The 112,620-nt window shown below is 40.2% G+C and overlaps 5 protein-coding genes, 1 long non-coding RNA gene and 1 pseudogene across 9 annotated transcripts in view; 4 read left to right on the forward strand and 3 right to left on the reverse strand.

Annotated features, from left to right (window-relative positions):
* Positions 1-312: 312 nt before the first annotated feature.
* slc43a1b (solute carrier family 43 member 1b) lies at positions 313-29,655 on the reverse strand. Of its 2 annotated transcripts, XR_011694399.1 has the most exons (16): positions 29,435-29,655; positions 23,830-23,988; positions 20,988-21,171; positions 20,839-20,894; positions 20,499-20,575; positions 12,968-13,060; positions 12,560-12,693; positions 8,352-8,494; positions 7,541-7,687; positions 7,310-7,345; positions 7,008-7,140; positions 6,637-6,766; positions 6,401-6,474; positions 5,177-5,300; positions 2,596-5,077; positions 313-2,562 (listed from the first exon to the last, which is right to left on the reverse strand). XR_011694399.1 is itself a non-coding variant. In XM_071504581.1 (15 exons), the coding sequence occupies exons 2-15, from the start codon at positions 23,981-23,983 to the stop codon at positions 4,853-4,855; spliced, it is 1,710 nt and encodes a 569-aa protein (XP_071360682.1). In that variant the 5' UTR covers positions 23,984-23,988; positions 29,435-29,655; the 3' UTR covers positions 313-4,852. The 2 variants fall into 2 exon arrangements, 1 of the variants encoding a protein (XP_071360682.1); XM_071504581.1 differs by having other exon boundaries at positions 313-5,077.
* On the forward strand, positions 13,332-19,002 carry LOC139637128 (uncharacterized). Of its 2 annotated transcripts, none has more exons than XR_011694539.1 (4): positions 13,332-14,025; positions 14,643-14,741; positions 14,965-15,093; positions 17,081-19,002. It is a non-coding gene; the product is annotated as an uncharacterized lncRNA (long non-coding RNA). The 2 variants fall into 2 exon arrangements; XR_011694538.1 differs by having other exon boundaries at positions 13,346-14,025; positions 14,965-15,053.
* A 2,547-nt stretch (positions 29,656-32,202) lies between the features above and the next one.
* On the reverse strand, positions 32,203-63,056 carry LOC139636990 (sarcoplasmic/endoplasmic reticulum calcium ATPase 2). The gene is made up of 24 exons (XM_071505443.1): positions 62,162-63,056; positions 60,682-60,801; positions 60,489-60,506; positions 60,315-60,397; positions 59,137-59,241; positions 55,282-55,420; positions 49,223-49,389; positions 47,624-47,779; positions 47,333-47,474; positions 45,901-46,067; positions 43,996-44,084; positions 43,735-43,837; positions 43,457-43,588; positions 42,076-42,201; positions 41,769-41,990; positions 41,469-41,580; positions 40,500-40,738; positions 40,189-40,409; positions 39,891-40,093; positions 39,649-39,734; positions 37,206-37,339; positions 36,447-36,564; positions 36,163-36,297; positions 32,203-36,067 (listed from the first exon to the last, which is right to left on the reverse strand). The coding sequence occupies exons 2-24, from the start codon at positions 60,797-60,799 to the stop codon at positions 35,885-35,887; spliced, it is 3,198 nt and encodes a 1,065-aa protein (XP_071361544.1). The 5' UTR covers positions 60,800-60,801; positions 62,162-63,056; the 3' UTR covers positions 32,203-35,884.
* Positions 63,057-63,634: 578 nt separating this feature from the next.
* Positions 63,635-69,534, reverse strand: pold4 (DNA polymerase delta 4, accessory subunit). The gene is made up of 5 exons (XM_071505493.1): positions 69,374-69,534; positions 68,049-68,161; positions 67,584-67,667; positions 65,140-65,251; positions 63,635-63,923 (listed from the first exon to the last, which is right to left on the reverse strand). The coding sequence occupies exons 1-5, from the start codon at positions 69,517-69,519 to the stop codon at positions 63,899-63,901; spliced, it is 480 nt and encodes a 159-aa protein (XP_071361594.1). The 5' UTR covers positions 69,520-69,534; the 3' UTR covers positions 63,635-63,898.
* A 10,867-nt stretch (positions 69,535-80,401) lies between these two features.
* Positions 80,402-90,650, forward strand: p2rx3b (purinergic receptor P2X, ligand-gated ion channel, 3b). Its single transcript, XM_071505457.1, has 12 exons — positions 80,402-80,935; positions 81,908-82,043; positions 82,161-82,232; positions 84,499-84,568; positions 84,731-84,824; positions 85,361-85,438; positions 85,553-85,694; positions 86,637-86,773; positions 87,692-87,785; positions 88,541-88,606; positions 88,910-88,987; positions 90,083-90,650. Exons 1-12 carry the CDS (start codon positions 80,814-80,816, stop codon positions 90,206-90,208), a joined length of 1,215 nt encoding a protein of 404 aa, XP_071361558.1. The 5' UTR covers positions 80,402-80,813; the 3' UTR covers positions 90,209-90,650.
* Positions 90,651-91,976: 1,326 nt separating this feature from the next.
* On the forward strand, positions 91,977-105,855 carry LOC139636989 (NLR family CARD domain-containing protein 3-like; annotated as a pseudogene).
* Positions 105,856-108,972: 3,117 nt separating this feature from the next.
* The window catches only part of LOC139636999 (zinc finger protein 709-like), a 9,840-nt gene continuing 6,192 nt past the window's right edge, over positions 108,973-112,620 (forward strand). The window contains exons 1-3 of one of the 2 annotated variants that reach the window (XM_071505460.1): positions 109,025-109,082; positions 111,119-111,203; positions 111,849-111,970. The gene's annotated coding sequence lies outside the window, so the exon portion shown is untranslated. Of the gene's footprint in view, positions 109,083-111,118; positions 111,204-111,848; positions 111,971-112,620 lie in introns of both variants that reach the window. The other variant, XM_071505459.1, reaches the window with a different exon arrangement.

Here is a 112,620-nt window from a genome sequence, read left to right on the forward strand (position 1 = left end):
CATTGTGCAAATAAGGACATTGAGTTTCATGTAAGGTTTGACATCATTCTAAAAAGAGAAACACTGGAGGTGATCAAAGGAAGTGTTTTATTTTCTGAATTGTACTCACTGTGCCTCTGGTGGCTTCACTTCCTCTCAGTTCAAACCTTTCCTCAGAAAGGCACTGAGAGCATGAACATTAGAGAGACCCTGAATGTCTTGCTCACATACTTCATTATGATGAACAGCTCCCAGTTAAGAGAATCTGTTTGGGCTCTTGAAGCAATTTTCTGTTTTAAGAAGTGAAATATAGAGAGAGGAAAAGAAACACAGTCCTTTCCAATGATTTTTAATTGTTTACATTTCTCCACAACAAATCAAAGCAACATCGCAAATCAAGTCAGACACCAAATAACATAAAATACATTTTCTTCTTCAAAACAAAACTTATTTACATTGAACAATTATTTCCATATATCAGCCAATTGCCCCTTCAGATGATAAATATCTGTTATCTCTTACATTTGATTTTAAATTTTATTTTGACAGAACTTTAGCTCCCTCTTCGCCATTGGTTCTGCTGTGGCCTCAATTATCTATCACAATAAAATACAATAAAATCAGCAACATCTGTACACTGTGATGCAGTCCAATGCAATACATACATAATAAATACTACCGTTCTGAAGCTTGTAATGTCCAATTTCATAAAGACTTTCTCACAATAATATGTGTGGTCAGTGAATTTGTACTGAACTTGTATTATATTTTGTTGTGTCTGTCATATTTTCTGTCTATAGGTACCATCAGATAAGCAGCTGCTTATTACAAAAACATGATTAAAAGGTGTTTTTGTATTTGTGTGGATGCTGACTTTAAATCAAATCACTTTTGCTTGGACACACTTCACACATAAGTGGACAGCTGCGGACGCGTTCAAACTATCATCAAGGATCCACCACAGTCTGGCATTTTGCTCATATGCATTTCCCGATCCACACTCCATTGCAGTTGGAGGCCGTTATGCACCATGCATTATTTTTCAACTGTTACAAAAATGAAGAAGTCACATCAGTGAAAAACAAATTCATCTCTGTCAAGCCTCTGTGAAATATCTTGCCACAAGTTCAGAGCCATTTGGATTCTCCTCTTCAAAACAAGAATCTGTTTTGTTATCTGGAGCACACACACTTGGCGCAGTTGCTATGTGTCATGAATTTTGAGCTGCACAGGGGTCCACACATTGCGGACTCTTGCGGTCAAGGGCAGATGTTGACAGTTATGTCACATGGACCCAAGTGGACCCTTGCAGGCACACAGATATGTAAATTATGACTTGGCTTTAAAGTGATAATTCATGTTATTTGACATGTGGTTGTGTAAGGTAGTGATCTATAGTCATTGTATTACCTGCAGCAGATTCAGTTTAGAGAAGCAACAGCAGCTGAGTGATGAGCTGTTGTGGACAGGGTCAGCAGGAAAAAAACGTGTTTTAGCCACTTAAAAAAATACCAACTGGGGGCGACCCAATGGCGGAGTGGTTAGGGCGCGTACCACATGAGCTGATGCTCTTAGTAGGCGAGTGCCGGTTTGACTCCCGACTGGCCCGACTCTTTCCTGCATGTCATTCCCCTCTCTCTGCCCCTTTCCTGTCACTCTCTACTGTCCTCTCGAATAAAGGCAGAAATACCCACAGAAAAAGCTAATATCAATTTGTGTTCTCTTTATATATTTTAACCACTAACAGCCATCAAACAGCTATTTCCTTCAAAACTAGATTTTTTCAACCGTTGAACTACCGTATTCCTACACAAAAGCACAGCTACGCTTAGCTCTAACAGCTGATCTGAGGTGTAATACAGTGGTTTGACGGTTCACAAACTGTAGTTCTGAAAGAAAGAGCTGTCTGAGATAAAGTTAGGAAAATATTCTAAATAAAGTGAACACTTCAACTGATATGGCTTTTTTTCTTCAGCAGATAACCCCATCCACAGCAGCTCATCACTCAGCTCCTGCTGCTTCTCTAAGCTGAATCTACTGCAGGTACTACTACACTGACTATAGATAAGTACCTCACATAACCATATGTCAAATAATCACAACTATCACTTAAAACATCACCAGGCCCCAATTTAAAGAGGTCAAACCGAGGCACTTCTTGCAATACATACACGTTACACACACAAGCACACATTTCAGCTATTTTATACATCATTATGCAATCGCTGGACAAATCTTATCATTTCGCTACTGTCACATTTTCTATTAAGATCACACAAGCTCCTTGTTTACAGGTTTCACTCGATGCTATGTTGTGCTCTCAGTGTGCAGACAATCACAACAAAACCAGCACCTGCAGCAAAACCCTTTTAACTGTGTGATTCTCTGTCATTTAATACTGCAGTCACTTCCTGTGGTGTCAGCTCCTCCTCATCATTTTGGTCCTCCTAACGCCACAGTCAAACCACAGTTCAATTCCCATTCATGTCACTGTGAAAAGGGGCAGAGACACTTTGGCTTCTGGTTGAAAGTTGACTGGCCTACAGCATTCAATCTCATTGAACTTTGACTTGTAATACTGCCCTGAGAGAGAGGGAGGGGTGGGAGGGGTGGGACATTCAGGAAATATTTTTGCATGGTGAAAAGTGATTTTGTCTCATTCTGTTTCAAACTGACATGAAAAGGATCAGCTGCACCATGACAGAGCTTTGATTGGCTAAAATATCCATAGATTGTGAGGTTACATTAAACCAGCAAAGAAGAACAACCATCAACAAGATTGACAATCTTAGAAAAGTCAGACAATCTATCTCATTTTGGATTCCTCCATTATTGCACTACCATGTAGTACACTGTGCACACCACGTGCTTACTTGTGTAATATTGTCTCAAATCAAACATGGCTGTTGCTACTTGCTGCTTGAAGCTAGCTAGCATTCATGGTCGGAGTATCAAATCTGCCAATGCTCACATTTTGAGCATGAACCTCACACAGTTGACACAGATCTAATGATTACATGCCATACATGCCTTTTCTCACTCAAGCCTTTCGTCTTAGCTCCCCGCAATCATAGCAATACACACCTTTAAGGTCACCCAGCTCTGGACCTCAGTATATTTTCCGAGGTGAGCATGATAAAATTTGTGAAATAAAAGCCTAAAATAACTTGACTTTGGTGCTGCAAAGATTTTGTACCATATATGACTTTCTCACCTGATCACTGGCATTATTGTTCAATCTTCACTCAGCACGGTGATTCTTCGATTGCGTCAACAAACTGGACAAGCAGCTGAGTCACGATACTGGTAAGTAAAGAATTTTACTACTGGACTGCTTGTAGTTCAATGCCACTCATCCCCAACCGTGACGAATGCCTCTATTGAAGTGACGCCATGTTGAACCGCGGACATCCATGTCCATGATCCTGGCTAGTTACTTTCACTTGAATTAACTAATTAGCTAGCTAACATTAATTCCATCCATTCAATGTCAGACTGATAAACTTTCTCTGAAAGTTGAAATGCTTTCTTTCAATTCAGTCTGTGTAAAGGGTTGAAATGCATGTTAAAGCCAAGTGACCTTTCTCACAGATTACCCCAGCAGAGGCTGAGAACATTTGCATAAAAATATCAACTGACCCTGTGTTTACTTTCTTACTGACACAGACAAAAATGAAAAAACTATAATAGTCAAAATCATCTTTGGGAAGAGCAAATTTAGTTGTTTTTACATTTCTAATATGAACTTGCGTTAATTTATGAGCATCAAATGTGTTGGTAGGTGGACCTTTAAAATTTTGGACAGAGTCAGGCTTGCTGTTCCTCTCTGCATTCAGTTTTTATGTTAAGCTAAGATAAACAGCTGCATAAAAATTAACACACACAAGGTAATAAATAGTATTTATAACCATAATGCCCACTGGGGGATTATCTGTAATGCCCCCTGAAAGTCGTTTACCATGTTGCTTTCATGCTAGCCTGCTGTTAACAGCAAGTACCTCCTTGAAGTGTAGAAACTACTCGGTGAAATGATCAGATACATTGTATTCTGCTATATATTTTTGGTATGGCCGATATGGAAGCGCAGAGTGGGTGGAGTTAATTACTTTCAGGCCTGCTATTTTAACATACAAATTAAAGCAAGACTGTGACTGCTGTTGAACAGTATCAACAATCACATAATCACATGGGGTAACAAGTTATGTTTCTGCAACTGTATTAACCTTGAATTTTAAAAACATGTCTGAGTTGTCTTGCTATGTTGAAATTGCGCTCCTAATGATATGTCATATGGTTATGGTTCCTCTATTTGCTGTTTACAATGATGAATTACTCAACACATAAAATTTCAAGCACATTCATTCATCTAAAAGTCGAGTTATGATTTGAAAAATCAATGAAAATACTTTAAAGCTACTGTTAATTGGATGAAACATGCAGAAAAACACTGGTGTGGTCCTTTTTTATGTTTATTTATCACCTATCATTTATCGCTTATTGTTAGGGTCAAGGGTTTAGGGCCTGGAACTTTTCCTAGTATGCCAGTCCATCACATGTATATTTTCTCTAATTTAGGGTGTTAGTGGAGAAAGCCAGCTCCCATAAATAGGGAAACAACATGTATACTCCACACAGGAAGGAACAGAGCTGAGGTTCAAACCCATGACCTTCAAGTTGTGAGGTCACAATGCTAACCACTGAGCCAACACCGTAACACAATGTACTCAAGTGAAAAGTCTGAGACTATTTTCTAAAGGAGAACCCTGACACCAGGGTTACAAATGTAACTTGTATTCTGTATTCATAAACTACTGAACAGTAATTCCAAAAAATGTTATATAAATTAATAATTTCCCTCCAATGATCAATAATCTTAAACACTGTGCCCGTTTGGTGTGTATCCATTAGCTGCATGCCCATTGGCTGGCCTCTTTGCAGTTCCACTAGCTGATTGGTTTAGAGGAGTACTCTCTTTGTCTTGGCTTGCAGCCAGCCTATCACGTGCTGCGTTTGCCCTCATTAGGTTTCTACGGTGATAGAACAGATAGCCCGGCAACAGGAAGCCAGCCACAGAGAAGATGAGAAGGCCCAAATTGATCTGTTGTAAGGAGAGTAAGGATGTTAGTGCACATGCTATATGTATTTACATACTCTTAACTTCTCTGTGATTGTGTGTGTGTGTGTGTGTGTGTTCTACCCAGTAAGGATCTCCACGGAGGTGTCCAACCATTAGCATGAACAGTGGCTGTTGGAGCAAGGCGAAAGCAGCGCTGATCATTGACTGCATGCCTGTGAGTGTCCCAAAGTGGTTTGCTGGATATCTAGAGCAGGATGGCAAAATAAGATTGATTTTTCCAATCACTGTCAAATATATGAGCAACACATGAGAATTAAAATGCATGTGTGGATGATGGGTACATGTAATACTGGCCAAAACCAAATTCTGACCACCCTGTAATTGACTGCAACAAGGTCTTCACAGACTACAGCACAGTTTGCACAGACATCTTGCTTGTTAAATGTCCTATATAAAGGTAAATTAAAGTAAATGTCCATGTGAAGTATCAGTGTTCCGTCCACAGAGCCTGTATTCAGAAACTGAGCCTTAAAACGAGCCGCCAGGACTACTGTAATTTTGTAAAAAAAGCAGTCACTGTTCTCAGCCATGCCCCAAGCCCTGCCCACCTGTTTACCTGAAATTTGCTATATTTTTATTCAATCACTCAGAAAATCAGAAGAGAGGCTCTAAGCCTCTCTTCTAATTGGCTAAGAGCCTGAGACAGGAGAGCACACACAGCTACTAAAGAGAAACACACTGAGATGGTTTCTTGTTATTAAAACCACAAATATATCTTTTTATGGATATCAACACCTTAAATGAAATACAGGAGAAGAGTAAAACATGGGTCCCTTATTTCTGGATGGCCTGGTCAGTTTTGATGAATTATATGATGGTTTTAAAGCAGCATGTATATGTATATGTATGTATATATATGTATATATATATACATATATTCCTGATGATCTGGTAAATATAAATCCAATATGCATCTTATTTTTAGCTCTGTTTTGGTCTCCACCAGCTCCTGAGAAAAACATCTGGCTGAGTAAATGCTCCACTGTTACAGCTAGACTCTCTAGGTTTGTCTGCTGTTTTGTACTGGGACAGTGCACAGTGGGATTATCGAACATTTGAGAGTGCTGAGAACAAACCAACAGTAAAGCTGTGGGGTTATAATACCAAAAGCAGGGGCTGTAAGACACTAAAGAGTACCACAGAGCTGAGAGAAAGTCCAGAGTCAGGTGATTCTCTGTGGGTCTCTCATCACAAACCACACTATTCCCATTATCCATACTCCTGTCTGATCCATTGTTAACATAAAAACGTTGATTAGAGCAGCTCGTCAGCAGCAATACTCACACAGCAGCATAGAGGCCTCCACAGCAGGAGTGAATAAATCCTCTCACTATAGTGTGTAGAACAAATGACACCACCTAACAAAGAAAGACACAACGGACACACATATACATGATCATCATACGTGTCACTGTGTGTTTTTTTATCTGTGCGTCTGTAAATTCACATGCACTGTTCTTTGTACTGTATTCACACACAGAAACTTTGATCTTCACATTTCTATACAGCATTTTTCTAACCTGTAGGGGCAGGTTGTCAATCAAGGAAACTATTCCAAAGGTGACCAATAGGAGGTTGGTGAAGATGAAAGCTCTCATGGCATTGGTCAGTTTCTGGACCTTTCTGTCTCTCTTTGGGGGATCTGATTGGCTGAAGGGGACAAATGTCAAATATCAAAGAAGTGCAATGCTAAGGAAGAGGTGTGGATATTACAGAGTCCCAGATGTTGGAGTAGGACAGTGTCCTGTTATCGTGAGGACTGGATTGGCAGGAAACCAATCACTCTATCAATGTAGTATTTAGTTTCAAGCCCAACCCATACAGTAAGCATCAGCTGGATGCTGCAACACAATGCCCAAACCTCAAAAGAAGCTAATGAACCTCTTAATACCTTTTCTCCATTTGTGTGTTTGCATTCTCCTCTTCACACTCCTTCATTCTCCAGTCCATGATGTAGCCAATCAATGGACAAGTCAGAAGACACAGTAGCTGCATTGAACCAAAGATGGATGAGTAGAAACCAACTGGGGAAGACATGCAGAGACAGAGTGAAGTCAACAGAAGCGAATGGAGAATAGAAGACAGACAGATGTCAGTTAGATGCATGAATTTTTTTTCATTTTCATGAGTCAAGTCCCAGTGGGTGGTATTCACATGTAAAAAGCTGCACCCACTGAGTGTCTTGACACTTACCTTGTTCCTCCATCTCCTTCTGCAGCTCTTCAGAGGCTGAGGGGGAGAAAAGCTGCAGGTCAGGGATTGTCACACGTAGTTTAACACAAATCCTGATTATATGTACACAACATTAGTGGCAACATCAGTCAGTGTTGACCCAGCTTGTTATCCAGTGCTCTTGTTCGCTGAAAACAAAGTAGAACTTTAAGAATCTTAAAGAAAATAAATCATGCAAGTTTTTATTCTCACGGTTGGGGTTGCCGTGGGTGACCAGAAACTCCAGCATCTTGTTCATAGCACCCATGAAGAAGATCAGCCTCAGCTGGGTCATTGCCATGGTGATGACACTCCACAGGAAGATGGGGGAGCACACAGAATGACAGAGTGGCACTGAGCCTGAGGAAGAAGAGAGAGAGAGAGAGATAAATAAAGATGGACGTAGGCTCTCTGACGTCACCCACAGGTGACTGAAGAGCAATTTTAAAGCTCAAAGTGGGCTGCTCCTCTGTTGCCATCTTGGCAGTGCCCGACTCTGTCTAACTCCCCGCTAATCCAAAAATGGGTAAAGAGGTGGAGCCGAGACTTTGGTGCATGCTGGTTTAATATGTGTTGCTTTAATGTTGGCCAAATTATTTGTATTTTATTTTATACACGTGGTCTGACACCTGCCTTTATCCCTCTGATTGTCGTGGTTGTAGACGATTTAATTCTCCGCACAGGGCAGGAACCACTGTACCAGCAACAATAATTAGATTTCTAATAAATATAAACACTTCATTGGTTGTTGCCTTGCATCTACCAGAGGCTATTCCCTCACAATGTAAATTAGTTACAATCGCTATTTAATATCATGTGTTAAGTGTCAATGTCAAGTTACTTATTTTGCATTCCTTTTTACTTAAAAAAAACAATTAGGCCATAAATAATGTACAGTTCATTATTACTGAGAATATAGGGCTGTTATTTTGCTGTTTTACTTTTGAGATGTTACTTACCAATGCCACCCTTCCCCAAGTCCGTGCCCCAACCAACACAAATGTAACATTAACAAACTCCTTACCCTGGGCTGTACTTTGGGAATCTGTCTGCTCGGGGTTGGACCTCTTGGCTCCCATAGTGTCTTCCATGGTGGTCACATGAGTGATGTATCTGTCTCCAGTGATCTTGTCCTCTGTCACAAGCCCACTCAGCCTCACCTTTTTCCTGGTGAAAAAAGAGAAAAGGATTCAATTAGTAAGACATGCAAAATAACCCAAGAACTTACCTGATGGTGACACAGTTCAGGTCTCTGCCCAGATGTTCTGTGCAGTTTAAGTCTGGACTTTGGCTGTGACATTTAAGGACAGTCAGAGACCTGGATTAGGTTTTCTACTAGGAGCTCTCTGTATTTGGCTGAATTCATCCTTCCCTAAGTTTTGACCAGCCTCCCTGTCCCTGCTGCCGAGAAGCCCACACTTAACTGTAGGACTGTTGTTATCCAGGTGATGAGCAGGACCTGGTGTTCAGCAGAGCTCGTATTTGGAGTGGTTTAGTAGCTGCACCCAGTGATCTCGTGAAGCTTTATGTGTAGACATGTATTCACTCTCTGTTCCCTGTTCAGTCAGTGCCAAAGAGGGACTTTTTTGAATGTCTGTCGCTGACTGACTGACTAAGTGAAAAAATTACACCACAGTTTCTATTTCTGTCATCAGTGTTGCCAATTTAGTGCCTTTGTCGATACGTTTACAGACTTTTCAGACCCTTTAAAGGTTCTGTAAACAACAATTTTCTATGTAAAGATATAATAGAGTAATGGCGTCCTGAGCAGAGAACGAAGTCACATCCCCTCTAGTGCTTTAGTCTGATATTTCTCTCTTCTTTATTTTGGTGTCATTTGGTTACATGAACTAACTCATGTGCATGTTAGTGCATGTGAGTCCCTCCTGTGGAACCGTTGGTCCTCATCAAATTTATAAACACACATGCACCATCCACAGGTGAGACAGCACAGTGCAGTATGCAGCATTCAGGTGAGAGTGACCTTCCAGAATTTCCTCCACTGAAGAAACCACTTTTTCATCTAACAAGGCCTCAGAAGAAGAAAGAGAACGGATCAGAGCACAAGTGGACTGGACATGAGGACTACCGGTTCAAGTCCTGGTGGACCATCAAAAGATCCATAGAGTTTATTAAGTTTTTACTGATTCCATCAATGTCATTAATGCAGCCAGTCCCAGTGGAAAAGTCCAAGGCTGAATTTCTCTCCCAGTCCAATACTGGTCTGTCTTTACTGAGATGGAGAACCCTACTGTAGTGTAGTTATCAAAAAGAAAAGAAGCTAGCAAGCAGGCTTAACTCAAAGGAGTAGTCTTTACTTCAGCAGTTGGTGTCAAGTGCACATTTAAGGTCATACACCCAAGTCTAGTCAACACTGACACTGCCACCTACTGGTATATTATATTATGCAGGCACCAGTCTATGCCACACATCCCTCTCTTTTCAGAAAAGTTTCAGTCCTAACAAACAAACATATTGTAAATGTAACAGCTTAGTCCAATGCTTCAATGGTGACCTACAATGCTTAATTATAAGGTACAACTGAAATTAGCTTCTGAATATCTCATTATTTCCTGTCCTGGCAATTGTGCTTATTAATAAAACACACAAAACAGTAACACATTTGTAGCCTTCATAAATTTCCAGCTTTCACTTTACAATTGTGATGGCTTGTGAAACAATCCAAAAACTTGAAATGTCCATAACCCTGTGGATTGAGAATGTACAACGGTCCATAAAACAAGTTTGATGTGTATAACAGTCCATTAATAACACCAACCTGACCCTTTGAGAAGACAGAGGTCATCTGTCATAATCCCTGAGCCACACAGGTGGTTGAATCTGCCTGCGACACCACTGGATCACAGGAGAAGCTTGAGCAGATGGGGGTGTTAGAGGGGCGTGAGCGGACATGTAAACATCCTCAGGCCGTATACAAGTACTGTGTGCGTTTGGATCATGGGCCAGGGGATTTGCAGGGGACAGGTCTATGGCATTCCATACATTAACATCAGAAAGTTTGTAGTTTGAAGAGCCTTTCTGGGAAACAACTTGGAGTGGCTAAGTACACTTGGAAGTGACTTTTCCTTGTAATTCCAGGCTTCCTGATGTGGACCACACTGAAATGAAGGAAACTGTGCACTGCGAAGCCCATTCATGTATCATTTAACTTTGGCTTGATTCTATGCAACAGTGTCTCTGAAGGCCTCACACTGACAAGATGCACTAGGAGGCGCAAGTGCTTTAATGTTCAGTTTGGTGCGGAAGGGATGTCAATGAAGAAGCTCAGCAGTAGGGCTGCTACTAACGACAATTTTAATAGTCGACTAGTCACTGACTATTGAAACAATTAGTCGACTAATAGGATAATTATTATTTTTTTCTTAAATTTAGCATGAAGTTGCTTTAATTATGTGGCAAATGATAATAAACACAAGAAAGATGGGTATCCAGGCTAAAATGCTCCCAAACTTTAGAAGTTTTGGTACGCGTAGCTGATGTGTTGGGCACCGCCATTTCTGTGTATGTTACCGCGACTCTCGGCAGAGATTGTAATTAAGTGAGATGCCTCACTCTGTTGGAAAAACACGCCTGGCGACAATAGTCGACAATGGAATTCCATTTCTATTATTGATTTTTGTCGACAACGTTGACGAATCGTTGCAGTCCTACTCAGCAGGGGAATTTGAGTCACTGCATGGAAGTGGCACGGTAAATGAGGAGGAAGTCAGTGACAAAGGGCTTCCAGGGCAAGTTATGGCAGTTTTATCATGCTGGGAGCAGGAGGTACATGACTTAATAGCAGCTTCCACATCTGAGTATAAACCAGGCCACCAATAAAGCTCTCTAAATCTCTGCTTATTCCTGACTATACCCTGGTGAGTATCATGGGCAAGCTGTATGAGTTGTGGCTGAAGAGCTGGTGGAATGATCACTCACTGGGTGCCACCAACGAGGTAACCATCCAGTTCAGCCAACTCAGCCTGAACACAGTAAAAATGCAAAGGGACCTGGTCAAAGCTTTTAGCAGTAAGGGGCCAACCATTTCTAAGATATGACATAACCTGCTGCCACACGGGGCAATCCTGGTAGGCAGTAGCTGGTCTGTAGTAACAGCTGCAAAATCTACAGACACCAGTGCTATCATGTCCTCACATAACGCTTGTGGGTTAGAAGAGGGCAGGGGCAGATGTGACAAACAGTCCGCTACAACATTATCACAATCAGGTTTGTACTCCACAGTATAGTTAAACCACATGAAGCAAGCCGACCACCGTTCAGTCCTCATGTCTTCCAAAGCTTTTTGTGGATAGCCGAGCTGTAAGTGGGCTATGATCTGTGTGCAGAGTGAAATGCCTTCCCCACAGGTATGTGTGCCAATGCTCCACTGCCCACACACAGGCAAGGGCCTCTTTTTCTGTGATATAGTACTTCTTCTCGCAATCAGTACAGGACCAGGATGCAAATGCAACGGTCTTTTCTGTGTCTCTGTGTATCTGCATGAGCACTGCACCTATGCTATGATCACATGTGTCTGTAGTATGCGGCAAATTGTCACCAATATGTTATGTAGTTATCGAAAGGAAAAGAAGCTAGTAAGCAGGCTTAACTCAGAGGAGTAGTCTTTACCTCAGCGTTCGGAGTCAAGTGCGCATTTACATTCATACAGCTGAGTCTAGTGAAGGCCGACACCACCACCTACTGGTATATTAAATTATGCAGGCACCAGTCTATACCACACCTATGAGCCACCAAAGGGCTCCAGTTTGACTCAGAGCTGTTTTTTCTTCTCCTCATGTGTAAGTAAATTGATGAAGTGTTTGTTTTGGTCTGAGATGGTGGTGAGAGATGGTCTAGTGTGACATCTAGTGGCAATGACGATTGTTTATTTCACCTTTAATGATTTTCAAAAAGCACCTACCGACAAATCTTTCTGGAAAAATCTCACCTACTTCCTTTTAAAAGAGAGTCGCTAGTACTGCCCCGCAAGTGTGAGGTCAGGGTTTCCCTCCACAGACATCCCTCATTCATCAACAGTGTGGCAGGAAGATGTGTATGAACTATTAACTTAATAAAATATTCAACACAGTGGCTTTTAACAGCACACATTCTAATATCAAGAATGGATGAAATGCTGTTGAAAAAGAGAAATATCAAAATAACTCCCCTCAGCTCTACAAGCATCTTAACACATTCTCAGCACATTGTTTTGTTCATGTCCAGTGCACTGACGTGTATCTGACATCCTCAGGTGCAGGGAAGGACTCAGCAGGCCAGTTCAGGAAGCAGTTGATGAAGACCATGCACGCCATAGCAGACCAAACCCACATGATGATGCGGAACGACACGCCGAGGTCATAAATAACCTGGAGTTGGTAGATAGGGAGGAATAGGAATAGGATGGTTTGGTTGGGAGGAAGACAGATGAGAAAAGAGATGTAGATAAAAGATGAGTGAGGGTATGGATGAACAGAATAGAAAATATTTTTAAAACAAGTACATGTCGATGTTGACCTTATTGGAGCAGTGAACTGCTGCTAAACATCGTCACTGACATTTGAGTATATCACTTGTGTATATACATATGTGTATGCGTGAGAGAGAGAGAGAGAGAGAGAGAGAGAGAGAGTGAGCGAGCACCTTGACACCAGGAAAGGTGACGGCTGAAGAAGCATAGGAGCCGATCATCAGGGAGAGGATGGTTGATCGAACATTTCCAAACATGTTCGGTAGCTAAATGGAAAAGAGATATTAAAGTTAAGAAAACTGAACAAATGAACCATGTTACCGTCTTTATCAGTAAAGAACTCTCATAGTAAATGTGTTAATCAGCTGTTTTTCAGTTTAAAGTTTATATAAAACACCATACAACATGAAACCGACTAAAATAAATAACTGTTATTAGAAAACTAATCTACATTACATTGATTTAACTGCATTCTAAGAACTTAACCAGTAGGTGGTGCTGTGTGTGCATGTATACAAGATTTTCAACTGAGGAGTGACACACAAACATGCACACACACACACACACACACACACACACACACACACACACACACACGCACACACACACACACGCATACACCCTGTATGATTGTCAGCCAACTTTCTGTCAGCACATATTGGCGTGTATGTGGGTGTGCGCATGTGAACATTTTCTGGCCATGCAGATGGTGAAGTTTTTGTGTGTGTTTGTGCGTGTGCATGTGTGTGTGTCCAGGCTCACTCTATCTATAGATGCCACTGGAGCCCTGCCAGTCACACAGCTCACTGCACGTGGCTCTGTTCTCTACAGCTCAGTTTAAACTCACTGCTCAGATCAGAGTTTTTGGACGACTGTTCATTTCTATTCTACAAAGTCACCAACAGTATATCCCAGTATTACACTTGTGCCATGTCACAAACACAAACCTGTGGTGTTTGAAAGGGTTATTGTGTACGCTGCTTGTTTATTTCTGTGTGTGAAATTGAAGGGCATATCTGACATCTGATATATTCTACATTCATACATTCAAAATTACATTTACTCAAAGTGTTTCTGTCAAACATTGCATCAGAAATAAAACTTCTGGTCATGTGACCTTCTTCCTATCGGACCATCTGTTGATCTGACCTGTCTGTTTGTGGGTTTAGTTCATTCAGCCAATATTAGTCTTCAAGAAACAACAAATCTGGCCTGTCTACTAGTGATGGAGGTGAGTTATGATCTGTTCTGTACTGGTTATGGTTCTATGGACTAAACTTAACCTGTACTGACTTTAATGAAACGTTTTGAACTGACTTTAGTACTTGTAACAACAGTAGATTAACCTGGGTAGAAGCTTGCTGCTGGGCTTCCATCAAATACATACAGGAGTTTATATGGCTCCAGGTTCACTGTGCATCAGTTAGTTAGTATCTAATGTCACATGTAGGAATATGAGCAAGTAAAACTTGATTTTGACAATAAACATGGCTGCAACAACACAAAAGACATTAGCTGATGTTGTACTTTAGTGCAAATTTAATCACAATGTAAAACTAGAATTATCCCCTCGTGGCTGTATGCATCTGCCTCTCAGACTAATTCCAGATTTCCTTTAATGGTCACTTCTACGCATTTACATACATAAAAACAAAATAACATTTGGCTTACACCTAGCATTTTCTAACTCAAACAGCTGATCTGTGGTGTAATACAGTGTGCGCTTGTGCGTAGGAATAGTGTACTTCAGCTTTTGAGAAAATGTAGTTCCAAAGTAGAAAGGGCTGTTTGACGGCAAGATAAAATGGTGAAAACTTCAACTGATATTAGTTTTTTGTGTTTTTTTAGAGGCTAAAACAAACTTTTTCTGCTAACCCTGTCGAGAGCAGCTCATCATTTAGCTCCCGCTGCTTCTCTGAGCTGGGAGCTGATCTGAATCTACTGCAGGTAACACACTGACTATAGATATCAACCTCACATAACCCAACATCAAATAATCTGAACTATTACTTTAAGATCAACTGGTGTTATACTACTGTACCCCCCGCTTCTCCTGCTCAAATCTATTGATGGTCGTGGTTGTGTAACGTGATGGTTTGATTTCTGATGGTTTGGATCACTCTTGATAAAAGAAACAGCTGGATGGAGATGGACTAACTTTTCTCCACAGTTTGTCCACTTCACAACAACATAATTTCTTGTCTCTGGGTCACATGTTGCTAAGCTAACCAATCAGAGGCAAGGAGGACTCAGACTGAGGTAAATAAGAAGAAATTTACAGTTTTGGATTGACGCAGAGGTAAATATTTATAGTTGTAAATACGTAAATAATAATTGTGTAAACATAAATATGTAAACAGTCGGACATGCATATGTAAATAATCAACAGTATAAAGACTGTAGATTTATTTTTTGTAAATTACAGTACAAAATACAGTAACAACAGCAGTAGCCGTAGTTACAGAATTTATATTGTACCCTAATGTACTTGAATGCTCCAATGTAAAGATATTGATAATCAAATATTACCAGAGTGTTCAGATTTGACTAACACCAGACCTCTTTGCTCTGACTTTCTCTCTCCTCAGTCATGTTTCCATGTCGTTGCAGCTTCAACCTAGGTTTTTTCCATTCTTATCTGCCTTCTCCTCTGTTCCACTCTCTCTCTCTCTCCATCTCTCTTTCCATTAGCTCTTCCATCTGTTCTCTCCTTGAGCTCTGAAAGTCTGCCTAGTATAATTCTGTCTGTCTACCTCGTGCACTCCTGTGGTTTGAGACATGGAAATCTGGACATGTATTCACAAAGCATTTTATCTTGCCACTTAGAGCTCTCCTATGTCACACTCAAAGTGTCTAACCAAATTTTTTCTCCTAAATCCTCTTCACAAAGCTGCTGAGACCAACTTTTACTTAAAACTCCTACTAAACTCCTGAGCTAAGAGTGAGACTTGCTATGGCTGATGTTGATTCCCATGGACGAGCTTGTTTGCAAGAGTGCACAGTGATACAAATATGCCCTCGTCTTGCGATGGAGCAATAATTTTTACATGCATTCCATCTCTGGCACCAATCACACTGGGTAGACCTGATGAAGCTGTTTTATTTCTCTATAGTTGGTGAACATCTTAAGGGAATTGTATGAACTATCCTATGATGTGGGGCCTACAGAGCACATTTATTGTTTTGTGAATTGATCGGCTTATAGACAGTTGGGAGACAGTAAAGTTGCATTTTCCCTGTTCCCAAGTGGAGCAGCGTTGTGAGGTTATGATTCTTTGTGAATAGCTGCTACTTTTAATGCTAAGTGGCTTTGTGAATTAGTCTAAGTCAAAAAAATTTAAAGTTACATTTAGGAGATTTTCCACCAGGAGCTACTTTATGTCTTAAGATGCTTTGTGAATAAAAATGGACTGCTTATATTGCGCTTTTCTTATTGACCACTCAAAACGCTTTACAATGTGAGCCACATTCGCCCATACATACACACAGTCAGGGACTGGAGAAGTTGGGGATAATCCACTCTACCTCCTTCAATATTCAGCAGGGGGGTGAACTGTGAAAATGTTCCCCTGACCTTTCTAGTTCATCATCAGGTGGAAGTTTCATTTTGTTCAAAAGTAATGATATTGCCATGAACCTCTGTACTCTGTACATGTTTAGAGCTAATTAACAAATGTTATCATGCTAAACTAAGACATGACAGCACTGTCACAGTGAACATGTCCTCAGTACAGCCGTTTTGTCAAAAGTTTTATAAGGACAGTACTAAGACCTGATAAGAGACTTTAACCTTACAGGTAAAAGTAAACACAACACAAAAAGTATTGGCAGCTAGTCATGTTAGCTGGGAATGTACACTGTTTACGTCAGGTAGTTTTATTAACAAGGTAACACACACCACAATACACACACACACACACACACACACACACACACACACACACACACACAGAAAATGACCAAATGAAACACACAAAATGACAATGTCAAGTCCAGGACACGGCCTACGTCAGGAAGTGGGAGGAGGAGAGAGAGGAAGATGGGGGTTGGCAGGGGGACAGGGCTGGGGGAGGGTGTGTTGACCGCCCAGAGTTTTGATTGGCTGAGAGGCCGCAGCAGAATTTAGGACAAGTGGAACAGCATGTGCCACTTTCCAAAATACACACTCACACAGGAACATGTGATTATCATCACAGGTACACAACTCACAAAGCAGACACACAGTGTGTTTGGAACAAAAATACACAACTTTATGGTTATGGTGTTGTTCCACCATGTGTCTCCAGAACAGCTTCACTGCTCCTGGTCTCTGGAGGATGAGCACCGTTCTTCATAAAGACATGCCCTGATTTATTTTGACGATGATGATGGAGAGCGCATTGTCTTTAATGCAGTCAGTGACGTCATGATTATCAAATCTTAAATAAAAAGCTTTTGACTGTTTGTCTGAATTAAAACCAGCTAGAGAAATGTTACTATTTCCTCTGTCATCAGATCCAGTGTTCATACTGTTCCAGGCTACTTTTAAATTGTTATTTGTATCTCTGTACCTGAGTTTATCCCTTACCCTTATCCCTTATCAGTAACTTTACTCTCATTTAAAGCATTTCACCCTTTAGGCTCATGGTTTGTTGTTAGGAAAAATATTGGATATAACATTGTCTCTACAAAATAAGATGTAGTTACACATGTCTGTTAATGCATAAATATTGTCAGAGGATTCTGTAAACAGCAATCCTCAATCCAGACCTTCACCTGCCTTTTAAGCACCTCCTCCCCCCTCAACACAGTCTGGCATACAGGTAGAAGATGCATAGTGTAGTGATGGGAGGAACCAAGGGCAGGGCCTTCCACATATATGCTCCCTTTATAGAGTCGCAACAGTGGTCTAGGGGTTTTTTTATGGCGCCTGGGTAAATAAAGACATTGGGATTTTTTTTTTACATTTTCTTTGAGATACAGTGATTGAAATCTTTGTGTATGAAGTTGTTTTTGGGTGGTGTTTGAGTCCATCAGAATCATGTAATTTGAATATTCCACACTACAAATTTTCATTTAAAAATGGTGTTTTAAAGCAAAAAAACAAAAAAAGACAACTGTTTTGGGTCCATATCAGAAACTCTCTCTCTGTCCATACAATCACACCTGAAAACACACATATACATGACCATTCAGGTACGCTGGGCATGCGTGAGATGGTGTAAACAGGAAGCAGATTGTCTACTCTGCAGTTGATTGGTTGCAGAAAATACTCAGAACAAGGAACAAAGACAGTTGTAGAGTTAAAATACAGAATTGAAATGAACAAGAGCTGCTAGCAAAAGACAACAACGTCAGTAACACTTGTAATTCATTATCCATGTTGCTTTCACCACTGGTAGATGAGGCAGATAAGACCCAATCAGGGAGTGACCCCGGGTGTCTACGTCGTTGTTCCAAAGGTCTCTGTTTCTGTCTGTCCAGACTACAACACAAACCTGGAGTTTTAGACCAAAAAAGGTCCAGCAGCGTTTCTGAAAGTCTCTGTTTTAGGGGCTGAATTCTCTGGAGTAGAGTGGACAGAGGAGGAAACGCAGGAGAGATGAGTTTAAAACTAAAACATATTAGTGTGGATGTAGCCTTTGAGCTGTACTTTGGTCGCCACTAATGCCCTAACAAGAGAGATGTGTGAGAGCTTTTCACTGAAAGTAGCTGGCTGCTGCTGGGAATGATACCAAATATGTAGGCCATAACATCCAAACAATGAGCTTAAAGAGGCTATTTGTAACTTTTCTCTGCCATTGAATGTGATATGTTTCTCACAGCCAGTGATGGTGATAGTCACTTGCCAAGCGCTTTGGCCATCATTGCATTTACAGTACAAGAGGTTAAGATAAGCCCTCTGAGCAGGTACTTCTTCAGGGAAGACTGGATGCTAGAGTTGACTTGGAAAGTGAGGAAATAGTCAGGTTGGACCAGGGTTAGCTGGTTAGCAAGCTAACTTCAGTAGAAGAAAAGAAGTGATAGAAACAGAAGCAAAATTAGACTTAAAATTTGTGTTGCTTTTCACCTCTGGAGACAGCTCTTGAACTCATAATGTTTCTTCTAGATTGGTAAGGAAACAGCTGTTAATGCTAATGCTGGCTTGTTAGCAATTGCAAAACGTACAAATAAATAAATGATAAAACAAATAAATAAATAAAACAAGCTAAAATGCTCTGCAGAGCTAAGAGGAAGTGCAGTACTGGGTGTTAATTCTCTGTGGGTTTCTCATATCTTTGATATAGTTTTGTCCCTGAGTATGTTTTTTGGGGTTTATCTGTGGGTTGGAAAAACGATCTGTTGTGGGTCTCTGAAGCCCATTGAGACAAACAATATACACACAACGAACACTTTACGAGGAATACCTGTAAACCTGCTTACTCATGGATTTATCAGCCAATCATGTGGCAGCAGTGCATAAAATCCTGCAGGGAGAATGGACAGATGGTTGGAGCTGACAGAAAGGCTTCCGTGACTCAGATAACCACTCTTCACAACTGTGGTGAGCAGAAAACCTTCAGAGTGAACAACATGTGAACACGTCCTTGAGGTGGATGGACTACAACAGCAGAGACCATGTCAAATTTCACTTCCTGTCAGCCAAGACCTGCTGCAGCAGACACAGGATCACCAACGCAGGTCTTTATGGCCACAGTTCACCATCTTCTAATGGTTACTTCCTGCAGGATAATGCTCCATCTCACAAAACTAAAGTCCTCTCAAACTGGTTTCATGAACCTGACAGTGAGTTCAATGAACCTCAGTGACCCCCCCCCCAGTTACCAGACCTTAATCCAGCAAAAATGATGTGATGCAATTCATGACATGAAGCTGAGGCTTTTTGAGAGCAAAGGGAGAAACTACCCAGTGTTAGTGTGGTGTTCTTAATGTTGCTCTGTGTGTGTGATATTGGTTCATCAGATAAACTTGACTTGATGTGTAAGGGTTAAGGTGTCCATATAGAAACATCTGAGGTGGAGCTGAAGAATGTCATGATGCAAAGGTTTGTTTGAGTGACACCTATTATCTGGTAACTCAGCATCAAGTATTTTGTCAAAAAAGAAGCTCAGAGTAGAACCACTGCTCCTTAAAGGAGCCAAGTGAGGTGCATCTGATTTGGATGTCTCCTCGAGGTGGAGGTACTCAGGGCATGGGGGAGATCCTAAGGGCAGACCCAGAGCATGATGGAAGGATTATATGGCCTTGGAACACCTCAGGATCATAGACAGTAAATAAAGATGGACGTAGCCTCTGTCATACCACCCACAGGTTTCTGAAGAAGCTTTGAAGCTCAGAGTTAGCTGCTCCACTGTCGCCATCTTGGCAGTGCCTCTACCCCACCCCTAACTCCTAGCTAATGGTCAAAGAGGTGGGGCATGTGTGGAACTGGGACTTTGGTGAATGCTGGGTTTGCGGCAAGCACATGCTCACCCACCTGTCACTTAAGTGGCCACACCCTCAATTACACGTAACTTTAAACCTTAATAAACAGGTGAGTTATATAAAAATTCAGCTTATCACGACTGCCACAGGTATTGTATGTTATAATTACAGTATTTGTATATATCTTAAATGTTTTCTTATGTAATTGTAAGGATATTTTTGACTTCCTCAGTTTGTAAATGTATGCACATATGCGTGTTTGTGTGTGTGTGTGTGTGTGTGTGTGTGTGGGAATCCTACTGTGAGTGAGGTGAAGGTCAGGCAGATTCCTCCAAAGCCATTGAAGGAGACAGCAAAGAAGATGAGGATAGACAACACTGATTGAACAAATGAAGAACACAACAAGCTATAATGAAACTTTAAGGGTAAATTGGTAAATTATTTCATTTTTTTTTCTTTTACAATGTGGCTCTTATGTTTTGTACCTTTGTCCATCATTCCCACCAAAGTGAGCATACCTCAAATGTTACTTCTGATTGTTAAAAATCGAACTAGGAAAGTAGGCTGCAAAATGTTGTTGCTGGTGCATCAATGGGATTGTATCTAAAACGAGGTTTGATGTATTGATGTGATGTCTCACCTTCAGGGTTGTATGCAGCAGCAGCTATCATTGCACAGGAGGCTGCGAAACATGAACTGAAATACACAAAGAGATATGACGTCAGAACAAACAAAGAAAAGTGGCACATACAGCATCAAAGCAACTTATTAAAACACCATCGGTCATACCTGCCAACGAGCCTCAGTGGGCGTGGCCCATATCTGTCCATCAAGATCCCCAGGGGCAAAGTGGCTGCGCTCAAGAGGAACGAGCCAATGGTGAAGCCGAGATTCAATAACTCCTCCTGCTCCACACAGCTTGGCCAATCACCGCTCTCCAAGGAAGTCACGTTGGTTTTGACAGTCTCATTCTCTGGATAGGGTCAAAGAAAAAAACAGTCAGGAGAAGGAGCCTAGGCAGCTAACACACGTCCCTACTGCTCTGAGGAGACAAGATATCACAATGTATGAACCAAAATAAACACAACACACCACTGTTACAAACACAAGACGTTACAGCTAAATTAACTTGAACACAAAAGCTAATCACAAAAGTTCAGTGGAAAAAAAAAACAAAAGAACAGTAAGAAAACTAAGAAATTATTTTATAAACAACCAATATGAATATTTATTGTCCGATGATGAATGTTGGTCATGTCCCTCAAGGAGATCAGTCCTTGAATGACTGCCACCATGAGCTCATGAGCTATGTCCCAGTTCAGGGGCCACATCCTTCGGAGACTGCGTCACAGTAGTTTGATGAGACTGTTACATTTCAAGGGTTCCTTCAGATGCAGCCAAGAAATGTGTCCTTGTTTTTCTGGGCAAAGAAGGCTCCAACAGGTGGACCTCACTGTGTGCTGGTAATAAAAGCACGAGGATTACACTTTTATATGTCAGAATTGTGTTTCTTGTTTTTGTGAAAAGATTACATGTTATTGAGTTTGCTAGATGACAAGAGTCGCACTTTACGATGCAATGGTAAGGGTGGGCACAAATGGTGACGCAACGCGAAAGTACTCCGTAGACCAGACCGTGTCATTGGTCTGGTCTATGACTGAATTGGGACGCAGCTGAGGTCTCTAAAGCAACAGAAGCTATATGGTGTCTTCACAAACATTCAAGCATCCTGTCTGTGACACAAGGAACATAACCCGGGAGGAAGAAAAAAGAAATAAAGGAAAACCAGAAACAAGACACATCCTGACCACTCCTAAACCTGCTCCAGAGTTGGGGGAAGGAAAAAGAGTTCCAGATGTATGACCCCACTGGGCCTGACCATGCCTTTACGAAGCATCAACTTTTCCTTTCAAGATACCTTATACAGGGGCCCCAGTTGAAGTGGGATCTTTTGTCCCTTAAAGAAATCTAATTTCTTCAAGGTGTAGAGTGTTTGTAAGCTCATTAAGCTGTACCTGTAAAGATGGGACCTGCTTTTCAGAAAGTTAAGATGAGCTTGTGTCCCGTTAATAATCCATATGAAAGAAACTGCTGTTGGTCCTTGACAGTGTGACTGACTGATCCCACACACCAAGGAGGCGCATCTGGATCCATGTGCTGTTGGGTGACTTCTGTGATGACTTAGAAAATTTACCACCAATAGAATGCAGGGTAGGGATGCATCAGCGAAACAGCATTTATAGCAAACTAGAGAAACATCTGGAAATATACTGTGTACTGTAAAACTTCATTTGATAGCCTAGGCTTTTATTTGCTTCAGTCACTGAATTTAACTGACCTATATTTGGGACAGGCATGTAATTCCTTTTGCAACAAACATGTGCACGGTGAAGATGGGAAATACTATCAGATTGATTGATTGATTGATTGAAACCAGTATGAATATTACTGGTATAAATATTATCAGGCTATCATATAGCTTATCATGAATTATTCATTTGATCTGGCTTTGAGAGACAGCACATCTAGGCCAACCCCATGCACAGAGAGAGAGAGAGAGAGAGAGAGAGAGAGAGAGACTCCTATCAAAATACTGGTAGCCTACCTTAGAAAGGATGAAAGCCAAAGGTTACCAAAGTTATTTAAACCTTTATTTGCATGAGCAAATTTGACAACTGACAGTTTAAATTTCACATTGTACCTTTTGTCTTTGCCGCCATGATTTTTGAATGTAAGCATTGTTCCCTCTCGTGACAATACATCCAAAGAACTGGGCGTCTAATTGATACCTTTGTTTATTTGACAATATGTGCAGCCACACTAGGCCATTAAAAGTGAGAAAGTTAGAGACAGAATATATTTCTGACTAAACAGTTTCTCACACAGAGCACTTCAACTCATTGAATGCAACAGACTTTTATCAGAGGCAGGTCTTCATGTCTTACTCCCTTTGTTAATATGTAGAATTGGTCACAACTGTATTTTAGTAGGAAGCCTTGTTTACGGCATTACATGTTCATAGGAACTCAGCACTTCCTGTAATCATTCCAAATTAAAAGCCTTCTCATGTTTCAGTGGGCAGAATCCCTTTATTTCCAAAAACAGGGCTTTTATTGCTGTGCTGCAGTAAGCATATTGTTTCATTTCCTGTTGCTGGTATTTCTGTTTACATGTTATTCAGATCTGCTCGATTAGCAATGACTTCTTTCTCTCCCTCCCTCTCTCCTGCTCCCTCTGCTCAGTGTGTCTTATGTTTATTATTCTTCTGTCTCCTTTAATAATAATGATACACGTTATGGAACTAGTTTATTTGCTGTAATGGAGGCGAGGCTTGGTGTACTGAAGCGCTCCTCCTGTTCCCTGCAGTTCCTGAGCAGCCAGGAAACCAGAGCGGCTCTGTAGACTGTCTGTAAAAAGAGGTGTTGCCCTAAGCCCCCGGCTGGCATCCACAGACAGTCCAGACATGGGTCAGGTTTATACTCGGACTGTTTTCAGCCAAAAACTGTATTTTACAGCAACTGCCGCAGCTTTGAACTGAACCCAGAGAAGCAAGTGTCAGAGTGTCAAGTGACAGATTGAACTGTGGGCAATTACTACACTAGAGACAACCAGAAGAGCTGGCTGGTCTTACCAACACAAAGGTGGGAATAGAAGCCTTCATTCTTCAGCATGATGAGTAGTGAGGTCCAGCCCAACAGGACAGCAGAGAAGAGCAGGTTCTCTATGATGGCTGTGATGGCCATCCACCACCTCCTGCTGTATGCCTGAGCCAAGCTGGGAGCCATGGCAGCTGGAGACACACAGGGGCAGGAGAATGTTAGTCCACCAAACAGCAGGGAGCTGGGAACCATTAAGGACAACAAATCATTATTTCGCACCACGAACGACATCTTTCTCAGTTCTCTTGCACAAAGATCAAAGATCAACTCAGTCTTCATGATGGGAAGTCTTTGGAGGTTTTGGCCAGTTGTGTTATTATGTAGTATTATTATGCAGGTTACATGATACACATTCCCGCAGACAGAATGTCATGATATTATCCATAGATGACCAGGGCCATAAAATGAAGTTCTTGTAAAACATAGTTACTGCTTCTGGAAACCTGGAAATTGTGTCTGTTAGGCTTGCATGTCAAACTGGAATTTACCTCAACCACTGAGCATGTCTATAAAAGAAGAAGGGGATTCTGTGAGTTTTACGCTGTTCCAATGGTGGACAGATGGTGGCAGTAAAGCACTAAGAAACACAGCTTTAGGAAAAGGCAGAGGAGAAGAACAATGCTAGCAGTAAACCTCTGTGGTAAAATGGGTGGAGTTATGCTGCATGTGATGTCAACTTGTGAGCTGACATGAAATCTGAAAGGAAGCGAGGGGCTGGGAAGATGAGACCAGAGAGGGAGAAGTTTGACCCCACTTGACCTTAAACTGTAGCTGGAGCTATTGCGTGTCATGCACTGATCTAACCTATGTGCACTTACAACTAACTAACTAACTACAAAGTCAAGGATCCTGGTGTTCTTCCCAGCTGTGAGTGTATAAATATTTGAACTACTGAATTTAAAACTTATGTGGTGTGTGTGTGTTTGTAACCTGTATAAGGCACATGTTTGCACCCTGGGAGTCCTGCTGACACAGGGAATAGCAGGGCTCCCTCCTTCTCTTGCTCACTGTAAAACTACAGTTTTAGTGTACTAACTCTACTTCCTACTCCTTCACAATAAAAGACTAAACAGCCCCGCATAGCATACTCTTTAAAACATGAGTGTCCAACCAGGAGAACCAGGTGTGGATTGGTGTATATTTACATAACACTCAGCATGGCATAAACATGTACAAAAGCAGCTATGAATCTGAACATCATGATGATAATTGTAAGATAATTTCCATCTTCCAGCTTCTCTCTTCATTTTCTGTTTCCAATTAATTTTCTGTCATTCAACTAATCAATTATTCAATTAATAGACTTTAGATGACAATTATCAGACTTATGAAGCAATCTGCACCTGGAATAGAAGGCGGAAATTTTAAAAAAGCCATCACACTCTTTTAATTTTAACAACTGCTGTCTCCCATTTCTCATTCTCTCATTGACTAAAATCCTTCTTCTGGTTCAAAGTTGAAAACAACCAAGATGTAAACTGTGTAACTTAAAAATATGACTTAAAACTGGATAAAAGTTTTAAATCTTTTGAGCTTCTGTCACACAAACACAACACTGCACACAGAGGATATGAATGTCATTGACAGGTAGCCAATGAAATGGAGCATTACCATGATTAAAATCACAGATTTCTCTGGATTGGACAACACAACTCAACAACATATAGAACATAGGTCTAATTGTTTTTAGACATTTTAATGTGGAAAAATTACAGGCTATAACTTTAACTGTGGATCACTTTTCATTAGTTTGACACAAAATGCAAACAACTACCACATCTCTCAAATGTCATCAACTGTTTCCTCACTCACACACATATTTACAGACAATTTTCAAAACTTAAATTTATAATACCAAGTAAGTTACGAAAGATAACACTGAGATATTGTTTCATTCTTTGACTTCCTCTATAACAGACTTGTTACAGGTGAGGAAAGGGACCAGGTGAAGCTGAATCCAGGAAATGACCTGGGAGAATCTACGCGGCAGCTATGGTAAGAGCTGTTCAAATTCTCTACTTGATAAGGAAAGGAGCTCCAATGCTTCCTATCTTATCTCCTTTAGCATAGGAAACACTGGACCTTCCTTTACTAAAGGAAAGGAGAAAATGCCATCCCACAATTCCTTGCTGCAGCCATGGCTGTATTGAACGCACCATAACCCTGGCTGACCCACATAAATATAGAAACAGCAGAGCAGCTGTTTTATGTTTGTGACACAATCCAAAACTTATGTCTGAGCTCCAAATGCCTAAATATAGATTTATTCACTTTAGATCTGTCCAGATTTCTAGCTTAGTATCTCCACTGAACAAATGTATAAAAATGTAAGAAGTGTCCATATCAGGAAACACTTTATACTTATGTCTGAAAATAATTTATTCTGACCTCTTGCTCACTTCCTTACTTTTATTTGATTATTATTTTTAAGATAACATGTGTATTCCTTTCATGTTATCTTATTTCAACATTTCAATAATGTTTGTTTCTGTAGTTTAGACAGGAATATCTATTGTCCATGTGTTATAGATAAAGCTGTTTTTAAAAATAAATCCCAATAAAAACAACTAGTAAAAGTTCAGTCGGATTCTCTCTGTATTGCCGCATTTCTTTCCAAAATCCTTCTCCTTTACATCTTTCATTGACCTCATGATGCTTTCCATCAATTTCAAGGAAATGTGGTTAGGAAAGGAGATTATTCCTTTTTTTTCAACTGCAGCCACAGACTGTTTATAAAAATGGACATAGACTCCAGGTCTGAAAAGTGAAGCCAATGTTGAAGTGACTTAAACCTGTATTCTATCTAATGACCATCAGGGTCGACTCCCCTGGTTGTAAAAAATTAGTCAGATTGCATTGAAGTCTATGGGAAAATGTCTCTACTTTTCACTTGATGTATTATTTCAGTAAACGTTTTCCGAAGGAGCTTATGGTCTCAATCTCTAGTTTCACCCCTCACTCCCCCTCAGCTCCACCTTCTCCTACAAATATGGTTTCGTCTGGTTTCAAAAAACCAAGATGTCACAGACTGGTTCACAGTCCAACTTAGGATGGAGTCACTTCTTCATCCAGCTGACTCCTCCTCCCTCAGAGGCACTCTTTACCTCACTGAGGTGGACAGTTAATGATCAGACGTCCCTGTTGGACTCAGTGATGCTGGATGTCTGGACACATCTGCTGAAGATTGCCAGTGATGGGTCACAGTCTTTCCCAGGTGAGTTCAGGAGGGGACAGGTGTGATGATGTGATGAGAACTTGAGGCCACGTGCAGGAGACAGAGTTGATGAGCACTATTGTACTTCTATCTATCTGTAGCTGTTCTATACATGTACTATATGTGTAGTTTTGAATTGCATTACTGGAATTCTTTAGTTTCATTTTGTGCATTTAGGGTTATTCTATGCAAAAATTGATATAAAAATAAAAACAACAACAAACATACAAACAAACAAAAACATGCAATAAAGCATTTCCTTTTCTTGGTTTATGCCAAACAAACCAATAAAGAGAGAAATAAAAGCCACTTCTACGACCTCAGTGACACACATGATAATGTCACCTGTTGTTGGTGTTTCTCAGGTTGGGGTGTTAAATTTCCTTCATGGGAGACAGTTGTTATACAGTTGTTGGCAGCACAGTTGACTCTGAGGTCTTTTAGTGTTTTGTTGCATTAGTGCATGTTCTGCTGAGCTGCACGTTGAAGAGAACAGAGAGTTGTCAACAGTAAAAAAAAAAAAAATCTGTAGTATTTAAATTTGTATCCAGGTGCTAACTGCAGTAATAATAAACTTGTTACCCATGATTCCCACTAAAAGTTAAACTTTTTAAAGAGGGAAAAATAGTCTTCCTCCTAAAAATTAAAACCTATATTTACTGGACTCAGTGGTTTTGCTTCCACAGCCTTACTTGGTCTGGTGTGACCAGTGATCTTTAGATATTATTGTACATAAAAACAAATTAATGTGTTTTGACTCCTCTATACTTGTGATACTCTCACAAACATTGTGTTTTATATTGTTATACCTGGATGCTGCTCAGCTACAGTTAGTTAAGTTGGTTTTAAAGCACACATCATGAGGCATTATACTGCCCATGAACACATCAAAAGGTCCATGTGATACCTTGTCACCCCAGCTCCACTGGTGACCCACATTGGCACTCACGATTGCTGTGTCTCAGCTCAGGGGCTGCATCCTTCAAAGGCTGCATTTGAAGACTGACTGTCCCATTTCAAAGGCTCCTTCAGATGGGACAAAGAAATACGACCTTCTTTTCCTTGGACAATAAAGGCGTCAATAGGTGGATCCTTAACGGCCCGAACTATCCCAAGATTCATTGCGTGCAGGTGATGAAAGCAAACAATTCAGACAAAGAGCCTGAGGATCACATTTTTAAATGTAAGTAGTGAGTTTCAGCTCAGCTCAATAGCTAACGGTACAACTGGTAAAATCAAGGGCCTCAAGTTTTTGCAAAAAAAAACATACATGTTGTCAAGGTTGCAAAGCAACAGGAACTGCGCTTTGTGACGAGGAGAAAATCCTCCAAAGACCAGTCCATCTCATTTTGTTTAGCCTTCGCAGTCTACGGCAGCTACAAAGGGACACACCTTTGTAAACCACATCCTCTGAGGATGCGCCCCCTGAACTGGGACACACTATATGGAGCTATAGAGGGTTGAGGTGTTCTAAAAGTAGGAAAACCTCATTTAAAACCCCACTTGACATTTTGAAACTATTGTCAAGTAAAGTAACTTGGAACAGAGCCTTTCTCAACAGTATGTTAGTGGCTTCTTCGATATGTTTAGACAAAAACATTAAAAAAAAAAACAAAAAACAAACAAGGTAACATATATATTCAGTATTTATGTTGTGAAACACAATTTCAAAAAAGCATCAACAAGAGAGGGTCCATGAGTATGACAGAGGATTTTAGCAGGATAGAGTTTTTATACATGTAGAAAGTTGAAAAAAAAGACTTTCTCACAATACAGAAAGTAAATCCCAGGAACACACTTCATAGTTTTAGACAGACTGAAGGGACAGAGGCCAGCCGTGCCGTCATGACTCCAGCTCTTGAAAATACAATACAATACAATACAAGACAAAATTTGTTGTTTTTTTTTTTAAATCCCAGCACATTACTTAATCTACAGTGTGTAGGGTCCTCAAGGACATGCTGGCAGTAATGCTGCACACACAGTGCTGACAAAAAAAAAAATCCTCATTCTGTTGAGCCAAGGTGGTTAGCCATGGGTGAACCCGGTGGTCACAGCAGATAAACAGTCTGAATGAGCTTCTTCTTTTGTGTTCAGATAGAAAAAGTTTGAAATGAGCTGAATGGATTGTGTCAGTGTCGATGTTGGGTTCTATTTTGATGAAACTTCCAGCTGTGGAGCATTTGCAGCTGTTCTGCCAACAGTTTGTTGAAATCGCTGTATTTCTTTTCACCATGGGCATCAGAAATTCTCGACATGTCCGTGAACTGAAAACTCATACTGATTCAATCCTACCCACAGCCGTCTCCTCATGTGTCTACGTGAAACAATCATTAGTACACAACATGTTTAAAGAGACTTACTGTACAAGTTGTTTTGCTCCAGTCGATGATCTGTGTTTATGTGGTGTGTTCTGTGTTAGACTTTAATCTTTGTTTCCTTCTCCTGCAGCTTTAAAGGGAGAGATCCTTCCCTCTGTGTGGCAGCTGTATGAACTGGCACATATGCACTCACATTGACTCTTTCCCTCTCTCTGTGTACAGTATGTCTATAAATGGAGCTCAAGTCTGGCCCACCCAACCTACTGTGCTTAACACACACACACACACACACACACACACACAGAAACACAGCACAAACTTGTTGACTTTAACCAGAGGCCTTGCTAAATTTGTCCACACCTCATGTGTCCAAGTGGTTTGATAGAAATGCTGTGGCCCCCCCCTCCTGAAAATCTGATATGTCGGAGAGAGAGGAGGTCTGCTCACTGGCCCCATCATGTGGTCAACTACAGTATAGATGGGTAGACACATACCATTTTCCCTCCAACATTAGCAGGTATGACTAAAATGCTGACCTCCTGGATTTCCAGTCTTTAGGGAAAATGTAACAATACTCCATTACAAGTGAAAGTCTTGCATGAAAAATCCTACTTAAGTAAAAGTATATGAGAAACAAAAATATAAACACAACCCTTTTATTTCTACTGCCATTTTTCACAAGTTGAAATAAAACTCTACACACACACATACACAAACACACACACACACACACATGCACACACACACACACACACACACACACACACTTACTGGGATATGTTCTGGACTGCTACCACCAGTCTGGACGAGTTCACGGAGGCTGTGATGTCCTATATCCAATCACGCACTGGGGTAAGTTATATCAATGACAAACCCTGGTTCACAGCCAAGCTCAGTCAGCTAAGGTGGCAAAAGGAATAAGTGTTCAGGAGTGGGGACAGGGACAGGTTCAAGAGATTCTGATTCCGATTCTGACTTGAAGTAGACCTTGAATCTGAGCCCGGTATGGACCAAAGAGACCCTCGTTCAAATCCCTGAGCTGAAGGTCAGTTGGCTCATGGATGAGAAGGAGATGAAATTCTTCCTGCTGGAAGACGAGATCCTTGATGGTCGAGGCAGAGCAGTTAAGAATTCAACTTACTGATGTAACAGAGGAGAAGATGGGTCTTATTGTCGACCTGTCCACTGCAGGGAAACTGGAATGGGATGCTACCAACAGCGACAGACAAGAGGAAGGACGCTGAGACCTGCCTGGACAGACAGATGGAGGAAACCTGCAGGGTAAAAACTGCACTGTTCTAGGCCAAAAATAACCTACACCAGTCTCAATGCCAGTGAGGTCCCGTCCCATCTCCTGGCTGAGCAACTGCAGGAAACCTCCAGCCTTAAGGCAGCGATGGTCTAGGTTCAGCAAGACCTGGGCCAGGAAAGGCTCCAGTGGCAAAATGAAAAGTCCTACCTCCTAGAGTCTTTGAGGAGCATGAAGCAGGCTCTGGAGGACAAGGAGCAAGAGAGAGGAAGATCTAGAGAGGAACTGATGGGTAAATTAGTCCATCTGGAGAATTAGATGAAGGAGTTTCAGAGGAAACCCAGGAAAAAATCTCTTTGGGAATGATTCGTCCAGCTCTCCAGATTAACTGGGGGACGACCCAACCTTGCTCTGACCCCCCAACAATATCACCCCTAACCCATGACCCTACTCCTCTCTCCTTACCCTCTCTCTCTCTTCTCAGGGCAACACAGTAGTTCAGTCATCAGAGCAGCCTCACAGAAGGAAGACGCCACTCCACATTCTTCTCTCTGTCAGTCTGCATGTTCTCCGCATGTTTGAAGAGTTTGATTTTTAGTGACTGTGCAAAAAATTCTAAAAAAAATGTTTTCACTATGTTATTATGGGTTATTATGTGACCAGATTTTATCCATTTATAATAAAATTTAAAATATCATAGAGAATGTAAACAGTAAAGGGGTCGGAATACTTTCTGAACCCACTGTATACAGTTTATCAAACAAATACTATATCAGTCAGAAAACTATTTATGGAAACAGAAAGACAGTGCTCTGACAGAAAGCAAACATTATGCTTAATATGTCTTATAGAAACCTGTGTCATATTCACATGAAGTGGGTAGAAACCAAACAGGAAACAACAATGTGAACAAATCACGGAGTCTGAAAAGTTTAGATATAAAAGGCTGTTTAACTGTGATGTGTAGATTCATCAGGCGCAACACAGGACATCTCATTTGACATGAAGCAGAGGGAACACAGGAGGGATGAGGATGCTGGATCCACATCAGAGGCTGTTCTGTTCTGTTTAGACCCCTGGCTCTGGAAGCTGAGTCAGTAATTATTTTAATAGACCTCCAATATATTAACAACAAACTGTAACCTTTACAAAATAACAAGCCCTGAGTATTACACAGAAGTCATGTGTGCGATGGAGAGATTGATGGATAAGTAAGCTGTAACATATATATACAATATAACATTATAGTAGCAGCATAATACTAGATTGGTAAAACAGTAAATAATATATGTAATATAAATAGTTGTTTAATTTAGTAAATACTAATGTGGGTTGTAATAAGTCCTTGTGACAATGAATTATTTTCCATCATGGAAGCAAACTATATCAATGTTTTATTTATTTATTGTTGCTTTCATCCCATAACAGTGTTTCTCAAGACAACAAACCCTCCATCAGCAGAATGACAAAGAAAAAAAAAATGTCAATAAGTGTAAATGGCAGTGAGTTTGTGTTGAATTACAAACAAGGTGGAAATAAAGAAAAGAGAAACCTATTTGAAAAAGGTTCTTCAATTCAACCTTTATTTCAACAGGCAAGTCAGTCAAGAACAACTTTTCATGTACAGTGACAGTCTGTCCCCTCATCCTACTCCTAAAGACATGGGTAATAATAATAATAACAATAATAATCATCATAATAATAATGATAATAATCATAATAAAAGACAAAGGTGTAAACAAACTTGGTACAGTTGGGATTTGTCAGAGCTGGGCTGTCATGACATCATACACCGATGCAGAAAAATAAAATATCAATAAATAACACGAAAAAAAAAGTTCATCTGTGTTTTTCTCCTGCATTAATGGTATCAAAAAGAAAATATTTTATTGCAACAAATGCTCTTTGCAGTCTTCATTCTATTACAACCGAAACATTCTGTGCTTAAATGAGAAGAAAACAAACAAAAAAAGAGGCAGAACTGTGGGCAGCAAAACTTTTATGGTTTTTGGTCAATTTAAGGAGAAAAAGTGACTACAGCAAAGTTTTAATTAAAACAAACAAGTGACAAGAAAAATAAATAAAGAGTTGGTCTCCATAACATCAGAAAATTTTATGCATTTGTATTTTAAAGCAGCTGCGTTATGTTTTTCTAAATGTTTCACATCCAGAGTGAAGTCTTAATCGTATTACAAGATAAAGTCACAATTTTATCAATAAATTTGATAGATTTATGATGTAATTTTGAAATAAATTTGTGATATCATATTAGAGTCAAGATTTTACAATAAAAAGAACATCACATGAGTTAAGATCTAATTCTGCAATTAAACATAGTAACATAAGTAAGATCTGAAGGTACTGTGACTTTATTCTAAGCAAAAACAACAAACAGTTTTTTTGACTTAATCTCAAAATATTGTGACTCTAAACTGTGACATCAGGACCACATGTGACATACAACAAATGTTATAATAACTGGACAATAGGAATTAAAATACAAAAAAAAAAAATCCCTTTGATGGCAAACAGAGTGAGATGTCACAATGGCATCACTGGAGAAAATGGCAGACAGGTCAAAGATCCACAAAAAAACAAAAAACAAACACATTAAATGAAACATTCACTCACTGTCAGGACTACTGTACGACTTCTGGTTAGATATCACTGTGCATTAGAGTTTGCACCTTTCCACTAACAGAGGCAGGTAAACATCTGTGGTAAACTGGTGTCAAAGAAAGCAGAGCTGGGGTAATGAACACAGAGTATATTTAAAGTCCTAACACAAAGAAACATCTTAATCTATCATCTTACATACATGTATCAGTCAATTCACAATCTTTAGATGCTGACAGCACCTGAAGTACACGGCCACCTCTACTGTGACTAACCATGAATATAAAGAATATAATAAAACTTTCTGAACTAATCAAACAGACATGGCGCATTCATCCTGGTGTGAAGGCCTAAATCCAGCTTCGGACAGTGTGTGAAGCCTCAGGATGTCTGAACAAGTTACAGTAAAGACTTTAACAGACAGTGAAGGAGATTGAACAACAGCTTGACAGTAAAGCTCTAAATGACTGGCCTGTGAGATATTAGGACACTGCGATGACTGCTGAATCAGTCACAGTACAGAGCGGGCTGATCTTCCACTCTGGATCATGTTAGAAGTGTGTGATGTGTGCTCACATGCTGTCTGACATTGGCTGCCAACAGTCTTCCTTCACAGGTTAAATGCTTGTTTTAGTCTCATGTATGAAGACGTTTCAACAGTAATGTGACTATTTTTGCATTGCAACATGAAGAGTGTGGGAGTGGCTGGCTGGGGGCTCTACTGTACATCTACTTATCTGGCTTCATCACCTGTTACTGACCATTTATATTATTATTACTGATGAACTGCAGTGTGTGTGTAAAGCTGGTGTGTGTGTATATGTGTGAGGCTGTGAAACAGTCAGAGCTTCTCTCTCTCTCTTTTATATAGTGCACTCAAGAAGATGCTGTTTGTAGCATTTTACCATCAATAACTCATCAACATGCTGAACTCAAGATACAAAAATCCTCCAACAAGCTTTTGCCTTTTTTGACGTATTGGTTCAATTCAGCTCTTCAGGATCCTGTTGTATCAGCTCACCTAAAGTTAGCCTGTTGACATGTACGTTTTCTCCAAGTGGAGTCTTACATAACCAGGTGGAATGTCTGCATAGCTAACTGAGATACCTGACAAACATAAAGGTCCCATATGAAGGTAGATATCCATGTGTTTTCCGATTATAAAGCAGGTCTAGGTTCTAAATTAATACTGTGAAAGTATCAATGCCTCAGTCCACAAAGAAATGCACACAGCATGTATTCAGAAACTGAGCTTTAAAACGAGCTGTCAGGACTTTGTGATGTCGCAACAAAGCAGTCACCATCCTAACCCATGCCCCAAGCCCCACCCACCTGGACCCACCATCCAACCTTGCAGGATTTGATTTCTCTGAGTGTTTACCTGAAATCTGCTATATTTTTATTGGATCTCTCAGAAAACAGTCAGCCAATCAGAATAGACACTCAGAGCCTCTGTTCTGATTGGCTCACTGACATGTTGTTACTAGAGCTCCAGAGAGAAGCCTGGGAGGGGAGATGTAAAACTACACTGAGATGGTTTTTGGTTCTTAAAACAACAAATATATCTTCTTATGGATATCAACACTTCAAATAAAACACAGGAGAAGTGTATGGGACCTTTAAGTTTGCTGATAGAAGACCTGTTTAGACTGAAGAGGTAAAACACTGTTTAATTAATATGCAAACTGAGAAGATGTTAAATTACATTCCATTAAAATCGCACTATGTATCTCAACATTATGCCAATAACTCTATATATGAATAAAGTTAAGTCCTACCAACATTTTCAAAAGACTGTCAAACAAACTGTTTGACATTCGTCATTGTAGCATGACAAGACATCCTGCTGACTGCTTTTGCTTTGGACCAACTCCACTGATGTTTCCTATCAACTGATTTATGCCGAAGTCTTTACTAGTTTTGAACAGTGCAACCTGATTTAGTAAATTGCTTGTTTTATAGCTAAGAACTCGTGAAGGATTTAGGATTAGTTGGTCTCTAAAAACAAACATCTTCAAAAGCAACCATTGGAAGCCATTGATGATCCACAGTCAATTTTACACTGTGTCCCCTGGCTCCATTTTGGCGGGAAGTCTAAATGCTGAATTGCTTTAAGGCAGAAAGAGAGACATCAGTGAAAACTAGCATGCTAACTTGCTAATGTCTGTCACACAATCTTTAGTATCTTAGGATGTAAAAATGAGTAGGTTAGCATGCTATGCTAAAATAAAAGTACAACTGAGGTACAACAGAGACATTTCACTCTGGACCAAAATGTTGGTGCAACAAATGTCTGCATGCCTGAGGCAAGGAGCAGGTTACACAGTCTAAGTGAACTTTGAAATTGTGAGAGAGACAATTAGCTACATGTAGCACCTTTATCATTAAAAGTCTAAACTTGCCTTGCACTTTCTTTCTTTTTGTTTTTCTGATTGTCTGCTGGCTAAAAAAAAATCACTCTTCATTTTCATCCCTAACATTCCTGTATCTCAACTATTTATCATCTTGTTTCTCTCCCAGCATGCCTCACCCTTCCACTTTCCATCTCCTGCATTTCTATTCTCTGTACTCCTTCTTTAGCTTCTCTCTGTCCTCATCCAGTCTCTTGCCTTTTACCATGTCCCCCATCACTCCCAGAAGATGTTAGTGATGTCAGAGTCCAGGCTGAAGATCCAGATCACTAGCGGCGCAGAGATCAGGACGAATGACCAGGACACGCCCTTTGTTGACTGGTGTAACCTTGTCATCATGGCACTAACCAATCCGGTGCTACCCCTTGTCCTGTTCAGCTCCTCCTCCTCTTCCAATGTCTTTTTGAGTGATAGATTTAAACAAAGGAAAGCGTCAGACACAAAGCACTTCAGAGATACAAAAAAACCTTGCTGCTCATAACAGAAATCCTGACCTGGACCTGACTTCCTGGCTCGATGTAGTTGCGGGCCAGGAACTTGAGGGCCTCGTCCATCAAGATGACAGGAAGGGACATCTTCAGCACCACCACCCACTGAGGCCACGACAGAGGGCGGATCTGGAATATCACCTGAAGACACAGAGGGAGGGACAGATGTTTTGTGTGGTGTGTGACACCATTGCAGCAGTGTATGACAACTGCGTTATCTTTCACAGTGAAAAATCATAACAGTGGAGAGGAACCTTTAAGACACACAGAGTACGTGCATGCATCCTTACCGGCAGTGGGTCCACATAAAGAATGAGGAAGTGTAAGGCCATGGACAGACAGATGGCTCCCACCAGCCAGGGGTTGGACCAGGGAGGCATTTTCAGCAGGGACTGGTTCTCTGAAAGACTGAAAACAAGATGGTCACGGTTTAAGAGGTTAACTTAATCTCTCTCCTGGATCCACAGCCCTCAAAAACCTGCTTAGAGGCTGTGTCTCGATTCAGGGGCCTCATCCTTCAGAGGCTGCCTCTGAAGACCGACTGCGTCACAGCGGTGTGACTAGTCTGTCCCATTTCAAAGGCTTTCAGATGTGTCCTTTTCCTGGGCAACGAAGTTTCCAACAGCTGGATCCTTCATGGCCCAACCTATCCCAAGATTCATTGTGCGCCGGTAATGAAAGCAAACACCATCAACAGAGAGCCCGAGGATTACACATTTAAAAGTTAGTAATTGGTTTCAGCTCAGTTGAACAGCTAATGATACAACTGTTAAAACCAAGTATCTTAAAACCTCCAGTTTCTGTGATTAAAAAGTAACATGTTGTCAAGGTTGCTAAGCGATAGGAGACACGCTCTGTGACGCAACAGTAAGGGCGGGTACAGGTGGTGACACAAAGTGAAAATCCTCCGTAGACTAGACTGTCTCATTTCAATTTGGCCATCGCAATCTATGATGGCTACCACACACATAGCACTGTTTCATGTCTAATACCAGACACCACTATGGGATATGAAGTTAAGTGTGTGGGTGTGTTTGTTTTGTTCTTACCTGTTCAGGGCGTTGCACATCTCTATGGTAACAAGGACAGACAGAGCCATAGTCATGGGATAAGGAGACTCAAAGACTGAACACTGCACACCAGCAAACTCCACGTGGCCTTCGCTGCATTGCAGGTAGTGAGACTGTGGAGGGAAACAGAGGTCTAAATAACATTCCTCCCACCTTTCTCCTCACCTGTCTCCTTTACCTACCAGTGCAAAATATGTTAATACTGTGGTTCCTTATGTTCAGTTACAATCCTGCAGATGCACATGTCTTAACTAGAGTCTGACCACATCATCATGTCCAGTATTATCAACCTGTAGTGGCTGGTCACAGATTTCATCACTGTCAGCCAGTGCAGATTCAGAAACAGTGTTTCTGTTACAGCTTGTCCACCAGAGAGCAGTGACAAGTTTATTTCTTGGCATAGAGTACCTCAGGAAATCAGCAGCATGATAGCACTTCCTGTTCCCTCGTCATGAAGTCTCTGGTTGTTTGAATGTGTTTTTGGTTGTGTGGTTTTCATGTTTTATTCTCTGACATAAAATCTGTCAGAAAATTTCATTTCATTTCATTTAGTCATTTAGCAGACGCTTTTATCCAAAGCGACTTACAGAAAGGGGAAAATACCTCAGTCCTGATTTCTTGAAACTTTTCCGTCTGTTAAAAAAGGCCAGTTGCTAACAAATGTCTAAATGAGACTGCAGTTGTCGAGGACATTAAACGTCATCAGTCTGAACATGAAAACTGATCTACTCACCAGTCCACCTTTAAAGCCTCGTGTTTATACTTGTGCTCTTACAAACTGTTACTAACTTTGTAAGAGGAAAGGTTTTTTTAGAAGAGGTCAGAGCTACATCAAACTACAAGTTTAAGTTTAGTGGTGGGGACGTTGAAGTCATGTGACCGTGGTGTAGTTGGTTTATAGCCTCACATAAGCTTTTTACTTCTGCTGATTGTAGTTAGGCTTCAAACATCACAAAGTGGTGTTCATTAGTGAAGATTATCCTGCTGGAACAAAACCTGTCTGGATCAGAAACTGATGTTCATTTTCTGTAATAACCCAGAATACAATGGAGAAATCCTATTGGCTGTTTGTGGAGGGAACCAGGAGGGGAGGGAAAAGCCCAAGGAGGGGTTGAGCGAATCAATGCTCTATGTGCGCTCCACAATGAAGTAAGAGAAGATCAATATGTAACTGTTGGTGTTGGTGAGTCGCCACAAACACGTCATTGTGACAAGTTTAAAAATAGCTTTGGGTCATGATGAAATAGGGTTGTGTCACTCTGACTGTCGCTGATGCGTTGTGTTGTTGTGTGTAGATACAGAGGAGATCAACAGACAGAACATGTCATTTTGTTCAGTTTCTTAACTGCTGCTTTTTAAAGTTTTAAAAAGAACTTCTGGCAGTCTGAGTGAGAGAGAGAGAGAGAGACAGAGAGAGAAACAGAGAGAGAAAGAGAGAGCTGAAAGCCATAGACAACTGTTTCTACGAAGCTCTTCCCGCTGACTTTGAGTGATTATTGTCAATTCTCTGATTATTAAAGGTAAAGAATTTATGCTTCATTTTACATTTTTTTTAACATAAAACCTAACATAAAATGTTTTTGTCATCTTACTGTCATTACCCAGGGTAATCGAGAAAGAGTGAGAGTGAGAGACGGAGAGAGAGAGAGAGGAGCCAAACTCAACATCTTTCTAAGAATGAGATTGTGCTAATATGCCTGTAATGAACCTGTGTTGGGACTAATCAGACTGTGTCAGAGGACGTCAGTAGAGCAGGCGGTCCCTCTCTGTGGCCAGGACACACCTGCAAAAAGAAAGTGGCCACATGTGGCCCAGTCCACTTCCGCATGTGTTCTGAGTGATCAGATCTCAGTTTGTTTTGTGTGCTATCACACCTGACCTTAGAGCTGTCCATTTGTGATTGGATCACCTGAGATTATGTTAATACCAGGTCCAAACCAGCAGAGAGGAACTGCAGAATCTTTGATCAGCTCACATTACACATGTGGTCCACATTTTTTTAACATTTTAACTCCATTACAACCTGTGTTTTTATCTTAATTCATTAAATTTTAATATTTTGATTTTATTCATAATCTATTTCATTCATATTCTTCATATTTTCTCTATTATAATTATATTGGAAATTAAACATTTTGAGACAGAGCAACTGATTGAGCAGAGCTCTGTTCATAAAGCCTTTTTTTAATACTATATTATCAATAACAACTATAAACTGTTTGTTTCCTTACTGTCATCTTTAAAATGTGTATATCTATTACCTGCTGTTTTCAGTTAGTTTGCCTGTGTGATATGACTTTTTTTTTAATTCATCTGACACCACATCGCTCTCAGCATGTCCACTCAACCACAGCGTCTAATGAAGGGCCAACAGAGCATGTGCAGCAGGTGCAGGTGGAGTGATGGGGAGATGTGTGTTTACCAGCTGATAGAAGGAAAGTTTAGGTCCATCATGAGCTGCCATAAACCACCAGGCTGCAGCTCCGACCGTGGCCGCTCCCACATAACCTGGAGGAGGAGGAGGACAGGAAGTAGTGATGAGGTTTGTAACGTGCAGATTCTGTCCAGCAGGACACCTTGTGTAACAGGTGAGATGCTGGTGTGTGGCCATACTAATAATCACTATTTGATGATGAAATTCTGTCCAGAGGCTCACAGACTCACATCCGATGATGAGGTAGCGACAGAACAACCAGCTGGAGATGAGAGGCTCTTTGGGGGAGCGAGGAGGGCGGGACATAATGTCCAGGTCAGGAGGGTTGAAGCCCAGAGCTGTTGCTGGGAAACCGTCAGTCACCAGGTTGACCCACAGCAGCTGGACTGGGATCAGCGCTTCGGGCATGCCGAGTGCGGCCGTCAGGAAAATACTGAGGAGGGAGGAAGAGGAGGAAGCAGCGAGAGGTCAGTGCACCACTGGATTGTTTGGATCAACTCTGCCTCAGCTCAGAGTTTCTCTACTCACCAGACCACCTCTCCGATGTTGGATGAGATCAGGTATCTGATGAACTGCTTCATGTTGTTGTAAATGGCTCTGCCTTCCTCTACAGCCGCCACTATAGTGGAGAAATTGTCATCAGCCAGGATCATCTCAGAAGCCGACTTGGCCACCGCTGTGCCGCTGCCCATAGCGATGCCAATCTCTGCCTTCTTCAGTGCTGGTGCGTCGTTCACACCATCACCTGTCTGAACCCATGAGAGAAGGGAAGGGTGGGGTAAACTGAGGATATCACAGGACTGGTTAACAACATGCCAAGTACAAGGCCACACACTCACCATGGCGGTGATGTCGCTCAGGCTTTGCAGATACTCCACTATACGACTCTTGTGTGCCGGCTCCACCCGGGCGAAGCAGCGTGCTGTCCGACAAGCTTGGCGCTGCAGGTGGGGGGGGAGCTCATCAAACTCCCGTCCTGTCAGGCCCCCGTTGACCCCTGCGCCCTCCTGTTCCTCTTCCTGCTCTGTGATGATACCCACCCTCCGACAGATGGACAGAGCTGTCCCTTTGTTGTCACCTGCAGAGGAAAGTTGGGTTGGTTTGTCAACATGTGATCACAGTAGAGGGAAGGACACCTGTCTGAGACATGTTTGCAAGGCAACCAGAGCTCAGGTGAGTTCACTGATGGAAGCCTGATACTGAAGATTTAAGCGTTGTTAGTGGGAGATAATAATCTGTAGTTTTAAGTGTAAATTAATACATGATTACAACTGAATTATTCATTATTTTTATTTCACTTCACTATTTAAAACAGCATTTTCAAACAGTAAGAGCTGCAATTATTCATGATGTTTTTAAACATTTATTATCAATAAGGTCATCGTTTATAATGTTTTAAAGGAGCACTCCAGCAACTTAGTATTACTTCCATAAAATTTTTAGGACTCATGGGAGAAAGATGGTCAAAATTAAAGTAGCAGAGTGTCTGTTGCATAGATAGTTAAAGTTATGTGAATGAAATTGTCAGGAGTGGTGCACACATCCAGCAGCAGGTGGGGCTAAAAGTGAGGGTGTTTTGGGCAGTAACCCCTACATCATACATCACAAACTACAAGTTTAGAATATTCCCTGGTTATCACACTAGTGTCTATGAAACACACACCTCAGAGATAGGGTTAGGGGTTTCCTCAACAAAGACATCCCACTCTGCACCATTTTGATATTCTGAGTTTTGTGTCTGTGTGGGTTGGCATGTGTGTAGTAAAGATTTAAGGCTTTTTTGTGTACACGCTGTACGACAGCTGTACCTGTGATCATGATGACTCGTATGCCAGCCTGCCGACACATCCGGACCGCGCCAAGCACCTCTTTCCTGGGCGGGTCCAACATGCCCACGCAGCCCACAAATGTCAGGTCCGACTTGGGAGAGGAAGACACAGAGGATTAGTTCAGCAACTATTTCTTTAATCAGAGCCTGTGGTGAAGAGGACAGGAGAGGGTCCAAACCCCATTCAACAGACCCCAGCGAGAGCTGGACCACAAGCCCTTTTTAAAAGCATCATCATCATCATAATCATCATCATCACAATCATTATCATCATCATCACCTCATAGTCAGCAAAGGCAGCTGAGTTCTCCAGGTTGAGACAATGGATGTCAGGGGGCGTGTCCCTGGTTGCCATGGCGAGGCAACGCAGCGTGTCTCGGCCTGACCCCCAATCCCGCACAGTGGACAGTAGCTGCTCTCGAACCGCTGGGCTTAAAGGCACACGAGCAGAGCCACTGACCCGGATGTAAGCACAGCGCTCCAGCACGCTCTCCGGAGCTCCCTGAGGAGGACGGGGAGAAGGTCAGACGCATTGAGACATGACACTGAAAAACCAAAGGGATCACAGTGAGCGGTGTAAAACTGACCTTGACAAACATCTTGGCCCCAGAGGCAGACCTGGTGAGTTTATTGGATGAACAGAAGACAGACATGGACTTCCTGTCTCTGGAGAACTCCAGTGTCAGCTCCTTCTTCATCAGCTGCTTTATCACCTGGAAACAACCAATAAAAAGACACTTAATCTTTAAAAAACACAGAAAGTAACGTAAGCGTAACACAAAACCAGGTCTCAGGATGTGTACCCCTTCATGGGTCAACACTCGGTTCAGGCTTTATGATCTCACAGGTAAGGAAACATGAGAAAGACGAGAAAGCATGGAGAAGGGTTGTACATGTCCTGGATAACAAATGCAGAGGTCACTTTATTGAACTTTACAGAAGACTCTCGCTCTTTCTCTCTATCTCTCTCTCTCTCACACACACACACACACACACACACACACACACACACACACACACACACACACACATACAGTTTGCACATATATCCTTATTAGGACATTGCATTGACATAAATTCATTGTGGAAAGCCTAACCCTAACCAGGACCTCAGATATGACATCTTTCCTCAATAGGTCCGGGCTTTGGTTTGGTCCCTATAAGGACTACTGGTCCCGACAAGGTTTGTGTGTATACAGGAAAAGGCCCCAAAGAGCAGAGGAGGACAATGTCCACAGCACCAGAACAGTATAGATCCTCCAGGTCAAATATGACTCCAATACATGTGAAAGTTGTTCAGTCAGTTTGACTAGAGTTAGTACTGGGGTACCTGATTTTAAAAATACTTAAGTAATCAAAAGTACAGTTTTTATGTCAACATGTTGTTCCAACTTTACAGAACCTCATGACTCTGAAACAACCTACTGACTTGATGACCGTAGAACATGGAGAATAAAAAGCTGTAGAATATGATACAAAGATCGTAGACATGAACATAAAACACAAATGCATAAACAGAAGAACTGTCGCTTGTGAATCTCTTTTTTTTAGGCAGTAACTTCAGATCAGGCTATGGTCTATGACGAAGACTCTTCACCCTCATCTTTATTAACATAGCATTGTCAGGAAACCGACAGGTTCAAACCGTGCTGTTCAAACATGAGTGTAGCAGCAGGCTGTGATTGTTTTTTCTCCTGTGAGGAACACAGTATATGGTCTATCACATTTTCTGAAATAAAAGCTCTCCTTCAAAGTAACAAATATGTCATAGAAATGTAATGGAGTCAAAAGTACAATATTTGTCTTTTAAGTGTAGTGCAGTGAAAGTCAAGTTTCCAAAATAAATAATACTCAACTAAAGTGCACATACTGGAAAAATATACTTAAGTACAGTTACTGTCCACCCCTACCAAAGAGGTAAGAAACACATATACAAACAAACAAACACACACTCACACACACACTTACAGAGCAGCACGCTGTAGCTCTCTCAGCTGGGCTCAGTCCTCTCAGGTCAGTGTCGAACACGTTCATTTTCTCCGCCAGACAGCAGAGGGCGGTCTCTGTCGCCTCCCCAACCTTCTCGTACACTCCCTTTGCCTGGAACACACACACACACACACACTGAAGTATGCTGTTTACTCACCAGTAGTTTAGGACTACATTTGTGGTAACACACAGTTGTAAATGCTCCAGGACCATATATGGTCATCAGTGATGGTCTGAGTTGTTGCTGCGTTTTGTACCTCGTTGTAGTCCAGTGATGAGTCATTGCACAGCGCACAGATGGAGGCCATCTCCACCAGGCCTTCATACTGACTGCACCTCACTAGTGAGCCGTCTTTGTAGCTGCAGACAGACAAGAACAGTGGAAGAGACATGGAGATGGAGAATGGATGCATGTTGATACAGAAAGGAAGGAGAGGTTAACTGGAGGGTTATAAGTGTTGTCTTTCATAATCCATAAACGTTCAGAGGTTAAAGGGTTAAAGGTTAAAGACACTCACACTTCCCCTTCAGGGGCGTAAGTAGATCCAGTAACTGTGAACTCGTTCAGGCTGCAGCGCTCTCCTGAGACACTGTCTACAACAAACATCTAAACACACACATGCACATATACACACACACACACACACACACACACACACACAACAAACATTAGTTCAATAATGTTAGAAGATCACATGAGGTTATTTTCACATTACAACTTTTAAACATCAGCTTTTTATTTCAAGTCTGAAGATAATTCAAGTGTAAAAAGCCACTATGGTGCAGCAGTATGGTGAGTTCGACATTTACATGTTGTACTGATGTAGTTAGTGCTGTGGAAACGTACATGATCGTGAATGTACCAACACAACATGGAGAAAGGGCTGAGTTTGCATAAACAGAAAATTAGGAACAGATCAGAAAACAGGAAGGTTTCTTACTGCTTTTTCGAAATAAAGGCCCAAATCTTTCAATTGCTGAAGATAAAGTCCTATTACATTTTCATATGACATCACACTGATTTAGTTTATACATATTATTGTAACTCCTCAAATATCATGTTGTGTTGGGCCTTTATTGAGAAGATGCTTTTATTACATTCACCTGCTTTCAGTTAATGCAAACTCAACACTTCACTTTACCTGTTGTCCTGATAGATGCAGTATTACCGGTATGTATTTCCACAGTACAGGTCATACTTCAACACTCTCATTCCCTCTCTTAAATGTTGTGTCTATCACCAATAAATTCAACTGAATTCCCCTCCAGTAGATTTTCACCTTAAATGTATTCCAGTCTTCCTGTTAATAGCAGGTTTTTAACATTAGGAATCTCTAACTGTAACCGTTTGTGAACAAATAATTAAGATTTGAACAAATAATTTTCACTGCGAATCCCAAGTTTACTACGAATTCAATCTACAAGTACAAATCAAAACTATGGGAACCAGTAGTTCTGACAGTGATGTCACACTTCCTCCTGAACAGCCAATGAGGATACCCTGATTAATTTGACCATCAGGAATATCATTTCATTATCCAATCATGGAACCAGGAGGGGCGAACCTCCTAGCAAGTTTTTCCCATAGACTGTAAATAAAGATGGACGTAGCCTCCGTGATGTCATCCATAGGTTTCTGAAAAGCAGTTTTGAAGTTCAGAGTGAGTTGCTCCACCACTGCCATCTTGGCAGTGCTTGACTCCGCCCCTAACTCCTAACTAATCCAAAAATGGGCAAAGAGGTGGAGCTGAGACTTCAGTGCATGCTCGTTTACAGCAAGCATACACACACTCACTCACCTGTCACTCAAAGTGGCCATGTCCCAACTTATCTAATTACCTGAATCTTAACTCAGCAGTTGAGTAGCTGCCTGCTTGTTTTTAGGTAGTCATGTTCATACACAGTTGTTTAGCTCTCAAGAGAAATGTGATATAGAAATGTCTAGATTCGTTATGTCAACCTTATGTTGCACGTCACATACTGTTAGAAAGAAACACATGGACAGTGTGTGCTACATTAGCAGGTCATTGGCATGTTTAAACATTCATTCATGTCGTTTGATGTAATGTTTACTGCCAACATGAAGGAGCACAGGCAGCTGGTGATACAGATCAGAAAGGCAGTAAAAGCTATAGTGGAGGATTTCTGGGCATTAAGTTAAATACCTGTGTGGTGTTAGTGGTGTGTGGTGCAACTCTAACCCAGCCTGTTTTAGCTACTGGCCTTTATTTGTTTGAGTACTGGCCTTTATTTGTTCGACTTGCAATTTTTCAAGTGCAAGTCACTGACACTATGTTGACTGCTTTTGATCCTTCCCTCACGTATCTATGTAATCAATCAGTGATGTAAGAGCTCAATGAGTCTGGCGGGTGATGTCAGCTCCATGTTTATCGGTCCAATGCTATCCTTCCCCCTTATCTCACCCTGCAGACTGACATCTGGTTGGTGGTCAGTGTTCCTGTTTTGTCAGAGCAGATGACGGAGGTGCAACCCAGCGTCTCCACTGATGGCAGGCTGCGGACAATGGCGTTCTTCCTGGCCATCCTCCTGGTGCCCAGGGCCAGGCAGGTGGTGATGACCGCTGGGAGGCCTGAGAGGAAACACAATAGGCAGAGGATGGTGATGAGACTGCAACAGACTGCTACAGCTAAGGTTATTCAGAGTGGGTGGAGGAAGTCTGTCACTTATTTCCCTACTGTTCTTTGTCAGCTCATTTTAGATAGAAAAGGCGTTTGACCTGGTCTCATTAGATTTTTTATTACCCTAAAGCAGAGAGCACACTTTACAGGATAGGACACCAAGTGCTGGAGACTGTGTTGGAGGCAGGACACCAATCACTGGCATATATTTGTTAAGTAATAAGACTTTTCTGCAGAGAGGTGCACAACACATTGGAAGGAATATTTAATACGAAAATACCCTTACAGTTTAACACCTTTTTTTTAGGGAAAGATGACTTCCAGTGAGCCCACTTAAACATTTTTGTAAATGTAGAATACACAATGTCTGTTTGTCTGTGACAGTTATAACTAGGTTTTATTTAGTGGTTGCTTAATTAAGTCCTCAAAAGTCTGTCTCCAGTGCTTCACTCAACAATGTAACAACAGCCTAACTGCACCTGTGTATTTAATGTGACTCAGTCTAACTAGCGCTTTTGTTGTGGGTAGTGAGTCTCTCCTGGGGTGTGAGAGAAGTAGCCTACCAGTGTGATGTCACAGTGAAGTGTGTCCTAATAGTCACAGCAGTCAAGTTACTTTAGTCAGCCATAAATTGTGTAGCTAACTATAAATATAAGGCTAGCTACTGAAAGGAAAGACAGTTAAGCTATCCCAGCTTTTTAAGAGAGCGAGGAGAGAGATGCGTCATCAGCCTCACTAATGCCTGATGCCTGCTTTGTTTACCTAACTGATCTTGTCTGTTTTTCTTTTGCTTGGAAAATAACTAAGTAAGCTATTTTTTTTATTAGAGCTTAAGCCTATATGAATGTCTGCTAAATATCCCTGTATCACTAATTTCTGTAATACCTGCACGGGGGGCAATGTCGAATCCCCAAGGTGTTTAGGTTCGATATTTTTATTTTTATTTTTTCATTTATTTGCAGTGATGGCAAAGATTTTGGTGTGGCGGGCCACCAAGCAGGAATGTTACCAGCGGAAACACTGGTTATGGGAAATTCTTTTGGTGTATGAGAAAAGGGGAAAACTAGAATCATCACCTCAGAAGGGGTCTTGGCCATGCTGTTCATTTGCTGCAGACTTCTAATTCTTTGTAACTACAGGGCTATTTCTCTGAAATGTTCTCAGTTATCCTCTAAATAGAGAACTGCAATAAATAAATAAATAAATGATGTTTGACCTTCTGGTATGGCGGCCACAGCCAGGGCCACAGCAATCTTGAAATAGTACACGGCTCCTCTCAGCCAGCTCCCTCCATGCACTGGGTCATTAAAGTGTCCCACATTGATGGCCCACACTGCCACACAGATCACACTGATGACCTGAAGGGTTACAACACACACCTGTTAGGTAGAGACTCATGACTCAGACATGTAATTACTCTACAGATGATGGAAATCCTCTTATAAAAATTCATAAAGTTCTTGGCACAGATGATTATTTCAACTCTAAACTTCACACAGGGACTCGCCTTTGACAGCTGCTCTCCAAACTGGTCCAGTTTCTGCTGCAGCGGGGTCCTTTCAGGGTCGGTGGAGGCCATCTCATCTCGGATTTTCCCGATCTCTGTCTGCACCCCTGTTGCCACGACAACCCCGATGGCTCGCCCTGCTGCTATGTTGGTACCCTGGGCAAAGGGCGGGACAGAAATAACTTCTCTGCTGTCCTGTCAGACTCATTTTCATCTGTCTCTGCGGCCCTGTTCAGACCTGGTTGTGTTTGTCATGTGAATGCTCCAAGACATTTTGGTTTACAATTGGGTTCAGACATGTGTCTTCAGTGATCCAAGTGGTCAGCTCTAAGTACAGATGTGAACGCACCCAGGACGCATTGAGGACGCGTCTGAGATCCTATCACTCAGACCACATTCGGAGGTGGTCTGGGCCAAATGTGGCCACATTCTTTTAGCAGTGTGAACGCAAATACATCCTGTCCACATTGAAGGACTGCCTACTCTACTGATATCCTCTGCCACAGTCTAAAATGAAGTGACAGCATTTACTATTTCTAGTGGCTAAACCCTGGTGTGAACAGACAAACTTAGAGATGACCACCTGTGATCGGATCGCCTGAGACAGATGTTAATACCAGGTGTGAACAGGGCCTAAAGCTGTTATTTGTAATGAAATCTAATGTCTTTCTCTCCTGTCTTCACATCAGCCTGTGAAGTCGCACTTAGTCCAGCAGCACTCTGATAACCACACCAGCAAAGACAACCTGCAGCTCTGGCAGCCTGTCAGAAATAAAACATCAAGGGTTGTTGTTCTTTGACCACAGACCACCTGCTGACTCAGCAGCCTTTGAGGTCTACAGATTCAATACAACACATATACTAAATGTCACATGTGAATATATGTGTATGGATGGAACCCTGTAACCCTGAGCAGATAAATGCTCTATTCCCTTTTCTCTGAGAGCTACAGAGCTCACTTCAGATGTTCAGTGGCTGCTGCCTCAGTAAATTAACAATACATATATTCTACTGAGTGAGGCACTCAGAGATTAAAATGATTGATTCCCAAATACTTTTTTTTACTATTACTATTACTATTACTACTTTTTATACTATTTTTTCTCAAACCTTCATTGCTGTTACCACTGTCCTAGTAGATAATCCACCTAAAACCTTTATATTGTGGAAAATACAAACAATAAAATAAAAAAACAAACAAAGTAACTACTGTAGCAGAAAAGAAGCTTTCAAATACAGTTTTTGATGGTTACAGCTTCAAACATTAGTGAAGAGGCCTCTGCAACAACCCACTGTCGCAGTGAGTGTGGCCAGAGAAATACCTTACAGTCAGATTTCTCATTTGGGTTTAGGTTTATATAGTGGATTAATATACATTTGGTTCTGTAGTGAGTATTTACAGCGGCAGGTTTTTGGTGTGTGTGTGTGTGTGTGTGTGTGTGTGTGGGTAGGATTGAGTCAAAATAAACTACAGTGTGTGTGTTCATGCTCAAGCAACATGTCACTCGACATGTTCCACAACAGTGTTGCTCATTATTGTTGACAATGACAAAAATCTCCTTCAAGTGTAACGTGACAGATGTGGTTGTTGAGACTCACAGAGAAGAGCATGTTCTTCTTGTCCTGGTTGACAGCTCTGGGATCTGGTACAGGGTCTGTGTGTTTGAGCACTGACACAGATTCGCCCGTCAGGATGGACTGGTCCACCCTCAGGGTGGTGGAACGGATGGAAGTCAGCCTGATGTCAGCCGGGACCTTATCACCGACTAGGGAAGCAGAAAAAATCTTTATTTCATTTTGTGTTACTGTCTTTAGACAACTGTGGTGTTTGAATTCAATCCTGGTCTGTTCAAAGTTCAGTGACTGTTGGACCCAAATGCAGAACCACATGGAGGCAGGTACGTGCAGTGAAAGTTCTTTAATGATCTCAACTAGAATCACTACCTTGTGGTTGTTTCATCCACCAAACAGCCAAATTACGGGAAATATGGTCACAATCTCCCCTTCCTGATTTACATCATTGAATAATGGTCAAAAATGTTTTTTCAGAACATTATGATGTCACAGTGAAGTTGACATTTGATGTTTTATATAAAAAATGTCATCACTTTATTTTGTCCTTATAGACATTTGACTGTGTCAGTGACCTTGACCTTTGACCACCAAATTCCAATCAGTTCATCCTTGAGTTCAGATGCATTTTTGAGACTAATTTGAAGAAATTCCCTTAAAGGTTACTGAGATATTGAGTTCACAAGAATCGGACGTATGTATGTACAACCAAAAAATGTCCACAGTGCGGAGACATAACAAAAAGCAAAAAGTTATGAGCAGGCTGGAGCACTGGTGACAAACTCGGGGTACAAGAACAGAAACCAGGCTGGAACTCCACATAGCAGGCAAGCAGAAAGGAAAAATACTGGGGAACAAGACAGGAACCAGACAGACAATCCAATGAAGAGTGAGGGGGCAGAGACTGAATACACAAGGAGAGAAGACACAGCTATTAGGTCCATCTGAGGAGCAGATTGTGACACTGACCTGTGCCTCTACACCATCCTAAAACTGTTACACAACTCTCTCTTCCACTCGTACACCATGAAGAAACAAGCAAGGCACTGAAGCCTGAGACACACTGATGAGACACAAACTTCATTTAACATCACAACTTAAAATGACCCAGCAGCTCCAATATGGACACCAGGGAAGTTCCCTCCAGATTCTCCTGTAATTGCACATTTTACCGTGTTTGGGTATTTGCGTGTTTCTGTTAGCATGGTGTTTATTCTTCAATCAAAAAACTCTATCAAGAGCAGAGTTAGACTCCTCTCTGCTCTCTAGAGGAGTCTAACTGTTGTTTATCAAAAAAAATACCATTTCGTCAAATATAATCTAAGGCAGTGGTTCCCAACCTGTGGGCCCAGGCCCACTCATGGGTCACAAAGATACTGCAAGTGAGCCAAAAAACAATGTAAAGCAGTACAATTACGGTGAAAATTATTGATATAATTTTCCACTTTTTATTAGGTGGAACAATGTCTTGATGCTGCTCAGCAAGCCACATCACTGGTACAGAAAAGACCTGCATGGATTCTTCTTAATGAAGCTTCATGTAAACAGTGAATAAGATCCTGACCTAGATTCCAAATAAAACCAGTCTCACATGGACCAGGAGATCCAGAGAGAGTCAGTAATAAAAACGTTTCCCCAGAGACTTCAAGAGGAAGTCATGTGTTGATGATATGATAAAACTTGTTTGCTTCATAAATAACAAGGACACATTGCTGCACATGAAAGGTTAGCATTCCTTCTTTTGGACAAGCAGAGCTGTTCATAAACTGTTTATAAGTGTTTAAAGACGTCTGTGAGTCAGAGAGACCCAGAGAGCAGAGACAGAGACTGAGCAGCTGCAATGACACATCAGATCTGTGCTTTCTCTCAGAGCCCAAGAGACCTGTTACAGCTACTACAAAGAAACCTGAAATATTACACTGAATCAGACCTTCCTTCCTCAAGTCAGTTTTAGGAATGTCACTTAATGTAAAAGCATTGATTTAACAATTTTGTTTGATTAATGTCTCAAATCTTATTTATTTAAACAAGGAATTTATTTGTTAAAATGTAAAAGCCTTTAGGTATCTATCAATGTTTGAGTGGAAATCATTAGATTAGATTTGATGTTTTTTCAGTTAATGACAATAAACCACTATTTGTCAGTTAAGGCGTCTCCCAGTGGAGGTTTTCCAGGCACGTCAGGAGCTTGGGGTGTTATGGGGCGATAACCATGATATTTAAATAATGACGTGATGATATGATGATCGCGGATGTTTGGCCTTGTGGATCTTTTGTCTATCACTTCATCTTGTTCTTTTCACTGTGCATGAAGTGGAATTGTTCTGTTCGAAAAGAAAGAGACAAAACACAATAACACAATTGAAGAGGAATTTGATTGACAGCATTATTATTTTTTCATTCTAATTGTCCATAGATATCATGATACTATTGTTATGGTGAATTATTTTGGGAACGATAATCGTGTAGTGAAAATCTAATATTGTGGTAGAGCCCCAGAAACAGCACAAGTGCACTCAGTTCATGTAAAATGATCTGTACAGTTAATGTTTTCATGTTTAACAGTCATTTGTTGCTCAGACTGTAAAGACCTCTTCAGGATTTTGAGTAAAATAAATCAACCTGACTCGATTCGATTGTACAGCTGTGTCATGAAGATCAGATTAAATTCACATCAAGCTTGTTAAAATTAAAATATCTTAAAAAGCATCACAACCTGGTGTCACAATAATGCCTACCACACACCAGAAGACATTAAAAAAACTGACACCTGCTCATCGCGCTTGCACCTTGGTGGATTGCTATTTTAATGGTGCAGTGTTTCATACAGAAACTGATTCTGTTTCTGGTGAGTAGCTTAACATTGTGAATGACCAGTGAATCCAGTCCTGACACATGCACGTAGCAGCTCTGTGCTCTGCACAGAGCTCTAGAGAGAAGCAACAACACAAATCACAACATAAGACATCTTTTATGCTACATTTTGAGAAGTGTGAATACATTTTTGGTTCATTATAAAAAACCAAGTGAACAAGTTTAGTCTAAGTGATGACTGGGAAACACTGTGGCACACTCTGCCTGTGCGAAAGAGGTGCATTGTGTGCCCACCTCTATAGGCGCATATTACTGTCTTGACAATGCACCTTTAAAGTAACAGTGAAACACTGCACCACTGACTTCAGACCAGGTTTCAATGCTTCAAGATAGGAATGCACCAACAATGTTCCGGACTTCATCTCATTTTAAGGCCATAAGCACTCAGGTGCAAGTGTATTTGCTATTTAAACAACATTGGCGCTGGACGGGAAAAATGACAACTCTGTTGTGCTTTGCACAGGGTGTAGGATAGGGCCCGATATGTCAAAGGTTACAGAGTTTTTAGTCTTACACTTTAAGATTCTGTAAAGACTGGGGTTCTTGCGGAGTCAATATTTGCAGGACTAGATTCCTTTGAAATTATTTCCCATCATTTCCCATCATGCTCCTGGTGGAAATTAACATGAAGAAAAACTTTTTTTCTATCCTGACTTTTTCCATCCATCCATCCATCATATATACTGCTCATCTGTACAGCGTCACTGGGGGGTTGGAGCCAATCCCAGCTGACATTGGGCAAGGGCAGAGTACACCCTGGACAGGATGCCTCCAGGCTTTGAAAATGCTCTTTGAAATTCTACATCATTATTATTATTGTTATTATAATTAAATAAAGTTTGTAACACTCTCGTGTATTTAATGGTAGCTTGCTCCTCCTCTGAGTCGCCTCCATGCTCACCATCAGCTCAGTTTACTACTTCCTGTTTGGTGCTGGAGAAGTTTGACAGTGTTCACCTCACTGAGTGTCACTATCTGCACGAGCCAAGATGAAAAAACTACTAATAATATTACACATTTGATTTTATTGGAACATCATGATGAAAAAAACCATAAGCTCTTAAAAGCACAACACCAAATCTGAAACTCAGGTGTGGGCAGTGATTCAGAGGTCTGGAACCAGGGCACATTAACAGGTCTTTCTCAAGCAGAACACATCATAGCTGGTACAAACACAAATGTTATACTGTCTAAATCTGCTGGTCTGCAGAATAATGTGTGATGACAATGGAAACAAGTTAATAACAAGCCACATGACATGCACAAGTTACTGGCATTGTCAACCCAAAAATCCACAACTGTACCCAAAAAGGCAGACTGAGAACACAACAATAAGAGTGAGCCACTGTAACATAAACTCAGCCTCTAGCTCTGATGGTGTCACAGAGTTCCCACGCTCCTGAGGACCAATACTTTTACTACAGTCAGAGGGGCACTGGATCACACACGCACGCAGGCATGCACGCACCAACGCATGCACGCATGCACACACACACACACACACACCTAACCCTGTTTCCTCTCTCTGAGCAGCTTAAAATATCTGTGGGTATCTGGAGGATTCAAGAGTTTTCTTATTGGGTCAAGATAAATGTGTATGTGTGTGTGTGTGTGTGTGTGTGTGTGTTGATTTTGTCTGTGAATAGATCTCAACATTTTTACTCAAATACAAAACAATGAGTCAGTTCAGCTGTTGAATGTTGAGTAGAATAAGGACCCGTCTGGTCTCACCTTCAGATAAATTTTGGTGACAACACCCAGAAACAGGTTCGGAGGCAGCGAGAGATGTTGGCAGCAACACTGCTGATGAGGTTATAGTTTCCATCTCCCAATGAGACTGGCAAACAAAAAAACCCCACCACCAACCAATTTACATCCATGTGTCAGACTCATATAACATATGTAGTGGAGACTGTGAAGGAATTTAATGGAAAAGTAATGATGTCACAGTGAAGTTGACCTTTGACCTTAGGGATAAAAAAATGTCATCGCTTTATTTTATCCTGTTAGACATTTGTGTTAAATTGTGTCACAATTATGAATTCTTGAATTATGGTAAAAAAATGTGCCTTGTGAGGTCACAGTGACCTTTGACCTTTGGCCACCAAATTCTAATCAGTTCATTCTTGATGTGAAGAAATTCCCCCATGTGTTACTGAGATGTGGCATTCATGATGATTTGGACGGACAGATGGATGAACTACCTGAAAAAATATAATGCCTCCAGTCAAAGTCGTCACCGGCAACCACTGCACTGGCAGTCACAAACACTCTAAAACTCTGAATGCACTCGAACACTGAAACACTTGAGTAAAGATGGCACTGCTCAGAAACACTTGAATTGGACAAAAAAGATTTCTACACCAGACCATGAGCTTCAACATCAGATACATCACTCAGAGCACCCTCCTGTCCCTACTGCAAAGCCTTCTGGGATTGCTGCTTTTAGATGTGATGCAATCACATGTTTTCCATGAAGGCCTTGTCTGCCTCTCGCTGGGTTTCCATGACGACAGCCGGACAAGAGGGCAGAGATGCAGCGGCAGGCATGCAGATTATAGTGTTTGCCAGGAATGACTAAACAAAGAAGCCACGGTGTTATTTCAGCCAATTCCAAACAATCACGCAGCAGAAGGTCTTTCCATTCTCATTGCAGCACAACAGACACACTATTAACAGCCTATCAGGTTCAGAGAAACTTTAGGCATCAGTCTTCCATCATTAATGGCTCCTGTTCATATTTTACTTCTTCTCTTGCTTCAGGAAACATCATTAATAATACTGAAGAAAAACTGAAAAGCATGTCATCACCTCAGACCAGTAATCTGGCAACATATTCACACATGCTCAGAGGAGAGCCTTAAGAGACAGCTCAACAGTGTGAGGTCACTATGACCTTGACCTTTGACCACCAAAATCTCATCAATTCATCGTCAAAATTGACATTTGTGCAAATTTGAAGAGGTTGCGCCAAGGCCTTACTGAGATATCATGTCTTCAAGACAGACGGACAGACAACCTGAAAACAATATGCCTCCGGCCCTGACTGTCGCTGGTGTGGAGGCATAAAAAGGCATGGACATCTACCTACCTTTGAGGTGAAACAGTAAAACTGCACATTTCACAGTGTCTCAGGATCAAATAAACCCTCTGATTTTGTAATCAACCACACAGGATGATGGTACTTGTTGTAGTGCTATTTGTCTGCTTACCTGCAACTTCCACAATGTCTCCAGGAACAATGTCTCGGGCTCGGACTCTCTGGACGCTCTTCTTGTCCTGACGGTACACCTTGCCCATCTCTGGCTCATACTCCTTCAGAGCCTCGATGGCGTTCTCTGCATTACGCTCCTGGAGGACAACACAGAAAGATACAGACATGTAAGATGGCTGCTTGTGATGAAGGAGCATATGATGCGTAAATAATTTCACTCCAAAGTAAGGCCACAGGTACTACATGTAAAGTGTTAACACTATGGTAGGACACAGCTAGCAGTTGAAAGTCTGGCTCAGCTTCTCAAGAGTCAGAAGTACGGTGGCCCTGAGAGCTCAACACACTGCAACTTATTTTAGTAATCGAGTATTCTACCGATTATTTCATCAATTAATCAAGTAATCAGACAATAACTTAACAGATAGATACTTAGTAGATAACTACTTTTGTCTTATTAAAGATAAGACATAAGAAAACAATAGTAGATATAAAAATATGCAGAATATAGAAAATATAAAAAAGACAAAAGATCATGGGTCTCTTGAAATGAACCACTAATTGGTTTCTGTTAAAGAAAAATCAACATTTCTATTGTTAAATTGCTACAATATGATCTTTCAAAACTAAACCCAGCTGACTCTTTCTCTCCTGCATCTCTATGTGTGTCTGTGGCCATGTGATGACATCGCTCTAAACAGAAAGGTAGACTGGTCTGTCAGTGCAAAAGGAGACAATCAGACAATCATGTTTTTTAAGCAGGTTTACTTATGTTTAAAAGACCAGCTTACACACGCTAACCTTGGTGGAAAAAGGTTTTCGAGGCTGAATTCATTGTTAACAGGAGGGGTACAGAGTCAGCCTCAGTAAAGACCACATGAGCTCCTCTCATCACATTTAAAAGCAGCAACAGAGGAAGAGAGGATGAGGTCACTAACAGAGAGACAAAGTCTCCATCAACCACCTGAAATTACACAACACCCCAAAAATGAATATAAATTTGCCTAAATCTGTTATCAAGTGGGTGATGTACAGTGCCTTGCAAAGTATATACAAACCTAACACTTCTCATCAGCTGAGAACACCATTGTGGGGATGTTTTTCATCGGCAGGGCTGCAAAACTGGTTGGAATTGAAGGAAAGATGGTCGGCGCAAAATATAGAGAAATTCTTGAGGGAAACCTGTTTGAGTCTTCCAGAGATTTGAGACTGGGACGGAGGTTCACGTTCCAGCAGGACAATGACCCTAAACACACCGCTAAAGCAACACTCCGTTGCCGTTTAAGGAGAAACAGTTAAATATCCTGGAATGGCCCAGTCAAAGCCAAGACCTCAATCCAACTGAGAATCTCTAGTATGATTTCAAGATAGCTGTACACAAGCAGCGCCCATCCAACTTGAAGGAGCTGGAGCAGTTTTGCCATGAAGAACTGACAAAAATTCCAGTGGCTAGATGTGCCGAGCTCATGGAGACGTACCTGAAGAAGCTTGCTGCTGTAATTGCTGTAAAAGGTGGCTCTACAAAGTATTGACTTTGGGGGGGTGAATAGTTATGCATGCTCAGGTTTTCTGTTTTTTGTCTTATTTCTTGTTTCACAATAAAAAAAATATTTTGCATCTTCAAAGATGTTGTGTAAATTAAAAGATACACACACCCCCAAAACTCCTTTTAAATTCCAGGTTGTAAGGCAATAAAATACAAAGAATACCAAGGGGGTGAATAATTTTGCAAGGCACTATATGCTGGCGCTGCAGCTGCTGGAACATCGACAGGGCTGGTTATAATTTATCAAACATTTAAAATTAGGCAAATTAACTTAAGCTCTGCCGTTCTTCTCCTCTACTTTTTTGAAAATACTCATTTATAGCTTTCAAGTACAATAGACAGAGTATTAGCAAAGTAACAGTTGATTTTTACACAATGGAACAAAAATAAAAATATCCTTAAACAAATATAAATAATATAAAATATAAAATATAAAATAGAGTTTGTAGATTTACTTCATCAGTGTTTAAAAAAGCACTCAAGGTGAGTGAACATTAAATCCCAGAGTCTCATCAAAAGATTTAAATAATTAATGGAGGCTGAGCTGTGACAGCAGACAGTGAAGTGAGCAGCACTTTGGAGAGGTGTGAGTAAGTGACTTCTCCCTCAAGAAGAAAAACATGACAGTATGGAGGGTGTTTCATCCTGACACCATCCAGCAGCTTGTTTTAAAATGTTCTCATTGACATGTCGATTTGCTCACAGCATGTAGGATGCATCATTGTGTGGTGCTTCTGTGCACAACTGCAAAAATGTATGAACATGACTTCAAGTGGCAAAACTGAGATGCTGCTGTAACAAACCTTCTCACATGAGGGGGAAAATACTGTTGACTCATTGCTACAGACTGCTGCGTCACTCCGGATGATTCACTGTTAAACTTCAATTAATGCAACAGCATCTACTGTTGGATCCGGACTGATCTCGTCACCATGTCCAGAGATTTAAATCATGAATGAAGTCATGCTACAGGGCCCTCCATGTGTAGAGTCAGACTCAGCCTTTCTGTCAAATCACAGACTGTGGATGGATCGCAGGTGTTCATACAGGTGTGTAGTCATTGTGAGCAGCATTGTTGTGAGCAGAGCAGGAGGACTGGTGTTTGGATTACACTCCAATGGATGATACTGCTGTTAATCTTTCTCAGTCTCAACTTGTAATTGTATACATCAATCTGCAGGGGACAGAGACCACAACTGACACAAGTGAGAAGTGTGTTTCGATTGTGTATGTGTGTGTGTGTTTCTGTGTGTGTGTGTGTCTGTACCTATGCCAAGTGAACCCCAAAGCCTTGTCTCTCTCCCACATCAACATAGATACACTGGTTTGCTTCCAGGAAATAACCAAACAGGTGCGGACACAAGAATTAGACCTTAGTGCTGGTATAGAGTTAATAGTCCAGTGGCCCTGAGGGCTCAACACACAGCAACTATACACACTCAAATCGACAAAACAAATTCAGAAAACATCTTCATCAATTTGACAGCATAGGTGCTGCATATACTCAAAACACAACGGAAGGGATTCCAGGGGACAATAAAAAGTGATGAACCTTCTGGGACGCAGCTTTTGCTCAATGATTTGACTTTCGAAGGTAAAAGACTTTGAAGAACAAGGGCACCCGGGTGTACGTTAATACATGTATTATAATGCATCCACGCAGGTGTGTCCATGACAGGTTGATCACTTTTTTAAAAATGATTTATTCTGATAACAACAGGAAAATCAGGGAGAAAGGGGGTGACCTGCAGCAAAGAGCCACAGGCCCAAGTTTGGACACAGCTGTCGACTACTTGTGGGCAACGCAGACCGCAGTGCCTGTGATTCACCCTCGATTAGTTCAGTGGTCATACGCCTCAGCTCCTCCAAATGTCTTCTCTCTTTATTGCAGAAATTTAAGTAAAAGTAACTATTGTTCATCATTTCTCAGCTTCAACACCAACATGATCTGCTCAGTCTCAACTGGCGACACAGACACACCAGCGCTCATGTATAAATGCTCAGAACAGCATGGGCCACTTGAGTATGCTCTGTGTCAATACCAGGCTTTAGCTGAAGCATCTGCCACTTACAGTAGCTGTGTAGCTGTGCATAACAGCATTTCTTTTTTTAAAGAGTCACAATGATGAATGGTGCAGGTCCAAAGAATACTGATGTGTCATTTTATAGTCATTTAACAATTTCCAAGGAAAATAAATATTTTTTATAGCTGGGGAATGTGTTTACAATTTAGCCCATGATGTGACTGAAACAACGGTGTTGCTCACTTATTGAACATAGAAGAAATGTAAGTTCCCATAGACTCTTTACCTGCCATACTCCTACAATAGCATTGGCGATGAGGATGAGGAGGATGACAAAGGGTTCAACAAAGGCTGTGATCGTTCCCTCCCCCTCTTCAAACCACGCGAGAGTCTATGAGAGACAAAAGACAAGACAGAGAGAAAGTTGATGACTTGTGTGCAGTGTGATACTGTGTCACTGGGCACTAATTCCATTTGTATTGTTGTGTGTATGTGTGCATCACAGATTTTTTATAAGTTATTTTTAACTTTATTTTTATAAATCCATGTCAAGTCTCAAGTCTCTACGTCAGAGTCCAAGGCTACATCCACATGAATACATTTTAGTTTTAAACTCATCTCTTCTTATACGTTTCCTACTCCGTTGACTCTACTCCAGAGACTAAAATAGAGACTTTCAGAAATGCTGCTGCACCTGTTTTAGTCTAACTCCAGGGTTGTGTTGTAGTCTGGACGGACAGAAACAGAGACCTTTAGAAATTATGATGTAGACACCCGGGGTCAACCGGGGTCGTTCCTGATTATCTTATGATAATCTTATCAGCCTGAACTACCAGTGGTGAAAGCAACATGGATAATGAATTACCAGTGTTATTGTGTGCTACTTGCACATGCCCAGTGAATGTGAACAGTCATGTGATACGTGTTTTCAGGTGTGTTATTGTGGACGTTTTAAAATGAAAACGTGTTAGTGTGGACATCGCCCAAATCAAGTCTATAGTGTCTTATGTTGTATGAGCATTTTATCGTCTGCTGTTCAGAACATTGCTTTACCACATCTAAGGAATTCAAAACATGTACTGCATCATCATCATTAATCATCATTATCACCACTACTACTACTGTCTACAAAGAGCCTTAGTATTAATGTGCCAAAAATATAAAAGCTAGGAGATGGGCTCAGTAGAGCAGATGATGCCCTGCTAACAAAGAGACAAACAGACATCAGTGAACACACACAGTAACCTCCTTGGTGAATGTTCCAAAGTCCCAAACCTTGAGTCTGAGTTGAGTTTCAAGTCACTGTGTGTGTGCAACTTCACTTGAGTGTGAATATAGGTGGGTTAAACTTATCTGTCAGTTCATACAAAAACATAAGCTGCTGGAAATGACTATGATTACTTGTGTATAGATGTTGTGTATGTCTTTGCTTGTTATTTTGCATACAGTTGTGTGTTTCCTTACAAAGGAGATGCATGCAGCCAGCAGCAAGATTCGCACCAACAAATCCTCAAACTGCTCCAGGACCAACTCCCAAAGGGATTTCCCTGCACAAGAGACACAGTGAGCAGAAAGAAAGACTTTGATAGATAGCTAGTTAGATAGCTAGATAGATATATAGATAGATATATTGCTCACCTTCTTCAGCTGGTAATTCTGTGAGTAAAGATGAACGAGAAAAAGAAAAAAAAACATCATCATTATCACCTATACATTTTTTTATTTGATTTATAAATTACAGTGCAGAAAAGCTAGTTTCCTTCCCACAAGCATTTCTATCATGGTTGACATCCAGTTTTACTGTTGTGTTTAATAAATAAAATCAACCTACCGTTGGGACCCCATCTCTCCCTGTTCTTCTTCAGCTGCTCACAGCTCAAGCCTGTAGACTCGTTCACACAGAAGAAGCCCAAAACCTCCTCCACCGTCTTAGTATGAGCATTATCCATCACTGTGGAGGGAGGAGTAGAAAGAAGACAGGCAATATTCAGACCCTTATTCTACTAACTCCCAGAGGCAGTTACAAGACTGAGAGAAAACCAGGTCAATTCAATTCTTCTAAAACTACGGGAAGGTACTATGGCTTTAATGAAGATATTTTGTGTTAAAGGTGAAAAACAGAACATATTTTTGCTGTATTTAACATTTTCATGATTTTAATGATATGATAGTTCTTATTACTCCTATTTATCATGTCAGGGCTGGAGCACACTGACTGGACTAATCTGATTTTCAATAAAAGACAGTATTTGAGTAGTTTCAACATCTGCAGGGTAACCGGCTACTTAAATGTGGTTCTGTTTTGGCACCTAGGGTGACAAATACACACTATAGCTGCAGTGCTTGGCTGGGGAATCAAATGTACTGTACAGCCAAGCAACCACACAAACTGGAGCCCGCAGAGACAAATAGGCCCAGGAGACATGACTTACTATCCATAGGGTGTGAACTGCCTCTGACAAAAATATCTCCTTGTGTTGCATCACACTGGACAATATTTATTTCTTTTCTATTTTTTAATTCTGTGTTTCTCTACTTGGCCTCAAAACTCCATTAAAGATCTGACAATTTAATGCTCTCTTGACTTTTGCAGGATGAGACGTCCCTCTTTGAAGAAGACTAATGGCCTTTTACAAACAACTAGGAGCCACTGGTCAAATCGGCATATATCCAATGCACCAACTAGGTTTCATTTAAATAATGATGTAACGGTAATTAACTATTAGCCCGTTGTTCCCATGATCCGTCCGCCGCTATGTCCGTGTGCAAGCGAGCAGTCTAGGATAATTCAAAAACTTTAAACTTTATTTAACAGATTGTCTATGCCGAATTTGTCACAATGCTCTCTTCTCAAAGATTCGTAAAGGCATTCAGTCATCTTATATGAAGGCCTGTGTTTGAGATTATTAAATCTATATGATCGCCCTAAAATCACTGACGCCACTCTGCAGAATACAAAACCAACCGACCGCCCCATGCTGACACAGCTGACTCTACATTACAATAAAAATATGCAGTGTTAAATACTTTATTTGTTATAACGAGTGGCCTCGCCTTATCCTAGGTAACATGGATGACATAACGGCAAACACTCAGGGACATGTTGCTCATGAGTGATGAGATTCGCCAGCAATTTGATATGTACTCTTATACAAGATATGTCAAACGACAGGTGACGTATCATAACTGTCAAAAGCCTTGTAGCCAGACTAAGCTAGCAGTCGGGTAGTGAGCTATATGGATGACTAGCTAGCTAAACAGCTAACGGTATGTTCAAACGTTAATCCGTCGGAGATGAACAGGTTGCTTACCAGAACGGTCGGTCTGCCCGTGTGTCGTCTCTCCACTGTCTCTACAGTTTTAGTAAGTCAGGATATATCACAGAACCATGCGTTTTAAATGGAAAAGGATCAAAAAAACACTCAAATATATTTTACGGCAAGCTATTTAGTTTTACTGTGACAGCCGCTCGTGAGTGAAATATCACCCGATAGATATTTCCATTGAAGCAGAGTAATTTCCGAGAGGTAAAAATATTGACTACTAAAAAATACGTCTTCTTTAATGCAAATGTTTCTCTAAATATGGTCCGAGACTAGTTACCCATACAAAACGGTGTTATTACTCATTATCCCGGCTGCAGGAGCGTCTGTGTGTCAGTATTATTCAGGCGTAAAGATACAGCATCCATTCACATCAAGTTAGACGATCAAAAAGTACATCCGGTCTTAAGTTGCAAAATAAAGGCCTCTCTTTAAGAAATGTGGCAGGACATGATCAAAACGAATATAAATTTCAGGAAAATGACTGCTACGGGATATTTCGAAAAAAAATCCTTAAGTACTGCAAAATCAACGAGAAACTGGCAGTTATATTTCCTTCAACTGATTTTAGACTCTTATTTCATATGAAAATCGTCTCACTTCCGGTGTTACCGAGGCTAATTCTCCCCGACTCTGCTGCCCCGTAATGTATGCGCTTATGGCATTTAGCAAAGCGAAAACCCCAACGGAGCAAAAAACAATCCAATGAGAAGCCCAGCAGTCAGACTGGCACAGAACATTAACGAATGAGCGTGTAGAACCCTCCAAAGTCCCGCCTACTGGAAGATTTACTCCAAAAACGCCCCGCCTCTGATCCCAGTCATCGAGTTCCTAATCAATCAGCGGGAGATGCGTCCACCATAGCTCAACTGATCGACACACGAACCAATCAGCGTTGAGCTGTGTGTGATCGACTGCAAGCCAATTGAATGAATGTATAATGGTCACCTTCCCGACGGGCCAAACATAAACACAACCAGGATTACTCGATTACTTGTAAGCATAGGAAATTAAAAGTAAACACTATTCTCTTTTCTCAACTGTCTTCTCAATGGATATACATAGATACAGACATACATGTAAATAGAAGTCCTGGGAATGTTTGTATACTACTGTCATGGAGGTATTATCCATGATTTTTGTTATTGGGAATATATTCCAATAAGCATATTTATGTCTTCATTGCCATAACTTTAACACTACAAATGATGAACTCTTTCCAATGTGTTGGTAGAGCTGCAAACACACCCACTCACTCTCTCCCTCATGTATCTTGGGGAGTTGAGTGTGGGTTAGGTCAGTTATAAAAAGACAGGCATATGTATGTCAGTGTGTAGACCACATGCTAGATAGAAAAGTGGAGCAACAATATTTGGTTGTGTAACGTTATCATTTGTGTCTCCTGTCAACAGTGACCAAACCCCTTCTGCAATTAAACATTAAAAAACAGAAACAGGACAGTGTTTGTTTGTTTTTTTAATAAAAATGTTCATAAAACTTAGTGTGTAGAAGAAAACAAAGTTAAACAGAAAAAAAAAACATCTGGATGTCCTGTCATTCTTCGGTCTTCATGCTGAGAGAAGGATCCCTCTTCTGTGGCTGTGGCGTCTCCCTCTTTATATTTTTTCTCTAGTTTTAAAAGGCCTAAGGATATGAGTTTTTACATAATTGAAAATGTTGAGACAAAAAAGAAACCTGAGTTGACTTTTGTTGGGTGTGTTTTCTTCACAAAGGATATTCACTCCACAGGCTGAAAGACAAACAACACAATCACTGCAGAAATGCTTCACATCAGTTGTTTTAGTATTATTCTGTCAGAGCAGAATGTCATTCTTGTATTTTTCAACACCACATAAAATTTGCAGAGATCAAATGTAGATATATCTTATTTTTTTATCACAGCATGATGCATTCTCCACTAAATACTGATGTAACTAACAGTAAAATGCTGCACGTGTGGGAGCCTGATTTCAACATGTATCTTATTTTAGGATCTTTAATTATGTATTATCTTGCTCTAATCAGGGTAATCCCTGCAGCTTTTGCCAGTTTATACAGTCCATTGATCAGCCATGTGATCACAACAGATATAACATGTACAAAATAAACATTACCATCATCTTACAAAATATCATATGTCTTCTCTTTGAGGACAAAGCAAGTTTAAGGAGAAACATAAATGACCATAATGAATACAGAACATACAATATTACAACCAACATTTCAAAATATTTTATAAAATACAACACTATCAATGTCATCTTAAAACATCAACAGCTAAAAAGGTTAGAGGCAAGCAAGGCAGCAAATTCTGTACCAGTGTTTCCCCTATACACATCGGTGGGCCAGTGGATTGTCAAAAAATCCACAAAGTTTTTACTGGCCATGTTGGGTCAGTCCCTCTTCCGGCCCTATTCTGGATGCCGTCATTTATGGGGAGGCGGGCATATGATTCAAAAGCTTACCCAAACAAGACGCCACCTATCTAGCTGCAGGTAGGGCAGGACCTAAATGGGCACCGGTGGTGTTTTTATAATTTTATATAATTATATAATTATAATTATTTTTTTGTATCTTATATGTTAGCAAAGCAGTGATAAAGGAGTTGGACTCTGCAGTAGGGCAGACTGTGGACAAAAAAAAGATACTATGCATATAGTACCACTGTTGTAGTACGCAGTTGACTGAATTATAATTGATCCAAAATAACGATAATAATAATAATAATAATAATAATAATAATAATAATAATTTAGAACAATGTGCATTGAAGCTCACACTGGTCTGCACCTCACTGTGTTCCTACAGTTACACTGTGTCTACACAAGATGTGTTAAGGCACAGCAATGAGTGTAGGTCACCTGTACTTGCTGCTCAGAGCCCAAAACATAATCACTGTGACTCTGAACATAAATGTGAGAGTAGTGGGATGTAACTGTGTGTGTGTGTGTGTGCGCGCGTGTTACCTGAGCTTGTAGTCAGGGTCAGTGTCTGTTTGCAGCAGCAGGTCTCTGATCTCCTCAGGTGGGTTCAGACCATGAAGCTTTGCTCTCTCCCATCTCTGCAGCCTGCTTATACCTGAAAGAGAGGAAGAGAGAGAGAGAGAGAGAGGGAGGGAGAGAGAGAGAGGGAGATAAATGATTCAGTGTTTTGTGTGCTCTACCTTTCCCCAAAAAGAGTGGCCCCAACAGCTACAATCCTCCTGGACCTTAGAAAACATGGATGTAATGTCCGTGATCTCACCCACAGATTAATGAAGCATGAACATTTTAAAGGTAACTCAGTTGATCTTTTTCACTTAAGGCTTCTGTCAATGATGGCAAACATGCCCAAGAACCATCCTTAGCACTCTTAGACATTAAAGCTGCATTTGTTCACTGTATAAAGGCCACATGGTGAACATATTCGCCAACTGCTTCAGACTCAGAGCAGCATTAGCATTCATAGGGAGTTGTTTTTCTGGCCATTTAGTTGTCTTTACAGGGACGTGTGTGTGACATGACCTACAGAGTGAAGTAGAAGCATTTGCTGCAAGAGGATACAGAGCTGTTGTGTAAGCAGGAATGTTAGCATTCCCAAACCACAGCATGTAATGTAAGTGCTTGTAGAAAGTAAAATGATGTCAAACATTAACCAAGAAATTATCTCTGGTAGACAGACACCTGGTAAAGTAACAGTGTAGCAAGAACTGTAGCCACCGTCTCCATGAGTCATCCTAACTGTCCATCATCATTACATCATTAGGCAGTGACTTACATGTGAGCTATACTTGATCATATTTTTTTCTATATCAACATAACTGAAGGTAGAGTGACTGATTTTACAAAGTAGCTTGAAAAACTACTAATAACTTTGCTCCCTTGCATTGCACAGCCTGCTCATATCGTTTGTTGAGTGACTAGAGGTTAGAGGTGTCAACAATGTGATAGTGCAGAGATTCTGTGCCATGAACCCACTACTATTTCTCATAAACACTGTGCCACGTTAGCTTGGGGCGCTGACGTACAGACACACACAGAACCTTTGCTGACCTTCGTTCCCCAAATGTTGCTGAGGTGAAAACGTTGACGCCATCTTTCAGACTCCTGCTATCATTTGGCTCTCTTTCGTCATCTTTAGCCCATTAGCCAATGCAGTCTCCTAAATAACAAATCAGTCGCTTATGACAGTACATTGTTGACTTCAGACGAGAAGGGGGGCCTTCATCAGTCCTGTCTTCACACTTGTCATCCTCAGTTGATAGCAGGTGCCTGAGAATAGCTCTGCTAGTTGGCTATTAATGTTACTGTACCGATGGCAAACTTTGCACTGGCATGATTGTGTATATGAGCAACACTGATGAAGAAAATATGTTTATGTTATGTAATCAGCAACAATAAAAGACACTCATACCTTTACACTAGCTTCCTGTCCCACAGTTGACCCACAGCTGTCCCAAAACAGTTGTGCACAACCATCCCACAACTGTCATCGTCCCACAACTGTCCCACAACCATTCCACAAACACCGCACAACCATCCTGAAACCATCCCACAACTGTCATCGTTCCACTACGATCCGACAACTGTCCCACAACTGTCATCATCCCATTATCATCCTTCAACCGTCCTAGAGTCTCACAACTGCCCTGCAACCATCCCACAACCATCCCGCAACTATCCCACAACAGGCCCACAACTTGCACCGTCCCACAACTGTCTTACAACCATCCCACAATGGCCACTGTCCCACAATCATGCCACATTACTCATCCAATTCCAAACTGTTCATAATTGCTGAACATTGTTCATTGACAGTAGCCAATTAAATTTATTGATCTCTGAGGGTGAGGCGTTCAAGTCTTACTGTGTTCTCTCTGGTAATGTTACATACAGCATCAGCACATTTCCCACTTTATCTATGCCACAGCTTCCACTGATCTCACAATTCAAACTACCTTTATTGTGGGATGGCGAAACTGACACCAGGGGCAGCCACAGCAGCCACACTGAGCAGGCTGCCCGCAGACACATCTGCAACGTGAGGTGTCAGCTTATCATCTCAACACGCCGAGGATGGGCCCCATTAATCTGCCGACCAATGAATGGGTCGACTGCCACTCTCATGCACAAACACTGAAAAGTTTTTCAACAGCTCTTCCCATTTTGAGAATCATGAGGATCTACTTTTGAACTTGATCTTGATTCTATTCATCATGCAGAACGTAGTAAATCTGTATTTCATCATTTCAAATGAAAAAACATATATGGTAAATTTGCTGCAAGACAGCAATTCATATTTATTATATTTCAGTTCACATCACTTTATCCTATCTCCTGTATTTTTTTAACCAAAGTCATATTTTACAATATATATAAATATATATATGTGTGTGTGTGTGTGTGTGCACGCACGTGCATGCATGTGTTACCTGTGCAGGGCCCAAATCTCCAGTCCAGGTCAAACTGCCTGAGCTTGTGCAGCTCCTCCTCTCTGACCGGCTCAGTCTCAGCCTCTAGTTCATCAAAAAGATTCATAGTCACAAATACACAACATGAACAAAGTTGGATTAAAAACTAAAAATCAAGTTTTCTTTTGTTTTACAAACAATAGCTAACCTAATAAAATATCTCCACTGACAAAATAATTTTCATACATGGTGATGTCTAATTTTATCGGGCAAATAAACAAAGGTATTAGTAAAACAAAAAAACACGACACAAAAACCCAACAAACAAACAAAAACTTACAGAGACCAGTTCAAATATGAAAAAAAAACATGTGCTATTATGAGTAAGAAAAATATATATTAGCCTTTGTCACAATCTGCAGATGCTGACCTGGATTAAATACACACACCACCTGACTGCTATACAAACACCGGGTTGCTCTTTACCTTTCTGTGGTGGAGGAGGAGTGGGTCTCTTCTCTCGCCCCCCCCTCCTGGCTTTCTTCACCACCTTGAATGAATCAGTTATCAATCGGTGCTTGGTTGTCATGTTGACCAGTCTGAAACAGACACGCACACACGTTGGTGATTGGTTGTACAGCCTCACACATGCAAACACTGAACCACTGAAACCAATACAACCACTGCCACTTTCACAACTTTTAAAAATATCAACGTTCACAGTGTAGTGCATTAATATACTATAAGCTCAACATCAACTCAGCAATGATTGAGAAAATCTACAGCTCGTCTGTCTCTGTGGTACTGAATTGATTTGCACCAAACTTGGTGGAGGGACGGGGGAGGGAGCAGGGAAGAACCCATTCAATTTTCATGCAGATGTAGTTAAAGGGGCAGATCCAAAATTGTTTTCATCACTTTCTTCAATGTGTGGGCCTTGTTTTGTTTGATGGAGGTATGATTTCTGAATGTCATTCTGGTAATTACTATAACTATACATCTCTGTGTGGACCCTGATTTGTGCTATGGTCTTTTTTTCTTCTGCAATACAAATTTTCACTATTTTTGGACTTAGCACCTTAGCACAGATGATTTGTGAGTTGGCCTCTGCTGTTCCCTCATGTCCTACTAGGTTGCCAGGTTTGTGGGCACCGCACTAGAAATGACCTAATCATGTTTGAAAACAAGAGCAGCTGTTGCCTCATAATTGTCATGTCATGGTGCTGGTCTTGCATTTGAAACCCTTTATTTAAATGTACTAAGCCTATACTTGTCAATCATTAATTATTGAGCGATAATTAACTGGTAACATTTTGGTAATGCAGCATGTGGCTGTTATTTACCACAAACATTCACGTTAATATCTGAACATGTCTGGGCAGAGGCCATGTTAGTTAACTTGCAAAATAAAACTACAGTGAACACACACTCAGCCATTCGAGTGACGCAGGAAACACATGAAACTCTCCCAGTTCCATTTGACAGTGTCGATACAGTTGAATCACGTAACGACACGCGACGCGTTCCCGTCTGTCCCCACGGTTTCACTCTCTAAAGGTTGGTTGCACGGACGCGAAGGGTGACACGGCTCCGGAAGTATTAACCGGTTATTACGCTTTTAGAATCATCTGTCAACAACGTTACATTTCACCGTCTCAAAACAGACAGAAGAGCCACCGTATTTATCGATAATCAGAGCTGCAGGGATAAGGCTGATCAATACAACACAGACGTCTTTCGGCGTGCGCAACGTAACGTTCGGTAACGTTGTTTAACAAGTAGGAGTTTCCTCCTCCGTCTGCTGAGCTTACCTGGTTGCATAAAAGCTGACGGGAAAAGAATTCTTCCGATTGTGCGGCGCACCCAGCAAAACGACAACGACGTCTCTTTCTTCTTCTTCGGGGGCAGTCAAAACCGGTTCTCCCCTGTGCTGCCGCCTGCCGTTCACTTTGCGCATGACAGGTCGGCAAGTACGCTACCGCAATACACTCAACACAACAATTACACGTTTATATCGCACTGGTTCTCTTTAAAGGCGGGAATTCTGTTTGGTTGATTTGTAGACAAGTCAAACTGACCCACTGGATGATTTAAATTACACCACGGGAGGCATGAAGATCAGAGTTATTAGTTAGTTTCTAATGTAATTCACATCCTTACAGGTTTTTAGGCCTACAGAGCTTATAACAGAATTTATTTCAAATTTGTAATTGATTATATGACTTCATTTATATTTATATTCATTAATACCTGTCTATTATTGATAAAAGACTTGTTCCTCTATACATTATAATTTTCATGCAAGGTTATTAGAGAAGAAAGCAATGCCAGTAAATCCCCAAATCACACCTGTCTAGCAACCAAGACATCCTGTTTTAGTAGTTAAGATGCCATGGTACTGAAGGAAATGATTCATTTCATATTGTCTTGCACTGCCATTCAAACAGAATTAGAAAATCTTAATCAGTCTATTGATGATGCCATTGTTATGAAAATTCACAGTTGTTACGTCCTGTCCAGCTCCTGTGGATATTTTGTTTATTGTTAAGTTTATCTTCCCTCCTATTTCATTTTGAAATGACTTACCTGTAGTGTATATGGTTCTTTTGCTTCTTGCGCTTGCCACATTCCCACCTTTCTCATGTTGTTGATAATGTCTTAGCATTGTACTGTTTGTCTCAAGAGTTCCAGCATTTTTTCTGGAGTCCTGTTTGGTTTCTTTTGGTTTTGTACTCCTGCTTGTTTTGAATCTCCAGTATATTCCCTAGTGTTCATCTAATGATTTTTAGATCCTTGCTTGTTTTGAACATCATAAGACACTTTACCTTTTGTCATGAAATCTTTCTTTAATCAACCTGCCTACATTAGGGTCCTCCATCTTGACCCTGAAGTAATCACTAAATATAACATGCACTAGGCCTATGTTTTTCCATTCATTCATATGGGATGGAGTTTCTTAGTTGACCTTGACGAAGCACAGGTCATTCAGACAGTCTTCAGACCCCTTCACTTTTTTCACATTTTGTTATGTCACAGTTTTTTGCTAAAATCATTCCAATAATTTTTCTCTCATCAATCTACACTTGATACCTCATAATGACAAAGTGAAAAAAAAGGAAAAACTGAAATAATTTTTAACACATTTAGTACTCAGATACCTTATTGGGCACCTTGGTAGTGATTACAGCCTCCAGCATTATTTTCTTTTCTTTTTTATACTTTATTGTGTATGTTTATGTCAATGAAACAGTATATTTCTTGTTATTTGAAGTTTTTTTTTTAATCACCCCACCTCTGAGCATAGTGCAAATATACGACAAAAGAGTGAACAGCAGTATAGCTATTACTGATCATAATGTGTGTCTCCATTCCATATTTGCATACATATCTATACTATCATTTACCCACATATATACTGTGTGTACACATATATACATGCATACATATACATACAGTCAAATAACTATTTATATATATAGACATGTTGTGCGTCAGTTTTTATTTTATTTGCTATCAAAAATTAATAAAATATGAATATTTTTATTATTAATATTAAATAACTCAAAAATTAATTGGAGTTATCCTCAGGGGCACCAGCCTTAACGGCAAAAGATAGCCAATATTGTACAGTTGTACAGTCTCAAATTGGTTACTGTTTAAGGGTGTAAGTTCTACTGAGAAGAGGTTGGAAAGATTCTTCCTTGTGTGTGTGTGTACAAACAAAGGGAAGATAGCCAAATCAAATTGGTTGCTGTGACCACATGACCTTAACAAAGCTACCGCCACATGGCATGTGAGGGAGGGAGAGTGTGAGTTTCTTTGATCAAAGCCAGTTCAGGTAGTCAAAGGGTGCTAGGTTAAAAAGAGGGTTGGCTACATGTATGTATGAGGACATACAAGTGTCAGTTAACAGTGTGGCTAACAGTAACATACAGATAACAACAACAAAGCTCAGAGACATTAACTAGATCTGTACATGTACATCAACATAGTTAACAATCATGTGCTCAGCCGTGTTGTGTTACGCTGTACTAATTAGGGTTAAGCCGCGTTAACGTGACCTAGTCCTTGGAACAAAAAGTGAGAAGGTCCTTCCCAGTGTTGTCTTCACAAAGTCCAGAGAATTTGTGGTGACATCCTGGTGGAGTGAAGTCCTGTCCGGCTGTGCGGCCTTTGGTGTTGCAGAGGAGGCCGCTGGTCGCTCCTTCGTTCTTCTTGCAGAGTTAGTTGTTCCACACTAACTCTGCTGTTGCTCCTGTTCTTGGGAATCAGCTGCAGACTTGGTGTCGTAGCAGCTGGAACTGAAGTAATCTTGTTCACTCTTTGTTCCTTTAGCAGGCGCTCGCAATCGCTGCTGTTGAGGAAGAGTGAAGTGGAGCAGTCTGCTGTGAGCAGACCTGCAGTAGAGTTGTTGGTCCAGGTAGCCGTTGTGCTGACCTGGTTCTGGGAGCCTTGTTGCACCCATGGTGAGGCCAGAGAGAGAACAAAGGGGCACAGCTGGTTTTATTGTCTGATGACGCCTTGGGTCACACGTCACCCAGTGTCCAACACTTCCTGTCAGTAAGGGTCTGTATGGGGGGTACTCATCAGGTATGAAAAGTGGGGAACTGTGGGAAATGATGTTCACAGGACCCTTCCTTTGTCTGTAGAACAAAGGATCATGTCTCCCCCACCCTGAATGATCTGAGTCCCAACAGACACATGCATATACCTACTAACCTATACCTATCTAAACACATTACACATATACATATGCACATATGGAAAAAACTAATAAATATATTGAATATATACACATATGAATAAATAAAAAGAGAAAAGCATGATGATTTATTTGGTATTAAAGGCTTTCTTATTTTATATTAGAAGTAGACCAGCTACTGCATTTTCATGTTAGTTTCATGTGTACTACATAAGTTATCTTCTTCCTGATCCATCTAATAATAAAGATCTTTTCCAGCTTCCTTTCATTCTCATTAATATTGTAAGTTACCTTTTCTATATTCTATATATCTTCTACTGTTTGTAGCCATTTGTTTATTTTGGAGGGTTCAGTTTTTTCCAGTTCCTTGTTATTTGCTTGAGAGCTGTAATTCTCAAAATCCAAACAAGGTATAATTCTTTGTTTTCCAGGCTTTTGGGGTGTGTTCCTATGAGAATATTTAGTTTTTCTAGATGCCCCATTTTCCTAAATGTCATTTCTATCATGTGTTTAATATCTAACAAATATGTTTGGATTTTTTTACATGTGTAAAAATTAAATACATAATCCATGTTATTTTCCCTGCATTCCCTCCGACAACGTGTGTTATTTTGTGTATACTTGGACATATCTGATGGTGTTTTGAAGTATTTCACATTCATCTTCCAAGCATATTCCTGCCAATAAGGTGACTTAATATAGAGGTAAATATCTTTGAAACTCTGGTTCCACTCATCATCAAGTATAATGGTTTTCAGTTCTGTCTCCCACTTTTCTTTAATGCACTGTAAATCTTCAATTTTGTTTTCCTGTAAGTATTTGATAAATTTATCCAGTAATATTTTTCAGGTTATACTTTGAAGCATCTTCAAAATATGTCTCAGGAGGTGGTGAAGATCTCCTTGAGTTTTAATTTGGACTTTTTCTTTCAAATTGCTTCTCACTTGCAAGTAACAATAAAAGTGGTTACTGGGGAGAGCATATGTGTTTGTGTTTGTATTTTCAAAAGTATCTGCTCCTTTTTCAATATAGATTTGGTAAAATCTAATGAGTCCCTTACTTCCCCATTCTTTAAAACCATCATCCAAGCTATTTTGAGTAAAGTCTGGGTCCCATGCTATTCCTCTTAGGCAAATGGGGTCTTGTTCTTCAATTTTAATTACTTAACATATTCTTCTCCAAATTTTAAAGGTATTGCATATAGAAAAGTTATTTGCTTCGACCTGCATTTTTTTATTGCCTGAGTAAATCAAAGTGCTGAGTGATTCCACCAATTTGAATTCAATTATCTCCCATTTAGGACTCAATTTATTGTCAATCAAGCCAGTTCCCCTGCTTCTTTTTTTTGTTTTAGGATTTTGAGTTTGACTCTTGGCTTCTTTTCATTCCATATACATTTTCTCAAACCCTCCCAAACCTTAACACATGTAGTTGTTATATATAAGGGTAGGTTCTGAAATAAAAATAAGAAGCATGGTAGAATATTCATTTTAATTATGTTCATGTTTTCCACTAGAGTGAGAGGTAAAATTTTCTGATTGTATTGAAGTCTATGGGAAAATGGCCCTACTTCTCATTTGATTTATTACCTCAGCAAACGTTTTCCTGATGAGTTTGAGGTCTCTTCTTCAATACAACATGGTGTTCATTTTTTAAATTATGGTCCCATTTAGAGGAAAATAGACGATAAAGCAGGGTATGCAATAAGGCGGGGCTACTGTGTGATTGACAGACTGTACCACACACAGCGACCTGCCTGATCAGGATAGCGTACAGAGCAGGTCAGATCCACTCCTCACTCCTCCTCAGCTCCACCTTCTCCTCCAATTATGCTTTGTTTTGGTTTCAAAAAAACCAAGATGGTGACAGACAAATTACAAACTGAAGCCTTTAAAATGGCTGTTCACAAACAAATGGGTGAGGTCACCGTGGGTTACCACTCGCTTGTGTGTAACTTACAAGATAGATAAACAATGATAATAATCTTTCACAACTTTAGAAGCTTTGTAATTTTTTTTTGTAGGAGCCAAAATGTGTCTGTGTTGTTTATTATTTGTTTAGATTGCACAAGTTTATTTTGGTTGTCATCCCAGCAATGGACACAAGGGTGTGGTGTCACATTATTTACATGTTCACTTGTATGGTGAGTTCAGACAGGGTGAGTAGGGCTCCGATATTTTCTGTTGACCATTTTATTTGCTCTAAGTATTCAAACACAGAAATTGCTGGTCAGTACCTGGGGTATGGTTAATAAATAGTATCAATCCCATCTCAAGTATCTGGACTAAGCTGTGGATTTGTACGAACATGTTGCAGTTAATTAATCGTTAGTTTGACTTTTCAGATTTCACTAAATCACAGAAGTAGTGGTACAGAAAATGATGTCAGGATATCTACAATCCCATACCAGTTAGACTGATTTTTTATTTAATCTAATTTGATTTAATTTTTTAAAATTTAGAACATGTCAGTTTCTAAATTGACTAGCATTTGTCATCTTGAATTATTACTTTAATTCATGTTGATGAACACTGCTGATAATAATGATAAGAATTAGCAAGCAGCAGTGGGAACAGAAGTACAATAATATTAGCTGTGTATAATAATTATAATTACCTATACCCTCCATCCATCTGGAGAGATCTCGGCTTTGCAGTGATGGCTGAACTCTTCATGGTAACCCATGGTAGCTCATCAGCTTCCTCAAAGTGGTCACAGGGTCCAGATAAAAGTGTGCTGATGCGATCTTTGCGGCTAATGCATCAATCATGTGGTCAGATGTAATGTTGATGATGGATCTTAACCAAAGATGATGATGATGGGTGACAGGAAGCCAGAGGACAATAGTAGCCTCTCTCTCTCTCTCTCTGTCTCTCTCTCTCTCTCACTCTCTCTCTCTCTCACTGGTTGTAAATATCCAAATCAATACAAATCTTTTTGACCTGTTTTACAGTTGTCTTCCTTGGTATTTTCTGCTCTATCTCTTCTCCATCCTGACAGATCACTTACCACATAATATAATCTAAGGTGTGTGCGCTTGTGTGTGTGTGCATGCACACATTTTTGTTAATTCTTTGGGACCTTGTCAGGACTATAGCCCGGTTCTAATAAGGTAGAACATCATCTCTGATCTCCTGGTTAAAGTTAGGTATAGGCTGTCCGCAATCAATGGAAGTCAATGCAATGTCCTATGTGTGTGTGTGTGTGTGTGTGTGTGTCTTACGTGTGTGAGGTATGTCCTCTTGGACACAAGTCGTCAGTCTGACTGGCGACCTTGGAACAACATTAGCAGGACTTCCTGTTCTCTTCAGCTTTTATTTTATGTGTTTGTGTAAACCTGCTCTCCATCCATCTTTATTTTACCTGCTACCTCTTCTCATTTCCTTGTGCTTCTGTTTCCTTCCATCCTTTCCCCACCCCCACTTCTTTTCTCCATCTTTTTTCACAACCTCCTCCTTATCCTTTGATCCTTTTATTCCCTTTGAAGAGAGACAGAGAGGGGAGAGGGAGAGAGAGAGAGATGATATTTTACCACTTCCTGGTTCTCATCCAATGGCAGTCCGTTATCGACTCGTCATAAGTGACTGCTATATAATGTAGAATTCAAAGAGTTCAGATGGCATGAGACTGAAGGCAGCTGAGATTGAATTATTGTGAAATGTTATCTCCTGGATATGGTTTGCAGTGTTTATTCGGATGTGGAGAGTGGTAGGGGTAGGGGTAGATGGCCTTTTATACAAGATTAGGTCTACTCCACTCACTGTCATCCATCTTTGACATGATGGATGCACGTAGTTTAAATCATTAAATATTTAAAGTACACTACACTTCTCAGTATTTCCCCCAGGATTTTTCTCAGCAGCAGCAGGATCGGTGCCGAGGTTGGGGAACCTGGGGATTGGGTGGGGGAAGTCACCTATGACTTATGGCTCGTTTGAAGGTCACATAACCGCTGTTCCTTTGGTGACAAGTTCACATGCATTAGTCAACTGTAACTGTCCACGCGACCAAATTTTAAACTGACTTCATGAAAAGTTTCCTCGTGGTGAGCTAGCTTTGATTTCCAGCAGGCAAACAAAGAACCTGTCAGAAGAGTGAATGATGAATGAAAGGATGGATTTCTGCCTTTTCATCTTTACCGCCTAATGATAGACAGGTAGAGAAAATTATTTAATTCATGGTACCACTCATAATCTCAAAAAGACAGACACATAGAGAGGGCTGGATAAAGCAGTTTGACAGTGCCAACCCACTTGTAGTGATGTGCCCGATGACCAGTGCGACCATGAAGGGTTTAATTGTACATGGGTGATGCACGCACATACTACATCAAAGGTTGGAGTGAATATCAATGGGTAATCTAACTTAATGATGGCTGGTTAATTCATAATTTGCTCTTCTCTCTCTCTCTCTCTCGCCTTGGCCGGGTTCCGCTTTATCTCTTCAAATTAAAAACCTTCTGTAGAATCATGTAATTCCGACTTCATGAAAGTGCAATGGTGGCCGCCATCATGTCCAAAACATTGCATCTGGCTGTGTAGTAAAACAGCTGCATGTTGGTATGATAGTGATGTAACAGCATGTCCAGGTCAGGATACTGGGTCACAGTTGATTTCACTACCCTGATGGTGTGAGCAAAATCTCAATAACTAGTCACCAACTGTGACTAAAATATGTTTCAGTTCATGGTTTCTAACTTGGTGTCTTCATCGGACCAAATTATATTCAATGTCAGGGTAGCATTGTATTAGCCAGTCTTCAGTCCTTTTAGAATTCTCTAAAAGAAAAAAAAATCTTGAGAATTATCAAATGCATGTCAAGCTTTATGTGAGGAAAAAATGCACAGCAAAAACTAGCATAGCATAGCTTAAAGACAGGAAGCAGCTAGCTTAGTCTTATCACCAGTCTTTTTTTAACTTAATTTATGTTGATTGCAATAACTCTTCTGTGGCGTGTGGCCAACATTTTAGAACTACAGCTTTCTCTAAGTAAAACAACAAAACATAAAACTAGCATAGCTTCGCCTAAAGACAGGGAGGAGGATGAGAATGGTAGCCTAGCTATCAGAATTGACAAAATTAAGTCTTTTCATTTTAAAATATATAACTTTTAAATTTATCACCTTCCTGAACCCAAATGTCTTGCTTTCTCTTAAAAGTGTAAAATAATATATGGGATAGATTTACTTTTAAATGAGGCTTTCCGTTTTTACTATTAAACTGATATTTACTTTTACTTTTCAGTCAGTAAAACAGCAATCAGCTATACTTCCCAAAATGTTTGTTTGGTTCTTTAAGGCTTTAAAAGTTCAATGGGTAACACCTTTTTTTCATATTTGCTGAAACTGTCACTTTAGACTGTGGCCTTACAGCTGATTTTTCCCAGTCGCCTCTTGCAGTACTGGAGTGAAAAATCCCCTGCAACCCAAAAAGCATTTCCTATTGACCACCACTGTAAAAGAGACACCTGTGAAACTGTTGACAGGACACCTCCAGCTATAAACATACTCAATTATTTATCTGGTTATTGTATATTTCTAAGCCACAGACTTTAAATCTTTGTACACTTTTTTATGTCCGGTTGTGTTGTGTCTTGGAACAAGGATACTTGGAGTTACTCTGGGTTAAAACAAGCACTGCACAGAGGTGAAAAAATTAAAAACTTATAAATGACACAAAGGTGAGCACTTCAAAATATTTAGATTTTGTGGTTTTGTGTTACATTTATTGGTCGCTTGTTCCCTTGTTCCCAAACTTAATTGTTTTTTATCATCGATTTATATTGGCCCCGCAATGACCGGATTCACTGGTATGACACTGTAGGTGAATTACCCCATAACAGTTTTCTTCATTTTAATTTCGTAATAATGTACAAATGATCAAAGACAAACTATAACAGTGTAAAAAAGTGATATTCTCTACAGTACATAAGTTAATGGCAAAGTCTTAATGGTTAAAATTGGAGGGACAAGGTGTGTCATTCAGGAGAAGACAATGTTTCACTGAAGGGTCAGTTTCAACTCAACAAAAATGTAAGTGTAAATTACAGCACAGGGAATTATGCATAACCACAGCACTGCACAGCTTTTAAAAAAAGAAGACATCCCTATTAATATGATTTTCAATATAAAATTATTTTTTTTATTGTATTGGTAAGAGAATATTTGTAAATCCATCTGACAAGTTGTAGTAATATGTCACATACAGGATCAATTTCTCATAGAAAAATGCTCAAACGACAGTTCAAACTAGATATTCTTGCTCAGTTATAATTAATTGTGGAAACTGAATTTAGGCTCTTAAGCATCCAACTGAATGATGACTCAACTGTAGCATTTAACACCATCTTACTATTCAGCAACATTGTGTTCAGTGTTGGCTATATACCAATCTAATACTGTAGGTTCCTCTGTCTCCTCCTACTGTTGCTAATGACATTTGCAACAATCCACTGTGCATGAAACAAACAGCAATCTCTGAAGCTGAAAAATGAAGCAGACACTTAAGTGTTATACCTCCAGTTCCTCTAATGACCACTAGAGTCTGGCTCCAACAGTGAGTCTATCCACATAGAGTCCCATGTTAAAATGTCCAACTTTATAGCAGAAATAAACATGTTATCTTAAGTTGTAATAATTGAAGGCGTGGCTACTTTGAGTGACAACTGGGTGCCGTCACAGTTGTCTAGCTGCTGGCTGGCTAGCTGCTAGTTTTAAGCATCACCTCAGCTAATTGGAGTCAGTGAATGTGACCTCTCTGTGTTTGTGGTGTTGAAGCCTTTTGGGGGATTCTTCGATAATATCCATCCATCTATCCATTATCTATATTGCTTATCCAAACAGGGTTGGAGCCAATCCTAGTTGGCATTGGGTGAGGGCGGGGTACACGCTGGAAAGGACGCTAGTCTATCACAGGGACAAACAGAGACAAACATCCATCCACACTCATAGTCACACCTACACACTACACACAATAAAAATGAAAATATAGAATGAAATGTAGGCTGTTGCTGTATTTTAAGGTGAGTGAAATTCTAGTATAATTTTATTTATATTTTAGCACATAATTATCAGGTATCGTTTCTGTGCTCACCACACCTGCCGTGTTAGCTTAGCTCGTTAACTAATTAATTAGTCTTGGGGTAGCCTTTAAAGCTAGTTGTGCTAACAATGCTAACGGCAGCGTATGCTTGCCACAAACCTGCATGCACTGAAGTCTCGGCTCCACCTCTTTGCCCATTTTTGGATTAACTGGGAGTTAGGGGTGGGGTCAGGCAGGGCTGAGATGGCGATGGGGGGGGCAGCCTACTCTAAGCTTCACAACCTGTGGGTGACGTCATGGAGGCTATGTCCATCTTTATTTACAGACTATGGTAAAATAGGAGGAAGGCACAATAAGCATAAAAAGTTTATTATAAATTTAAAAGTGACCTGCATGATAGCTGCTGTGTGATCCACCTTCAGTGAAGATGGTTTAAACAGTGACATTAAGAGTTACAGTCTATGTGAACATGCCACAGGTTACAACTGATTGTAGTGATCGTCACAGAGGCTGTGACGAGGCCATCTTTATCTGGTCCAAGGCCTGAATGAACAGAACCAATCGGAGCCAGTTCATTGATGAGCCTCATTCACAGGTCATCAAATGCCAAAGCTGCGGGTCCGGTGGCCAAACTGCAGCACCTATAACTGACAAGCTCAACAATGAACTATCTTTCTCAAGAATTATCTACTGCGCCTTTAACTGGATGGAAAATGCATTTGAGGATCATTTTACTCAAAGTTTTTTAGAATTACATTACATTTTTTTTTTCTTTTAAGTTTTAATACCTCTGAAAGTAGATGTTAGAAGAAGAACATTGATCGTACTGCTTTTAGTGTCGTGTGGTGCTTCTTATGAACCCTTTAGGCACTGCTCTTATTATAACACACTCAGTGTTTTGTTCCTGGACTGTAAATCCAGAAAAATATGCACAAATAACTGAACATACATGGTGCATTAAGCAGATGGAGGGAGGGAGGAGGACTGTGAGGAGTCATTTAGATAATCAAGGGGTAACCAGAAGAGATAAATGAGAGAGAGAGAGGCAGAGAGAGAGAGAGAGAGAGAGAGCGAGAGAAGGGGGGACTGGCTGAAATGGGTGGAGAGAGAGCCAAAGACAAAGACAAAGCAAGAGAAAGAGAGCTTTTAACATGTGGACTAGTTAGTCATTGTGATACATTAAGTCTGATGTTACAGGAAGAGACCATCAGCTGAAGATTGAGCTACAGGCATCTCTCAGCTGTTTTCAAAGACTTTTCCACGAAGAAGGAGACGTACAACTCTCGGACGTCGGGACTCTCACTGTTTTTCCACAAATTAACGACTGAAGGTGTCAACCAGATTTCAGGACCTACACCTGTACTTGTAACAGCCTCAGTTTCAGCTTTCACGCACAAAATACACACAGAGAGCTAGTTTTCTTTATATTTCTACAAGTAACATCAGATACAGAAAATACACAAACACAAGCTCCTTACAAGTGTTTACTGACACTCGCACACTGCCAGGATGTGGTCTTGTATAACAGACTTCTTCACCTATGAAACCACAAAATCGGTGGTAGTGAAGAGCTGGACCATCGGCATCATCAACCGTGTCGTCCAACTCCTCATCATCTCTTACTTCATTGGGTGAGTGTTTCCCTAAACAATGCCAACTGCCAAATGTGTATCTAAAGGTTTATATTTCATTTAACAATTTTGGCATTGACAATTATATTGATTAATTGACAATTAACTACTAATACAGGTTTCAAATGAAGGGAAAATGTTTTTAAGTTTAAATACACATCATTCTTATATTATCATTTTTATTATTGTAAAGTAAATATCATCAGTGTTATTGTATCACCAAGAATTATATATTAATTAAAACCATTAATGTTTAAATATTAAACTCACTCATTGACACAAAAATATGCTTAAATTGCTATTTTATTGAGATTTACTTTATATATTTTTTTCAATACAGAATAGGTAATTATAATCTTATCTTTTTTTGCTAAAAATATATAATAATAAAAAAATATACTACTAGTTATTAATTTGTTTTTTTGTGTAATTTCAATGTAATTTTTGTCAGCATATTTAGGTTTATTTGTATTATTAGTTTTGTTTGTATTATTAGCTAAATCATCAAATCATCAAAATTGTTATCAGTAGTGTATAAAAGGGATTTGGGTTAATGTGAAGATGTGAAATGTGTTCATGTTAGGATTAATTTAACTAAACTGAATGTCAGATTTATTCATTTCCTTCTGTTATGGTGTATAAAACTTTTTGAATGTCTTACTCTGATTTTTCATAATAATTTAACACTTGTTAAATTATTGTTTGTTTTGACCTTTTTTAGGTCACTGTAGTGTTAGCTTGATGCCTACCAGCTAATTAACAGTGAATGACAGAATGATACCTGCACAGGCTGCGCTGTGTCTCAGCCTAAGGAGGGAGCTTTTCTTTATTGGGTTAAAACAATGTCTGCATGTTTCCATGATAGGTCAGTGTCACATTTTGTGTGTGTGTGTGTGTGTGTGTGTGTGTGTGTGTGTGTGCGTGCGTGTGTGCATGTGTCTGTGTGTCCGTGTTTGTGTGTTCACACTTCAGGTGGGTCTTTGTCTATGAGAAGGCCTACCAGGTGAGAGACACAGCTATTGAATCATCAGTGATGACCAAGGTCAAAGGTTTTGGAATCTACAACGACAAGGTCATGGATGTTGCAGACTACGTCACGCCCACACAGGTATAGATAGATAGATAGATAGATAGATAGATAGATAGATAGATAGATAGATAGATAGATAGATAGATAGATAGATGGAAGTAGTATACATTTATTTGCTGTTTGTGTTTTCTACAGGGAGCTTCAGTCTTCTGCATCATCACCAAATTGATCACTACAGAGAACCAAGTCCAAGGATACTGCCCTGAGGTCAGCTACTGTTACTACCTGATACTAACTGCAATACTACTACCATTATTAGTGCCTTACCACTACTAATACTTCTACCAGAATTTCAACCTAAGCTAGCTAAGATTAGTGAGATGAAGCTACTGTAATCCTCATCAAGGTGCTGCATGTTTCCATTGTCTGCCTCTAAATTTAGGTTTGCAGACATTCTAACTGACTAGCCCTCCACTGTTATTGTTTACTAATAATCCTGCCAATCTGCCACTCACTGGTTTAAATATACAGCTATGATTCTTCATACTTCATTTGTATCTGGCATTAAAAACTGTGTCACATGAATTCACCAACAGTAAATAAATGTCTTGAGTTACAAGGTGCAGCTCATCTATGAATACATTACCCAAACTACAGTTTGCTGTAAGAGGTAGATGATCAAATTTACAGGATATCCTGTAAATTCCATAACGAGATAGTAATCTAAGGCTCCTACCATTTCCGAGTATAAAGCCGTAGAAAAGAGCAGGTCGTACAGATAGACTGTAGATAAAACTGGACGTAGACTCCGGGTCTGATAAGTGCAGCCAAGAGCCTTTAACCTGCATTCTATCTAATGACCCACAGGGGCCGACTCCACTAAGATAAGAAGTCTGATTGTATTGAAGTCTATGTGAAAATGTTTCTACTTCTCACTTGCTTTATGACCTCAGTAAACGTTTTCCTAGTTTATGGTCTCAATCTCTAGTTTCAAGTCTTCTTCAATACAACATGATGTTCATTTTTTAAATTATGGTCCCATTTAGAGGAAAATACCGTACCGTATTGCTATGTGATTGACAGACTGTGCCACAAGCAGGATGGAGTACAGAGCAGGTCAGATCCACCCCTCATTCCTCCTCAGCTCCACCTTCTCCTCCAAATGTGGTTTCTTCAGGTTTCAAAAAAACAAGATGGTGACAGACAATTTACAAACTCGAGGTTTCAAAATGGCAGATCACAAACCAATGTGTGATGTCACAGTGGGTTGACACTTGGTCAAAGCTGTGTACCAATTAAGAGGCTGCATCTGAAGACCAATTGCATCACAGTGGCACAACTAGTCATTTCATTTAGTCATTAAGTCATTTAGCAGACGCTTTTATCCAAAGCGACTTACAGAAAGGGGAACAATCAAGGTTAAGTGCGATAAGAAGTGTTAGCGCAGCAATAAGTGCTACTGACGATTCTTTAAGTGTACTAACTAAGCTGTCCTATTTCAAAGGCACCTTCAGATGTGTCCTTCTTTTCCTGTCTGATGATATATAATTTATATAATAAATTTAAGCCATAATAATATGTAAACAGATGAGTTATATAAAAAAAATCACCCCTGTACAGTTGTCATGAAGGAGGAAATTAGCTCTCGAGACAGGTTTTTGTACCAGGCTGTAAACATGTTTATTTCTCCTGTAAAGTTGGAAATTTTAACATGGGAGTCTATGGGGATTGACTCTCTGTTGGAGTCAGACTCTAGTGGTCATTAGAGGAACTGCAGTTTTCTGTGATGGCTTCATTTTTCAGCCCTGGAGGATGTTGCTTGGTCATATCTGCCAACAATCTGCAAAAGCTTTTTGTTAGACAATAAGCTACTTTCTTCACCAGTCTTTTGTAGAGTTTGATTCAGTCACACCTCAAGAATCCAAACTGTATTTTTGCCCAGTTTCATTAGACACTGCCCTCTCCTCTCTTACTTCACTGGCTAAACTCATGCCAAGGTGTCCTTGCCTACTCTACGCATTAAGGAGGCAACACATGAAAGCAGCCGACAAGCCATTATACATAACTATCAAGTTTCATGTCTTATTAGATAAAGTCAGATAAAGTTAGTTGCACCAACTGCACTGACTAGAGCAGAGCCACACACACATTTACAACTACCAGTAATTAGATTTGATGTTTTTCTCATATCATTCATTGCAGCATGAGAAATGCTAATGGTTATTTATTAGTTTTTTAAGGCCTCCCATAATTCAAACATTGTTACAGTGAGTTTCTCAGAGCTTTTTCACTGAGAACAGCCGTCTGCTGCTGGAAACAACCCTGAGCAGAGACTAGACCAAAACAGCTCTGGTTATATAACCAATGAACTGAAAGATTCCATAGAAGCTCCATAGAAGAGAACTGCAACTCTTTGTCTGTTATCTGCTACGATCGATACATAGTTATCGGATCGATTGTGTGTCTTTGTGTGTGTGTTTGTGTGTGTGTGTGTGTGTGTGTGTGTGTGTGTGTGTGATTGGATGTTATCCAGAGTGAGAAGAAGTATACTTGTACTCAGAACAGTGACTGCACTAAACACCTCAATAAACCAGGAAGTTATGGTGAGACTCTTTTCTCCTCCTCTCATCTCTGCCTCACAATATTTCATGAAAAATTAATTCTATAATTACTGACACTGATGTATACGTGAATTAATGCTTTACTTTGTTTCTGAACTTCAGGATTATTTGTGTTTGTTTGAAAGCTTTTCTTTTCCTCCTCAGGGATTCTCACAGGGAAATGTGTTCCTTTCAATGCCACTATCAACATGTGTCAGATAAAAGGGTGGTGTCCCGCGGAGATAGACACCATCAAGACGTAAGACAATGTTGTGCACGTGATAGAGATCTTTTCACCGCATTTTACCTGCTCTGTTATTCTAAGGAAGGGTACTGAACTGAAGGTCATGATATGCATCCAAATTCTGACATTTCTCTGTGTTGGGACAGAACACTATCCGTTAAAGAAAAATAACAAACCTAAAGGTCCCATATAGTATAAAGTTAGATGTCCATGTGTTTTTTGATTATAAAGCAGGTCTAGGTTCTATATTAATACTCCCAGTCATGCCCCAAACCCTGCCCGCCTGGACCCACTATCCAACCTTCCAGGATTTGTTTTCTCAGAGTGTTTATCTGAAATCTGCTATATTTATGTTCAATCACTCAACAGTCAGCCTGAGAGAGGTATGTAAAACTACACTGAGATTGTTTTAAAACCACAAATATATCTTCTTATAGATATCAACACTTTAAATAAAACACTTAAGAGTAAAATATGGGACCTTTAAACTAAATTCTGTTCATATGTCTGTCTGTCTTTTTCTTTTGTTCCTCCCTTTCACTCTCTCTCAGTACACCAATGATGGAAGTGGAGAATTTCACCATTTTCATCAAGAATAGCATCCGCTTCCCAACCTTCAACTATACCAAGTATGACAAGTATGATTTTAAACATGATGATGATGACGACGCTGACACAGATACTGAAGTCTGACATATTGACATGATGATGATGTGTGTGTGTGTGTGTGTGTGTGTGTGCAGAGGGAACTTCCTTCCAACTATCACTGGTGATTACATCCAGAAATGTAACTTTGACATGATCAACAACACCTACTGCCCCATCTTCAGAGTAGGAGATGTGGTCCGCTACGCGCAGCAGAACTTCACTAAACTGGCAGACAAGGTGGAGTCAAGACATATGATTTTCTGGTCTATCAGTCCTGACTGTTACATTAACTTACCATTTGAGCATTTTTCCTTCAAAGCTGTGTCAATCAAATAATTCTAGTGTATAGGCTTAATATTACAGAAACCCCAAAAGGCAAATGCAATACCCAGGCCACAGCGGTAAGGGCTGCAATGGTTTGTGCTCTACCAGGTGAGCCACAGAGGCACCTCTTTTTTTTCATCTGTGAAAACAGGTGAATGTTTTTGTATTCCACAATATCTACTGGCTTCATTTACAAAACGGTTTAAAACCGTACTTTGTTTCAAAGATTTATTTCAGTAAAATACAAAGTTCTGTGTTCAGTAGAGTCACATTTTAAAATGTGTTGTGGGTTTTTTTTGCGACAAGACTGATAAAAACTCCACGCTATCTCCTGCATTTGAGCAAAATGTTACTTGTGACACATGCAAACAATTATGTTTCTCCCAAACATAATTGTTTGCAACATTTTTCTGAAACATAACTGCGCACAGAGTTACACACAGAGGCCCTCTGACAGGAGAGGCAAACCAGAGAAATTCTTTGGGCCCCCAAAGGGAAAAGGGGCTCCTGATGGCCCTTCATATTGGCACATTTGCAATGACAACTATAAACCCCCTTAAATCCCCCATAAAGACACTAAACTGCAACAGTGTACTGCTGTTGCCCCACACCCCCCAACTGCTTATATGGGGGCCCTGATGATGTGTGCTGTAGCTAACCTCTACCCATTGCCTCCTTATGATGCATTCAGGATACATCTGTAAATTGTAGTCTACATGTGGTGATGCGGCATTTCTGGGCTTTGATGGGTGTCTTTGCCTGGGGCTCCAAAGTCTAGGATAGCCACTGGTTACACATACATATGTATGGTTACACATACATATACTCATCCATTGACCTCTCTTATTTTGAAAGGGAGGAGTGATTGGGATAAAGATCGGCTGGATGTGTGATCTGGACAAGTCAGACGACCAGTGTAACCCCTCATACTCGTTCACCCGACTGGACGCCATGTCACAGAAAAACGCTGTCTCACCGGGCTACAACTTCAGGTACTTAGCTACAACATTGGATTGCTATGCTCCATCCAGAGAACTGGACTCCATTGCAGATATTCATGAGTAGCATTTCTCATTATCTTAGTAAACACATGACCTTTCGTCTAGCAACAACACTGTAGTGGGAAAATCACCTGGAGAAGATTGTCCAAATTTAAAGATCCTTTATTTGCATAAAGGACCTGAGTTTGTCTCTGCAGAGTACAAGACTGAATAACAAAGGGAAATCCACACAGACACACACACAGATGTGAGAGAGAGAGAGAGACTGAGAGAGAGAGAGAGAGAAAGAGAGAGAGAGAGAGAGAGTAAAAGATCTATACCTTATAGATCTCTTATGTCTCTTATCACAACTTTATTTGCTGGTAAAAGTCTTTCCACTAATGAAGTTATCCCTGCCACTTCCAATGTATCACTACTGCCCGAAGGCTACATCTCTTGACTTTATTGCTATAATGGAGCATCTTTACCTCGGCCTCACATGTTTATCATAACATGCACAGGATCACTAACCAGAGTGGCAACTATTTTTACTTCTCTAATCTAATTCTGGTCCTGGATGCTAGGACACACAAGGCCTGTGACTTAACTAGGAAGATGGAGTGGAACACACACACATCACTTTCATTGAGAAAACATGTACATTTAATCTCTAAGATTAACTGAGTTCAGTACATGAATATAACACAACAGGTTTACACTACAACATTACAACAAAACTCAAAATAAAATTTATACTGTTTCTGTACTTGTCTTTGTTTAACAGTTTATTTACTGTCCTGACCCTTTGTAAAGTGCTTCTTATATTTTCTTCTATTACACCAACAATGTAAGTCTCAGGTACACATTGCTACATAAGCTTGAAATAATTTTCTTTAATATAAAAATGGTGTGACTCGTCTGTCTTCACAGGTTCGCCAAATACTATAAGATGGAGAACGGGACAGACTACCGCACACTGGTCAAAGCTTATGCTATTAGGTTTGATGTTCTGGTCAATGGAAATGTGAGTATATATCTTAGAGTGTGTATCAACCACTCATTCCTAATCAATATAACAAGTTTAAATGTGTCCATTCAGAAAGATTTAATATACTGAGGACATTTGTGTTTATATGTGTACTTGCATAACACTATTCATTATGAATGATGCAGGGATTTGGCTCTATGGTCATTTTAACAGCTCAATATGGAAGCTACACTTTGTCCTTTTTACTTTATCTTTTTTTAACTGAGGTACCTGTTTAAAGGAAACTTTTTCTGGAGATTTAGGATTCAGTAGAGGCAGGAATTAAATGAACAGAATAAGTAATTTCTTATACTACCACATTTTTCTTTTCATCCACATTTTTCAACCTGCTGACCTGCTGCCAAACCTGCTGATATAATCTACTGTCCTTCCAAATACATCTGCGATCTGCTTATACAATAAGACCCCTCCGGTCATCAGCTTCTTGAACAAATGACATCTGCTGAAATTGTCAGCGCATTTAAATCAGTGCAAAAACATCGCTGTCTGCTGCAGCTCACCAATAAATCACGCACATAATATCTTTTTAACATTTTTTATCACTGCAGCACTTATATTAAAATGATGACTTAAGTTTCCTACCTGATTTTACGCAATCTTGATATGATTTTTTAAATGCTATTTTAATATCATCTTAATGTTATGTTTTTAATGTATTCCCATGCCCCTGTAAAGCACTTTGAATTGCCTTGTGTTTGAATGGCACTGTGTAAATAAACCTGGCTTTGTAGGCAGGAAAGTTCAACATGATCCCCACACTCATCAACATGGTGGCAGCCTTCACATCAGTGGGTGTGGTAAGTTGTAGTTGTATACTTGACACAACCAGTTCATTAAGTTCATTATGTACCTGACATTTTTCATTCAGTAATTTTGTGTATTTTCTCACAACTGGTTAATGACAGTGGAAATTAAACTTTTACGTTGATGTTAAGCTAGTGCAAGTAGTAAGTACAATTTGACCTTAATTGTGCAAAACTTAATTCTTGCTTTGAAACATAAATAGTCAACAAAATTGTTTGGTATTATTACAGTTTCATCTTGTTTTGATAAGCATGGTATAAATAAAGGTCATTATTCTTACTCTTATTCTTTTGTAGGGTACGGTGCTGTGTGACATCATACTACTGAACTTCCTGAAAGGAGCGGAGCAGTACAAGGCCAAGAAATTTGAAGAGGTAAAATATATGGTAGCCCTGAGAGCTCAACACATGGCAGCTTAAGAAAAAAACATGCAAAAATACTTGGTTGTTTGATAGACAACTAAGTGCTGATGACCACAAATATGTGGATTGTCAAAACTTAAAACTATATTAATTTACTGTTTTTAGACAAAGCTATAAACAGAATACTGACAAATTATCACCTTTTAAAGCTAGCAAACAGGTGTCTACACATCCAGCAGACAAGGTGCCAGAAAACCAAAACAATGAGCTAAAAGAGGCTAAGGGGTTCTATAGAACAAAGGGGGGCAGCAGAGTTGGTTGATAACGTCCTGCAGGTTTTTCCCCTATGTGTGACACCTGCCATGTTACATTTAATTATTTGAGCCATTATGCATATAAAAGTATTGATTAATGCAACTTTAACCTATAAAATGTCAAGAGTTTACCAACTGAAAAGGCTGCGTGGCTTCACAGTGGTATGTGGGTTTGGGCACCCTAGGGCAAATTCCATATTTAGTTGATTTCCGAAGTGAAAAAAGTAATACCACCCTCATAGTAAACAGAAGGTAAACATGAGCCTTTCCTCAAAAGTTAAGTAATTGTGGCCTGTACAAATGTTTGGCTGCCCTATTAAAGGCTCTTTGTAAGTTTTCCTATTGCTAGCTAGCTAACCATAGCTTTAACATTTGAGTGTATGCTTACCAAATTAGAAGGGATTAGACTGGAGTCACTGACACTACGTCCATCTTCTTATACACTCTATGACTATAAAGACAAAGATGGCTGAAGCGATCGTCAAACAACAGTCGCCATCACCTGCTCCTGGCAAGAAACCACGTTCAGTTGCAGAGAAAACTTAGAAATAAGTCTGTACTTAGTAACGCTCCCTTTGGCAGATAAGCCTTTATATCCATGATTTAAGATTTGATTTTCACCCACCCATCCACCCCACCCAACATACAGTGACTCGTACTTAAATCTGATGTATGTGTTTAGTTCAGACATGATAAAACCAAAGTGAAGAAGTTTTGACAGATGACAATACTGTATTTATGTTACTATACTAAAAAGCAACACACCTCTCTCTCTCTCTCCCATGTACCGTAGGTGTCGGACAGCCCACTGGAATCCCAAAGCAAAGGGTTTTACCGCTCCCAGCTGTCACTCAGACATAATGAGGCCATCATGAAGTCCAGTGACTCAGGGGCATTTTCTATTGAACATTATAGCTAAATGGATAGAGGAACAGCTGGTGGCAAGTGGTTGGGTTTCTCTGAAAATGTGACTTATTCAGGACTCTCTTTATATAACACAATACCTCACTGTAACCTAGGTTCATTTCAAAATACATCTGGAGAACCTTGAACTGTTGCCCTAAAATGTTTCAAAAGAGTTAGTTAAAAATAAAGGAAATATATATATAAAAATAGGTAAGTTAAATTAGATTAAATTAAATTTAAAAAATCAACGTTTTTGCATGGTGATGCTTTTAAAATCTGATATTGGTTCAGGATTTTCTTTCTTTTTCCATCTTTAAAAAAGGAATTAGACCTAATAATTTATATATATCATGTTTGAACTTCCCTTTCATTTTTTCCACCTTGTATTGAAACTGCTTTGATGAAGCCTGTGTTATAGTACATCTAAAATAAACAAGGCATCTGGCATGAACAGCTTTCACTTGTTTGGTCCTCTTTAATAGCTAATGCGGTTTTATTCGAATAGATTTGCAAGGTATCATGGAGCTAGATTGTGGTTTGGTTTGATTAAAAAAAAAGCCATTTTCTCTCAGATGATAACAAGCTGGATAAAGCCATTGTATTATTTTAATTTTGTGCTGGGGGATGAACTGGCAGCACTTAATGTGACATTGGAATTCATTTGTCTTATAGTCCTATTTATCATCATCACAGCATTTAGTAAAGGATTGTGGGACTTTAACGACGACTAGTCGAAGTTCAACTGAATAAAGTTACCCTGTGGACATGAGAGTCAACAAAAAACCAATCTCACCACAACCATTAGCCCACAGTAGCATTGCGGTGATATGCTTCACCCCAATGCTATTAGCTAACTAGCGATTGCAACATTTGCAGAACACACTTATAATGTGGGTCACAGCAAGTCAGCTAAAGTTATCATGCTTACTGTAGTTGTCACGAATGAAAACAGACATGTAACATTATGTAGCATTGAGTTACTGACACATGGAGGAGAGGAGAACCAATTCTGAGTCAAGCTGGACCCTTCACCAGTTCGTAAGGTTCTCCAAGACAGAACAATATTGACTCCACATTCAGAGTGGGAAAGAAATTCAACCTTGGACTTATCTGCTGGGACCGGCTGCTGGAATGACATTGATGGGGGGGGGTGAAAACTTTAAAAACTCGATGGATGTTTGGATGGTGGTCCACTGAATGACTGGGATTTGAGCTGGTAGCCCTCATGTCAAGTCCACCTGTGTGATCTCTGTATTTGTCTGAACTTTTTAAAATGAAAACTTGGTCTCTTCAGTTGAGGATATTCTTTAATGTTGTTTTCCCTGAACTGAAATCAGGATCTGGATAGTCATTGCACTAACAAAAAAAGTTGATGGTGTAAGTTGTCCCATCCCAACAGACACAGAAGTGTGAAGTCGATCAAGCGCAATCCTTGTCCACCTGCTTCTAGAAGCAATTAATTTTTTTTCATCCCAGCTGATTGAAATAAGCTAAATATATATGGTAGATCCTGTTAAACTTCCCCAAACCAAATGAATAAAATTTAAGGGGAACGTTAAGGGAAACTTAACTTACTCAGTTATAAATGTGTGACATTTAAGATAAACCTTTAACGCTGTCTGACCTAAATGGAGGATTATTAAAATATTCCCCTATAATTTCACTCTCCTCCTCCATTCAATTAAACTCAGTTTGAAATTTGTGGAAAAACACTGCTGAGAGCACGCAGAAGAACAGGAAATGACGTGCAATTGTCATCTGGGGCTCTGTCCAATCCCAAACAAGAGGTCTTATAATACATCCATGAGTGGAAGTTAAGTTTCGTTTTGAATGGTCATTATGACGCAGATAGTTTTCTCCATCTGAACCACAGACTGTATCAGACTTGAACGTAAGTCGTGTTTCACTCGTTAACACCTGTCGTTATCTGAGCGACGGTAGGAACAGCAGAGATGTCACGCTGGAGTTGTTTTAGTGTGATTCTGTTACTTTAACTGTCAGAGCTGTACCTGCTGGACCGACATTAAACACGTCCTCCATATTGTGTCGACGTTTGTAGTGAAAGGCGAAATACGAGTAGAAGCAGAGTTGGTCGATGTTCAACAGTTGTCACAGTCACAGAGTCTTTATGACTGTGTCTCTCCACATACTGATGACTGTAGGCAGCTTTGCTCACCCGTATCAGCTTGTGGAGGAGGGGGCGACGAGCCGCTGCTCTCCCGCTGTCTGAGGCCCGAGAAGTGGCCAGAGCTCGGCCGGACAGCCCTGACTCTCTCTGGTCAGTAGATTTACACCACAGGATTACTCCATATCAGTGATAAGTACTGCTTGGCATTCCCTATCACCGGTCAATGCCATATCAATACTCTACATGTCATGTTGTCGGGCTTTACTGAGACTTGATTCATTTATTTAACATTGTTGGAGAATTATTCAGCCTTGTGGCCCCAGGCTGTTAGGGGGCCCTGAGGGCTGACAAACTTACTGACACACTGACAGTATTGGATTGGATTGGATTGGATTGGCTTTATTGTCACTGTAACAGTACAAGTACAATTGCAGCGAAATTACAACAATCACCCCATCAGTAGTAAGTAGTGTCTAAGCATGTGGCTTTCTCTTAGATAAACAGCTAATTAACAATGTGCAGTGACATCTCTGAAGGAAACCTCCCTAAAGGGGCCCCTGTCATTCCCTGGGACGATTTACAATGAAATCTCAGAAACTGTGTTCATAATTAATTTCAAGAAAGCTGCACATACATACATACATACATACATACATACATATACATATATATATATATATATATATATATATATATATATATATATATATATATATATATATGTTTAATCTAAAGATAATTAAGTTAAACTAAACTGGATGTAATTACCTGTATAATTAGCTATTTCTTTCTCTAGCAGCTCATCTAAATCGAACACTCTAATATTAAGAAAACTCTTAACATTTTAGTGGATTATATGATAATATATATGTATAGTATTATATAATAATATAATGTTAGTGTGTAACTGAAGTTTCATGAAGAGAGCACTGGGATAACTTCAATGATGTTAACTCAACAAAATCAAATTTAAACAGTAAAGTTAAGTCATTTAGAATATAAAACGATGGGGATCTGTGATTACCACAACACCACTGTGGTGGCCTCACACAATAAATGTCAGCAACCCCCATGCACTGGCAGCTTTTATCTTTTCTTTGCACTTTTACACCCACATTGCATATAAACACAAACACAAAGGATGACACATAGTTCTGTATTTCATACAGCATACTACAACATACAACATACTTTCATACTACAAAACATATGGTTCATTTAATATTTCTTGGAAATGTATCTAGTTCTACTTGTAAGTTTAATTAACTTTTTGTATATATAACATTTATGTTCATTCACATAAAGTTGCTTTAAACTGGGGGTTTCCTCATTTCTTCTGCCTCAGTAAGCAGGAGTCTTAAATAGTGCCTGCCATATTATTGGGGGATTGGGGTTGTTTAGTTTGATTGCTTATTTTTTTAGACCTTAGTTTTGATAGTAGAATATTTCTTTTTTTCCAGGATTATTAGGATATTGATTTTTTTTTTCAAGCTCCAGACTAACTGTCCTGTTTTATTTGTTAATTTAATTGTTCGTGTTTATGTTAACCCCTTGTGTGTGTAAGCTGGTCTGATCAGCCAGTATATATGTCTCCTTGTCAATCAGTTGAGTTCTGTTAGAGCAGTTGGTTTATGTTATGTTGCCTGAGTTTAGTTTTGTTAATAGAAATTGAAAATTTAATTTTTCTTATTTGGGTAAATAAAAACCCTAATTTTGACACCAGTGACTCCTTGTTGCCTTCCAGCTTGGTCCCTCACAACCACACAGTCAGCAAACAACATTAAAGGGGTTTTATGTGAAAATGTGGGTTATTTACAATATTACTGTTATTTTGTTATTTATTAATGTTTTTATTGTTGTTTAAAATCTACATTTGGAAAGTCACAAGGTTTATACTCATGTACAGCTCTGAAGTACCTGTACTTCTTTTGAGTACTTTACTGCACCTCATGTACCTGCGATTATTTTTGCACATATTGTCATATGAATCACAATTTTAATTGGAATAATTGTTTTTACATTTCACTTTCACTTTTTTTTTAATGACTATGATGTAATTTTTGTTTGGGCTTTTACCAAACAGTCATGTTCTCTTATGTCTAGACAATACAATCTATAGGCTGGGGCACCTCTGTAGCACCACAACACTTATGGTGCTAACAATGCACAACAATGTTGTGACACATTTTACCTTTATTAAAAAAATTGTAGCTCCTGCAATTTTTAGATATTGCACTTGGCCATATTGTGATTTTGATTAACTGAGCAGCACTAATGAGAGCATAAAACTCATAAAGATGAAACCACAATATGTTTGTCCTGTCACTCTGTAGGTTACATTAGCTCAGTGATATTAGACTGAATGAATTAGAAGAGGATGCTGTTTCTGATTCCCTGATAATTAATGTCTGTAATTCCTCAACAGAATCTCTGTAGGCAACTGCCACTGATATGAAACAGAGAAGAAGATCCAATTAGTGGAGGACTAGCTGAAATGATGCAAAGAATGATTTCGGTTGATGAAGTGATTTGTGTTTCCTCTCCAGGTGAAGGGAGAAAGTGTGTGTGAGCTGATGTGGTTGTGAATCCAGAAGCATGGATCAGTGTGAGGAGGGAGCCCCTCCCTCTAAAACCACTCTGTGTGGGGACCATGAGAGCCAGACAAAAGCTCAGAGGTGAGATGAGGATCTCTTACTGTCCACGTCAGAATGCAGGACTCACATAACCCACCATCATTATTTACACTCAAAACTCTATGTGTTGTGTTAAAGCCCAGAGCAGCAGCACAGACCAGACTCAGCTGGAGCTGAACCTGGAGCTGAACCCAGTTGTGTGTCCATCAAGAGTGACTGGTCAAATGAACGCTACATAGATTTTACAGGTGGACATCGCCCTGCAGCGAAGAGTAAAGAGTTAGTAAGCTCTAACTAACATTATAATATTACTGATTCATGTTGTTTTCCAAATGCTGTGCAGGATAACCTGTCTTTAACCTCAACACACACAGTCTGACTGTTGTATCCTCTGTTGCTGTTGTCAGAAGACTTTGTGAGTGTAAAATAGGGTGAGGAAGCATGGTTTTAGAGGAATGAGAGGTTCTTTCTTCTGAAGTGATGATGGCTCGGCTGGATCAACTGCAGCTTTGTTCTGTACCAACCTTTGTTGGTTTGTAGTTTGTAGTTGCTCATATATGCTCTGTCTGAATACTGATTAGGATGCCCACTTACCAGTGTCACCACAGTGGTATTTTTCTTTCTGAATGAATGAAGCTTGGCTGTGAGTAAACTGTTTGACGTTTATTAAAATGTCCAGTTTGTGTTTATAATGCAATCGGAGCAGTCAAAACATAGAGAGTAAATGTACTTCACTGCTGAGAGGTTATACACACACGTTGTTTTCACATCTGCTCTGGTTTGCATGTTAAACAAGCTGTGTGTTCAGTGTGGGGCTGCACGACATGCAAAAAAATAATATTGCAATTATTTTGGCAGATATTGCAATATGAGTCACAATTTCAGTTGAAATGATTGTTTTTCTTTTCATTTTTACTGAATTTTTTTTTTTAATTTCTGCACTTTTGTAGCACCACAATACTTATGGTGCTAACAATGCACCACAATCTTGTGATACATTTAACCTTTATCAAAAAAAGATTGCAGCTCCTGTGATTTCGATATTGTATGTGGTCATATTGCAATTTCAATTATATTTTGATTAATAGTGCAGCCCCAGTTCAGTGCTGTACAAACACAATTACCCTGGATAGCAGGACAAAACAGTAAAGACCCTGGTTTCTTAAATTCATCCACAGTAGATAGTTTCACTGTGCGCAGCGCAGATTATAGCCTGTGTGTTTCAGGAGGAAACTGGACAAACCAGAACCCAGCATTGTGTCCATGAAGAGTGACTGGTTCATGAATCATCCTATATCCTTCAAAGATGGACGCTGTGATGTTGATCAAAGGTAAGAGTCTCGGCTATGAGATCTCCACAGCTTTTCCACTGGTCAAAAAACAAGTGACTCTGCAGTAGATGTGGGTATTTACTGACTCTGGCTCCAGTCAGCATTGATGTAAACACAACACCTGGGTGAATATGCTAATTTTCACCTCTTTTCCTGCTGTAACGTATTTCAGGGCACGCACACTTTTAACACACCTGCCCAGCATGGTGATGGTAAACCAGAGTAAGTAAGTGAATGTAAATATTTCAAAATAAAAGCCAACAGTTTAACATTCTGCAAGCACAGACAGATAAAGATCACTTTTTTTCTTTGCATTAAGACATGGAAATTATTTAATCAAACATGTGATGTATTATTTACTTGCCCAGCCAGAATTACAGCCAAAATAATATTCTAATTAATTAATGTGTGGAAATACATTGTGTGGCCCTTCCGAGACAGCAGAGGTCCCCACTGTTACCAGATGATTGTTCACATTTTTACCAAATCACTTCATATTCTCCTACATAATCAAGCTAGTGTTCACTTTTACAACTGTTGTTGATTGTTGGTTGTTGCTGACACTACAACCTTTATTCTGAATACCATCAACCTCAGTGAGACATCACATAGTGGACTAATCAATCTACCAAGGTATTGATCATCATCGTATCTGCAGTAAGCAGCTGTTAGGATGTTTATTTAATCTTTCAGAGCTAAATAACCAGAACTACATATGATGTAGCTGTTTACACATAAGCAGCCTCCGAGGTTGATTCTACAGACGGAGTTTCAACAAACACCTGTCTTCAAAGAAAAAAATTCAAATTCATAGATGATCCAGATCTGACCCCAAAATCTGACGGGTTCTTCTCTGGTCTCTCTGTGCTTCATAATGTTAGACTGGCCATTCTATCCTATTGGCTTTTATTTTTAAATATTTATCTTCACTTTGATGCCACCTGGCTATTGTTGATGGTGGTAGACATAGACTGGTGGGTGACCTTTAAGCATGGATCTCTGTAGTTTAAGTCCTGGTAGGGTCCGGTCTTAATTGATGCTTAAGTCCTGGTTTGGAACTATAACACACAGACTGAAAACATTCAGTGTGAAGAGCTTCACTTCATTCTTCTCTGTATGCCAGGATCTGTGGGAGACCAGCCCCTGCTGGACTTGGACCCAGGCCTGAATCCAGACGTGTGTCAATGGTTCATCCTTTTAATTTAAGACAATGCGTTGATGGAGGGTAAGAATTAAAAAATGACAAAGAGGCATTACATGCACAATATAATCTTTGTGTTTATTAAAAGGCTAAACATATTTTTCATTGGTTTTTATTCAACATGCACATTTACCAGTTCTGTTATTTTTTCAGTATGCAGCAGCAGAGACCAGAGACCAGAGACCCTCCTGAACCCAGCTGTCTGTCTTTCACGAGCGACTGGTCAAAGGATATTTTTACTGATTTTAAAAACCACCTTTTATTTGACACAAAGTAAGTTGTTCTCAGCCTGTGAGCTATGAGCCCTGCTTCATAGTAAAGTATGCCTCTATAAGTTTGGAAAACTCCGCCTATGTGTGCTCCGGACTCCCCCAAACAGTATGCTTACTGCAAACCGTGTTCTGTCTGAAAGCCCCAATAGTGATGTCCTCAGTTGTTCACATCAAAAGTGACAAAAACAGTTTGTGTGAAGAATAAAAAAAGAGCTGAGAGAGTAATTCAGACCCCGCCCATGTGCTCAACTAATCACAGAGGGAGGTGGGCATTTCAGATCCTGTTCAAACATCAGACAAACACCTCTCATGGACTGATCCTTTAAAATGTTTCTGATTCACATTTGAACTGTCATTCATATCGCTAAACTTTTCTGGATCATTGTCATTTTTCACGCTAGGAGCTGCCCAGTACAACCAGTCTGATACAAGCAGACACTGAGCAGCCCTTATTTCAAGGCACTTCAGCAGGGTTCAGCGAGTCAGGGAGAGCTGTATGGAGGGTTGGTGAGAGCTGTTGGGACTAACCCAAACTGATGCAGCTAAACACTGAGGTGAAAGCTACAAACAGCTGCAGACTGAGCTGTTGATTCTCAGTGAGATCAGTAGGACTAGTAAATCTTTACCACTACAGGGAGTCGTTTGATTCACCATTCACATCCAAACATCACTTCATGGACCTTAGACTTGTGACTGTCTGTGTGTGGACAGACAAAATATGAGCTCATTCTTCATGATTTCTCTGCAGAGTTGACCAGGAGAGCTCAGGGGTTACCAGTGGTCAGTCTGACCAAACACACCTGGACTACATATTTATGGTCTGTACATGCACAACAACTATTTTTACATCAGTTCACAATAATCTCTATGCTTCACTTTTTAGACCAGTGGAGTGTCAGTCTGTCCATGGTCCAACATGCATCTGATGTTTGACTCCATGGTTTTACTTTGATGGTGTCAATCATACAGTTTTATCTGTTCCAGCTGCTGGAGGAGAACATAGTCACTTTTGTGAAGAATGAGCTTAAGAAAATCAAGGACGTTCTGAGATCAGATTACCCTGAATGTTCAGACAATCAGAAGGAGGATGAGGAGATGTTGGAAGGTGAGGATGAAGAGCAAAGGAGGAGCAGCAGAGAGGGATTTCTGAAGATTACACTGGAATTCCTGAGGATGATGAAGCAGGAGGAGCTGGCTGACTGTCTTCAGAGCAGTAAGAGATTCTTTCTTGATGCCCCTTATCTTGGTTCTTATGAAATGAGTACTGTGTCTTGTTTGGGGAACTGACTACAGCTCCAACCTGTTAATATTTGATTATTATATTGTATTGTGAGGCTATGTCCATGATTCGTATTGCCATTAGTGCTGTTTTAATTCATTTTTTAATCTGCAGTTTAGGGTTGGAGGGAGGTGGGGAGAAAAATACCAAAAGGTATAGGTTTTGTTTCTTGTGTGTTCATTCAGGAACCGCTGCTGCAGTTTGTCAACGTAAACTTAAATCTAACCTGAAGAAGAAGCACCAGTGTGTGTTTGAGGGAATTTCTAAAGCAGGAAACCCAACCCTCCTGAACCAGATCTACACAGAGCTCTACATCATAGAAGGAGGGACTGGAGAGGTCAATGATGAACATGAGGTCAGACAGATTAAAACAGCATGCAGGAAACCAGACAGACCAGAAACAACCATGAGACAAGAAGACATCTTTAAACCCTCACATGGAAGACATGGACCAATCAGAACAGTGATGACAAAGGGAGTGGCTGGCATTGGGAAAACAGTCTTAACACAGAAGTTCACTCTCGACTGGGCTGAAGACAAAGCCAACCAGGACATACAGTTCACATTTCCCTTCACTTTCAGGGAGCTGAATGTGCTGAAAGAGAAAAAGTTCAGCTTGGTGGAACTTGTTCATCACTTCTTTACTGAAACCAAACAAGCAGGAATCTGCAGGTTGGAACAGTTCCAGGTTGTGTTCATCTTTGATGGTCTGGATGAGTGTCGACCTCCTCTGGACTTCCACAACACTGAGGTCCTGACTGATGTCACAGAGTCCACCTCAGTGGATGTACTGCTGACAAACCTCATCAGGGGGAAACTACTTCCCTCTGCTCGCCTCTGGATAACAACACGTCCCGCAGCAGCCAATCAGATCCCTTCAGAGTGTGTTGACATGGTGACAGAGGTCAGAGGGTTCACTGACCCACAGAAGGAGGAGTACTTTAGGAAGAGGTTTAGAGATGAGGAGCAGGCCAGCAGGATCATCTCCCACATCAAGACATCACAAAGCCTCCACATCATGTGCCACATCCCAGTCTTCTGCTGGATCACTGCTACAGTTCTGGAGGATGTGGTGAAAAGCAGAGAGCTGCCCAAGACCCTGACGGAGATGTACATCCACTTCCTGGTGGTTCAGTCCAAAGTGAAGATGGTCAAGTATGATGGAGGAGCTGAGACAAATCCACACTGGAGTCCAGAGACCAGGAAGATAATTGAGTCTCTGGGAAAACTGGCTTTTGAGCAGCTGCAGAAAGGAAACCTGATCTTCTATGAATCAGACCTGACAGAGTGTGGCATCGATATCAGAGCAGCCTCAGTGTACTCAGGAGTGTTCACACAGATCTTTAAAGAGGAGAAAGGGCTGTACCAGGACAAGGTGCTTTGTCCATCTGAGTGTTCAGGAGTTTCTGGCTGCTCTTCATGTCCATCTGACCTTCATTAACTCTGGAGTCAATCTGCTGTCAGAGGAACTAATAATCTCCCAGGTGTCTGGAACAAGAGAAGACAAACCTTCAGAGACAAACTTCTATCAGAGAGCTGTGGACAGTGCCTTACAGAGTCCCAATGGACACCTGGACCTGATCCTCCGCTTCCTCTTGGGTCTTTCACTGCTGAGCAATCAGAAACACCTACGAGGTCTGCTGACACCAAGAGGAATTGGCTCACTGACCAATCAGGAAATCGTCCAGTACATCAAGAAGAAGATTGAATCCATCTCTGTAGAGAAAAGCATCAACCTGTTCCACTGTCTGACTGAACTGAATGATTGTTCTCTAATGGAGCACATCCAACAGTCCCTGAGATCAGGAAGTCTCTTCACAGATAAACTGTCTCCTGCTCAATGGTCAGCTCTGGTCTTCATCTTACTATCATCAGAAACAGAGCTGGATGTGTTTGACCTGAAGAAATAGTCAGCTTCAGAGGAGGCTGTTCTGAGGCTGCTGCCAGTGGTCAAAGCCTCCAACAAAGCTCTGTAAGTGTATAAACAGTTGGATTTTTTCATCATTATGTAAACACACAGCGTTCTTTTCAACAGGAGAGGAAATTAATTCCTTTCTTTAATTCCTTCTCATCTCTCCAGACTGAGTGGCTGTAACCTGTCAGAGAGAAGCTGTGAAGCTCTGGCCTCAGTCCTCAGCTCCCAGTCCTCCAGTCTGAGAGACCTGGACCTGAGTAACAACAACCTGCAGGATTCAGGGGTGAAGCTGCTCTCTGCTGGACTGAAGAGTCCACACTGTGCACTGAAAACTCTCAGGTCAGGATTCATCAACCAGTACACTCAGAGAATTACTTTCCAGGGGGATTTAAAATTTTTTTTGCATTACGCATTCAATTATTCAATTCCAGAGATTATGTTAAAGGGATATTCCTAAATTTAACTACATGTGATTGAGTGCACACAAAGCAAACTTTATCAGGATAGGTGCGGGATGCAGAGAAATACAATACAAATGTTATCCATACAAAATAAAAATACCATCCTAAATTCACTGCTTCCTTGAATGAAAGCAGCAGTCGGCAGGCTTGTGAAAATCCAGGACTTACGCAGTAAATTTGAACAAACAAGTTTCAGGTCCCTCCCCCACTTTCTGCCGAGCTCCAAAACTGTCTCCTGACTACAGAGGAGGTAGTGCACGCCGGAGAGCGTGCATGCATCTTAGCTCTGGTGCACGAGCACAGTAACCACAGCAACCAGAGATGGCAGAAAGTATGGAAAACACAGAAGTCAGAACTGGCCTATTCTACTCTCAGATAACGTTAGATATTGACTTTATACTTTAGGAAAGACTCAGCATTTCTGTTTATTTAGCAATGGTCAACTTTGGGATAAAAGTAAGGTTTTGATGTTTCTGAAGGTACAGCTTGTTTACATAGCCTAGGTTACTGATAAGTAACAGTTAGCATTCATTGCAGCGTTTTACTCACTGGCACTTTCATAATTGTGACATTTTTACCTGTTGATGTGGATAGAGTTTTGAGACCGAGACACAGGTCTCAGAGGAATAGTACATCCTCTCAGCTGCTTCTACACGCCAACGGACTGGTGCAAGCGAGTAGGCAGCGTGCGCGAGGGAGGTGGGGGGTAAACCTGTTTGCAGCATGTGCACGAGCTGTGATTGACAGTCAGCCAATACTCCCCCTGGATCTCATTGGTGGTATTGAACCGGGCGAGGTGGATTTTTGCAAATCGCATTACAAGCTGTAGGTGGAGTCAGAGGAACCAGATTTTTTTCCAAAATTACCTGATTCATGTACTACTGTCAGAATATAGTGACAGATTCAGCAAATAAGACAGAAAAATTGATGCCCACTGAATCTTTAAGACCTGTCTGAGCGACAGGGAAATGTTCTTATTCTTAATTCTTATTTATTTGGCAGTTTTTTTTGCATTTGAGAATTACTTTGATGAGGAGTTTATTTTTATAATAATCTGTTTTTGTTATGTCTCCGCACTGGCGACTGTCACGGCCGGAGGCATTATGCATATCTGTACCACTGTTGTGAACACAATATCTCAGTAACACTTAGATGGAACTTCTTCAAATTTGGCACAAACATTCACTTGGACTCAAGGATAAACTGATTAGAATCTGGTGGTCAAAGGTCAAAGGTCTACACCATTGTGACCTCACAAAACATGTTTCTGGCCATAAATCACAAATTCATAGACTAATTATGACACAAGCTCCTACTCTAAATATCTATATAAAATTAAGTGGTTACATCTCCAAATGAGTAAAATAAAAACAATACAATCCAAAAGGTTAAAGGTCAACCTCACTGTGACACCTTAATGTTCTGCAAAAACACCTCTGGCCACTATTTCAAACTGAGAGCATGCCAACCCAAGTCTACTGCAGGAAATACCCTGGCTATGGATAAGTGCCTCATACAACACCACTCAAAATTGTGCAAACTATTTCCTGAAGGAATTTTCTTAAATTTACATTATTACAGTCTAACTTGATCAAAATGGACCTGAACTACAAACAAAAGAATAACCAAAATAAAACCATACTACCATGTGTTGACAGAAGGGTCGTGTGTGTTGTTTGGTGTCTTCTCAGTTTGTCAGGCTGCCTGATCACAGAGGAAGGCTGCACTTCTCTGGCCTCAGCTCTGAGTTCCAACCCCTCCCATCTGAGAGAGCTGGACCTGTGCTACAATCATCCAGGAGACTCAGCAGTGAAACTGCTGTCTGCTGGATTGGAGGACCCGCACTGGAGACTAGACACTCTCAGGTAGGGAGAGGCCGGACAGTGTCTGATAGAGGAGGAAGAGCAAAACACAATGCATGTTCACAAATCACAAAAGATTTGCAGATCATTGCATCCCAACTGTTTTGAGACGGGTGACATATAAAATCCAGTTGTAGTCAGCGGTATTGATCGGGAGACTGAGCTGCTCTGATGATGGTTATCATTGTGACATTTGTTTGTGCTGTTTTAGAGCAAGAGACTGAAAGTGTGTGTCTCACACCAAAACCAAAATCAAATGGAGGAAACAAATGGTAAAATATTTCCTATGTGTCACCTCCCTGTGATGTAGGACGGACACCCCACTCATGGACCAGATTCTAAGTCTTGAGTCTTATCAGTTGTCCAAAAATCTTCAAAGTCTTCAAAAATTTATTGTTGACAACAAAGCCCAAGGACAACAGAAGTTGATCTAAAAATCTAATACGTGACATCTTCTTTTATATTCCAAAAAGTGCCTAGTCATTCCCCCACCCATATCAGATTGCAACATTACATTGTTATTCAATAGAACACCTGGGCTGGGGGCACAACTCCTTATCTCCTGAAACTGGTACTGAAAATTGTTTGAATCCTTTAGTGTTCTACTGAAACGGGTACATCCTGTGTGCGTTGTTCACACAGGTGGCAGCAGGTCACAGTGACCTGAGGGCACCGTGACCCAGAGCACATTGACATGCCTCGCCATGTCTATTTTTTAAGCCTCCTCAAGTGGACACCGTTATATTCTAATTCTCTTCTATTACATTTTTTTAAAAACATGTTCTCATCCAGGAATACACCATTATGTTCTAACTTTTTCATACTGCATTTTTTAGAAATAATATATTTGCTTGAGTTTAACACACGTGCACATAATCAGTGATACACACAGTTTACATGTATTGTGACATTACTCTTCACACTTCAATCATGTTTGTGATGAGTATAGTAATCATAGTAGTCATTATTGTAGACATAGTACATTTTAACAGACATAGTACATTAGCCCTTAATATTACACCACACCTGCTCCGTATTATTACAAGATTAAGACTCTGATTCTTTATTCTTTGTGGTGAATTAAGATCCATACATACCACAACTGAACAGAATAATAAAACAGTCTGTGTATGAGAGCCATGTAATGTCCATGTTTGCATGCTGAAAGAGAACTTGCTAGTCTGACCCCCCTCCTCATTTCAGGGTGGAGCCTGGTGGAGCCCAATGGTTGAGACCAGGTCTGAGGAAGTGTAAGTGTGTTTTTAATTTGATTCATGAAAGCAAACCAGCACATTCAGCCGTCTTCAATGATGTCATGAGTCAGTAACAAATCAGATGATTGATCAGCTGTATTATGTCTTGTTCTCTCCAACAGATTCCTGTGAACTCACAATCGACACAAACACAGTGAGCACAAAGATCAAACTGTCTGACAACAACAGGACGATGACACACGTGGAGGAGGATCAGTCGCATCCTGATCACCCAGACAGATTTGACCTCAGACATCAGCTGCTGTGTAGAACTGGTCTGACTGGTCGCTGTTACTGGGAGGTTGAGTGGAGAGGAGCGGTTGACATATCAGTGAGTTACAGAGGTATCAGCAGGAAAGGAAACAGCACAGTCTGTGTGTTTGGAGGGAACAATCAGTCCTGGAGACTAAGCTGCTCTGATGATGGTTACTATGTCTGTCACAATAAGAGGGTGACATCCATCTCCTCCTCCTCCTCCTCCTCCTCAGGCTCTAACAGAGTAGCAGTGTATGTAGACTATCCTGCTGGCACTCTGTCCTTCTACAGAGTCTCCACTGACTCACTGATCCACCTCCACACCTTCAACACCACATTCACTCAACCTCTGTATCCTGGGTTTGGGTTCTGGTTCTGGCCCTGGCCTAGTTCCTCAGTGTCTCTGTGTTCAGTGTAGCAGAGAGAGTCTTAAGGGTGAGTGGGCTTCCCAAAAATTCACATCAGTCTTTTAGACACACAATCGTGAATTCTGAATTGTACTGTTGAGAATAACCTTAATATAACATAACCCTCCCTCTGTAGTGAAGTTGTCTGTTTTTCAGTATCTGCTCTTTGAAAGATTTACCGTTACCTGTTAATGCAGCAGTTCTAAGAAGTAAAGTCCTTGAACTGATGCGTGTGATGTTAATACAGATCTTGATAACTGAGTTATATTTTTGTTTTGTATTTACACATTGCATAAATCTATATAATGGACAATATTGATGCCTTAGTGTGCTTTGTACAATGATATAATCATTTTCTCTTTCTGCCTTGTGTGAGGGTCTTTGCCTAAAATCATTAGATGTAAATAATCCTGTTTGTTTAGTTAAGTGGAATACAAGTGCATAATATAATGACTTTAACTCTGTATGGTTCTCAGATTATCAGTGAAGTGTATGAACAACTCTGCAGACTGGAGTCTGTGACAAACACTGACAGCTGTCTGTGAACCTCTGTGGGGTGAATGCGCATCCATGTATCCAAGTATCTGCTCGTCTCCTGTATGACATGGCTGTAATATCACTGTCCTGCATCATCATAAACTATAAGAACCTGGTTATAAATCACATCTGTGCCTCTCTCTCTCTTCCTCTCTTTGCAGTCCCATTGTTCTGTAGTTGCTATAGCTGCTCTACATATAGTATGTTGGTGTTCAAGTTTGCTGTATGTTGTTGTAAAACATTGTAAAATGTTGTTAATAACTGTAAAATAGAAATGATTCTGGACATTCAAACTAATGTAAAGACCATAAATGTCACACAGCATTTAGTATGAGGTCATTATATAGACTGACTGGCCCTGTCTCATGTGTCCTCGATCGAAGGTGGTTGAAGATTTTTCATATTACCTCGGGAAGGGCAAACAAAGTTTAAAGATCCCTGGGCGACCCAATAGCCAAGTGGTTAGGGTGCGTATACCATGTGAGCACATGGTATGCAAAATCAGACCCATTCTGTGTCTAAAGGATGCTGAAAAGCTAGTTCATGCATTTGTTACCTCAAGACTGGACTACTGTAATTCTTTACTGGCAGGATGTCCCAAAAATTCAGTAAAAAGCCTCCAATTGATCCAAAATGCGGTAGCATGAGTACTGACAGGAACTAGGAAACGAGATCTCATCTCTCCTGTGTTAGCTTCTCTGCATTGGCCCCCTGTAAAATCCAGGATAGAATTTAAAATCCTCCTCCTCACCTACAAAGCCATTAATGGTCAGGCACCATCGTACCTTGGAGAGCTTATAGTTCCCTATTTTCTCAATAGGACACTTCGCTCTCTAAATGCAGGTCTACTTGTGGTTCCCAGAGTTTGTAAGAGTAGAATGGGGGGCAGGGCCTTCAGCTATCAGGCTCCTCTCCTGTGGAACCAGCTCCCTGTGTGTGTTCGGGAGGCAGACACCCTCTCTACCTTTAAGATCAGGCTTAAAACTGTCCTGTTTAGTAAAGCTTATAGTTAGGGCTGGCTCGGGTATGTCCTGACCCATCCCTTAGTTGTGCCGCTATAGAGCTAGACTGCTGGGTGATTCCCATGATTCACTGGGCTCTCTCTCGCTCTCTCTCTCGATTACTTTATACTTTGTATTTTTTGTCTCTCCCCAGTAGTTTGTGCTTCTCCTCACCCTCTCTCTGTCCTCATTCTGCAGGTATCTCTGCCTCTGGAGCAGCAGGATCCAGATCCACCACAAGTCATCATTGCTATTAACCACTGTTATCTGTCATTATTATTGATAACACCATTACCTATACAGCTGTTCCTGGTCTCTCTCTCTTTTCTCCTCTCTCCTCCCCCACCCCCACTTTTTTTTCTCCTCCTACACCCAACCGGTCGAGGCAGACGGCCGCCCACCCTAGCCCGGTTCTGTTGGAGGTTTCTTCCTGTTAAAAGGGAGTTTTTCCTCCCCCCTGTCGCCAAGTGCTTGCTCTTTGTGGGAACTGTTGGATTTTTCTCTACAACAAAGGTCTTGACCTTACCCTGTAAAGTGCCTTGAGATAATGTATATTATGATTTGGCGCTATAAAAAAAGGAAAAAGAAAGAAAAGATGCTCTTGGCAGGCGAGTCGCCAGTTTGACTCCTGACCAGTCTGATTTTTCCTGCATGTCATTCCCCCTCTCTCTGCCGCTTCCCTGTCACTCTCTACTGTCCTATCCAATAAAGGCAAAATGCCCAAAAAAATCTTAACTTCTTAACCTTTGCCCTGGGAAATATCTGATTGCTCACAATTAAACCAGAGCCACACTACTGACGCAGAGTCCTTTTTTGCCACTATCTCCTCATCTGCCATGCAGCCAGTTCATGTCGATTGGAATTTGTCTTGGTGTGTGCTCCAGAAATGCAAAAAATACAATACAAATACATAACAATAATACATACAATATAAATACACAGTGTAAACATATAAAAAGTACATTGTCAAAATGTATAAATCATCAGCATAGGCACATAAAAATACATACAGGTAATAGTATAACACAGTGCCAGGTACATTAAAAAAAAACCTGCCAGTTCATTTGAGTTGAGTTAAGATCCTCACTGCCTCAGGAGATGTGCTGTTATGAAAATGAGTAGTTCTGCTCTTGATGCTCTGTAGCTTTTTCTTGAAGGAAGGGGAACAAAAAGGTTGTTTGCTGGATGGGACCCCCCCCCCCCCCCCCCCCCAAAAAAAAAAAAACAAACAAAAGAACTGCAGTTGTTCCACTAATGAGCACTAGAGTGTGGCTCCAAAACAAGTGAGTCAATCTCTATAGACTTAAAATGCTCTTAAAATGTCCAACAGCAGAAATAAACGTTCACAGCATAGAAACACACATAGAAAAAACGGTTTTGGTTTCTATAGCTAATTTCCTCCTTCATGACAACGATACCAAAGGTGAAAATGAAATGCAAATTGGATTATTGTATTTTGGATATGATTATTACACAAATAACACACGTGGAAAATTATAAGGCTATCCTGATATTACATTTTCAAGTTCAGATTATCATTTGAATGTAGTCGCCTATAGGCTTCTATATAAAACGATCATGTCATATGTGCAAAACGCAACAGGAATATTGGGCAGGAACCCAAAGGAAAAGATCGTCATTACCAAACACCGCATAGAATAAACAACCATCCCCCCTGGATTATGGATAATAATAATAATAATAATAATAATAATAATAATAATAATAACAACAATAATAATAATAATAATGATAATAATAATAATAATAATAATAATTTATACACCACTTTTCAAAAGCTATGTTACAAAGTGCTGGACAGCAATAAATAAAATCAATTAAATCAATAGATTTCAAAGAGAAGAAAAACAGATAAAATAATTAAAACAATCACGTGTACCAAAAACAATACAGGGTAATTTTAAGACAAATAAAACGATTCAAAGGAAAGTAAAACCAGGAAAAGCTCTCTGATAAAGGTATGTTTTAAGAAGAGTCTTAAAAAAGGTTACGGACTTGGCAGAGCCCCGGGGCCCTGACTGAAAATGTTCTGTCCCCAAATAACTGGAAACTGTTAAACGTGCAGTGAAAGATTGCAACTTGTATGATGAAGACAGACGGGAATTAATATCAGCACTAAACGATGGAAAAAACAACGATATAGAGAATTGAATGGACTGGCCCACGCTCCAGTGGGTGGCGATGATGCGCGTATAGGCTGGTTTGCCAACCGCCAATAATTTCAAGGAAGAAGAAGAAGAAGTTACGTCATTAAGCCGTCACTTTTTAAGATGGCGGTATTTGCGTGGCAACACTGATGTGAGCAGAAGAGGGAATGTTGGAGAGAAAAAGGTATTTGTTCTATTCTGTTCTCCTGGGTTGTGTCTGTTTATGTTAGTTGATGTTGATATCACTCCGGGTTTAAAGCCGAAAACAGTCTAACCATGTAATTGTAGCGGCTTTTTCCTCGCTGTTGTATTAGCTTGTTAGCTTGGATGTGTAATGCTAGGCTGCAGCTGTTTATAGTAGCACTATGCCAGAGAGGCCTGTTGGTTGTTTGTTGGAACCAAAACGGTGGTTTTGCTTCGAATGTAGCCTGTTAGCATTGTATTATCTTTGGCAAAGTGAACACAAGTGAACAACACAACTGTATGTTGTGGTGAATTCTCTGGTCACTGCTGGAGTGGTGCAGTAAAATGAGGCAGATGCTCTGTAATTGGATCAGTGCTCTGGATGGGATGGGCCACACATATAAGTCTCCCTGCGGTTTGAGTTTGGGTTAAATTTTAGCTTTCATCGGTTCAGACATTGAACGTTGGAGACCTCAATCTGGATGCTTGGTTCGCCCATCGGCTAACACAACACCAGCAGTTCACACAACAGCTGCGGAGTCCCACTGACAGTGAACACAGCAGTGATGCATCGTTTCTCTACCCATGTACATGAGGCATTCGCATTATTAGAGCTAGATTAGACCAGTATTAGCCGTATCAGTGTATGTGTCAGCCAGTGAATAACAAGGATTTGCGGTAGAGACATGCCAAACTAAGTTTGAGGTAATGTAGAAAGAATAACAGAAATAGTAGTATCACTCCCGTCAGGTAGGCATGGACCGCAGTTCTTGGTTACAGATGATTTTATTTCCACCACCGTCGAACTGTTAACATACAATGCACAACTAAAACATCTTTCACACATATAAAGACACATACACAACGTAGCATAAGAAAAATAAAGTACCTCGCTGGCTGCAACCCTGAGGGAATGAGTCCACCTTGCAACAAAACACTCCTTCTTCAGCTTCTTTTTTGAGTGTTACACCAAAATAAGTCCGTCATTCAACAAAGAATAGACATTTTTCCTCTTAGGCTGAGGTGTTGTATAAAGAAATTAAATGTGCATAAAAATAAACAGTGCAAAACATAAAATGACAACATGAATAATATTTATGGCAGTTAAAAGTAGATTATTTTATCTTGGTCCCACTTCTGTAAGATTCAGATTGTTTTTTTTTTTATGTCACATTTACTGGTCAAAACTTTAAGAGCCATACAGTTTGCTCTAGTCTTTATTGATTTTTATCAGTTTAAAACCAGGGAAAAAATGGTCCCAAGAAAATAATGTACATTTCATATAAAACCACCATTTCTCAGGGATCAAGAAATTTATGAACTTTAACAGATTTTCTGCAGCAATGAAAGGGTTAGGCACTTGTACTTTGAGTATTTCCACTCTGTGCTAGATTAAGATTAAGATAGTCCTTTATTAGTCCCACAGTGGGGAATTTTTTAGTATTAAAGCAGCAAAGTGGACAGTGCAAGAGAGAAAAAAACTGCAAATGTCTATATCAAATATTTAAGAAAAAGATAAATAATAATATAATATGCAGATATTGCATATTTACAAAATATACAATAGCAGCAAATAATGGCTATTGCATGGTTGGTGTGAGAGATTATTGTTTATACATCCACTCCACTATATTTATTTGACAGCTTTAAGGTTCTCCTTTTAATAAACATTTTATACAATTGTTAATGGATAATATTACAAACCTTTGTCTTCTGATGTTTTACAAACAAAAGTGTGTGTGGCCAGGGTCACACTTCAGATGTCTGAGTTGTTAACAGCTCCGCCAATCAATGACTTTCCCTCTAAACTTCTAACATGGTTTCATTTTGATAAATGTTCAAATCTAATCTATTGAATCTAATAATATCATGTATTATAATAAATCAGTCAGAGGGACCAAATCAGTACTTTTATACTTTAACTATATTTTGCTCTAAATACTTATGTACTTGTACATATATAGAGGACTTGTAATGGAGTATTTTTACATTTCTGTATATGTGCTTTAACTTAATCTGGATATTTCTCCCCACCAGTGATCTTACTGGGGACAGAGGAAACAGCAGGTTACCTCCATCAATGATGTCAGTCTGGGGTGGACCTTTCATGGCCAGGGGACAGGTGTAACAAGCAGTGCAGTTTTCTTGTTGAATAATTCTCTAGATTTTGAATTAAAAGTACATTTTAAGGTTGTGGTGGCACCTGAAGGGAAGTACAGGGTGAAGTATCAAATATACATGTTTTTTTTCTCCCTCCCACATTTGGTGAAGGACAATATGAGGGTCAGAGGCTGTAGAAAGAACATCAGTTCAGCTGCGTGAAGAGTCAAATGTTTAGATTCATTTTAATTCAACGAGAAGATTAAATTATTTCTTGTTATCCATTTCTGTAACAACTGTAGTGTATGTGTAAAAAAATTATCATCAGGCAATGTATTTTCTTTTTAATAAAACAGTCAAATATTGTTTTCAGTGTCAGCATCAAAAATTCAGAATAGTTCTGACTCTATATTTTAGTGATTCCTAAGAAAAACATTAATTGCAGAAAATGAACTTCATTCATGTCCTCAGCAAATAACCTAACCTCTAATTAAATAACGTTTTAGTTTTATTCTTTTCTGTATATTTTCTCATGATGAACAAAATGACTTCAGAGTGTGTGGAGGCATACAGAAGATAAAGTGTTCACAGGGTTTCCTCTGTTACTCATCAACACTTGAGTTGCTTCAGAACCTTGATAACTTTTCATTCTCTTTTGTTTTTGCAGATTCATCTGACAGCTCCAGTTTCTCCTCCTCAGTCCTATTTGTCTCCTCTTTTCTCTTATTTTCACCAAACTGTAAAAACACCAAGAACAACGTTTGGCCCAGTCAAGAGCTGAATAAGCAGGTATGGCGTTACCATGGCAACTTTATCATATTCCTGCTGCACCGTGGGAAATCAAGCAGGATTGTTCCTTCTTTTAGCAAACTGTTGATTGACTGACTGTTGTATCTGTAACTGTAAGAAGATCAAGAGCGGTCGAAATGTCCCTATATGAACCTTCAGATAGCAACATGGATTCGTTTTGAAGATGAACTTGAAAATCAGGTCCCATAATAATCAAGCACATCCTGCTCAAATTTAAACTCAGACTGACGTTACTTGAGTCTTGACTATCACATGGTGTTTCCTATACTCACTCTCAGCGAGGAGAAGTGCGATTCTAGTGCTCCATCTTGTCTGCAGGAACTACAGGAAGCCCAAAAATGCTGGTTGATATCTCAAAAGAGAAACATCCCTAGAAATATAGTCAGCGTTACACATGCTTTCTAAGTGATAGTTTGGGTTTTTTCATGTGGGGTTGTGTGAGGTGGTCATGCATAGTCAGTGCATTTGGATGCAATAGATTTGTATCAGCATGCTGCCAGTTTAGAGAAGCAGCAGGAGCACTGGCACAGAAACAGAGAGGTGAGCTGCTTTGCACAAGGCCAGCAGAAAAAACATGTTTTAGACAGAATTAGAATATTTTCAGCGCTTTATCTTCTCGTCAAAACGTG

This window comes from Trachinotus anak, unplaced genomic scaffold (assembly GCF_046630095.1).
Source record: "Trachinotus anak isolate AG129_WGS33_773 ecotype Australia unplaced genomic scaffold, CSIRO_AGI_Tana_v1 ptg000019l, whole genome shotgun sequence".
NCBI classification, from domain to species: Eukaryota; Metazoa; Chordata; class Actinopteri; order Carangiformes; family Carangidae; genus Trachinotus; species Trachinotus anak.

What these genes read in the sequence shown, in the direction of transcription:
- p2rx3b (XM_071505457.1), top strand. Translation starts at nt 80,814, where the DNA reads ATGTGGTCTTGTATAACAGACTTCTTCACCTATGAAACCACAAAATCG. An exon ending in TCCAAGGATACTGCCCTGAG is followed by an intron (nt 82,233 to 84,498) that starts GTCAGCTACTGT and finishes GATGTTATCCAG; the next exon opens with AGTGAGAAGAAGTATACTTG. An exon ending in CAATAAACCAGGAAGTTATG is followed by an intron (nt 84,569 to 84,730) that starts GTGAGACTCTTT and finishes TTTCCTCCTCAG; the next exon opens with GGATTCTCACAGGGAAATGT.
- pold4 (XM_071505493.1), bottom strand. Translation starts at nt 69,519, where the DNA reads ATGCGCAAAGTGAACGGCAGGCGGCAGCACAGGGGAGAACCGGTTTTG. An exon ending in GTCAGCTTTTATGCAACCAG is followed by an intron (nt 68,162 to 69,373) that starts GTAAGCTCAGCA and finishes TGTCTGTTTCAG; the next exon opens with ACTGGTCAACATGACAACCA. An exon ending in GAGATTTGGGCCCTGCACAG is followed by an intron (nt 65,252 to 67,583) that starts GTAACACATGCA and finishes CCTCTCTTTCAG; the next exon opens with GTATAAGCAGGCTGCAGAGA.
- LOC139636990 (XM_071505443.1), bottom strand. Translation starts at nt 60,799, where the DNA reads ATGGATAATGCTCATACTAAGACGGTGGAGGAGGTTTTGGGCTTCTTC. An exon ending in TGAGCGACATCACCGCCATG is followed by an intron (nt 40,410 to 40,499) that starts GTGAGTGTGTGG and finishes TCATGGGTTCAG; the next exon opens with ACAGGTGATGGTGTGAACGA. An exon ending in ATGTGCAACGCCCTGAACAG is followed by an intron (nt 36,565 to 37,205) that starts GTAAGAACAAAA and finishes TCTTGTTTTCAG; the next exon opens with TCTTTCAGAGAACCAGTCCC.
- slc43a1b (XM_071504581.1), bottom strand. Translation starts at nt 23,983, where the DNA reads ATGGCTCCCAGCTTGGCTCAGGCATACAGCAGGAGGTGGTGGATGGCC. An exon ending in CCTGAGGATGTCAGATACAC is followed by an intron (nt 8,495 to 12,559) that starts GTCAGTGCACTG and finishes TTTTTTCACCAG; the next exon opens with GAAAAAGGTGAGGCTGAGTG. An exon ending in TTGACAACCTGCCCCTACAG is followed by an intron (nt 6,475 to 6,636) that starts GTTAGAAAAATG and finishes TTTCTTTGTTAG; the next exon opens with GTGGTGTCATTTGTTCTACA.